Genomic DNA, 130,414 nt, shown 5'->3' with positions numbered 1-130,414 from the left:
GGTTATATCGAACTGTAATTGTCTAACAGTCATAACTTTTTTATTGATTTGTTGTTTTTTTAATATTTGCAAGGCTTAAACTTTAATATTAGTCTTTGGGTTATAGGACTTCTTCCCCAAACCTAAATAAAAAATATGAAACCCTTAAAAATTTGGATTTTTTATAAATTTTAAATAGTTACTGTTCGACAATTACAACTGTAACTATTCGACAGTCACAATTGTATAACAAGCTAATTTGTGACCTAATCCAAAATAGTTTACTCTAGGTTGGTACCTAAACTAAAAAAAATTAGTGTCTTGCTGCTTTATTAAAAAACTATTGATATTTGGTATTTAATCATAATTTTCTATACATTCTAATACCACTTAACACAAATAAAAATAAATAAATAAAGCGAGGAAGAAAATAAATTTTAGTGAAACTTACAAAATTTCAGAAGTTAAAAATGGCCAAAACTCCCTTTTGGCCAAACTTACAAATAAAAAAAAAAAACTTTAATTAAATAAAATTGTTGAAATAAAACAGACTATATAGGTTTTTGAGTTTTTTTTTTTTTTGTATAATATATTTTTGAGTCTTTGACATCTTTGCAATTAAAGACTCAAAAATTTATGGTTACAAATAGGGGAAAGAAAAAGAAGTAAAAAAATAATTAAAACCAACAAGTCAATGAGGGGCTAGCCTTAGCAATTAGCCTGACAGCTTCGTCCTCTAAAAGAACGACAGCTAAATCACAGCTTTTCATTAAATAGATTTCACAAGGATCAGTAACATACATGTAAATTGCGATCAGGATCTTTCTATCCCTACAAATCTAACAGCCAAAATATGTCTGTCAGTGTTACGTACTGTCACGGTATCTTTTCTGTTACTCCTTCCAAAATATGTCCTAGTGGCTACTGTGGCGTCAAAATTTTCTCTCTCCCAATTACAATATCCTCAAAACCCTAGCTTAAGCCCTCAATTCCCAAAACCCTAGCTTTCTCTCTCCTCAAATTCTCTCTCAATTAGGGTTTCCGCTTCCTAGAATTTTAATTTTATGGGTATGGAGATGGAGAACCTCTGCTCCAGCGGTTTGATTTTGGATGGCTTTCTCTGCTCTATAGTGCAGGCTATGGTGGCTGAGGCAGCCATTGCTGCTGCTAAGTCTATTGCCTTGTCTTTCTTGCTGGTATGTGCTCTGTTATTTTGTTTAACCTAATTTTGCGTCAGTATACTGATGTAAATTGTTTTCAATTTGTTGTTCTGGTTGTGAGTTTTCAGTTTGTATGTTTTTACTTCATTTATTGTGTTTTATTTTGTGCATTGGGGTTTCTCTGAGTACATAGGGGGTTTTGTGTTATGTTGTGCTACTAGAACTTGGGTTTCTTCTATAGGCTTTGTCTGGAACTTTTTTCTTTTTGGGTTTTTTTTGGAGATTCTATGTTTGTGATGATTCTTTTGCTTTCAATGCTTTTCAAGGGTTTTACTCTATTCTAAGATTTTATAGATTTATGGAGATTATTTTTCGTTTCCAAATTGAATATATTTTATGGATTTTATGGGCTTGTACTGTTTTAATTGTTTACTGAGTATTTTCATACTGATTCAAACTTGCACTAGGCTACAAACTTGAAAGAAGAAAACAAAGAGATTGGAAGGGAGTATCTTGTTTAAAAAAAGAAAGAAAGAAAGAAGAAAAAATTATGCCCTTTGTATAGAATACAAATTTGCATTACCCCTGGATCTTGGCCTTGTAAATTTTTAATCATTCTGACCTGGAAATATGACTGAATATAATTTAACTTGAGAGTTCAAATTATATGATGGCCTGATCTGTGCATGGATATACCAAATAGCTGCATGCCCTCCATTATCTGCTTTTACTTTGCAAAATCGCCTTATAGATGAAATGCTCCCTGTAGCATACCAATAGTTTGAGATTCTAGCCTTTGATCCTAAATTACCTAAAACATTGCCTCATGTTTCATGGTGGTTGGCACATGGTTCTGTTTAAAACAAGCAGTATTTTCCTGTTTTCATAATGCTATGTTTATAAGGTGGAAGATACTGACAGGCTTATGAAAATGTATAATTCTATCTAACCTCATGAGCAGGGGAGGAGAAGGATTGTCATGTACTTGTATAATGCCTTACACTACTGAACCGGTTTTTTTTTTTTCCTTGAAAACTTCTTTTTACTTCTTTGAAATTGTAAGTTTGAAGAGAATTTTTTTGCTTTATTGATCACATTCTTAAAGTGGAGGAGAATCCTCAACTTAGCTCTCTGGGCTTTAGTTCAGGTCTTGAAGGAGTGGTTGTTGTTGGGGTATGTTTTAGGCTCATACCAAAGAGAAGAAGAGGAATTGGTGAAGGAATTAATCAAATTTTATGTTAATGGCCAAGATGATTAATGTATTTCTGTCTTTGTCTCTCTCACCACATTCTCCCCTTACCAACCCCAACAGAAGTTAGGAGGAATGCTTTTTATTGTATGTAGTTTGGTTATTGTTGTTTGAACATGTCAGTTAGTTCCATTTTTCATGCCGTTGTAAAAAGAAATTTGAAAACCTTTGTTATTGGCCAGAGGCATTCTCAATCTCTTCTCTATGCTGAAAATGGAGTAATCATTGATGATAGTTCCAACAACTGGAAACAAACCCCCACTTAAGACTGAGTATATGAAGCTATCTTAGTGACTGTTCAAGCTATAAGTTGTTTCCAACCCATTGTTGGGGTTTGGAGAAATTACAAAGTCCAAGTAACTGAATATCCTGTGTCTCCCTCTCTATGTGTGTCTGTGTGGCGTGAATTCCCATGAAGCTACATCCTCATGTACTAGTTTCAGTTTGCTCCTGTTTTAGGCTCTGCCTCGAATTTTTCTAGCTTGTACCTTTATTCACCATGAGTTTGTGGTTTTTCAGATGGGATCTACACCTAACAGAACCGATGTTTTTCCCAAAGAACCTGAGACGGTCACAGGGTTAGTGGTGTCACTTCTTTTTCCACTTGAAGTTAAATTCTTTTGAGGGGAATGAAACCAAATTTTGTCTGCAGGTTTCCTATCACTGAGATTTATGCAGCGAAAAAACCTGGTCCTGAGAACACAGATGGAAGTGAAACCGAGGACGACGAGGATGGTGATGAAGATGCTGGCGATGACCAAGATGATGATGGAGGTGAGGAGGACGACGCCTCTGGGCAAGAGGGTGAGGACAGTAAAGGAAATCCAGAAGATGAGCCTGAGGCCAATGGTGATGGTGCAAGCGAAGAGGAAGATGATGATGAGAAAGACGACGACGACGATGATGATGATGACGACGATGGTGATGATGGGGAGGAAGAGACAGAAGATGATGAAGACGATGAGGAAGAGGAGGAAGAGGAGATACCCCAGCCACCTGCAAAGAGGAGGAAATGAAAATTTTTTCATTCTTTCTTTCTTTAATTTGCCGCCTTTTTCTGGTTGTCCGGAATTTGGGGTAGGTAGTAGGAGTTCAGTATTTAGGTGGTCTGTCCACATATGGTAGAAATGTTCACAGTACTTGTTCATGAAGCTGTCAAATTTCTTAATTCTACACCTTTAATAATTATTTCTTTTTCTCTCTCTCTCTCTCTCTCTCTCTCTCTCTCTCTCTCTCTCTCTCTCTCTGTGGATGAAAATGAGAATGGCCTGTTTTGAATCTCTAACAAAAGAAAATTATTGGGGTCAACACATTTATTGTTCATGCAAATCGCTGAGTTAATATTTTTGCGCAAGTTTGGAACATCTGCATGTTTTACATTAAAACTAAAATACCAATGACTTATTTAAAACTTTGAAAGTGCACGCACTTAGGATCCCTTCTCTCAACAGTAAAGGCTCTCAGACTTTGCAGGCAATAAAAGGAAAGGAGGATCCCAAGCATATGAGAATTTGACAGAATCACCAGCAGCCAAGGCATCGCCATTGATGAGGACGCACTTGTCACCTTGTTGCAATAGGATTGATGGGCTGACAGGTTCTACAGTCTGAAATCCCTGGCAACTGAGTTTTATGAGCTCTTGAGGGCATTTGCAGTTGTTGGTCACAACCACGTTCCATTCGGGCTTGCCTTCTATCTCTCTCCCACTTCGGTTTGTACCAATGTTAATGTTGTCCAAAGAACAAGATCCACAAAACCCTGCAATTTTCATCATTCAAATATATGAAACGAATCAAAATTTGTCTATAGTAAGGATTCGACTCTTCCTTCGATCTCTATACGCGTATGTTTATATGGAATAATATTACATATTATTTGTTGTATATGATGTGTGTGGATCCACGGAAGAGAATCTCTCTCGAACTAACCACATTTGACCCAAAGTCTTGAAAAAAAAAAAAAAAAACTTGCATGCAACGGACATATTACCCCTGCACCTAACATAGATACAACGGGAAGCGATCAAAGTAAATGAATAGTTAAAAGCACTAGTTTACCTTTGCTAATGAGACTCAACAGCAGAATCACAATAAAGTACTTGACAATGGCAGCCATTGTCGATAAATTTGTGTTTGTTAAAACTATCTTTCGCTTTTGGAATCCTTGGTGAAGATGGATGATGGCTTATGGTTATGGTCTAATTTATATTCTCTGCCTCATGGAGTCTAGTCGATAACTATGGTAAGGCAATAAAATCAGCTCTCAAATTGCATTTTTAAAGATTTGCTTGATCATTTGGCAACAAAAAAAAAAAAAAAAAGGTTTGCTTGATCGAATGAGATTCATTGACATAAATGTGTACAGAGAAAACCTTAAAGAGGTAGTATTGGTCATTAATTTTTAGAGATTTATTACTTTCCAAGCTTAAAAGCTGCTGAAATTACTCAAAATGAGGTAAGTTTGATTTGCTACTCAAAATATTTATTATTGGTCATTGCAGTCTAATTTCACTTTCCCTTGAAGACATGGGCATGCATTCAGCACCTTCACCTTAAACTCTGGCTTTGCTTGCACCAAACCCCTGTTTTGGTTTGGCTAATCTCCAAGTCATTTGTAGAGCAATATCAACAAATGAGACCCTACCACGTTAACAAGATCTGGCAGACAAATTAAGAAAAAAGAAATTTGTTGTTGGTTGATATGCATTTTTTGGTCAATCCATTTATAAGTCATGCAGATCACACATTTTCAACATTAGAAAAAAAAAAAGTACCATTAAACTAATAACTAGTTTGTAAATTACGGAGTTAATATTATTATGGAAGTATGCATGGAACATCTGCATGTATTACATAAAAACTAAAATTCCAAATTCAATTCCAAGGACTTCATTTAAAATTATTAAAGCTCCAAACAATTAGCACCCCTTTTCTCAACAACCAGAAATGATAGACACTGCAGGCGACAGAAGGAAAGGAGGGTCCCAAGCATAGGTGAAGTTGACAGAAGCACCAGCCGCCAAGGCATCACCATTGATGAGGAGGCAATTGTCACCTTCCTTGGATAGGATTGAAGGACTCACAGGTTCTACTGTCTGAAATCCTTGGCAACTCAACTTGATGAACGTTTGAGGGCATGTGCAGTTGTTCGTCACAACCACATTCCATTCGGGCTTGCCATTTATCTCTCTCTCACTTGGGTATGTGCTAATGTTAAGGTTGTCCAAAGAACAAAATTGACATAACCCTGCAATTTTCAACATTCAAATATATGAAATGTCAGGAAAATTCTGTGGTACAAACATTATTACGTACATACGAATTACAAACACATTTTTAGTCTTCGAATTTTGATGCATGGGTTCGTTTTTTATATTAGAGCATAAATTTATAAACCGTTAAATTTATTTGTACGTCCTAAGGTTTCTATAGCGTAGAAAAACTCCCCAAATACCAAATCATTGGGTACAATATTAGCAAAAACAGTAAATCAACTAGACTCTCACATCAATCACTAAACCCATAATCATAAATAAAAATTTACATATATAGTATTTGTGTACATGCATGCACAAAAGAGAGATCCTCTCAAACTAAATGAAAATAATTTGTGTGAAACAGGAGGCAGGTGCATCCTCTAGAGTAAACAATTAGTTACTTAATTAACAAGCCATTGGGATTAGTTTAAGTAGTGAGGTGGGTGTATTAAGGTGCATGTTAAGATTAAGACAGGTTAAGGATTTGATTCCTTTGAATATAAAAAAAACTGCAAAAAAAAACCACTAGTATACCTTTGGTAATGAGACTCAAAAGAACAATCACAATAAAGGACTTGACAATGGCAGCCATTGCTAAGAAATTTGATTTGTTAAAACTCTTTCGCTTTGGAATCCTTGGAGGAGACTGATGGTGTGTTACGGTCTTATTTATATTCTCTGCCTAATGGAGTCTCCTCGATAACTATGGTAACGCAATAAAATATAAATTCAGCTCTCAAATTGCATCTTTCAAGATTTGATTTAATATTAAATGCACCAGTTTCACTGACATATATAATTATGGTAAAGACAGTAAATTATATTTTTAAAGACAATGTGATGTTAAATATTTATTTTTGGTCACAATGAATCATGTCTAAGACCTTAATTTAATTTCATATTCGATCACTTTTCAAAAGAAATACCGAGGGTTTTCAAATATCAAAATATCAACAGAAATACCAATGGAATGACACAAATAGGGTAATATCTCAAAAGAGGGACATATATCAATAATGTGACATACCACACATACAGGTTGTGAAGATTACAAAAATAGGGATCGACCTAAACATATGCACAGAACAAAAATGACAGCCCAATAAGCTCTCTCTCTCTCTCTCTCTCTCTCTCTCTCTCTCTCTCAATTGCAGTTAATCTGAGCGGAAAGTGGGTTGAATGGGAATTGTGTGTCCCAACAATACTTGAAGCTAAGCTGAGAAAATGGTTTAGACTATAGAGGTGAGCCATTGATGAGGAGACACTCATTTCCAGATTTGAGCAATGTCAAGGGATTGACAATTTCAGTATTCTGAAACCCATTGCATTCTAAGTTCACTTTCCCTTGAAGACATGGGAATGCATTCAGTACCTTCACCTCAACTTCTGGCTTTGCTTGCACCAAAACCCCTGTTTTGCTTTGGCTAATCTCCAGGCCCTTTTTAGAGTGATTCCAAAAACAAATGAAAAAACTTTCATGGTTGTGATCTAAGCTTTTAAGAATTATATAATGGCGTGTAGACTAAGACAATGTCATGTAATCGGTTTTGTAAGAGAAGTTGTATGCAACGTATGGTTGTGTCCAAAAATTCATCATGTACAAAATTAACATATGCATAAGACGATGATGTATTGATGTTAATCAGTTGATACACGTTATTTGGTCAACCAATGCATTCATATTTCAGACAAATCAGTGAGTTAATATTATAAATATTGTAGCATGCAGTAGTATGCAACATCTGCATGTATTACATTGAAACTAAAATTCTAAATTGTAAGTTCCAATGACATTATTTAAAAGTCGTTACAAAAACTTAGGAGCTCTTTCAACAACTGACAACGATGGTCTCGGCAGGAGTCAAAAGGAAGGGAGGATCCCAAGCATATGAGAATTTGACAGAAGCACCAGCCTCCAAGGCATTGCCATTGATGAGGAGGCATTTGTCACCTTGTTTGGATAGGATTGATGGAAAAACAGGTTCTGCAGTCTGAAATCCCTTGCAATTCAACTTTATGAGCCTTTGAGGGCATCTGCAATTGTTGGTCACAACCACGTCCCATTCGGGCTTGCCTCCTATCTCTCTCCCACTTCGGTTTGTACCAATGTTAATGTTGTTCAAAGAGCAAGATTGGCAAAAACCTGCATTAATTAATTTAATTTCATCAATGAAATATATGAAACCAATTGAATTCCATTGGAACACTCATTAAAATATGTACGAGAATATACATATTATATGTGTATGTGTATGTGTATGTGTATGTGTATGTGTATGTGTGTGTGTAAAGAGCGATATGATTCCCTCAAACTAACTACACTTTGTCATGTGCTTAATTTAGACAAAAGTTTTAGTTCGAACAAAAAAAAAAAAAAAAAACTTGTATAGAACAGATGTGTTACACCGCGCCTCACATAGATACAAAGGGAAACGACCAATGAAATTGAATAGTTAAAAGCAGAAGTTTACCTTTGCTAATGAGACTCAACAGTAGGATCACAAAAAAGGACTTGACAACGGCAGCCATTGCTAAGAAATTTTTGTTTGTCAAAGTTTGATCTTTCTGTTTTTGGAATCCTTGGTGGAGATTGATGGTGTGTTATGCTCTAATTTATATTATCTGCCTAATAGAGTCTAGTCGATAACTGTTGTTAAGGCAATAAAATCAGCTTTCAAAATCTTTCAAGTTTTGAAAATATTAAGTGGGTTTCAATATTGCCATAATTAGGGTAGTGACAAGTGAGCAACACGGCAACACCTAATAGTTATTATATTTATAACGTAGACAAGAAAACGTAAAATATTTATATTTGGTCAGTAATTTTCTTGCAATTATTCATGTTTAAGCCTTTAATTTTCTTATAACAAATAGTAATTTATTTGATATTCACTTCAAGCTATTAAATATTCATGTTGACAATTGATGATTTTGAAATATTGAAATACCAATGAAAATAACAATATACAGAGAAATATATGGTGTAAACTTTGCATGAAATATACGAAAAGGAGTTTTTTTTTTTTTGTTGTTGTAAAAGGAGTTACTTCATTCTTTTATTTTTTTTGTCTTCATAATTTATTCATATGGGTGAAACTAAAAGAAAATATTGAAAAAAAAAGGTTAGTAACTAATATTAATACTTGCAAAAAAAGAAAAAGATTGATACACAATAATATGAATTGCGGTAAAATAATCCAAGGACTTGTTTATTTATTTAGGGAAAATTATTATTTGTGACAATTACATGGACCCATTTTTATATGATGGGACCGATTGCATACATGTCAAAAATAGTCATCTCTAGCTCCCTCAATTACAGTTAATCTCAGAGGAAAGTGGCTTGAATGGAAATTGTGTGTCCCATGCATACTTGAAGCTAGTCTGAGAAAATGGTATAAGAGATGAACCATTGTTGAAAAGACACTCATCGCCAGATTTGAGCAATGTCGAGGGATTAACAGTTTCAGTAGTCTGAAACCCATTGCAGCCTAATTTCACTTTCCCTTGAAGACATGGGCATGCATTTAGCACCTTCACCTCAAACTCTGGCTTTGCTTGCACCAAAGTCCCTGTTGCTTTGGCTAATTTGCAGGTTACTTGTAGAGCACTTTTGGCACATGCCTGTGATTAAAAAATAGATTAATTGGTAAGGGAACAATGCATACAGACAAAATAGAATTCTGTTGTAAAAATTAATTAGTACTTATAATCCAAGTCAAATTTGTAATTTTTTCTCTTAGGAAGTAATATACTATTTCTTACCTTTGCTAAGAAGGGTGAGTAGCAGAATAGCTGAAAATAGATTAAGAGAAGTAGTACTTGCCATTGCACCTAATGCTCTGCCTCTCACTCTCTATAAGTTTGCCAAATTATATTGTTTTGATGATTTGAACCCATTGCAGACAGACACATATACTTCATTTGGTCCAAGCAATTTGGTCAGTTGATTTGGGCCAAATAGCATTACTCCTAATAAAAACACTCACATGGTAAGAAATATTTTAATTTATATGCTATTATTATGAGTGTCTACCAAATCAAGGCCCAAAAAAAGCTATGGTAAGAATTTAAGATCAATTAGAGAATGTACAGGAATTAATATTATTAATAGGCAGATCATCTACAGAATTTTTAATCTTGACCATTGAAGTTGATTGATGCATAATCTACGGCTATCTGCATTTTAAAAAATTATTGCCATCACATTTTGGTATCAACTGTAAAATAAAAACAATAAAACTCTGCAGAGAATCTCTCTTCTTCCTTTTTTTTTTTGACCACTGAAAAACCTTCATTAAAAAGCCACAAAGGCAAAGAGCAGTAAAGCAACATACAAACCAGAAAAACATAAAACAAAGCAGCAAACTAAAAGAACAAGACAGAAAACAACTCAGTCAACCAAACTAAACAAACTCCTCAAAAAAACAGATAAGCTAAAACCAAAATATCAATCTAGAGGAAGCCCATCTGCCATCAGGAAATCTCTCTTCTTCCTTAACTGAGCTATTTTCTCTACAAAGGGACCATAAAAGAGCAAATTCTAATTTGAATTAATTACTGAAAAAAGGTTTTCTGTACTGAGAGTAAGTTTGTAGTGTTGTTGAAAAGGAAGATACTGATGATCAGAAGCAATTAATTGATTGTAATAAATATAGAAATTTTATTGGCCTTCTCACTCAACAAGATTTCCTATATATATATATATATATATATACAACAGAGTGATTAATTGTAATTACTGTGAAAATCACATAAATAGATTGAGGTGGTAGTGCTTGTATTAAGGTCAACAAAAGATGTAGAATTTACTTGTACAACAAGAAATAAATTAACCAAACAATTCAAAATTTGAAATCTGCCATTTGCTTGATTGAGCTCTTGAACAACATCTAAATTGTAAAGGTACCCTTTTCTCCAACTCTCTGACATTCACCAAATTGATCTCCTCAACCCAGTAAAGCACTGCAGGCATTACTGAAGCCAATTAAGGTAGACAACAAAAAGGTTGTGTGGGAGGAAGAGAATCATGGCTCAACAGGTTCCTCTCTCTCTCTCTCTCTCTCTCTCTCTCTCTCTCACAACCCCTCCACACTCAGAAAGGGCAACTTTGTTGTAGGGGTGAAATGGGGCGTTGCATTTCTGCAGGGCTAATACTCTTTTGTGTTGTAGTCCTAAAAGAAATTTGGGAGTCAGTTGTTGTGTTGAAAAGGAAGAGAATCATGACTTGACGATGATTATGAAGTTTGGTGGCTCCTTGGTGGCCACCGCCCAAAGAATGAGAGCAGTTGCTGACCTTATAGTCAACTTCCGGGAAGAGAGGCCTGTAATCATCCTCTCTGCCATGGGAAACACAACCAACAAAATCTTGCAGGTACATATATAACTCATCGGGATAATAGTTGGTACTTTTAGTATTACTCTAATAATCAAATTGATTGCTCAATGTGTAGGCAGGAGAAAAGGCTGCTAGTTGCCACAATGCAGCGGCCATTGATGAGTTGAGCTTTGTGAAAGAATTGTATCTCAGGCGAGTGCAGTACTGAAACTTTTATGATCTTAATTAATTTCTTGTACAAATATATTATTGAGAAAACAAAATCAATCAAATTTTAGATATGTTCTCACTAAGTATCATGCATCATACTATATATTGTGTATATGTAATAGTAATAGGACCATGGATGACCTTGGAGTGGACAAGTCGATCATTTCATGGGAGTTTCCCTCCTCTGCACTTAAAGATGATTAATTTGTTCTTAATTTAGAGTGAAATACAAATATTAGTTTTGATTCGCAGTGCACCAAGAAGAGCTGGAACAAGTTGTGAAGGAAATTGGTATGATGCAAAAGTTGAGTCGACAAACAATAATTTGCATATTTTGGTGCAAATTATTTTACATTTGACATTTGAAGAGGCTACTGAATTTGTATATTTTGGTGCTCAGGTATCAATAATTGTATTAGTTGTTGATCGGTTTTTCCAAACTTATTACATTGTTTATGAATGAAAGAAAGGCATGTTGTTGCAGGTGTTGCATCCACAGTCCATGAGACCAGCTAGAGAGGGTGGTATTCCTGTGAGGGTTTGAAATTCTTACAACCCTAAAGCTCCAGGTACCCTCATCACCCATACAAGAGACATGAGCCAGGTTTGTAACACTATATCCTGTGCTGCAGGCAATTAAACTCAACACCATTGTGATTATATAATTAATTAATTTTTTCTTGATCTCAAGTGCCAGGCTGCAGTACTAATTAACCAGTATCGTTTTGAAATCGAATGTGACCAAGTTGGATATTGCTAGCACTCGCACGCTTGGTCAATATGGATTTCTTGCAAAGGTAATAAATTAATTAAGCAGCAAACTACCTTTCATTTTCTGATAGTATAGTAGCGAGAGCTTAAATCAATCATCAATACTAACTTCCATGTGAGCAGACCTTTTCAATCCTTGAAGATTTCGGCATATCAGCAGATGTTGTTACCACCAGTGAAGCCAACTACTTTTAAAGCACTCCCTAATTTTCTTTTGTTCTTAGTTATCAGCAACTAATCTCGTAGTTTGTTCTTATATATTAATTAATTTGATTTTGGTGTTGATCATGATGTTTTTGTTGTATGTACGTTAGGGCAGGGATTACATGTTCTAAAAACAAATGGAGTGAATGTTCTGTTGAAATGGACTCCTCAATATGATCTTCACCTGCACTCAATCAATCTCAAACAAAAATAGGACAGTTGCAGAGAAATGAAGAACTGAGAGAGAGAGAGAATAGCAAGGTATGCAGCAAGCTTACTGCCCTATTTTTTTGATATATCTATTCTGATTGTGAAGCTTAGGGCAAGTTCCTAAGGCAATACCAAATAAAATCCTAGCCTTTCATGTGGCATTAGACTCAAAAATAAAATAGACAAGATATAAAACAGTAACTAGATAATTTTATGTTGAAAAAGCAGGAGGCATTATATTTCAACTTGTTCAGATGATGTCTCAGGGTGCAACCAAGGTTAGTATCTCTTTGATTGTGAATGACAATGAAGCAGAGCAGTGTGTTAGGGCTCTCCACCAGGTCTTATTTGTTTCTGCAAATCAGGGAGTTCCAGATCAGCAGCAGCTGGCAGCCTTCGCCTTTGCTGATTGGGATCTTGATTGCAGATGCCCTTCCAATTCTACCATCTGATCCACACTGATCAATTTTTTGTTTGTAGAGTTTTGGGGCTTCTCTAATGTTCTAACTAGGGCTTTGCTTTGCTTTAGTTTTATTATGAAGCTACTTGTCTTTTTGTTGACAACTATTTGTTTCTTTTGTTTTATATGTCTCGTTTTTTATGAAGTAGGTTTGTAACTCTACTGGTTAAGAACATTTATCTTTTCACGACGTCCTGACTTCAAATAGTCATTAATTTTCTGGCAATGAATCATGTGTTAAAAACTGAATTAAAAATATTGCTTACACTAAATCATGCAATATCAAAATGTGAAAGTAGTTTGTGAAAACAATTTGGGTTCAAGAGCAAGCAATTTTGGAAGAGAGTGGGTTGAAAGGAAAGGAAGTGTCCCAAGCATATGTGAAGCTGAAATCAGCATTGGCATAGACATGCAGGTTGGCCATTATTGATTATACAACTCACCACTGGATATGCTCAAGATTAAAGGATCAATGTCCTCCACAGTTTGAAATCCATTACAGCTTAGATCCAGTTGAGAACATGAGCAGCCATTATTGGTGATCTTCACATTCCACTCTGGCTTATCTTGGACTTACTTTCCCGTTTCAGATTGTTCGATTGAAATATTTTTCACAGGGCAGTAGGGCACTCTTGGCTGTCCCCTGCATTAGTATGCATGAAACGTAATGATTTATAAATGAAAATGTGAATTTGCACACACTACATCGATCAATTGGCGGATCTATGAATGACGTTATAATTGGGGGGCATTATACAATTTTTCAAAAAACATTTCTTGAAGCCCCATGACCACTTGAGGGCCACATTTAGCTTCGCACCTAGTTTGGTTCAACAGATTATTTAAAAAAAAAAAAAAAACTCAGACAAGTACCATAAACCTGGTCATTTGTGTTGGTGAGAGTCAACACATGTGATTATTGTGTAATTATTAGAATTAATTAGGTGATTTATTAATTCCTGTATTTTAGTTATAGGCCCATGTATATAAACCACACTTTGTGGTCTTATTCAATTAAGCAGAAATAATATTGAAAACCCTAAACCTAGACCTTCTCTGTATCATGGTATCAGAGCTTGGTTATCCGCGTGTAAGGCCCAACGGCCACACGTGCTTCCACGTCACCCAATACAATTTGTTCACGTGTAAGGCTCAAAATATCGTCACACGTGCGGGAGCGTGTTGATCACCCAGTGTCTGAGTCTGCGGATGAGCTGAGACTGCAGAAATTACTGCGGATGATACTGAGGATGCGGAAATTACTGAAGATGATACTGAGGATATGGTAGGACAAGAATCCACGAATTCTGAGCTTGAGGAATCACCACTCCATGATAGTACTGCCATCTCTCCTACTCCATTGAATCAATCTTCTTCGTCCATTGAGGTAACCGACAATACTCTTGATTCACATTCTGGTTCAGATCTTATTTATAATGCTTCTAAATTTACACTTCCTCCTCGGTCTAACCGAGGACAGCCACCAGCTAAATATGAGCCAGATCCAAATGCCAAAGTTAGGTACTCAATTAATAATCATGTGTCATCTGTTAGGCTTTCAAAGTCATATGAATCGTATGTTCTGCAATTATCTTCTGTTTCTATTCCTAGTAGATTGTAGGATACTCTTTCAGATTCTAGATGGACCAAAGCTATGGCTGAAGAAATGGCGGCATTACAGAAGAATTCAATCTGGGAGTTGGTTTCTCTACCTAAGGGGAAGAAGACAGTTGAGTGCAGATGGGTGTTTGCAGTCAAACACAAAGCTGATGGGTCAGTTGAAAGGTATAAAGTAAGGTTGGTAGCAAAGGGTTATACACAGTCCTATGGCATAGACTACTTGGAGTAGTCGAACTTTTGTGGTTGAGACATTTATTGACTGATTTAGGGTGTCCACCTACCAAACCTATGGACTTGTTTTGATAACAAATCTGCTATTGATATAGCACATAATCCTGTTCAGCATGATAGAACAAAACACATTGAGATTGATCGACACTTCATCAAAGAGAAACTTGAAGCGAAGATTATTAACTTTCCATTTGTGAAGTCCGAAGATCAGCTTGCAGATGTGTTGACCAAGGCTATAGCAAATAGGGTGTTTTTGGACTCACTAGACAAGTTGGGCATGTGCGATATATATGCACCAACTTGAGGGGAAGTGTTGGTGAGAGTCAACACATGTGATTATTGTGTAATTATTATAATTAATTAGGTAATTTATTAATTCCTGTATTTTACTTATAGGCCCATGTATCTAAACCACACTTTGTGGTCTTATTCAATTAAGCAGAAATAATATTGAAAACCCTAAACCTAGACCTTCTCTGTATCATGGTATCAGAGCTTGGTTATCCGCATGTAAGGCCCAACGGCCACACGTGCTTCCACGTCACCCAATACAATTTGTTCACGTGTAAGGCTCAAAATATCGCCACACGTGCGGGGGCGTGTTGAGAGTAATGTGGAACAATGTTCCACATTGGAAAACTAGAGCTTAACATATGTGCTTATAAGTCTTAGGCCTCTCCACCCATTGCCAATTGGTTTTGGGTTGGATGCTCTAATTCTATCAATTTGTTTTTTTCTGATATTGTGATTATATCTAAAACAATGTCATTTTAAGATTTAGCATTTATATTTTGGATATATAATTAAATAAGTTTTTAAATTGACATAATTTTGCATACATATAATAAGCACAATATCAGTGAATTGAAAAATATTCAAATTGTTTAATTGACCATAGATCTACTAATAATATTCTTTTTCTTTTTGAAGAATATTAACTAACATATATAGAATCCACAGTCCGTAGAAAATGGAGCTAGCTCTTATAAATTATTCATCAGAAAGAACAAGGAAATAAGTTCATTCTCCAATTCAAGAGCAAGCAACTTGGGCGAAGAGGAGCTTAAAGGGAAAAGAAGTGGACCAAGCATAGGTGAAACTGAAATGATCATATCCATAGATAGGTGAGCCATTATCGACCAGACACACACTCCCAGATTTGCTCAAGATTGAAGCATCAATGTCTTTCACAGTTTGAAATCCATCACAGCTTAGTTTAACATCAAGTTGAGTACATATGCAGTCATTGTAGATGGTTACATTCCACTCTGGCTTGTTTTTGACCAAATTCACAGTTGCAGTTTGGTTGATTTTAAGACTGTTCTCAGTGCAAGGTTCGCAGTCCCCTGCAATAAATATGATAAAAGTATATCCCCGGTCGAGAATATTAAACGTAATTATATGATTTTGAATATGATAAAAAGTAATTTGCACACATATATGAATATGCAACGAAATGAAAAAATAAAAGTAATGCTACATGGACCAACTTCATAGGTTTAATAAAAGTTAATTATATAAACACTATTAATTATTCAGAGAAAACAAACAAAAAGAGGTCGGAGAATTGTATAATGTTAGGATTCATCTCTTGAAGGGAAATTGAAGGTGTAAGGCCATTAACAGTGGTGAGATTGAGAGTGAGAGTAAGAGCATTTGAGAGTATGGAGAGGATATCACAAGGGTTATAGTGGGCCGGAAAATTGAGAGTAAGAGCAATTGAGCGTGACAAGTGAGAGTGTTGTAAAGGTCCGGTTGAGAGTGATTTGAGCTGAGAGTAAAAGGTTAGTGGGGCCCACTCACGCAGGAGAAAAATTAAGAGGAAAAACCGGGTATTGGAAAAGACGAAGAAGCCCTTTGCACAAATTTGGTTGATGAAGGGCTTGAAGCAACTAGGGTTTGCTTGAAGCAAAAGTACTGCCAAGGAATGGTGACAAATATTATTATAAAGAGGTAGATCAACTTTACCTCCTACAATGAGACTGCAAAGGAAGAGCAGGCAAAAAAACTTCACAATAGCTGCCATTAGATCAGACAAACACCAAAATATTTTTTGGTTTTCTTGACTGGGCTTCCGGTTCGATGAAAGAAAATGAAAATCAATCAAACCCAATTTTATAAGGGATTCTGTTATAATAAAATGGTAAGAAACCTAATGCATATATAAATTGCATCCTTTTATAAATGGTATAAAATCTTAACGTTAATGAAAATTGGTGGTTATGGCTCCACGTGAAATATATAACTCAATTGTTTAAATCCTGCTATATAAGGATACATAAAAATTTGTATTTGTATGAAAAAAAAATTGAAGAAATATATAATTTCAAATTCAAATTCATACTATTACATTGTATCAATTAATTATATCAAATTAATACATTATATGTACATAAATATTTAGGTATTGTTTGACTTTGACTCATTGAAATTTACTTCTAATTTTTCAACCAAATAAGAATTGCAATACAGAAATTGATGTCAATTGGTGCGCTCAAGATATTGAAATTAACTAAGAAACTATTGTACTTTGAACTGGAACATTAAGGGATGAAGAAATGAGCTAGAATAAACTTTCCAAATTTTTTTTGTTACATGAACTTTCTAAAGTATAATTATGACCAAATCGTTTCTGGGCTTAGGCCTTCATTATCTAAGGGATTATGGTGTTTTTTATTTGAACCTCTAGTTGACCCAATTAACCCTCCTAGATTTTGTTTCTATAAAAATAAAATCAATTTTACCCATCATCAATTTTTATTGTACATCAACTTTCTTTTTAAATTATGAGCCATTGCAGCGTTAAGGCACCATGGCCCATCAGTCCACGACCACTGTGACGGCCCATAAACAGAGGCGCTTACCACCACCTACATCATCCACCAAGTTGATCAAGATGACGTTTTAAATTCATCAAACCATTTCTTGTTGTAGTGTTAAACGAAGATTTCCTCCTTAATAATTTCCTTACAATTATTAAAAAATTTACAAATGAAATTTAATTTAAATAGATTAATAATGGAAAATTATCGTGTCATGTCATAACATGGCACACTAACATAGTATTACGTCATTTACAAAAAAAAAAAAAAAAAACATAGTATTACGTCCGGTGACATATTGAAAACAAATGTAACATTATATCGCAAAATAGATTTATACTTTTAGAGTATAGTATTAATAGTAATTGGTAGATAATAAGTCCAGTTGGAAATATGTAAAATTAATTTGTCTTTCGATCTACACCCAAATTTAATTTTCTCTCCCCCCTAAATCAAATAAAGAGTATAATACATATCAATATTATAACGTGTTATAAGTAGATTAATAACATCATATATGTAGTGGTGTAACAGTGAAAATTTACTCCAATAATTGAGGAGTTTCACCCAATTGAAACGATTATGGGATTAACCCAATTGTCCTGATTCCTGAACAGTCTATATATTGAGAAGTTTTTAAAGTGCCCACATATCCAAAACTAAAGTTTGATAGTCTCATATATAATAACCCATATATACTATTACTAATGAATCAAATTTCTCTAACAGACACAATAACTTTTCCAACCAAGTTTCTCTATTCAATCAATATTCAAATTAATGCGTACAAAAGTGAGCTCTTATTGATATATATATATATATATATATATATTATTCATAAATAAGAAAAAGGAAATGAAATTGAGTGAAAACAATTAGGGTTCAAGAACAAGCAATTTGGGAAGAGAGTGGCTTGAAAAGAAAGGAAGTGTCCCAAGCGTATGTGAAGCTAAAACCAGCACGCGGATGCACAGGTTGGCCATTGTTGATGAGACACTCACCACCAGATTTGCTCAAAATTGAAGGATCAATTTTTTCTACAGTTTGAAACCCATTGCACCTTAGCTTAACGTCCAGCTGAGAACATGAGCAATCATTTGTGATGGTTATGCTCCACTCTGGCTTGTTTTGGACTGTCTTTCCAGTTTTAGCCTGTTTGATTGTAAGATTGTCCACAGAGCAAGGTTGGCAGTTGCCTGCAATATATATGGAACATTGTGAATATATATATATGTTGGTCAAATTAATTTGTACATAATGAATGTGCAAGAAGTACGAGACAAAATACAAAATAATAGGTGAATCGAAAGTGTTATCAGACTGTGATCGAATCACTAAATCTGAATTAATTTAGTTGAGTTTTGACTAAATGTGTGATTCAGATTCGCAGTCACATAACTACATATCCACCCAGTAAACCACTCACCACCACCATTTGTAATTAAATAATAACTAAGAAGTAAACAACATGTGCAAATATATATAAACCAAATGAAACATTACTAGCTAACTAGGGTTTGCCTTAAGCAAGAATGCAAAGGAATTAATTAAGAGTGATAATATTGCTTTACCTCCTGCAATGAGACTGCAAAGGAAAACCACGCAGATGAACTTCATGGTAGCTGCCATTAGAGGTACACACAGAATGATTTTTCTTGGCTTGCTTTGATCGATCGATGTTTGAGCCTTTGAGGTGAGTGATAGAAATCGAACCGAATTTATAAGGGCTCCTAGATAATAAAAACGGTCAGAAAAATTAATGCATAATAATATTCTGTGTGGAAGGAGGTAATTAAGGGCTTCACCTGATATTTGTAATTAATTTTTTTTTTTTTAAATTTGACATTAATAATACCTAAAAATTTATATTTGCATGAACAGAAATTAAATGAAGACATGAATTTTAAATTTTAAATTCTAAATGATTCATTCCACTTTAATATTCAAATTCATACTATTACATTGTGTTGGCCCTATGGGCTAGTTTGTTGATTGTTTGCTCATGCTTGTTGGGCCTTAGGAGTTAGACCCCATTCAACTACAAAAAATATTCCAGTGTTGGAAGAAAGAAAAAGTTTTTATTTAGACAGATGGGATTGCCTTAGCCTAGGGTCCGACTTGAGGGTGTGAAGGCTAGACTGAATGAAAAGAAATACTATTATACCAATAATTAGTTGGTTGTCATTTTTTTCTTTTTTCAATTTAATTTAGGTTATAAGTTTAGAGTGCTGCTATTTGCACACCCTAAATTTCTCTTTGCACACCCTTTCTTGAAAAAAAAAAAAAAAAAAACTCAAGGGAAAAGACCATTTGGCCCTTCCCTCACCCACACACCCCCATCCATTTTTCTTTTTGCACACCCTCCCTAAACAGAAAAAAAAAACACACACCCAAAACTCACACACCCCATCCCCATCTCCCCCCCCCCGTACACACCCCCTCCCCACCTCTCCACCATGCTGCACCACCCTCCCCGCGCGCAGCACCACCACCGTGCGCCCACCACCCTGCTGCACCACCCTCCCCGCGCGCAGCACCACCACCGTGCGCCCACCACCCTGCTGCACCACTCTCCCCGTGCCCACCACCATGCACCACCCCTCTCTCTCCTCCCTGCTGCACCACCCTCCCCGCGCCCAACCCAGCCCCGACCACCCCAGCCCTCCAGCCACCGCGCGCAGCGCTCTCTCTCTCTCTCTCTCTCTCTCTCTCTCTCTCTCCTTCCCTCTCTCCTCTCACCCAGCAGACAGCCAAACAAGTTAAAAAAAAAAAATGCAACGGGTTCGGCGGACCAGTGCTGAACCTGGTGGTTTCGTTCGACAGGTACCCGCCGAATAGAATAGGATTGTTCGGTGGGTACTTACCGAACGAAACCATCGGGTTCGGCACTGGTCCGCCGAACCCACTCCAATTTTTTTTTTTTTAAGTTATCTTCTCTCCGGCGCGCGACGGTGAGCTAGCTGCGAGGAAGGTGGTGGCGCGCGGTGGTGGTTCTACAAGGAATGTGGTGCTGCTGGTGCGAGGAAGGTGGTGATCGGCGGAGGGAAAAAAAACAGAGCAAGGGGGGAGGGGTCAGAGAGGAGAGGAGAGGAGGGGAGGGCTCGGGGGGAGGTGGTTGGGGTGGGGGGAAGAAGAAGAAGATAAAGGGTGGAGGGTGCGACGGTGAAGAAGAAAAAAAAAAAATTTGCAAGTGAGGGGTGGGGTGTGTACGGGGGGGGAGATGGGGATGGGGTGTGTGGGTGAGGGAAGGGTCAAATGGTCTTTTCCTTTGAGTTTTTTTTTTTTTTTTTTTTTTTAAGAAAGGGTGTGCAAAGAGAAATTTAGGGTGTGCAAATAGCAGCACTCTAAGTTTATAACCCGAATTGGCCGATTAAATATGCGAGATGAAATAATTTATAATTGAATTACACTGCTTCCTTTTGGCATTTTTTCTTTTTTGAATATATATATATATATATATTAACCAATTATTCTGGACAATGCAATTAAAAGTCTCTCTTGGGCATCGGTATGCTGTATTGTCCAGAGCAATTGGTTAATATATATATAAAGTACTTCTAAAAGATATTTAAAAGAAGCCGTTGACCAAATAAGTGGTTACCCAGATTCCACCTAAAAGATAGGACGGCATACCTTCCCTGAAGAGTACTTCTAACGCAATTGAAACCTGCCTTTGTTGCCTATTCATCTCAATTCTCAAACAGGGAAACCATTATTCTGAAAATAATTTATGTATTTAATTCAATTGCTTAAGTTTTTTTTTTTTAAATTTATTTGTGGAATAAGGGATTCCATCATTCCAACTTGAAACTTCTCCTAATATTAGAGAAAGAAATACCATGAATTAATAGCTAGTTGGTAGCTAGCTATTTACAACTTGGGAGTAACCTATTTATCATATAGAAGATCCTCTTCCAAATTTGCACAAATAATATGTCCGTGTATATTTCAGTATCTTACTTGCTTAAAATAAATAAATTTTAAAGTAAATCAACATTTGAATAAATGAAATTCTTTTGTATTATTTGGTGAACAATTTTAATAATGATAGTCGTATTATTTAATTTAAAGCGATTTAATGCTTATGATTGTAAACCATATATGCCACAAAGAGAGAATGTGGCTGAAATTTGACAACACAAACAAAATGGGTTCGTTTGTGGGGTTGGTAGAAGTCTTTCTTCTCAATATATATCATAGATGCTTTGCTTCAGAGACTAATTAAAGGGTCACATCACAAAGGGGCAATTCACTCACTCACTAGTCACTAGCCGCCCCAGTAGAATCTAATCCTGAATAGTCCCACCCTATACAAATACTTATATCAATCCCAGTATTAATTAACCCCAAGTCTCCTGCACTTGCACAGCATTAAAGCCTCATAGAGACTGCAAAGGGATCATATGAAACAATGCGTTCCCTGGTGCTTCTCTTATTGTTTTGCTATTGGGTGTACAGAGTAGCTCACAACCACAGCATCTCTGTGGCTTCACAAAGCACTGAAGACGGTTCTGTTTTTGTCAATGGAACAGTTGCAATTGGAGCTATAGATGATGACTTTGTGTGTGCCACAATAGATTGGTGGCCTCCTCAGAAATGTGACTATGGAACTTGCAGCTGGGGCAGTACTTCTCTTCTCAATCTAGTAAGCCCACCCTCCCTCACAGACTTTATTTCTGGTTCTAATTGGAAATTGATTGAACACCTGCATATCGTTATTAGAATAAAGGCATGCATATCCAGTAGTGGTCTCTTTTTTCTTCTCTTTTTGGGTGCATGAATCAGTGAACACTGAGCACAGGTGTTAAAACCGGTGGTCCCTTTGGTTTGATCTCCTAATCACAGTATATAAGGTCTAATCTCTCCATTTATTATCAGTTGGTTTTGAGTCAGACTTTAACATAATATCAAGCAGTCAATCCACATGTTAGGTCCAGTAATGGACCACATATGTTCCACGTTATCTAGTAATTCTTTTACGTGTTGAGAATATAATATCTCATATAGAGAATTCCAAGCCAAGTCAAAGAGGTTGAATGTTCTAACTTTACATATTGTACAACAAAATTTAAGTGGAAGGGATGCATCCACTCTAATTGTTTTGTTTTTTGTTTTTTTATTTTGATTACTTCTCATTTCGATTCCAAATACGTGACCACACTATTAAAGCGTGAAACTACCCAATTTTTGTAAAGTAACATCTTCGTTTGACCCTTGAAGATTATGTTATCCCTTTTCTGGTGACATAATTATAGTCATACTCAATTTATCGACCAGTATCATTGACCTAATGCCAAGATGCTTTTCTCAGCATGAATTTGAGTGTTTCAATTAGGATGATGCTTATAAGCATGCATATTGTTTCCCCTTCTAGTAATATGCATTATTTAATTTCAAAAGCCTATATTTTTTTTATTTATTCTAATGTGTATATTCTTGTTGGTAGGACCTTGACAATGTCATACTTTTAAATGCTATAAAAGGTAAACATCAAAACACATTCAGCTCAAAGAAAAAAAAAACGGAAAAACAAAACAAGTAGATGATTCTATTTTCATGAACTCTGCCCTTTATTTTATTGCAGCATTTTCACCCTTGAAAATTAGGCTGGGTGGCAGCTTACAAGACAGAGTCATATACCAGATTGAAGGCAGTCAACACCAATATCATACTTCATTTGTCAAAAATGGTTTAGAGCTGTTTGGTTTCTCCCAAGGTTACTTGCCTATGTCTCGATGGGACCAACTAAACACTTTCTTCAACAAAACTGGGTATAGTATTCCACTTTAATTACATGACACCATTTGAAAAATGGATTGTGGATTTTATTCACATCAATCTCTCTTAATTTGATCTTCTGAAAACATTATATTGCTACATAGACCATACAATAAAACCATTTATACCATATTTACCTATCACGTCTCCCACAGACTCAACATGCATATATAAGTGTGTCTTACCACTATAAGAAACGTGGTCAGTAAATAAGTTGGAATGGACTGATGATGTATATCAAGCTAACATATAGTACAAATAACATTACTCTAACCCATATCATGCTAATTTATTTTTAAAACAGGGCTGTGGTTATATTTGGTTTAAATGCACTGAGAGGCAGGACCACAGATTCCCAAGGTTCTGCTGTGGGTGCTTGGAATTCCAGCAATGCTGAATCTCTTATAAGATACACAGTCAACAAGGGATATACAATTCATGGTTGGGAGCTTGGTAAGAACTTAGTATACATTTTGTGTTGGTATACATGAGTGATTAGGGTATGCTTGGGAAGCAAGTTAACAAAGTGGCTTGTCAGGAAATGAACTGTGTGGGAATGGAGTTGGAACAAGAGTTGCAGCAGACCAATATGTATCAGACATAAACTCTCTCCAAAACCTGGTTCAAAATATCTATGCAGGTTTGGAAGCCAAGCCACTAGTCTTGGCACCAGGAGGGTTCTTTGATGCCAATTGGTTCACAGAGTTTATTGATAGAACACCTGAATCTCTTCAAGTAGTAACTCACCACATATATAACCTTGGTCCAGGTATACTAAGGGAAATCTTCTCTTGTGTCACCCTCTGGTATGTTATGTTGCCATACTGTTAATCTTGACCATTGGTTAGGTACATTTCATTTTTATGTGTGATGTCAGATTAACAAGCTAGCAATATAACATGCCAGATAAGAGAATTAAGGTGCTTTTTAAGAACTTTCATTTAGTTTCTGGCAATTTAACTTCTTGAATGATTCTTGCCCTTTTCCTTTCTCATATTAATTAAGGTAGTGCTAAAGATCTTGTTGACAAGATCCTAGACCCATCTGTTCTTGATGATGGTGTTTCCCAGACCTTCAATAGCCTACAAATCCTACTTAAGAATTCAAATACTTCAGCAGTGGCATGGGTTGGTGAAGCCGGAGGTGCCTACAACAGTGGCCATAACCTTGTTACAAATGCATTTGTGTTTAGTTTCTGGTAATTAAGCAAGTCCCAACTTTTTTCTTATTCTTCTTCTATAGCATCTAAAGTATTTTGATGAACAGAGATTATGCATGTTTCCCACTAACCAAACAGGTACCTGGACCAGCTTGGAATGGCAGCATCTTATGATACCAAAACATATTGCAGACAAACATTGATTGGTGGAAACTATGGCCTCCTCAACACCAACACCTTTGAACCAAATCCTGATTATTACAGGTAATTAGTCCTGAAAAAGGTAACACATTCCTAAAAGTATGCACACCAAATATAAGAATGGAATCTCCAACTCATTCTCAAGAAACCCCCTATCTGACAAATGTATTTACAGTGCTCTTCTTTGGCATCGCTTAATGGGAAACAAGGTCCTGTCCACAAGCTTCTCTGGGACAAAGAAAATGCGTGCATATGCTCATTGTTCAAAGAAAACAGTAAGTATGAGCTGCACAAAGATTCACATAGAGAAATGAAATTAAAGAGTGTGCTTAATTAGCTAACCCCTTAAGCTTAATTTCATATTAATCAATGCAGCAAGGAATCACAGTGCTCCTCATCAACCTAGATGGTAACACCACAGTTCAAGTTCGAGTTTCGACTGAAATTGGTGGCAGCCCTAGTGCTCTGAATTTGCAACAAGGCCTCCAGGATTCTAAAAGTAGTAGCAAGAATTCAAGAGAAGAATACCACCTAACAGCTAAAGATGGAGACTTGCACAGCCAAGTAATGCTTCTAAATGGGAAAGAACTAACTGTTGATTCATCTGGGCATATACCATCCTTGGAACCAAAATTAGTAGAAGGGCCATCAGATCCCACAGCAGTGGCACCTTTCTCTATTGTGTTTGTTCACATTCCCAACATAACTGTGCCTGCTTGTAATTAAATAGGGTTTTTACTTCTTCTTCTTCCTTTTCTTTTTTTTGGTGATGAAAGGCTTGTAAATCCTGTTATCTTAATGTAGCACTTCACCCGAGTACCCCACATTCATAGTAAGAATTTGAGTCTTGCTCTCTTCTCTTCTCTTCTCTTCTCTTGATGAACCACAATTGCCAACTAGCCATAGGAGGTTCACTACTGTGATCTGAAATAGAAATATGATTCTCTACTTATATATATATTTTTTTGTGAAAAACAATATCATTTTAAAATTTAAGAGTTGAACGTTTTGACTTTACGGTCTAACATTTAAGATTTATATTGAAAATTTTAATAAACAAATCTGAACGCCTAAACAAAGTCCATATAACATTAGTTTACATGGCCAACTAGTTATTAATCAAAGGGAAAAATTTACAAACAGGACACATATTTTGATAGTTGTTTCATTTCAGAACATAAATTTTGATTCATGTTAATGAAGGACACATACTTTCATTTTGTGTCAATTAAGGATCATGTTTTATCTCAACTTTGGCTTGACATTAGACCCATCAAAACTCTACCAAACTTAGCAAACTTATACTTGGTTTAAAGCTATGCATTTCCTCTTTACAACCATATAAAGATCACTCAAATTGGACATCTACAACTCCAGATAATTGGCCCAAAAGTAGGGTACCCGCAACTATCCAATTGGACCTCTGAGAAAAAATTTGGAAAATCGGACAGTTTCATGTACCCTACTTTGAGGCTGATTATCTGGAATTGTAGAGATCCGATTTGGGTGATCTTTATATGGTTGTAAAGATGAAATGCATATCTTTAAACCCAGTATAATTTTTCTGAATTTGGTGGAGTTTTGATGGGTCCAACATCGCCCAAAGTTGAGATAAAAACTTAAAAAGACATGGTCCTTAATTGACACAAAATGAAAGTATGTGTCATTCATTAACACGAATCAAAATTAATGTCCTAAAATGAAACAACCATCAAAGTATGTGTCCTGTTTGTAAATTTTTCCCTTAATCAAATGATATATTTTTACACAATATTAAATAGGTCACACGTTCAAATTTCCATATATGAGATAAATAAATAAAAAAGAAGATTTTTTTACACTAATACCACCCATACTGAGTATGGTATAAAATTTCGGATTTCAAGGAAATTTCAATGAAAATTTCGAAGATTTTTAAATTTTGACAAAAATTAGACGGAAACGACAGAAATTGCTATCAAAATACGAATATTTTGAATGAAACTTTACCATATGTTTATTTAACATAATATCTACTAAATTAATAAAAACATTAAAGAAATCAAATTATATAGTAGGTTTTATGTGATATAAGATAAATATAATGGGCGCTGGAAACAAATACTGTTAAATAAAATTAGTATAATGAGTAAATGAAATTAGTATATTATTTATACTTTGTAATCTATACACTAAACCCTATATATTTTATAATCAATAATGCTAATTGTCCCACATTTTTTTTCTCACATTTGTATCCCACCTGATGTGTCATTACTTTACTTGAAGGGTATTTCCTTTTTTTTTTTTAGATTTAATTTTTTAATTTTTAATGTTCAATGTATGAATGACATGTAAGATGGTATGAAATTATGGTATAAAAATGTGGTAAGTGTAGCATTATTGTTTTATAATCTATACTCTATCTTGTTTAGGATATGATATATGATATTAGGGTTTAGGCCATTTAGGGTATTTTTTTAATTATTTTTTATATAGAAATATATTAGATTTTGTTGGTTTAGGATTTAAAAACAACTAAACGAAACTCCAAAACGGTCAAACGAAACCCTAAGCTATTTTTTTTCTTTACAATTGCCCAAAGGCCCCAAACCCCAATCAACCCTAAATCTTTTATTTTTTTTTTTCTCTCTTTTTTTTTTTCCTTTTTTTCTTTTCTTTTTTTCTGTTATGTTTTTCTTTTCTTTTCTTTTTTCCTTCCTTTTCTTTCCTCCTTTTCCCCTGTGCGTCTCCACTCTCCAGTTCTTTTTTTTTTTTCTTCTTCTTCTTCATCCTCTCTCTCTCTCTCTCTCTCTCTCTCTCTCTCTCTCTCTCTCTCTACATCTCCATCACTAACCCACCCTCACCTTCACCTCTTTCTCCCTCCTCTCTTTCTCCCACATCTCCCCCCGTCGCCCCCTGCCTTCGGCCTCTTTCTCCCTCAATCTCCCCCTGCTGCCCCCTCTTTCACCCGCCGAAAATTTCGAGGATTTTGGCGAAATTTTGATAATTTCGATGAAATTATCATAAAAAGTTAACAAATATAGGTTTCGATTTTGACAATCCAAAAAATCGAAATTTCGCTGAAAGTTTCGAAATTGAACACCTTGCCCATTCTATAGAAATTTTACAGTTAACAACCCATACTCTTACATACATGACAATGTGGCACATAATTCCAAAGATATTTCAATCAATTGTGCCACGGAAGTGGACAGTAGGTGCCACATTGTTATCATGTTATGTATGTAAAAATATAAGTGTTTAATTGTTATGTATGTATGTAAAAATATAAGTGGTTAATTGTGAGTCTTACATGTGCCACATAAGCATTTAATATTTGACTTAACAGTCAGACTTACTGAGGAGGCACATTGTCTTTGATTTCAAACTTTAAATTTTAAATTGCCAAAATTGAAACTTAAGTGTGTAACTTAACAATCTGAGCAAACCTCAGGTGCAAAGTGAAATTTGAGTTTTTTTATATTTATTTTATGGATGCTAATTGCCTAATTGTGCACACCCCAAATATAATTTGGGCCATATTATTGTAAAAAAGCCAAAAAATAAAAACATGACTGTAAATATCAAATAGAAAAAGCTATTGGAAGCCCAAAGTGAGCGCCAAAGGACCCAGGCCCCAAACAAATTGGCCTGCTTATTCTTGGTTGCTAATTCACAAGCCACACGCCCACACACATACGACATATTGACATATCCGAGACAGAGGTGAGGCACAGGCACAGTCGCTCAGCTCCGAGAACTTCACTAACAGAGAGAGAGCAACATGGGCACTCTGCTCAAGTGCTACAGACCCTTGTTCTCAATCCCCTACTCGACTCGGACGCTTCAACTCGGAACCCACCATTTCCGCAACTTGTACTTCAATCCCAAAAGGAGAATTCGCTGCGTAACTACTTCAACCCGCTCTCAGCCGTCAATTGTGGGTGGTGGCAAAGCGGAGAGTCCAGAATCTTCGGAGCTGTTTCTGTACAACACAATGAGTAGGAAGAAGGAGGTGTTCAGGCCCAAAACTGAAGGGAAGGTGGGCATGTATGTGTGTGGAGTCACAGCCTACGATCTCAGCCATATCGGCCATGCTCGCGTCTACGTTACCTTCGATGTTCTCTACAGGTCCCTCTCTCTTTTATTTGTTTTGGGTAGATTTTGTTTTGGTTTTTATGCTGATTTGAGGCTCATTGTTTTGAGAAATAGGCAGATATCTTAGGCATTTGGGGTATCAAGTCACTTATGTTCGGAATTTCACCGATGTCGATGACAAAGTAAGTTTCTTTTTCTTCCTTTTGTTAATATCTTTGTTTTTGAGACATGGGTTGTATTCATTAACATTGTGCAACTTGAAGTAAGTTTGTTTTTCTGTCTTTTGCTTATATCTTTGTTTTTGAGACATGGGTTGTATTCATTAACATTGTGCAACTTGAAGTAAGTTTCTTTTTCTGTCTTTTGTTAATATCTTTGTTTTTGATACATGGGTTGTATTCATTAACATTGTACAACTTGATTTCTCTACTGGGTTGCCAATAATTTGTGAATTTGGTTGGCAGTTCTTAAATTTATTGATACAGCTTTATGAATTTGTGTTACAAAAGAATACCAATACTTTCCACATTGGTATGACAGGATAGCTGAGTCTGCACTTTTCAAATTCTTCTGTAGATAATTGCTAGAGCAAATGAGTTGGGGGAGGATCCAATCACTTTGAGCAGACGTTACTGTGAGGAGTTCAATCGAGATATGGCCTATCTTCATTGCCTTTCTCCTTCTGTGGAACCGCGAGTGTCTGATCACATGCCACAAATTCTTGATATGATCAAGCAGGTACGTTTTTCCACCCATATTTTGAATCTGTTGAAAGTGTCACTTTCAGGATTTTAGCACCTTGTGTACTGTCACAAAGGGTATGCACTCTTATAAGGTTTTGCTTTGTCCTTTGTGTTTCCTTCTTTGGTGGAATTGTTCTTACTTGCATCCCCCAAATTTTCCTGCTAACTGACATTCTTGAATATTAAACTGGATGGTTTGCCAAGTTTGTAGATCATAGAAGTGTAACTGCTTGTGTTATATTGTATATATATATTAGACACATCATAGATATTTCTGTTCTCGTGCTCTACATTTTAACTCTCTCTCTCTCTCTCTCTCTCTCTCTCTCTCATATGCCCATGTGCACTTCTACAGGTTAATTTTAGGATAGTTTTCTGGGATTGTGGAATATGTCAAGTATTGATTTCTTGATGTGCTTCCTGGGCAGATTATTGAAAATGGATATGCCTATGCAGTTGATGGGGATGTGTACTACAGTGTTGACAAGTTCCCAGATTATGGACATCTATCTGGACGAAAATTAGAAGATAATCGAGCTGGTGAACGGGTTGCTGTTGATTCGAGGAAGAAAAATCCTGCTGATTTTGCCTTATGGAAGGTAGTCTCTTTAATGACCATAAAAAATGATGGTAATTTATGTGCGTAATGCATGCTAACATCCAACTATAAGAGAAGGGAACTTTGACATTTTATTTGCATCAATTAATCTGCCTGACTCTTAGCAGATTAATGTTCTTACTATAAAGCAGTCTAGTTTGTTAATTATTCGTTAGCTATTAATTATGATATCTTTTTTGTTATCAGTTCATCTTTAGCTGTTTTATGAGTTTTGAAATGTTTACAGTCTGCAAAGGAAGGGGAACCCTTCTGGGACAGTCCATGGGGCCCTGGAAGACCTGGTTGGCATATTGAGTGCAGTGCCATGAGTGCTGCTTATCTGGGTTACTCTTTTGACATACATGGTGGAGGGATGGACCTTGTGTTTCCCCACCATGAGAATGAGATTGCTCAGAGTTGTGCTGCGTGTAAACAGAGTAACATAAGCTACTGGATACACAATGGTTTTGTCACTGTAGACTCAGAGAAAATGTCCAAATCCCTTGGAAACTTCTTTACAATTCGGCAGGTAAAAGGGATTCCATACTTTTTAGAGTGGTCACACTTTTTTTTTCTATTAAATTTTTGGCAACTGGCATTCTGATGGTTTGGTACTCTCGCTTTAGAATCTAAGTCTTATCTGATTTGATCTTCTTTTTTTTTATAATTTTTTGATTGTCCAGGTTATAGACCTTTACCATCCACTGGCTTTGCGACTATTCTTGTTAGGGACCCATTATCAGTCTCCGGTCAACTACTCTGATGTGCAGCTTGAAAGTGCTTCAGACCGGATTTTCTACATTTATCAGGTATCATCACATCCTACTTCTACATTTATCAATCTTCTGTGGTTCTTAAGATCAATTTATATGCTTTGGTCCTTGATGGAAGATACAGTTGCATATTTGTGTATACTTTGTGTAGATGCCAGCTGGATTTCACAAGATTTTGAACATTGTCTACCTATAAAGAATCTTTTAAATTGCTTGTATACTTGATATGTTTTCTGATGTAGAGATGCCTGTTTGTCATTCTATATGATTTGGTTTGATTTTTTTTCATCAACTTTTATCTTTGGTTTCAGACGCTACATGATTGTGAAAGTGTTCTAAGCCAGCAGGATGTGGCAACCCCGAAGGATACTATCCCTCCTGATACAGTGGAAAGCATCAATAAGTTCTATAATGTTTTTGTAACATCAATGTCAGATGATCTTCACACTCCTGTTGTTTTGGCTGCACTATCAGACCCATTAAAAACTATCAATGATCTGCTACATACTCGTAAGGTATTGGGTCATATTTATTAAGTTTTTAACTTTTTTATACCAAATAGCTATTGGTCTAGTAGTATTTCTCTCCACTTTGTTAGGAGAGATCCCAAGTTCGAATCCTTCCCCCCAGATCAAAAAGTTTAACCTTGTGATTGTAATTAACTGTATGTAGGCATATAGCATGCTAGAAACTCTTTATGTTTAGGATGTGATGTGGGTTTTCTATTGGAGTGCAAATAATTTGGGGTTTGTTTTGCATTACATATGAAATTAGTATTCCAAGCATCTGTCTAGTTAGAATGAAACAAAATTGTAAGTTAATGTTCAACCTGCCGCATAAGTCATGCTCCTATTTCTCTTTAATGTTATGAGTGCTACTGTCTTTTTTTGTCGTTTTCAAATTTTCTTGATCTCTATTATTTGTATACTTACAGGGGAAGAAGGAAAAATTTCGAATAGAGTCGCTTGCAGCTTTGGAAAAGAGAATCAGGAATGTTTTGAGCAACTTAGGATTGATGCCTGCAAGTTACTCCGAGGTACAGAAGTTGGTGTCTCCATCGTATTACGAGTTTATGATTTTTTTTTTTTTTTTGCATTCTACATAATTTTACAATAAAATGACAATATTTGCCTTATTTGACTAGCTGATTTGATTCCTGTACAAAAATTAACCGCCCTAAAAAGAAAACTTGTGTTCCTCTGTCTTTTTTGTTGGTTTTGCTGCTTGTTATTGATTTGCCACTATTCTTTCCCACTATTCTTTCCCACCTGTTTCCCACTACGTTTTCAATGTAAAATGAAACTTAGGATATTTTGTAAGTTTGAGAAAAGATTGTGGGGTGAAAAATATGATGTGACAATAGTGCTCGTTGGTTTTGATCAGAAGATACAGTTTTTGTTTGTAATAAAGTTTATTTATAGGGTTTATTGTACCCTTTTTTGGCCAGAGGATTTATTGTAGAACATAATAAACTGTTTTTATACTACAGATTTTGCAGCAGTTGAAGGATAAAGCCTTGAAGCGTGCAAAGTTAACAGAAGATCATGTATTGCAAAAAATTAAGGAAAGAACTGAAGCAAGGAAGAACAAAGATTATGAAAAATCAGATACAATTAGAAAAGGTTTAGCTGCTGTGGGAATCGCCCTTATGGACAACCCAGATGGGACAACATGGAGACCAGCTGTACCTCTTGCAATTCAAGAGCAGCAGCTTTCATCAACTTAATTCTCTTCTGCTGTCAACATTGTCATAATCCGCCAGTATCATACCATATAGGATTAGGGTATTTACAGTTTTGTTTTCTCACCCAAATGATTCTAAAAGATAGGCTCGGGGTTTCCAAATGTGATTGATAGGAAAGGTGAATTCATGTTCAGTTGTCATAAACCATGAGAAGAAATTTGATTGAGCATTTGAGCAAGTTCTGGCGGCCATGTCTAGTTCCCAATTATGTCTGTCAATTAATTGTTTTTAGGTTTATTAACTTAGTTTATATGTTTCTTGATATTCTCTGTTTGAAATCAAATGTTGTGAATTACTGGATTTCTGGATGTACAACTTTGGAATCTGAATACAGTGGACAAAGGATCTACAAACCCTTATGCGACCTGTTTCGAGAAAAAAGCTGTATACAAATTATGAGCTCACCTTGGCCCAAGACCAAGGGAAACATGCAGAGTTAGGAAAGAGAAACTTTAATATTATTGACCACTCGAAATAACGATCCAGTTCATCCAAAAGTATCTACCTATCACTCACATTCAACAGCTATCACTCACTACAGTAGGCAGGCTTCCCGTCTATTTTTTTTTTTTAAATACAGTGAAAAAAATAATTCCTTCCCATCTTCACATATAAAAGAATGATCTTGCAAATCTGTTGCAATCCTCACAGCACCTCAGTTGAACATAGATGTGGACACGGTGATCCGAAAAGTATTCTGATTCTCGCGCAAAACTTGCTCAATGGCCAGAACAATTCATCTTCTAACAATCGATTCTATCCCCTTTGATCAAGCCAAAGAACACACCTTGTCTGGAAAATTGGGAATACGGGTTAAATGGTGATTTTCAACACAAGTTGCATCCATCAAGTCCAAAATAACCAAGAATAACCACCAAGACCCACCGCTCAGATTTTTTCATGAAGATTTAAGTATCTATTTTTTTTTTTTTGGATTAAATCAATTTAAAGTGTCCTTTGCTTTTTGTTTTTTTGACTTGAAAGCCATTTATACAGTTATTTATTTTCCCATAATCCTTTTTCTGAAAATGAGTCAAGTCCAGTGAAGCAAGACAGGAGAGGATTTTTTTTTTTTTGGACAAAAAGTGGGAGTAATTTACCTTGTCTAATGCTACCACAGCAAAGTCGGTTGTCATCTATATATGTGGCTTGGATACCCATCATCCATGAACCCACTGATACATCATCATGAGCATAAGTCTTCAAAGATGCACTACATATGAAAAAGGAAACGAATATGAGATCAAGATTTATTAACAGGATAATGAATGCAGAACTAAGTCCAGAAAATTCATTCTCATTAGGAGAAGGCAATCAAATGATACAATATAAGTAGCAAAACAGCTTAAACTCCAAAACTTTGTCCATCTTATATTACAAAAAAATCCCATTATGAGTTACCTACAAACAATTGTAATGAATTCTGTTTCTTATCACTTTTGACGGAACAAGGAATTCAGTCATCAAATGTGGAATATGCGCTAACAAAAATTAACTCCAATTGTCATGCAAAGTTATAAGCTATGGCAGAGTAATGTAAGCCACTCAGTTGCAAGAGATTCACTAAACATGGATAAGTCTTTTGGCGAGCCATGATGCAATACAACCTAAGCATATGATCATTTTGATAACTTAGAACAAAATTTATAGCATTGACAACAAACCTGTTTATGTTTATATACTGAGCTAAGTTCTTGGATAGTATTAATAGTGAACCACCTGCATGTCGGAAGTACCTGAGAGGGAAAAAAAAGTGGTGACAATGATATAACCAACAGCAACTAGACCAGTAAATAGAGTTGTCACATTTAAATAAAAAACTTCCTAGCCAGTCAGAATGTCTTGTACGTATGACTAAGATATGTACAGAATAATCAAAGTTATCAATATATATTACATTCAAAGCTGAAGCAAGGGACACAGCACGACTATAAAAGATCATATACAAACTCTCTCTCTCTCTCTCTCTCTCTCTCTCTCTCTCACACACACACACACACACAACATATATACATACATACATACATACATACATACATACACACAACACACACAGCATACATACAATATACAAAGGCTTTAGTAAGAAACTCACATAAGTAGCTAATCTTGGACTGTTATTTCTTTCTACGGTCAGGATTAAAACACTCAGAATGAGAATGTTTTAATCCTGGATCTAACAGTCCGTACATGACATGAGTCCTTAAAAAGGCCATAATCAATTACACACACACTCTCTCTCTAAAGTATATAGCATAAACATAGACACACAAAAGTTCTAGTAAGTAGCGCATCTTTGGCCATTAGATTTCTTTCTATGGCCATGATTTTAAACACTCAAATTACCTCCCAATTTTAACTCCTTACTAGAGCTGGATTGTGTGTGCGTGCACATATATCAACACAGACATCAAGCATTCAATTAGATACTGTTTTCTTCCATAGGATCAATCACTTACGATTTCTGATCCCCAAATTTCCACCAGTCAGGTTCATACCAAGGCTTTCCCCTGCAAATCAAAACATTTTCTATGCTCAGAAGCTGCATTGTATTAACCTTACATCATCAAAGATCTACAAATGAAATGGGAAAATTACAATAAAGTTGCAATAAGGTATAGGATAGTAAATTACATACTCTTCAGCAATCACATCTCCTGACTTCATGCAACCGATATAAGCACCATCTTGACCACGACGGTGTTCAAGAAATCCAATTAGCCCCTCTGTGTTATGCCAGGAAAAAATATTGTGAATGATATATGAAAAAGATCTGATGAATAAGTTGGAACCTAGTCTTGTTATTCTCACAAATTTATAGGAATCAAAACTATACCAAGATCAAGATCGATATTGTCTTCAACTTTTACATAAAATTGAGCATCCCAAATTTGGACTGCAGTACTGAAGAAGAACTTTGCTTTTTTGGGCAACTCTTCTTGCGCCTCCTCATGACCTTCCTAATAGAACAATAGTACAGATTCAAACTCTGTATTTTTCATACTATGAGAGATCTAAGTTATCAATTATATAAGAGGCAACCTACACTAGCTTTAGGTAAATTAATCCTACTTAACGAAAATCAAGAGTTATGTTCCACATCAACAACTAGAATTAAATGCTTAAGTTTGGTTTATTACACATTGCAAGATAAAACAATAAAAGCCTGATCATCAAATATGGACACAAATTTCATTATACATCCAAATATTTCATCAAATATAAACATATTTTAGTTCAAAAATTTCCAAAGATTTCTTTTAATTTTTATTACTAGTAATGTATCATTATATCACAATTCAGTCCAAAAAAAAAAAAGGTTCACTTCATGGCTATCATAATACTTGTAGAGTTTGGGGTAAGAGATTTAACCAGATGTATGTTAGTAAAACTGAGATTTCATTGCTTACAAGAATCAAGAAATCCTTTGTCAACTGATTTTCCTTATCAATGTTGCGGTCTAAGCTATCACCCCGATTGGCACTGCAAGTTCAAAGTGATAAAATAATGAGAAGAAGAATGTCCCATGATAGCTACCACAGTCATAACACTTATAATAGTATATGGGTTCAACCAATCAAGTAAATAAATAAATAAATAAGAACAAGGAAAGTATATACTAGTACTAATATTGGGATTAAAGTGCGAGAAAAACCTCCGACCAATTACAAAGCGTATAACTACTCCTCTTTCTTCAAGTTTCCTCAAAGCATCACCTGCAAAGGCCAATAGGAATATCTCGTATATTGTTAGTAAAGAAAAACACAAATATTCTTTATTGTTAATTAGTTTATCATTCACAACATATTCCATGGTACTAGACATCCTATACAACATCTTAAGTATGAAATAAAGTAATATTTTCATGAAAGTGAAAATATAGGTGCGTGTATGTAGATGTATGAAACTTTATACAAAAAACTTGATATTTTTTAATGAACAAGAAGCTGATAAATTTTATGACTGGAAAAACACTTTACAGTAAATTCTCACAAGTCTGCTTATATATGTGAAATGATTTGATGCCATATTTGGTTAACTCTAGTAATCGTTGATCCCAGGATTTTCTGGACTCAAGACTCTACTTCTGACGATAATGAAGAAGCAAAATGACATTCAAATCACAGCACCCTTCATTCCAGATTCCAGAAACTCCATAACAACAGCTACAATTCTGTAACACCCCCTCCCCCCGCTTAATATATTATGGCATTTAGAAGAAGGGGGATTCAAAACTTGGAGGAGAGGTGTGCTACCAACTAGGGTATGCGGTATGCCTTACCAGAGGCTTGACTACAGAGATAATGACATAACTTTTTAAATGGCATCAATAAAGTAACATAAACACGAATATCTTAGTTTATAATCTCAACCAATGTGCATTGTAGCTTCATACAATAAGATGGTACTTAAAACGTAAAAGCACAGGAGTGCAAGAACTGGGACTAAAAATCAACACTTCATCTGAAGTCAAGCCATACCAACATAATTTATAATCCTAACATTTATCAGAGAAAAAATACATTGTAAATCTGCATACACTGCCATTAGAAATCCCAACTGACCTTTAGGCATCCAAGACCCTCTAAATTTATTTCGGTTCAAATGACTACCAAATCCAGTATAAACTCCAATAACAGCAAGAAATTGGCCAGAAGAAGACACCTTTTGTTGCAACTGGTTCTTCAGGTACCCTTGACTCTTGGCCAACGTCAAGTCCATCTCAGCTTCCACAATCCTCTTCTCCAGGTCTCTAGAAAACAGTACCATTAATATGAACACTAAACTACGCACAACTCAAGTAATCTGATTAGAGGGAAATAAAGAGCAGGAGCATACTTGCATCCAAGGACCGCTAGCTTGTCTTCAACTGAAAGAACCTTTGGTCTCTGACAAGAGTACAGAAACGTCACAAACAGTAGATTGAACTAAAAACAGACATCATCAATTGTCACCACTTGTCATTTTGGTTCTAAAATTGAAATTGAAAAATAATTTTTGAGTCTTACACATTCTTTATTACCCAGAAAATGCAAACAGTTGTAATATGCTAAACTGAGCTGAATTAAGGTCTTCCCAGGCCTAATAGTACAAAATTTTACATTAAAATCCCAAATTAAAAGGTTGGAATGAACCTGGCCTAAGTTCTTCTTAAGAATATTAGCGAGTACTGTTCTGTTCTCCGCATCTTGCCACAACCTGAATGTCCCAAATAAAAAATTGTCAACTTGATAACTTCCATGCATTTTTAAAATGCTATCAATCACCAAATTGTATCAGATCAAACAGAAAGCTGAAGAAAACAAGCAAAACAAGAAAAACCACACTTTCCATATTTAGAATTGGACTCCTAATAAGAAAATTGCATAGCACTGAAATCCCAATTCCCAAACCCACCCATAATTTCACTATTAAGGACTAAGTAAATCTACCAATTTCGGCCAGCTTACTTTGTTTTCCTGCATTTTCTAGAAATCAAAGCTGAAAGTACAATTTTGCAACATTCGTAGGAAATTAAGAAGATGGAGGAGGGACGCGAAAACGCACCGGCCAGCTACGTAGAGCCAAGCGAGGCAAGAGAAGAAGGCCATGAGGAGAGAGGGCTTCGAGGTCTGAAGAGGCTTCGATCTCCATCGCCTCTCCGATTTCGTCATCGTCGTCGTTGTAGGTAAGCTGTCCATCTCAATTCTCAAACAGTAGAGAGAGTGAGATAGAGAGAGCAGAGTAAATTTTAATGGCCGATTCAGACAGATATTAAGAAGTTAGCATATCGGATTCGGCTGAATATAGAAGGAATCCGAAATCCAGAGTAATAGGAAATTGAATTTCCAGTTTCTCAGATAAAGAGATTGACTAGTTGAGTGGAGCGGTTACTTGTAGGGCCGGACTGGGTTTCTGAGAGGTCCAGCCCATTTTGGCGGGCAATATTGGGCCTCCATGTTCAATGGATGTCACCCTTCAAATCTTTCTTGTGGTAGAAAAAGTTTGGGGATTCTACCTCACAATTGAAAAATTATTTTGTATAAGTTGTATAACTAATCCACGTACAACACGTAAATATATTACGGTTATACAAAATAATATATACTCACAATTTTCCTAACATACTAAGTTACTAACATCCATCCTTCCCATATTGATACTTGATTATTGAAAAAGAAGGAATTTAATTTGGAGAGTGACTTTCTCAATAGAATGTATGTTTTTGTTTTTTCATTCAATCTTAAAACTTTTCTCGACCCTGAAAAGAGAAATATTACTAGACTAAGGGCCAGTTTGGTATTACTGTGAAAAAAAACAACTGTGAAGTAAAACAATTGTAAAGTAAAGCAATTAAGTGTTTGGTAAACTATATTTTCAAAAGTGCTGTGAGTACAAAAAACAGTATCAAACTGTTGATACTGTTTGGTAAATATTAATGTAAAAGTGCTGTAACTGTTTATAATTACTAAGATGAACATGATGCTGAAAGTGTCTTTCACTTATTTATTTGGTAAAAATAAAATGTTTTTTTACTTGTTTTTGAAATTTTTGGCTACAAATTTTTATTAGCATTAATTTTTCTAAAAACAATATTATTAAATAAGTATGCCTATTATTTTTTAGGTATATTATAATTTTAATCTTACAAATAAAATATCATAATTAATTATTACAATATAAAATATAACTAACAATGAACATATTTTTTAATTTAAAATAAACAAATAAAAATTATAGAAATCAATAAAGATATTACCAAACACCAAAATTGATGTAAGTGATTAAGAATTGTCATCCACAGCAGCTTTTGAGTCCTCCACCGCAATCCCAATCGGGGCCTAACAACTAGTCGGTGTTAAAAGAGTGTGTTAGGTTGACAAACCACACATCAAGACTAATTGACTAGATAAAATCGTATCCGAATATATACTATACCCTTACACGATTGATAATCTAAACTAACATACTAGACATTATTTTCATAATTTGGAAGTTCCGTAAGTAAACAAAAACTAATACACTGGTTAATCGCCGGCTGGCTGGTTGTTAGCTATCACAACACAATCAGCATGACAGATGTGCATACACGTTCTTCCCAAACATAGACATCAAGGTAACACTAGATAAATAAAAAATGTATTATCAGCATCATAACATCGAGTTCTTAGCAACAACCTAAAAAGTCATAACATCTGGTAAAATTTCTTTCTTGGAGTTCTTGGGATGGAACAAAATCCCATAACCATAATGATACACAACCTCTCAGCTCCTCCCAGCACCAGGTAACAAGCTTGCCAGCGATGGAACCCCTTGGTTTCTCATTTCTTCTTGTGTTCGCCTCATTTCTTCAGGATCTGTTGTTAACATAAAAATAAATAAATATGCTTTAGGGCAGGATTCAGCCTTGGGAAACTCTCCAGAAAGAGTAGACACGCCAGACCCCATGAGTCATTTTGACGCGAGTAAATATAAAGAAAACTCGAGTCTCAAGCCCATGTACGAAATTTAAAAACCTAAACTAAGCATAGATCACTTACCCATATTCTCCACTAACTTGGGCATCAGAAACACAACAACTAGCATGAATCCAACCATCAGACCCATCGGGCTCTTTACAAGAGACATTATGGAGAAGGGTTCCCTTATCTGTAATGAGATAATGATGACATGAGGTGAAAAATCCATAATGGTATATAAATGTGAACCTATAAAGAAGACTGAAAATTCATCCAAACCAACCTCAAAATACTGTTCCTCTCTCAATGGCTCTAAAACAAACTCCAACAGACCTCTCCTATTCTCGGTCAGGGCTGCCTGAACCTTGCCTGGGTTTCTGGCACTAACATCAACTCGAACCTAAACATTTTTATCAAAAAATGCAAACATGGGAATATCAGATTTGTGATCATTTCATTTCAAGAAGTATAAAAGAAAGGTGATTTATAGATAGAAGAATCCCACCGGAGAAAAGAAATAGCCTATTGCAGCCACTTCAATTAGATGCGTCCCCGCAGGTACATTATGGCTTTGAGCACAAATGTTAAGGATATATTGCATGCCTATAATTATCATATCATTTCAAGATTTTATATTATATTACACACACGCATGCACACGCACACACACACACACACAAGAAAGTATCATAAATAAACTCATCAATGAAGGAAATAGGATACAATGAAAAAAATCCATCCGGCCTCAGAAAGGTAACACTTTGGCCACCATTTAGTATGACTTTGATATTTGATACTTTTCCGTGAAGACCAAACCCTTTCACCCCCATACCTGCAGAGCAAATTCATCAGCAACATGCATGAACTATGAGCTTATAGAAGAAAGATAAGCGTTGAACAAATTAATAAGCAGAATGCCGACCATAATAGAATTTGTTTGCTTGGATTTCAATATCGGTGATTGAAGTGTAGACGGTAATCAGACTAACCCTCCTAAAGCCAAACCCCAAACACAATTTAGCTAGTCTAACTAGACAAACCTCATTAGAAGAAATAACCCAACCAAGGACTTGAAATTAAAATAATGAGTTCTTATGCAATACACATGGATCACAGGTGCCAGGCTTTTCTTGTCTTTAAAAGAAGACTTTCACCAAAGCATGTTCTCCAAATTACTTTCTTCTCAATACTTTACTATATGAGTACTCTCTCCTTACCACTCTACACACTAAAACAAAAATGGAAATATGCTTCAGAGGTGCTTGCAGTGAAACACATGCAAATGAAAAAACTATAGGTCATAAAGCAATTAAAACTTCATCCACACTCTCATAAATACCAATCTACTCTCACTAATCATCATTAGAGATTCTCTCCCTACCCTTCTGGGAATATGCTCGTGAACCAAAGTTCATGGACCAAGGTGTCAAAAGCTTCAGCATATTTGCATGCACCAAAGCTCATGAGAAGCATGCCAAACAAGAGCCCCAAGTAATTTACATCACATAAAGAAATTTCAGGTCTGCCTCCCTAGATTGAGTATTAGAAAAAGGTTACATAACCTTAACTAAGTCACTAACCATCCACCAAATCAGGGTTAAAATCCTTAAACTCACAGAAAACCTAAAATGATTAATCAAAACCTGCCATATTCCACAATCCCTAATCAGGTTTGACATGTATCTAGTCATCCAAATACTAAAAAAGCAATCAAAGTTCACATTTTGCATAGCCTTTTCAAATTTATATATTTAATTTTGGGTAATTGATAAATTGATTAGCGTTGAAAATTCACAAAAACTGAATACAAGATCACAAGTTTCAATTTTTTTTCTTCTATAAAAAATCAATCAACAGGAAGCGAATCTCAAAAGAAAGACATACTGTGGATCCTCACTCGGCCATGAATGGTGTACCCATCAGCAGCCCTGCAACAAGTAATTTGAGTATAAATATAAAATAAATTAATAAAAAAACTAATTTCAAAATTGTGAATGCGTCGTTCCTGGTTTGGTAACAGAAGAACTTTTCAATCGTACCCGGAAGAACTTGCGAGCGATGAAGAGACAAGCAAGAAGCACAACTGTATGAAAAGCAGAAGAACGACCGGTTTGGATCTCCAGCTCCCCGCCATAGCAACAACGAGAGCTTCTGCGGGAGTTTCAGAGTGAGAGAGAGACTTCTCGTCTTTCGAAGAGTTGTGTGCGATCTGGTGTTACGCACTTTACTAGATTGATGAAGCCGCCAAATCAGGTCCGTCCGCTGTTTATTAATGCAATTCTGATTGAATCCAAATTTTTTTTTTTTTTTTTCTTCTGCATTCATGAATCTAAATGAGAGCTACTATTTGCACACCTTTTTTTTTCTTTTTGCACACATTTTTCTCTTATACACCTCCTACCATCTTTTAAAATTTAAAATTTCTCTTTTACACACCCCTCTCATTACCAAAATACCCCAACCTCATTAATCTCACCAAAATTTCTCACTACACACTCACATAATCCAAACACTACACACCTCACCCCAAATGTGATTAAAAAGAACAAAAAAAAAAAAATGTTGAAACCAACCACCCGCAAGCCTCTGCCATCCCAGCCCCTCCCCCTCCCTCACCCACCTCGACAACCTCCCTCCCTTCCTCTCCCTCACCGACCACCTCCCTCCCACTCTCCTTCCCTCACCCGACCACCTCCATCTCTCTCTCTCCTCCCCGCAGCACCTCCATCTCTCTCTCTCTCTCCTCCTCGCAGCACCTCCTCCTCCCCTGCAACACCAACCTAAAAAAAAAAACAAAATTGCAGGTTCGGCAGACCAGTGCCAAACCTGGCTGTTTCGTTCGGCAGGTACCCACCGAACGAACCAGGTTTGTTCGACGGTTACCTGTCGAACGAAACCGACGGGTTCGGCACTGGTCTGCCGAACCACCTACCACCCTTTTTTTTTTTTTGCTATTTGCTTGGGCGAGAAGAGAGAGAGAGAGAGAGAAGAATGTGGTAGTGGTGGTGGCTGTTTTGGCTTAAGTAAGGGGAAGAAGAAGGTGGTGGTGGTGGTTGTGGCTGTTTTGGTGGTGCAGGGGCTGGGGGTCGGTGGAGGGAGGCCGGAGGGGGAAAGCTGGAGGGGGAGGGAGGGAGGGAGGGGTGGGTCGGGTGAGGGGGTTGAGGGGCTAGGTGGGTTGGGTGGAGGGGCTGGTTGGGGGAGGGTTGGAGAAGAAGAAGAAGAAAAAAAAAAATAGGGGAAGGAGGTGTGAACGAGAGAAAAAATAGAGGGAAAGAAGGGAGGTCAGGGCTGTATAGTCTGTTTTTTAATAGGGGTGTGCAAAAAGAAAAAAAAAAAAGTGTGCAAATAGCAGCCATCATATAAATTGTGAAGTAGGTATTTGGATATTGTTATTTAGACTATGTTAATTGCTTATGAGGTGTACTATCTCTTTAATAAATGTGGGACCCACTTATGTAGGACCCATAATATACAGTATCATCACTTAAAATGAAGAAATTATTTTGGATAACCGATATATCTCCATGTGGTATAACCAATCTAATATGTCATAATATGAAGGAATGTTATTAATACTATATCCTACTAATATAAATATATCGTCTAATAATACTTTTACACATTAGATTGGTTACATCACATAGTGTATCGGATATATCTAATAATTTGTCTTTAAGATGATTCAAATAGTTGTATTCATCACATTGCAATAATAGTAGCTAAATCAACAAAGTCACTTAATTGAATACCATTGACTTTTTAAAAGTATTGATTGAATACCACCAGATTTTTATAAACTCTTTAAAAGTTTTGATTGAATACTACCAGACTTTTTAATTCCACCAAAGTCATTTAAAATCCTAATTGAATACACCCTCCTTAGTCACGAGTGCCAAATTATCTCTAAAACCATTTTTCTTTTAAAGAAGATTACCAATTAATATGTTAGTTTGAGTGGTGGTGACTGGTGAGACAATGAAAATAAATTAACCCCAATATTAGAATAGATTAAAAGCTTCATCTTTTTCCATGTAAATAGAAAGAAAAATTGCCAATTTGGAGGTTGATTAGGTCGTCGGCCTTCTTTTTGTCCAACAAGAAGAGGTTCAAAGAGAGAGAAATGGAAAAGTAAAGGGTGAGAGAGAGAGAGAGAGAGAGAGAGGAGGAGAGTGCGGTTGATGAGGTGGGTGGCACTGCTGGCAGCATGGGTTGTGGCGGTCCGATAGGGGGTGGGGTCGGGTATTCCAACAGTTAGTTTCCTTTTAAAAAAAATTTAATTAAGGGGAAAATTATAAAAGTGGTTTGGGGTGTGTTACGTGTGTATTGAAAAATAATGGGGTCGTCGATTTAGAATTCTCTTGTTTATTTCTGGTCCTCTTCATCCCCTCCCCGGATCCGTCTGTTAGTATCAATTGTCTTCTAACGTATTGAGAAGCACATCGACAAAGTGCACGAAGTGGAATTTTACTTTCGAACCCAAAAAGGTTTATTACATTTAGGGCTCCACACTCAAAAGCTGATCATGGTGAAAATACAAACCTCACCCAAGAGTTGATTTACACATTCAAGTATGATACAACATTATACTCACCCTCACTCTTCCTCCTCACAGATTACCAACGACCCACATTGAGGGGAAAGTACATTCTACTTGTACAATCAAGAACTTGACGTCCGATCAGACTGGCGAAGAGAAAAATGGCCCCATAAAAGAATTAGGATTCCCAAACTAAGCAAGATGCTATAATCCCAACTTCTTTGAGAACCAATCGGAAAGATTAGCTATTACAAATCCTGCAAATACCTGCAACATAAAGATCACGAATGCAACTGGTCACAAGTTTGAATATGTATACTGTGCATTAAACAGCACATAATGAAGAACTTGGTAAATTTAATATAGAGAGTCTGGTATTGAATGAGTTGTTTCTTTTTCCTTCTTTTTCTTATTTATGTTTTGATTTGTTTGCAATGCTTTACAGATGTACTACTGTACTAGTAACTATAGATGCTAAATATGACACTAATACATGCATATTTATGATAACATCATACCTGCGCAGAGCCAAGTATGTAAACTACTGAATAATGACGGCCATGGATGAACATGTCAGCAACCATAGCCAGGGGGATGGTGAGGGACATGCCCAAGGTGGCCACCAGTGGAGTAGTCCAAACAACACATAGTGCCCTGTAGAAAAGTGGAGGTTTAAAATTTAAATCAAGAAGTACGTGAAAAAGCAAACGTGTTAATCACAGATTTATAAAAAGAAAGAACTGTTTAAACATACCAAAAGTAGTCAGAGAGTACACTTCCAACAAAGCCATTGGCAATAACAACTTCTTCCAATTTAGCAGAGTGAGGAATCATAAACTTGGGTTCAATGCCCAAAGCTGTCAATGGCCAAACTGGAAAAATAAAAAAAGAACAGAAAAAAGTGATCACTCAACCAAGAAATGATGGATGGCCTTTCACTTTTAGAACCCCAGACAATTTATTGGACAAGAATATAGATCCAATACAACCTTCAGCATCAGTAAGCAATTAACAAGAAGAGGAAAGCAATACACATATGACATATAACGGTCAGATATACTAGTATATTTCCACCAAGCTAGCACGGTGCCTTGCTTGATTTCTAGACATCCTCTTCGGAAGATGGGTAAAGATTTGACACAAGGGTCTGGTAGCATAACTGAAGGAAAATTTAGCAGTCTCACTCATGAAACACAATTTGGAGGGTTCATCAGGACATGGGAGGTTATATGATGTGAATGCAGACCTCTTGTTTCCTGTAATTGTGAAAGCTTAAGGTCTGGAAAAGGAAGTAACCCAAACAAGGAGAATGAACAGGTTAAGATGGGTGGGTCAAAGCTCTTGGGGACAAGAAAACCATATGTCTCCAAATGTTTAAGTACTAACAGATAGCAGTTATTTTACAATTAGAAAAAAGTATATTCTCTTATAATTTATCTTATTAGACAGGCTATAGAATAGAAAATTGCAGTCATATGTAAAGAAGAGCAAAATAACCAAGGTGAATGGGGACACGGAAACCATTGTGTGCATAAACAACCCTCTTCGTGAACTTTGGTAACTGAAAGATGGAAACAAGCAACACTTACCAAGCCACCATAAAGCTACAAGCGTAAACAACCCAATATACCCAAACAACTTTTGCACGTCAACCCTTTCTCCTCCTTCACCAGCAAACTTTTTAAGAAGAACTGTGACATTAAAATAATATATATGTTAATATTATTGTCAAAAAAATTTAACCAAAATGCGCACCAAGAACTTAAAAAGAGATATTTCCCAACCAGTAAATAGACCATATGACATGGCTGAGAGAAGGCCAAAAAGATCTCCAACAAGAGAGCGTTTCCCATTGCTGAACAAAAATATTAACTGTCAATGCGAAAACATGCATTACAAAGAGCAAGTTGATATATATGAATAACAGTCCATAATATCAGCAAGAAAGGGTATGTAAAGAGTTATATTTATCTCCCATCAAGAAAGAGAAATAAAATGGAAGTCAAGAACAAATTTGATGTGAGCAACAGAGGAGCTAAAACTTACGCCGCACTCAATTGTGACTCATCTGTAGCCCAAGTTTTGCCCATAGTTGTCATGGCTACACCAGCCATGCTGACAAAGACAGCCACCACTTTTGAAATATTCAATTTATCTTCTCCCAAGAATGCACCAACAAAAAGTGTAAAGAGTCCTGAAGTTGAGGACAATACTGTTGTACTTGCAACACTCGTACGCGCAAGAGCAGCATTTGAAAAATACTGCAAAATAGAAAAGAATTAATAAGAATTCTCATGTGGTCCTTCACACTAAATTTAAATTATTAATTCCGTAGATGGATAAAGACTTTTCATGAAATGCTGCATCTCATTTAATAAACATATAAATTTGTAAAATGATATGACAAATTTCACATCTGCAAGGCAAGGAGAAGATCCTATTAGTGATTTGGGTGAATACCATGAGATCAATGTCTGGGACCCAACAACACCTCAAACTCCAGTCCAAAACTCAGCCATTTATATTTCAAGCAATTAGGTTCAGTCCAAAACTCTCCTGTGTATATTTAAAGCAATAAAGTTCAAGGTTCTTGTCATACTGTATGATCTAAACCCTTGACTTTTCGCCTTGGGAACCTTGTGGAACAGCTACCATGGTGAAATACCCCTCAATACACGGTTCCAGTTGACACAAACCCATTTGGAACCAAACAGTTTCATGGGTCGGAACACACACACACACATTTTCAGAGCTGTCACACTGCTCCACACCCAAAGGGAATGCACCTGGTGTGTCAATCACAAATAAATAGTCCTCAAAATTAACAAGTTCTGGTGCCTTCTGTTGATGTTTTTCTGCTGTTTGTCATTTACCTTACTTCTGGTGGCTTGTTTTTGTAGTTTGTGGGTGTAGTTCTTAATTACTGCTGTTCCACATTGATCATAATCCCCTTCTATATTTTATTAATATAATCATTATGTCAAAAGTTTGTCTTATACTAAACAAACATGTAAATGAAGCATCTTTTTGTTATGTCGAAAATCCTACCAATACAATTATACAAATATTTGTCTTACAGTTATAAGCACAAGAGTGATGGTAAAATGTTTTTAAAATCAACGGAAACATATTCTTGAAGAAAGTAGGTTTAGGAAGGTTCTTACCTCTGTAATAAACCAGAGGGGGGCAATGTAAAATCCATAAGTAGCAATTTCCCTTGTTGTAAGCTCTCTATCATGTTTTAGCACATTTAAATCATCTTTGTATTTAGAAACCAAAGGCCTTCCTTCTGCACAAGGTGAAAGATCTGCATCACTGTCTTTTCTGGTCAAGGACCCTTGAAGTTCCAATTCAAAGTTTTTCTGTCCTCCATTGGATTTTAGAGGAGAACTAAATCCAGCAGAACACTCATTCATGCTCTCTGCATTTTTACCACTTTTAGAAGAGCGACGTTTTAGTATATTACACAACCAATCCTTAATGAATGCTATTGGGATGTAAACTACCATTAGAGAAGCTCCAAGATATGTTACTGCAAATGGCTGCTTATAGTCTGTGAATATACCCTGTAGAGACAATATTAGTCAGCTAGATAATCAATAAGATATATAGCTCTGGTGCTGTGCACAGTATTGTATATATGTAAACAAAAATGTACCATATCATAAAATTGAACCAAATATTTTCTATAACTCGTGACTAAATTTGCGGGCATCTCCACACAAATGATGTCAAGGAAATCCCAATAAATTGCCAATGAAAGTCTTAAAACATGACAATTGAGGTGGATATATGCACAAATATGTCACTTGAAGAAATTACACACAATCTTCTGCTAAAAAGGCCTCACTTCCCTATAGCTTTCAGGAAGCAGCTTCAATTTAAGCAGTTATCATTTCCCCCATGGTCAAAATGGTTAAAAATAGTCACAATTGTTACTAACGGACTCAATTTGGCCACTACTTAACTCCAAGCTCACTTCAACAAGAAAAATCAAAGTTGGTTACCCACTAATCAATTAAAATTCCATTAGTAAAGTTGAGTTAAGGCATGGCGACTCACAAGCAGTTAAATATGTAGAGTGTTTGGATTCAACTTAATTGCCGACCAACTGAGATAAGGCACAATAACACAAAAAATATGTCCTTCAATCCCTTACGCACCACAGACGACTGTTTGCTTATGCAACTGGACGCTAGTTCTGTCCTGGGAAATACTATATTTCTAATGACTGTCCTCCATGGAAGCACCACCAGATGAAAGGAGGAAACCTGATAGTGCTTTTTCTTTTCGCTATGCTGATTATTTCCAGGACCTTTTACTTGTGCCCCATTTGGTTGTAATAAATCAGAGGGATAAAAATGAAGGAAAATGAAACCTTTATTACTATTGTTTTGAACCCCAAGAACTCATAAAATCAACTGACCTAACATCTTTACTATGTTCCTTTAATAGGTGAAGCTCAGTGCCTTAAATAAGTTCAACCTAACATCCAATCTTCCATTATATGAATAGCTACTCTTCCTTTCTAGAAGTCAGGTAACTGAATTATTAAATATCATCAACTGGGTACAAATCCATATCAAATTTCAATCCTTTCCAAACCCAAGAACTCATAATGCATATATCAGACAAAAAAAAAATCACATACAAATCATTACCATGAATCATATTACCCAAAAAGCTAAAAAGAATCATTCTTTGTCCAAATTTAGAAAGAGAAAGCTAAATGACCAACCTGGGTAACTTCTGCAGAGGTTACCCAAATGACAACCACAGCAGCAATTAGAAACAACCCAGCTCTGTATCTCCAACCCATGATAAACCCAGAAAGACCCAGATAAAGAAAGTGCAGGAATTTCAAAGATCTACTTGGGTCCTCAGATCTTTGAAATTGCCTCTGATTTTTCCCTGCAGGGTCACCGACCTGTGAGCATGAGATCTTGACAGGGTGTTCCGAATTCCAATATCTGGCATATATTTATGTGTGTGAGAGAGAGAGAGAGAGAGAGGGTCCGGTTGGGGCGGGGCGGGGCGGCTTTGTGTGAAACAGATGAAATGGGGTTTGCTTCTTCCAAAAAATGAAAGAGATCAGAAATATTGGAAAGAAAAAGAAAGAGAGGGAAGAGTGTTAAATTAAGCTAACAAAAATAGAAAGAATAACTGAAACATTTTGGCTGTTATTAGTTAATACCCGCTGTATTACATGCTTGTCTTATATCTAATTTTTATTTATTTCCAAGAGAATGTATCTATCTTTTTTTAATTTTTACAAGCACAACTCACTTAAACACACACATTTTGAGTGCATAAAATGGTCATTCACAATTGAGTTTTATTTATAATCTGATTTTTCTTTTTTAGTTTTTAAGTTCTTACTCATAAGAATCAATCTTTAATTTTGTTCTTACTCTTACTCATACGAATAATCTTTACAAAATTAAAGATGAATTCTTTTTTATTTACTATTAATCTCAAAATGATATTAGTTAGATATTTATTGGTTTTTAATGTTGTGCTATTTAATTTAACATCTCCTTCTTTCATTATCCATGTCTATTAAAACATAAAAGCACTGAAAGCTATTTATAGAGGACCCTCTTTACTTGGGCATCTATGATATTCCCATTTAAATCGCACATCACATTCATTGGATTTCAAACTACTAAAGAGGTTCATTGATTAAGTTTAATTGCTATTGATTTTTTACGAGAATTTAATGTGTGGTGAATTTTGTGGGATTAATGCAAAGTGTAACATCGCATTGTCAATTTGTTGATGTATGATTACTAATAGATCATTATTAGTGTCTCACATCTCACATTAATCCTATATAACTCATATTGCATTAGAGAAAATATTTATTCATTTAATCAATATCTAATAATGGTGTGCTAGTGTTTATAGTTTCAATTATAGAACACTTTATTTATATATTTACGACTAAAGTTCATCTTTTATTATCATCTTAAATTTTATGAGGAATACAGAAGAAAAAAAATTTGGGGTGGTATACAATTTTTTGTTGATTCGCATGATGACATGAATAACTAAAAACAATAAGATAGCTTCAACTGAAGAAAAACGAAAACAATTCATGAGAAACAAAGTATGATTGTCATAATCAAGGAATAAAATTTCGGGTTTCGAGGAAATTTCGATGAAAATTTCGATGAAAATTTCGACGGAAATTTCGAAGATTTTTAAATTTCGACAAAAATTCGACGGAAATTGCTATCAAAATACGAAAATTTTGAATAAAACTTTACCATGTGTTTATTTAACATATTATCTACTACATTAATAAAAAACATTGAAGAAACCAAATTATATAGTAGGTTTCATGTGATATGTGATGAATATAATGTGCGCTGGAGGCAAATACTGTTAAATAAAATTAATATAATAAATAAATGAAATTAGTATATTCTTTATACTTTATAAATCTATAATCTATAGACTAAATCCTAATACTAAACCCTATATATCTATATACCTTAATACTCTTTATACTCTATAATCTATATACTAAACCATATATATTATATACTTTATAGGGTTTTTTTTTTTTAAGTCCATTTTTTTAAATTTACTATTCATCCGGCCCACACGCTACAGTAAAATACTGTAGCGGCCCACTTTTAAAAAACCAGTGCTACAGTAACAGCGCTACAGTGACGCCGTTACTGTAGCGCACTACAGTATTTTTTTAAAAATGTCATTTTTTCCCTTCATTTTTTATTTTCTCATTTCAGTACCAATTGGTACATAAACTACCAAAAAAAAAAATTCATAATTTAGGTATTTTTCATTTCATAAACATATTAAATAATAACCAGTATAAAATACAAAAAATCAAGATAAGGCATCCATAATCTTTTACGTTTTAATAGTAAATATAATTGTTACTATCAAATAGTAACAATCACCTATTGCTACTGCCGGACAGTGACAATCAAGTATTATCATTGTTTGATAGTAACAATCACTTATTACTACTGTCTGGCAGTGACAATAAGATATTGTTATTGTTTGATAGTAACAATCACCTATTGCTACTGTCTAACAGTAACAATCACATGTTGAAGATAACTAATATATCTTGTTACTGTCATACAATAACAATCACTAAAATTCATAGAAAATTACAAAATTCAGATATTAACAATCACTTGATTGCTACTGTCACACAATAACAATCACCTGATTGCTACTGTCACACAGTAACAAATCAGGTGATTGTTAATTTGCTACTATCACACAGTAACAATCACCTAATTGCTACTGTCACAGTGACAATTATTATAATAATTACCACTATCGAACAATGACTATTCTTACTGTGCCAAAAAAAAAACCCAGAAACAACATACATATACAAATCTTATGTATTTTTCTAACATAAACCCATAAAAAACAAAAATACTTAAACAAAAATCTTTGTCTTCTTCTTTTTTTCTTTTTGCTGAAGCAGCCATATACCTCCTTTTTTTTTTTTTTTTTTATGAAGCTGTCATGTGTCTTCTTCTTTTTTACTTTTTTGTTGAAGCTGCCGTGTGTCTTTTTTTTTTTTTTTTAACAATAGCCACTGCCAAAAAAATAGCCACTGTCAAAAAAATGCTATTTAACAATTGTCACTATCAAAAACAGATAATACAAGTAACATGTTCTATATGCTTGTCAAAAACAGTCATAGCCCCACTTACATATTGCTACTGCTTGTTAGTAACAATCATAACCTCACTTACATATTGTTACCTACGAACAGTAACAATTATAAGATGAATTAGAACATATGGATATAGAACAGTTTATCAGATGAATTAGAACGCTGCATACATTCAAGTATTAATAGAACAACCTCAGGTGTCTAAGGAGTTAAACAAGACAGTGACTTGAGGTTGTCAATGATAAGCTACTGCTTGACAATTTTAACATCTTTTGATAGAAATGATATAAACCAATCAACATCAAAGATCTCTGAAAAGTTACTGCACAAGAAAAGCAATAGATTTGTCATATAAACTTTTAACAAGTAAAGGCATTTATATGTTCACACTTATAACATCTGAACAGGTTAATGTAATTCGAAAATCCATAGTGCAAATAAGAGGGTAGCATACATATATCAGTAATGACTAACCTCACATCCTTCCAGAAAGACTTCTGGTCCAACTTGGGAACAAGAAGACTAGCATTTAGTATACGAGCAACAACAATGGAATCTGTAATCTGCGAAAGGTATAGGTGCAGTAAGCTCCACACCAGAAGTAAAAAATTTATACCAAAACTCTGTAACCAAGGAGCACAAATGTGACGAGATAAAAGTATGATCATTGTAGGGCACAAGATAATTACCGAAAATATATTCACTGGATCCCTAATATAAGAGGCAGCTAATCTAATTCCAGTGAAAAATCAACTGAATCAAAGCCAACCGACCTGCCACTAATTATAATATCAGATATAGAAAACCATGGATATCAACAAATAAGATAAAAGCATTGTGTCTTCAGAGTTCTCACCAATGCAAGGAAAGAAAAATGATTAGAAATTCATACATCCAAGCATCAATATCTTAATCAACACCAGGCAAACTCCTACTCTACATTATACTGCCTAACGTTTTCACCCTCTCACTTATGCCATCAATTTAAGAATTGGAGTTTGGCTGGAATCCAACATCTTCTCCAACATGCTAAGAAAAACATCAATGAACTAATTATGATTAGAATACTGCAGAAGAGAAACAAAAGTAAAGAAAGGTACCCTAGTTCTTTGTTGATTCAAGCCTCCACTGGTTGCAATCGCCAAATACCTATTAGGATGCGTAACTGCTTCAAATAATAGTAGAAGAATGATAGAAACAAGATTTAGTTAGTTGAAAAAGTGAATTCCAAAACCCTAGATCTTGGTATACTGAAAATGGAAGCTACGGTTTCCAAATATCAAACCTTTGAGAAGACTAGTTATCTGGCCCTTATGGACTATTACTTATTTCAAGTTTTTCCTGTAAGCACCAATCGAAATCTATAGCCCATGTCAATAACAAGGACAACAACATTAGGGGCAGTGATCTTAAGTGAGAGAGTACCTGGCCAGAGTTTGAAAGGAAATGGCCATAAACCTATTTTTAGCACAAGATGCAGATCTGATTGAAATCGAACAAGGCAAAATTGAATCGCAGATCAAAACGAGTAAATCAACAACAGAAATAGAGAATCGAAGCTATAGAGAGAGAGAGAGATGGATACCTGGATACCGTGCTCGATGACCAGTCCACCACCAACCCCATCGACGCCATTGATGATTCGAAGCCTACTTCGCTGAAAACAATTCGATTCCCAAGGCCTGCATCAGGACCATCTTCGCCAGCGCGAAGAAGCTCTGCGAGCAAATCTTGCAGGGCATCGGCACAGCCATTCAACAATGAGCTCTGAGCCAACGAGGTGAGACAGAGTGAGGTCAGAGAGAGAGACGGAGAAAACAAGACGGAGAAGAGAGGAACGTTAGAATGTGGACCGGGTTAGGTGTTATTGGACCTCCTTCGAAACAAGAAAAAAGCACAGGGTCTTAAAGGTATAAAGAGCTCAAATTTGGGTTTTATAATCATTTACTTTACTTTATACTCTATATTATTTAAGATATGGTATAAGAAATTAGAGTTTAGGTCTTTTAGAATATTTTTAATTATTTTTTTATATAAAAATGTATTGCGTTTAAAAACAACTAAACGAAACCCCAAAACGGCCAAACGAAACCTCAAAACATTTTTGTTTTTTTCCAATTGCCCAAAGGCTTCAAATCCCAATCAATCCTAAATCTTTTTTTTTTTTTTTCTGCTGGGAAATTTTTCGAAATATGTTTAATATGGTGTTAAAATTTCTATACTTCTAAAAATCGAATTTTTTGGTGAAGAAAATTTCAAAATTTAACACCTTGCTCACAAGTTAAAAAAAAACAAGTAGAAAAAATAAAACTCTTAAAAATCTTTGCTAGTATTAGTAGTACAAGTGTAACAAGTGTACAATAGACACTAGTACATCTTGTATTGGACCAAGCTTACAGAGGGAAAAGCTTATCCAAATCCAATGCACAAGTTTACTTACAATAGTCCAAAGTGAGCCCAAGGGCTGTTCTCAAAACAGAAAACGTGGCTTTTGACCAGTGAGCAGTGAAAGGTGAATTAGAAAAAGTCAAAAAGGTTAATCCAAAGGCTAAAGTGAATAATGTATTGGAAGAGTGGAATTATTCTTTGGCAGTGAGCAGTGAGCACCGGCATTTGACCAGATCGAGCTCATCGCCATCTTTGCCGACGCTGCTTGTTGCTTCACTCCTGCCACTCTTGTGAAACAGCACCTTCCCTCAGTCAGTCACTCCCTGAGATCGATCTTTCCCTCTCTGATCTCCTCTCTCCTCCTTCTCCCTCTCCCTCCCCTATCTCCCTCTCTTCTCTCCGTGCGCGCCGATCTCTTCTCTCCGCGCGCCGATCTCTTCCTCCTCTCTTCTTTCTCCCCAGCGACGACAGGCGACGAGGCCGCCTCTCCTTTTCCTCCCATCTCTCCCTCTGGTTCAAGCTGAAAATTTCGCCGAAATTTTTGAAATATGTTTAATATGGTGTTAAAATTTCGATACCCTTAAAAATCGAAATTTAACACCTTGGTCATAATATTAGATAATATATAGATATAGACAAGGTGTTAAATTTTGATTTTTAAGGGTATCGAAATTTTAACACCATATTAAACATATTTCGAAAAATTTCACCGAAATTTCGGCGAAATTTTCAGCTTGAACCAGAGGGAGAGATGGGAGGAAAAGGAGAGGCGGCCTCGTTGCCTGTCGTCGCTGGGGAGAAAGAAGAGAGGAGGAAAAAATCGGCGCGCGGAGAGAAGAGATCGGCGCGCACGGAGAGAAGAGAGGGAGATCGGGGAGGGAGAGGGAGAGGGAGGAGAGAGGAGATCAGAGAGGGAAGGATCGATCGATCTCAGGGAGTGACTGACTGAGGGAAGGTGCTGTTTCACAAGAGTGGCAGGAGTGAAGCAACAAGCAGCGTCGGCAAAGATGGCGATGAGCTCGATCTGGTCAAATGCCGGTGCTCACTACTCACTGCCAAAGAATAATTCCACTCTTCCAATGCATTATTCACTTTAGCCTTTGGATTAACCTTTTTGACTTTTTCTAATTCACCTTTCACTGCTCACTGGTCAAAAGCCACGTTTTCTGTTTTGAGAACAGCCCTTGGGCTCACTTTGGACTATTGTAAGTAAACTTGTGCATTGGATTTGGATAAGCTTTTCCCTCTGTAAGCTTGGTCCAATACAAGATGTACTAGTGTCTATTGTACACTTGTTACACTTGTACTACTAATACTAGCAAAGATTTTTAAGAGTTTTATTTTTTTTACTTGTTTTTTTTTAACTTGTGAGCAAGGTGTTAAATTTTGAAATTTTCTTCACCAAAAAATTTGATTTTTAGAAGTATAGAAATTTTAACACCATATTAAACATATTTCGAAAAATTTCCCAGCAGAAAAAAAAAAAAAGATTTAGGATTGATTGGGATTTGAAGCCTTTGGGCAATTGGAAAAAAAAAAAATGTTTTGAGGTTTCGTTTGGCCGTTTTGGGGTTTCGTTTAGTTGTTTTTAAACGCAATACATTTTTATATAAAAAAATAATTAAAAATATTCTAAAAGACCTAAACTCTAATTTCTTATACCATATCTTAAATAATATAGAGTATAAAGTATATAATATATATGGTTTAGTGTATAGATTATAGAGTATAAAGAGTATTAAGGTATATAGATATATAGGGTTTAGTATTAGGATTTAGTCTATAGATTATAGATTTATAAAGTATAAAGAATATACTAATTTCATTTATTTATTATACTAATTTTATTTAACAGTATTTGCCTCCAGCGCACATTATATTCATCACATATCACATGAAACCTACTATATAATTTGATTTCTTCAATGTTTTTTATCAATGTAGTAGATAATATATTAAATAAACACATGGTAAAGTTTTATTCAAAATTTCCGTATTTTGATAGTAATTTTCGTCGTTTCCGTCGAATTTTTGTCGAAATTTAAAAATTTTCGAAATTTTCATCGAAATTTTCTCGAAACCCGAAATTTTATTCCTTGGATATAGGCTGCTTATTATTAAGGATATGTATAGGGTTAGAATAAGAATAGGTGAGGTATGTAGATGAGAGTGCATAAGTTGGAATATAAAATAAGATGATGACGATGATGACAATTATCACACTATTATAAATTCTTAAATTATTACTCAAATTGTTTATAATAATCAGACATGGCTTATTGTTAGCTAGGGTCATTCATTAAAAACAAAAACTTATTTAGGTGTTTTGTCACTGTTCTCTCTTTTTGTTTTTTCCTTGAGATTCAGATGGAAATCATGGAAGGGAGTCAGGGAGACAGGGACTGTACATGGACATGACTCAATAGAAGCAATAAAATAAAATAAAAAGAACAAACTGGGCAAAAAAAATCATGTAATTAAATTATCAGACCCAAACAAATCATGTAAATTAAATAATGCCAACACTTTTATGTAATGATATACATAAGAAAAAAAAAAAAAAGATATACATAAAAAAATAATAAAAATCAGGTAGAGGCGTAGAGCCAAAAGAAAGATAAACGAATTAAAAGAGTATTGACATTTCCAATGATGTTGCAGCCTTGCAGGTAAGAGAATAAATATTAAATACATATATAGACACACAATTAAAGACATTAGACATGCATATATATTCTTGTGGCAATGATGTTCACAAATTTATCGTGTATTTTTTACATACAAATAAACTCATAATGATATAATAATAAACCTCTTCACTTGCTATAAATTAATTTTGAATTGTATAATATTATAAATTTAGCATGGTATTAAAATACCATTCCTCACTTCGTTCACATGTTTAGTTTAATTTGAAGTTTGTTTCGGAGTGGTTCTGTAGGAAGCGTTTTTGCTCAATAACGCTTTCATTGAAGCGCTTTTGTTAGAAATTTATAAATTTTTTTAAAAAAAATTCAAATGCTTCTTGTTAATATACTTAAAAGCGCTTTCTTAGGAAGCACTTGGTAAGTGCTTCACCCGGAAGCGCTTCCAAGTGCTTTTAGAATCTACTTTTTATTTTTTATACCAAACATAAACAAGAGTTTTTAACTATTTGAAAGCATTTTTAAGCCTTTTAAAAGCACTATATATGTATTATATAATTTCGTGTAACTAATTTACATATTAATTATATTTATTGCACTCAAAGAAACGTGCTGAAAATATAAAATCTCACGTTGACCATTTTAGATCTTATATTTTAATATGGTCACATTTTAGATCTTACATTTTAAGTACAAATAAACTCCTAATGATAAGGCATATGCTTGGGATCTTTTGAGTTTTGGGGTCCTAGAGAGTTGAAATCAACTACTAGATGGGATCTGCTTGGCTACTCTAATATATAAACATATTTTGACTGTTACTCACTTTTATTTATAAGTTTATTATAAAGTGTAAGAAATAACTTTGAAAGTCAATTATGTATGGCACTTTGAGTCCCTTCCAATCCATTGTACAAAGCTTCAAAATGGATGCCCATGGCAAATCAACCTACCTTTTTTATTGAATTTTTAAATCTGAATCATTTCGTTTCCTGTACCTGTATTTTAGCTGCTAATACAAAGGTAGAATGATCTGTATGAAACAAATTCAATTTATCTCAGCAAAAAAGGTCCATTTCTAAATAGTTAAATTGCTCATTCTTTTTGGTACCGAATTTATATAAATTGGCCTCCTCTCTCTCTCTCTCTCTCTCTCTCTCTCTCTCTCTCTCTCTCTCTCTTCATTCTTTCCTCCATCCTTTTTTGGCTCTCACACCCCAACCTGAGGATTGAAGCGTGCTAGGACCTTTATGACTAGAAAAACTTTCGTAAGACAATTTTAAGTGTTTAATATATCTATCTCTTTTGTTACATAATGAGAAAAATAAACACATTAAACGTATTTAATTGTTTCATACGATATGACCATGACGCTTGTTGCCATGACACAAGACATATGGTCCTACGCTTATGAATATGTGTTTTTTTTTTTTTTTTTTTTATGGAATGCAAGAAATCTCTTAAAAGAAGGAACCAAAACAACAAGCCTAAAAACTAGGCAGAAGAACAACAAAAGGGGAGCACATGTTCTCTTCAAATTTATTAAGGTGTGATGATCAATGTACTTGTTACCTTCAACTGAAACCCTTTTAAGTGAGTGTCAGTGTAGGCTGACTAGATGGGCAATCCTGTAGGACCTGTACCCTCGCAGTGGCAGAAGAAGTTAGTGAAAAATCTCACCCACAGACAACAACCATTACAAGAAAATTTGGCATTATGTTGCCAACTTGCCATGTTTGCCTTGGATACTACATCCCACTTATATTTCCTTGATAAACCTACCTGGTGGTTATCACAAAATCCAAACTTCAGGCAAAAGAGAGCAATTATTTAACAATTTACTAAGCATGATAATAAATAATAATCACTCAGATCTTTGTAATTACTTCATTAAGCTCTTTATGCAAGCCAACACATTTGTGTACCTCCTTTGTGCCCAACTAGCATCATCACCAACATTAGCATATCCTTACTAACACCACTACCATCATGTTTGCTAGTCATTTAACTAAGAGGTTCAAAACGTACATAGAAAATTAGGTGGACCTAATGTATGACTTGGGAGTACTGCTAGTCTTCTAGAGCAATCTCATTTTCTACTCGCGTTAATTGATCATATTATGACTCTTGTAGTCTTGTGTAATAAATAAATTTTATCTAGAATATAATGTGATCAGTTAATGCAATAAAAAAACTATCGTACATTCATAACCCATCACTTGGGTTAGTACCTCTTAAATACACACACTAAACTATAAATGTAAAACCCTAATACTATTGCTATGTTTTTTTTTTTTTTTTTCCAATTTCATGGTGAAGAACCCCACAGCACCTCTGCAACAACAGAGGCAGCCTCTGCATCAGAAACAGAGGCTTCTCTGACTCTCTTCAGTATTTCCAACTTGAATGCTCTTCTCTCACTCTGCTCCAACCCTTCTCCAACTTCTACTTGCACTGCAAAAGCTGCAACGTATCTCGAAAATGGAAACTTCTCCTCTTGACTCTCCATTCTCTGCAGACCCATAAGTCTTTCAATCAAGCACTCTCCAAGCATTGAATCAATCACTTCCTCTCTGCCCACAAACGCAATTTCAAGAATGCAATTCATGGCTGCAACTCTGATCGACAAGTCCTCTTCCGAGTTCAAAAGGTTGATGATTCTTGGGATTTCTCCATTGATTTCATCCACCAAAGGGGTCCGGATGATTCTGATCAGTGAAGAAAGGACTTCAATCGAACAACACGAACCCATTGATACTAAAGCATTAACACTCGGACCCATCATCACCAATCCCACAAAAACGTCCCTGTTGAATTGAACCAGAGCAAGAACAACAAGAGCAGCTTGGTCTCGAACCCCACTCGAACACAATGAGTCACAAAGCATTAATTCAAGAATGGGGAATACCTTTGCTCTCAAAATCAACTCCTGGTAATCTTTGTCAAAGCCTTGGGACAATCGCTTTTCTAAAACCATCATGCCATTTACTCTTTGTTCGTCCACCGCCGATTCTTTCAGCGTTTTCACAGCACTTTGAACATTTTTCTGGTCTACGTAAGATTGAATCTCGGCTTCCATGGCGTGCCCAACTTGGGAAATCTTGTAGTTGGCGACTTGGCGGCAGAGGAGGGACCGGAGGCCATAGCCCTGCAACTTTTCGAGCTTTTCTAAGAGGGGTTTGAGGTTGCTGAGTAGCTGAGAGAGGTGGAAGAGACTTGTGGAGAGAATGGGGTCTGCTTTGGTTTTGAGCTCTAGAAGAGCTTCAATGGTGGAGTTTATCTCGTTGTTGTTGTATATTGTGGAAACGGGGTTGCTTTGTAGATCTTTGGAAGCTTTCTGTAGAGCTTCTAGTAGTGATAGAACATGGTGGCTCTCTTGCTCCTCAGATTCCTCCATGGTTGCTTAGGTTTGCAGTATAGTGATGTGTCTTTGGCTCTGTGTGAGATAAGACCGTCTTAACTACCAGTCAAATAGGCAGGGCTATGCAACCAACCATTCAAACCACAAGTTTTGTTGTATTTTTCTTATAATTATGTTGTCATTTCTTTCTTTTTTCTTTGCACTTGTACAGTCATGAGAAATAGACGTACTAGTTTCCATAGGAATATAGGATAAGTCAATATTTGGATGTGAAGAGAAAAACAAACCACAAGAAAAATGAATGCAACTTATATATATAATTTCTTTCTATATCTACAACAGAAAAAATATAGCTATGAGCATGTTAAGCAATCTGAAATGCAAAATAATCTGAACTACATGTGACTCGGTAAGATTTTCTTTTAGCTTTGACAGACAAGTTAAATATAATATGTGCAAGGAATGAATGAATGAATTTTTTTTCTTTCTTTCAGTTCTTCCTGTAATATTCATGCAAAGAAAACAGAACTGCAACTCCAGCAAAAACAATCTGTATTTTGTCTTTGATCAGCTCTATGTATCCCGCTGTTTATGCTGTCCAACCCACTTGAGATTCAAATAAATCCTTCCTGATTTAGAAAGATCTAGGGGATAACACTCCTGATATTCCCCCCCCATTAAGACCCTGGTCAGTGTCATGATGACTCTCCCTATTCTATCCTGAAAAAAAAAGACAAAAAAAAAAATATTGAAATTAGTATAGTTGAAGAGAAAATTATATTTTTTTAATTTTGTTTTTTGGTCCACTTATGATTACTTCCTTGGATATGGCAACTTAAAAACTGAAATTTCATTAGAATTGAAGTTGATCAATGAAGTCAGAAGCTCAAACAAGCATGCTAATCAAGCAGTAGAAGTACACAATTAAAATACTGTAGTATGAAGACATTACCTTCCCAAAAGTGTCATGGTCCCAAACTTCCACCATTAACATGTCATGCAATGCATCCTCCACCATGAAGTCAAATGTTTGGTTCCAAACTGGATTCAGGTTGTTGATAACAACCTGAGAAAGCAGAAGAGAATGAGATATTGAAATCAGCAATCTGAATGCAAGGTATAGCAATTCTCATCTAATTTTGGTAACAAATATCTGTATGAATGGAAGGTTTAAAACCATTCTTTCTTTTTTCCAACCAACCTGGGAGATATCATACGCGCTCAGCGCGTGCACACACACACACACACAAAAGTGGAAGCAATTTGTAAACTCAAATCTCACCCTGGTCTTGGCTTTTGCTTCAGATTTCTTCATAATAAGGACAACGAATGGGTCAGCCTTCCCCATAAAATCTACCGCTGGTAAGTCTTCTGCAGATATCACTGTTACAGATAGTACTCCTCTCACAAAGACATCCTTCTTCTTCTGAGTAATATTTTTGGTCAGTTCTGTGACGTCTGTTCCATTAACTTCACTCTTAAGAACCTTTTCCAAAGAGGTCAATGCGAAGTCGTGGTCAAATGAGTTTATAATGTTACCATCTTTACCGAAAGGACAGTATAACAGCTCCAAGTGCACCTAAGGCCAAGAATAATGTGCATTATAATAAGTCCTGCAAACTATTGAATAAGGTGAAAAAGAAGAAGGAAAATTGAAATGCCATTCTCACTTGTCCCCGGTATTTTGTATCTCTCTGGACCTCCAAATCCTTCACCAGCTTTAACCACACATCTTTCACTTTACCGGGCTCGAGCTTACTCAGTTGTGTTTGAGCACAGCCAATGAGTTCTGCAGCCTGAACTCCTTCATCATCGAAAATTCGTATTGTCAAGGTCTGAGTCGATGCATCTTCAACTATGAACTCAAATTGCTCATTCCAGATTGGGTTTAAATCATTGTCCTGAAGGATATGATTAAAGAATTCTATTCAGAAAAGGGAAAATCACACATACTTAAGAGAAAACATTAGTTTGTCTTACAATGACTTTGCTGGTTTTCATTTTTTCCCGAAGTGGACGTATGAATATCACAGCAAAAGGATCCGATTTTCCCACAATGTCCTTATTTGTCAACTCTTTGGCTTCCACAAGCTTCACTTCTAATGTTCCAACAGGCTTCAACTCCAAGTCACTATGACAGATTAAAAAAATTTACACTGAATTAGGCCATATGTAAGAAAAATCTAGCCAATCCATTGCTCAACATGCATAAGAAGTTAAACTTCTATAGAATATATTTTGTAAGCCATTAGAAAAGTTGTTCTTGTCAGAAAACTCCTCCAAATAAGTTCTTCCTAAATCAGCTTTGACTTCAACAAATTCAAAAAAAGGGAATGATTTTTCGAAACAAAATAAGGTTCTACATTTCATTATAAATTTACCATACCTATAATTGCCCGGTAGTATGGGCGTAATCATCCGTACTGGCCAAGTTATACAATCTTCAATAGCATCTCGTATTGTTTCCTGAAGTAATATGACAATTTCATTAGAAAGCAATACCCTGGTAATTAAAAGGATTTCCCGGGGAAAGAATGGAGACGCCTCCTATGTTATTCATAATATGTGGAAGTATCGATATAATTTCCTAGAGTCATTCGGTCTGAATAATGATTCAAACTTATTTATGAGCCAAATACTAGTTGTAAGAATATTTCAAAATTAACAGTAATGTTCTATAAGAAGTTTTGTTATCTGATGAAGTTCTACAGTTATGATTTAATTGCATGAATGAGTTGCTCCACCTGTGCTTACTTTTAATTATCCCTTTGACAAGTATATCATGGTGCCTAGGTTGAGTAGCAACAAGAGATAGCTCCCAAAACCGATTTTGTGCAATATGCCACAATTTTTCATGCAGAAGTTAGAAATCACCAGCCATTAAGGTTAGTTAGTGTGATTAAGTTCATGAAGCCACAGGCAGTCTTTCATGTATGCAGTAAAAAAAAATCAGAGTGCAATAAGGCAAACTTTGCTCAAACCTCAATAGCATCAGACACGCCCGGGATTGATGATATATCACCACCAGAAATTTTAAACACAAAATCTAGCTTTCTCTGCAGGCAGAGGCACAAGAAATGTGACATCAAAATCAAGTGTATTTCATGTATATATAGTTATGAACAAATGTATAAATTACTAATGTATGATTTTCATATAAAACCGTGTTTATAGATTTGCATCTCTACATGCACATGAAGAAGCAATTGCATGTAAATTGATACCACCTTCAGTAAATTTTCTTTTGTTCCTAAATGCTACAAAGCAACAAGATAGCAATAACTTATTACACACCTTTTCTCTTAACGAATAAGCAACAGCTCCGAAGCAAGGAAACTCAGCAACTAGTGGTTTGAAGATTAACCTGAAAACCCCAGTGAATCCAATATTTTTCACCTAGAGCAATTGGAAAAAGAAGATAATAAGGCATACTACAACTTTCATACATGTCATGAAAGCCTATTAATGAGACTAAGCAAAATTACTGTCAAGCATAAGCAATAAGTTGAACATTACCTGTACAGGTAGTGCAAGACCAACTCTGGTTTTAATATCAAGCACAATGTTTGGATTACCATCCCACTGTACCTCCAACTCCATGGTAACTCCTTTACTTGAGCTTTCACTTTCAATAATGGAAATTCCTGAAGGATATGAACTACTTCAATAAGTACCAATATCAGCTTGTTTTCTCAAGGAATGCAATTTCAAAAGGGTAACTAAAGAAAAAAGGCAAAACAAAAGAAATTTAACTCCTCAGTGTATCATCTACAGAGAGCAGTGCTAGTTGTTTGCAATGAAACCAACCTGTGAACTGTGGAGCCACAGTACCAAGGGTCAATTTGGAGAATTTGAGTGAAGACAAGAAAACCGGCCTATATTGTTCAAGTATCGGTTCCACACTGCTCTTTATCAGCTCCGATGCTGCCTATGCCATCACAATTAAGGCACCAACAAGGAACAACAAATTAAAAACAGAAGTATTGACTATTAAAGAGGTGAAGCTAAAAGATTGACAGAAGAGATAGAGAGGAGAGAAGCATTACTGCATCAACGTATGGCCAAAGCTTTTCAAGATGCTGGTTTAGCCAATTCAACTGCAATTAATAAAGATATTCATGTCAGACATATGCATATATATGTCATATACCATTCCAGATATTCTTCTTTCTTTCTTTTTTTTTTTTTGTCAATGAGGGACATTTGGGACATGGTAATCCACCATGCTTTCATGTTGGCTTTCACTTGCCTACCAAGTACCACCTACCAGGCTACTAGGTTTTAGGCAACCACTAGATCCCAAAAGTTTAAACTATCAGAATTCCCTCACGTGTACGCATGAAGAATTAAGTGAACATAATAAGTGGGGATGAGATTTGAAGGTTTTGAACGAGATATTTGGAAACAGAGTTCTGATACCATGTTAGACAACCATTAAGTCACCGTCGAGGCGTCAATGAATGAATCAACAATGTATTTACAAAATCGGCTTGTATCGAAAGGATCCCTACCTACCAGCTCATATAGTACTTACTCTAACATATTTTACGTTTCCAATGTGAGACATCTGGGGCATGACATACAAATACACACACACACACATGAAGAGAAACAGAGAAGTTGTGGGGGTTGTGATGAAATAAACTCAACTTCTGGCGCTGCGTGAAGACAACCCAAGACGGGTAATACTGAGGTGGAAGGAGCTTTCTTGAATCCTGCACTGTCATCCTTGCAAACGCTGCTATTGTCTTGGTCTAATATCATACACCACATGATCAACCAAAACATTCAAAAAACAAAAGTTAAACCAAAAAACATATTGCAAACATATTTTTCATTGTATGGTGTGTACCATATCAGAGCGAAGCTTGGATCGGGCTCGCTCAGCCCGAGCAAAACCCACGATCAACCCAATACCGATGGCAATGCCAATGATCATTCCGAAGAAGAACCCCATTTTGGTGTGAATTCTATGAGCAAATCCAATGCCAGGAATATTGTACGTGTGTTTTTGTTTCAGAGATTATATTTGGCAAAACCATGGAGCTGCTTGGGATTCAGAGGAGGACCCTTGTGAGAACAGAGCCATTCTCTGGTCTGATTTGATTGGATTGGATTGGCAAAAGTTGGGTTATGGTGGGAAAGTGTACGGACGGCTGTGTGTCAGTGTGTGAATGAATCAGAACGTTGTGGGCATTAATTGAGTGATTTGTTTGATCTGTTTTTGCAGTTACATTAATTGAGTGATGAGTTTGATCTGAAAATAAGGAAGTGATATGTTACTTGCTTTCGGTTTTAAAAATCAGAAAAAAAAAAAGAAATAAAAGAAATAGAGAGACTCTTCTTACCACATCTTTTTCTTGAATAATAATTTACTAGATGCAAATGATGTGATGAGTATTTTTGGTTTTTTGGCCAAGAATGATGTGATGAGTATTAAACATCAATGAAGGTGCCAATCAATTTCCTAATTTCAACGTCCAAACAAACACATGAAAAAAATGAATAAATATATAAATAAGCTGAGATTTTTATAAATATATATCAAATAAATTTTACTCGAGTACGTATATAATCTAACAATATATATGACGGATCCTTAACAAAAAACACAATACTTTAAATATATACATAATTTTAATTCTTCTCATATAATTTTAATACTTCATACTTTATGGCTTTTGTTGAGTTTTTGTTTAACAAGAAAACAAGGTAAAACTCATACTATTAGGTATTCAATCTAATCTTAACATTATTTTGTTGTATTGGATAAATCAAACTCTTACCTATCTTAATCTATTTTCTTACCCTCCTTATCATTTAGGCTAATTTCAAGGGCACCCAATTTTTTCTTTTAAAAAAATAATATTGATTGCAAAAAGAGAATAAGAGAAAATTATATTAATCGAAAAATATCAAATAATGAATAACAGGACACTATAAAAAAAAAATAGTAAATGATTGATTAGTCCAGTTTGAAGCTTTTCATGATAAAATATTTCACTTAATGTGTTTAGTGTTAATAATGTTCATCCATTTTTTTTAAGATGATCAATTGGCATACGTTATAAAATAAGAGGCTAGCAGTCAAGCACTCGGTGGTTTTTTTTTTGTTTGGTACTTCCGTATAGGATAGACACGCTTCATGCCTTCATGTATTTTTAGTGCATAAAGAATTAATCAAGGGTAATTCTGTTACACTCCTAATTTAGCATCTTACACTTTCAACTTCTTATACTTTATAATATTTTTGCAGTAGGTACTAATCAAGTGCATAAAGCTCAAATTAGGATTCACTTTATTAATGCCAAAAGAATACACTTGACAAATGGCATCTGATTCTTGGTTTGTTTGTTTTTTTTTTTGGCCCGGGGCATCTGATTCCTGGTCAATTTCCTATCATAAATCCATAATCAACCTTTGAGGTGACCCAACTGTATTAACTGCCGGACAGCCACGTGTACATCATAGTTCGTTGCGTGAGACAAGCGCGAGTTCGTGGGCCCCCGTCCCGGGTGGCAAGATGGATATGACCCATGATGACCAGAATTTGGCCCACCCCACCATGATTTGGGCCATAAATCACCACGTGTATTTTTATTTTTTATTAACTGTTATACACTTTATACACTTATACATGAGTTTTGAACTCATGAGTCATGACTTAATTAGTTTAATAAGAAAAATAGAGTGACATTCACTGTATCAAATAATTATACACGTGTATCGATTTAAGTTTAGTGTCGAGAAATTTTTATATGTGAGCATCTCAGATGATCTCGGGCCTCTCGGCTTCACAATGTGCATGGAGATCTAATCATATAAAAGGGTCTCCCAAGAATAAATGATATAAAATGAATCTCATTATGTGATAAAGGGAGGTTCTGTAAGGAATTTAGTTGAATACATTTTCAAAAGGAAGTTAATATAAAAACCTTTTTTCCAGAGAAATCGCAAAGTTGACGAGGAAAAATTCTCCGGAAATGACGATTACTCTCTCCAATTTCTACTTGTCTACTCAGTCATTGTCACAACCCTCCAGCACATCACCACCATAACCGTACGTCTCGCGCGCTTTCTCTCTCTCTCTCTCTCTCTCTCTCTCTCTCTCTCTCTCTCTCTCTCTCTCCAAACAGACCAAAAATATATATAAAAGTGTAAGCGGTTGCTCCGTAAATTAATTAAGAAGAAAGCCAATACCGCAACAATGGCGGGAAACGACTGGGTTAACAGTTACTTGGAGGCCATCCTCGACGTCGGACCAGGCCTCGACGACGCCAAATCCTCGCTGCTTCTCCGAGAACGCGGTCGTTTCAGTCCCACCCGCTACTTCGTCGAGGAGGTCATCACTCGTTACGATGAGACCGATCTCCACCGCTCCTGGGTTCAAGTACGTACAATTCAATCAGATTTCAATTGATTCTTCCACTTCGCAATTAATTTCACCTTCATTTTCACATTTACCGTTTACATTTTCGTTGCGTTTGTTTCTGATTTCTCTCTCTCTCTCTCTCTCTCTCTCTCTCTCTCTCTGCAGGCGGCGGCGACGGCGAGGAGTCCCGAGGAGAGGAACACCAGGCTGGAGAACATGTGCTGGCGGATTTGGAATTTGGCTCGCAAAAAGAAGCAGGTTCTTCATTGATTTCGATTTTTAATTTGTGTCTTCTATGTTTGTTGATGATTTGATTCTACTGAGCTCAGAAAATGGGAAAAACAATGAAAATTCGTTAAATGAGACAAATAATTTTTTTAAAAAAATCGAAAATTATGGTTTGTGGGGTTCAATGTTGCTCATACAAAGATGGATTTAGTTTTTGTGGGCTTGTTACAAGGAAATATGGATTTCTAATTACATTAAATCATTGTAGCTCAATTTATTTTGGGAATCATTGTAAACAAGTCCTTTAAGTAATGACTAAGTGGAAGTGAATTTATTGGTTTAAGTTTTTAGCTTTGAAATGTATGTGGTGTGAACAGCTTGAGGGAGAAGAAGCTCAGCGCACAGCTAGACGTCGTCTTGAACGCGAACGAGGCAGGAAAGAGGCAACTGAGGATATGTCAGAAGACTTATCTGAAGGAGAGAAAGGAGACACAGTGGGTGACATGTCAGCTCATAGTGACAGCAAAGGAGGAAAAATGCGTAGGATCAGTTCAGTGGATGTGATGGAGAACTGGGCTGCTCAACAAAAGGAAAAGAAGTTCTACATAGTGCTGATAAGGCATGAACTAAACTTTTTTTTTTCATTTTATGCATTTGAAATTGATCTCTTTTTATATACACAAAGACTGGTTAGTCATAAACTCATAATGTTTGGATAAAATGATTATGATATCTCTGGCATACATGATAGTATTTGATTCTTTTTAACAAGCAGTGTTCATGGCTTGATACGTGGTGAAAACATGGAGCTCGGTCGTGATTCTGATACAGGTGGCCAGGTAACTTTTGGGAGTAGAAACTGTTGTTTCCATTATTTCTTTCAATGCGGTTATGCATTTAGTCAATGATTATTGAATACGTTTATCAACTAGAATCATAAACTTTCTTATTACTTGCATTTGAGTATAAATGTTTTTACAATTATCAGGTCAAGTATGTAGTAGAACTTGCCAGGGCCTTAGGTACAATGCCTGGAGTTTATCGGGTTGATTTGCTAACAAGACAAGTGTCAGCTCCAGATGTGGATTGGAGTTATGGGGAACCTACTGAAATGCTGAATCCAGTAAACTCTGAGAATTCGAAAGAGGAGCTTGGGGAGAGTAGTGGGTCTTATATAATCCGTATACCTTTTGGCCCACGAGATAAATACATTCCAAAAGAACATCTTTGGCCCCACATTCCTGAGTTTGTTGACGGCGCACTGAACCACATTATACAGATGTCCAAATCTCTGGGAGAACAAATTAGAGGTGGGCAACCAGTCTGGCCTGTGGCAATTCATGGACATTATGCAGATGCAGGTGACTCTGCCGCTCTTCTATCTGGAGCTTTGAATGTCCCAATGATATTTACCGGTCATTCTCTCGGACGTGATAAGCTTGAACAAATTTTAAAACAAGGACGCCAATCAAGAGAAGAAATAAATTCGACATACAAAATAATGAGACGGATAGAAGCTGAGGAGTTAACCCTTGATGCATCTGAGATTATTATAACCAGCACTAGACAGGAGATAGAATCGCAATGGCGCTTATATGATGGCTTTGATCCAATACTAGAACGCAAACTGAGAGCAAGAATTAAAAGGGGCGTGAGCTGTCATGGCAGGTTTATGCCTCGCACGGTTGTAAGTATTCAAATATTTCTCTCCATAGTCTTTTTAAGCTTTTGGCCTCCTTTATGTGCTAAAAGCACCATTATATTCGGTGATAGGAATGCTATTCTTACTAACATCTGATTCTTGTTGTTATGGTTAGGTAATGCCTCCTGGAATGGAATTTAATCATATCGTTCCACAAGATAGTGATGTGGATGGGGAAGGGGATAGAATTGATGATAGTTCTGCTTCTCCTGACCCGCCAATTTGGTCAGAGGTTATAACTATTCTTTCTTCTCATGTTCTTCACAGTATGGAATTTTAAGCCTGATAGCTTTATGTGTTGCTCCTTTCATTTATGGTTGTCCTATAGATATGACACATTGAAATACATTTTCTTCTGCAGTAGATATTTCGATTTTAATGTTAAGACTAATGATTTTGTGTTGGCAGATTATGCGTTTCTTTACCAATCCACACAAGCCTATGATACTTGCCCTTGCCAGGGCAGATCCTAAAAAGAATATTACTACTTTAGTCAAAGCATTTGGAGAGTGTCGCCCACTGAGGGATTTTGCTAACCTTGTATGGTCAAATTCTTTAACTGCACCTTCCTACTGTGTAACTCAAGAAATCTTCTGACAAATATATAAGGCTTCCTTTCTTCACTTTGGTTTTTTAAAAAACAAAAAAATATGTTTTATATATAAGTTTTATTCAGATACTTTCACATTTTCTGTCAATACAGACACTGATAATGGGAAACCGTGATGATATTGATGAAATGTCCAGCACAAATGCCTCCGTGCTTCTTTCCATTCTTAAGCTGATTGACAGGTATGATCTTTATGGTCACGTGGCATATCCAAAACACCACAAGCAGTCTGATGTTCCTGAAATCTATCGTCTGGCAGCAAAAACAAAGGTACTTTATCTTTTAATAGTAGTGTTACAACTCGAGTAACCACTTGCACTTCCTTAAAGAACATAACAATACCAAATAATCCAACTAGCCCTCAGTGTATGCAGTTTGCTTTTAGGTATATGCTTTTCACTCAGCCTGAATGTTTTATGTCTAGTCTGGTTCAGAGTCATGCTAAGTTCAAGTTCGAACCAAACTTGGCTAGGCATGCTTGTCTATCATTTTGACATGATATTCAACTCTTGGTGCAAGAAAAATTATATGGCTCATGTTATCTAGTACCTATGTTGTTGGTTTCTTGGCAGGGTGTTTTCATCAATCCAGCTTTCATTGAGCCATTTGGGCTTACTTTAATTGAGGTACATGTCTCTATCTCATCAGAGGAATACATTTCAGATGTTAATTATTTAAAATCCAACAGAAGATCCTTTGTTGAATAGGCAGCAGCTCATGGTTTACCTATTGTTGCCACAAAAAATGGGGGTCCTGTTGATATTCATCGGGTATGTCCATCCTGGAGCACATTCCTATTCATTTGATATATTTTCTTATTTGTTTGTTGGAGCTGTAGTGAGTTAAACTTTCAATGCTACCTTATCAATTACTGAGTACGGACAATTGAATTGTGACAGGTTCTTGACAATGGTCTACTAATTGATCCCCATGATCAGCAGTCAGTTGCTGATGCCCTTCTGAAGCTTGTTTCGGATAAGCAACTTTGGGCAAGATGCAGGCAGAGTGGACTGAAAAACATTCACCTTTTCTCATGGCCAGAGCATTGTAAGACATACTTATCTCGCATAACCAGTTGCAAACCAAGGCAACCACAATGGCAAAGAAGCAGCGCTGAATTTGATAATTCAGAATCAGATTCACCCAGTGATTCGTTGAGGGATATACACGATTTATCTTTGAACTTGAAGCTCTCATTGGATGGTGAGAAAATTGAAGGGGGTGGTGCTTTTGATAATGCTTTAGATACTGAAGAAAATGCTGCTGAAGGAAAGAATAAGGAAGAGAAGGCTGTTTTGACATTGTCAGAGGGTGTTTTAGGGGGCAGTCAAAAGGCTGGTTCCACAGAGAAAGAAGACAACAATACTGGGGCAGGAAAATTTCCGGCATTCAGAAAAAGGAAGTATGTCTTTGTAATTGCTGTGGACTGTGATACAGCCTCAGAGTTTGTTGAGATCATTGAAAAGGTTGTTGAGGCAGCAGGGAAGGACAAGGATACAGGATCCATAGGATTGATACTGTCAACAGCCTTGGCGATATCTGAGATACACTCTCTTCTGGTCTCAGGAGGTTTGAGCACATCAGAGTTTGATGCTTTTATCTGTAACAGCGGCAGTGAGCTCTACTATCCATCTGCAAGCTCTGAGGATAGTCCTTCTGGGCTTCCCTTTGTAGTAGACTTAGATTACCGTTCACACACTGAATACCGTTGGGGTGGAGAAGGTTTGAGAAAGACTTTGGTCCGGTGGGTTGCTTCTATCAATGAAAAAAAAGGACGAGACACTGTTACAGAAGATGGATCAAGATCAACTAACCATTGCTATGCCTTTAAAGTGAGAGATCCAGCATTGGTAAAATCTCTTTGTATTTCACTCGTGAAAATCTCAACTGAAAGGGGTGATATTTTCTCATCAACCCTCCATGTCTTATGTGTGTGTCATTTGTGTTAGGGGTGATATTTAGTGTTGCACATTACATTTTTCTATTTTATTACTTTAAGGTTCATTGCTTCAGAATAACTGCATCTTCTTTTTCTTGCTTTTTAATGTCTATAATTATGTCATCACAGATTCCCCCTGTCAAGGAACTCCGGAAACTGATGAGGATTCAGGCTCTCCGATGCCATGTTATATATTCTCATAATGGTCCGAGGGCGAATGTTATTCCTGTACTGGCTTCTAGATCACAAGCCCTCAGGTATAAATGCAGACATCATTTGTTTCTCCTTGCCAGTGATTTATCGATCTCTGCTGTTTATTACTTTTACATATTAGGTTCAAACTATTGGTTCTGCATGCTATTCATTGGTTGTTCACAACTTCAAATTTTACTTTATCCTACTACTCAATTGTCCTATATACTGAGATTATTAAGTCTAAACAACAACTACTAAAGGAGACTCACTGAAACTTGTAAGAAAGAAACAAATTTCATTGCTCAATAATGTAAGGAAACAGAATGGAAACTTATCATTAATATGCATTCCTATGAACCCACAATATCCTGTTTTTCTCTTTTGTATCTGACACTGCCTCCTCTCTTTTAGGATTAGATAGCAATTACAATTTACAATTTATTCTTCTCTACTGTGGATTACAATCACTAATATGTAATCTCCAGGTATCTGTATGTCCGTTGGGGCTTGGACTTGTCAAACATTGTTGTCTTCATGGGAGAATCTGGGGACACGGACTACGAAGGCTTGCTTGGCGGGGTACACAAAACTGTGATATTAAAGGGAGTTAGCTGCAGTGCTCGTAAGCTTCATGCTAACAGAAATTATGCTTTAGAAGACGTCCTTCCATCTGACAGTCCCAATATCACTCAAAGTGAAGGATGCTCCGGTAATGACATAAGAGCATCACTCCGGAAACTAGGGGTTCTTAAGGGGTAGGAAACCCCAGCTCATGCACTCTTCTGTATTAGATCCTATGTTCGATCTCTTTATCTTCCTGCTTTGGTATTAGCTGAGGTCATCTGCTTTTAAGCATGACCCCTCCGATGGGGATCAAATCGCTTGTTTGATTTTCCAGTTTTGTTCAACATCAGAGGAAGTTCTGCTGTTCTGTATGGTTAATATAAGTGGACAACTGATCCCATTGTTGCGTATTCTCCGTAATTCTTTGTTTTTAGAGTTATGCATAGGTGGACTATTATACTGATTTTGATTTTTGTTCTTGGTTACCAAATGTTCATTGTATAGATGTCTCTTTACATTTTTCTCTTTTTTTTTTTTTTTGGCTAAGTTGTCTCTTTACATTTAAACTTAATATTTTTTGAGATCTTTTTCTCTTACGTGTGATGGTAAAATGGATGTCATTTGGAAATAGAATTTACCCTTTTATTTCAAAATCCTGTTAATTTTTTAACAAAAAATTAAGAAAATGATTGGCTACCAGGAGTTAAATGGCCTAATAAGATTATTCAAGGTGTAAATGGCCTAATAAGATTACTCAAAAATTACACATTCACTATAGGGGGTTATATGCAATAGTTTTGAAACTTCAGTTGATGCATGTGTAATTTTTTAAACATCAGGGGGTGTGTGAAAAGACGATAAATCTCAGGGAGTGTAAATGTAATTAACTCATGTTATGCATGGTCATGCATAGCCTCATTAAAAACAATCTTTTAAAGAAAAAATTCAAAAATAATTGATGAAGGAGACAATTATTAATTAATGTGTGTTTGAAAATTTAATGGGTGAGCCACTCAATACAAAATTTGATTGAAAAAATATAACAATTTATGTGGTAATTATATCATCATAGAAAACGAATAGCTTTTGCCGTTTGGAAAAAAAAAAAAAACCAGAAATGTTTTTATATCATTTACTTATTTACAAATAAAGAGAAAATTGAAAATGAAAAGAGAGACGAAATGTAGCACTATGCAGCTAGCAAACTGTTTGGCACTCTTATTTTGTAGCGTTTCTGCTAATAAGCATATACAAATTTTATAAAAATTTTAAGTTGTTCATACAAAAGCACTTGAAAGTGCTTCCTGAAGAAGCACCTGGACATGTGCTTCTAAAAAAAACTCCTTAAAAACGTTTTTATAACATATAAGCATTTTTATTTATTTTTGTCAAACACTATCAAAAGCGCTTTCGGCAGTTCTAAATGCAGTGTCAAACGGATCCTAAGTATAGGTCTATATACACCCAAATACATATATTAACTTGTTTGCAAATTTATACGATAGATTTTTCTTTTCTACCCATAATAATGTCATTTTATAATTTAAACCATTTAATTTTGAGGTTTATTTCAAAGAGAGATTTTTTTGTGTAACTTATATACCACCACGTAGTGTAACCAAAATATGTGTCATAATTAATCAAAATACATTTTCAAAAACAATTAATCAAAATATAGTTATTCAATCGTCATCGCAATTATTTTTATATTTTACCAAATGTATTGTACTACTCGTTCATTTATTTTATTACAATTAAATGATTAAAAGATGCATTCACAAAAACTACATTGTGAATAGCTTTTTTTTTTTCGCAATAATGATTCTTGAAGATTCCTAAAAAACGAATTTGTCAAACCATATATCACATTTTATAATTTATCAAAAAAATATTACATTTTATAATGGGCCAAAAGAGTAATAGTTAATACCTAATTAATTTGCTAAGGAGCTAGAAGTGTTTTAGCATTCCTTTAACTATATTTATCCTAGTTGTAACCAAAAACAGATTGATATTTATCTCCTACACACACAAAGAGGATACAAAATGATATATGAGATTTTAGTCATTGCCGAAAGGACTCATAGTATCACACTCAACTTTGATCACTTCTCCTCATCCTCCTCCTCCACCATTGCCTTCCCACCAAAACCTAACAACACCAGTTTTTTTCTCTTTCCTTGATCACAAACAATACAAGGCCGGCCGGCGGTGTAGGTGTTGGGGCATGGCTGGCTTGGGTTGCACCGGCACTTGTTTACTCTACCCTTCTCTTTTCTTCATCCTCTTCTTCTCTTCCATCAACCACCATTTTCACTTCTTCCCATTCCCTTATAAGCACAATACTGACTGCCGGAGCGATCATCAAATCAATGCCAGCACAAATAGTACTCATCATAATCATGATCATCGTCTTCCTATTACTGTAAGTCATGATCACATTCTTTTCTTTGTGTTTGGCTCAATTTGATCAAACAAAACAAGTCATATGATGGAGAACAGAAAGAGTCATATACATGTGCATGTATAATTCTAATGATGAGAAAGAGAATTTCATTGATGGGTTTTGTTCTTTTTGTTAATAATTCTCATATATGGGCAAAAAAATGAAAAAAAAAATTATGGGTTTTGATGGGTTAGATTTAATTTGTTAATTTGATATTGTGTATATGCAGGTGCAAGTGAACAAGACTGAGTTATTCATCCAAAAAAAAAATAAGACTGAGTTTGAGAAAATGGAAGAAGGGTTGGCAAGAGCGAGAGCTGCAATAAGGGAAGCAGCTCGATCAAGAAGCTACACATCATACAAGGAGGAATTTGTGCCCAGAGGATCCGTTTACATCAATCCTTATTCCTTTCATCAGTTAAGATCTTTCTCCTACTTTCTCTTCTTGGACTTAGTCTTGTTTTGACTGTTCATTAATTTAATTTCAATTTAAATTTATCCGAGTTCTTGAGTCAAATCGCCACCAACTCGACCACTACCAGATGCTACTTTCCTGGAAATTAATGACATTTTGAATTAGAGGGCAATTAAGCAGCTTAATTACCCATGAAATGACAAAATGTTGTGAAATTTAGAGTTCATTTATGAGGAAGCATAGTCATTCAAGTTTTGGGGTTCCCAAGAGGTAGCCTTATTACATAGCATGGTGATGTAGTGGCAGACCATAGGCATTGAGTAAATGGGTTTTTGCCTCTTTCGTGTTTACACACAGCTCTGGCACTAATTTTCATAGGTTGCAGTATGCATTATATTGGTTAATAATTCAATGAATATATATATTCGATTCATAAACGATTTAGAAATGTTGCACTTAGATTTGGACTTTTTGGTTGCAGTTCTTTTATTATGCTCCTTGAGCTGTCACAATCTTAGATTCTTAAACTGACAAGCATTCTGACTTACAGTACTAGGGGATTCTTGTATGGTCCATTGGTCTCCGTCCGATAGGCATAGGAAATGATTTCTATTCTTAAATATTGGATGGATAGTTTGTAGATGCACAATAGTTATTGTATATATGTGACATTATACGAGATTGTTGTGAAATTATATGATGATCGAAGAGACTCATATGAGTATTATGAGAGGAAAGTTATATATGACTGATTTGGACAATAATTTCATATAGATATAGCAGTTAGGTTATAAATAGTGGCAAAACTATGAGTTGGCTAGGTTAGCGCTTATCCAAAATGCTTATTTCAGCCATTAATTGGGGTGGTGGATGAAAACTTACATGAAATGGGTGAATACACTATTTTCTCAAAATACCCTCTTATATATTAGTCATATTACTATTTATTGTTAGAGAAAAAAATTTACAAACCCAACCACAAGCATCATTGATGGTTCAATTGACCCCACTAACTATTTTTCCCCATTCCTCGAACAAGTAGTTCTTAAGCTAAAGACAAGGAGTCTTTTTCATCGAACTGTCACTCTTGTGTCCACCATTGATCCTAGCCACCCTACGCCCAACCTTAACTAGCCTCTAACCCTTGAAGAAAAGCCCTCAGAAAAATTAGCCTTAACAGAAAAGTATCCTGGTTCCCTCCCCATTACGAATCAACCAAGAACCAGCACATATTCAAGGTTTTTAAGGACTAAGAACCATTCTAGCTACTTAATGGTCCCAGATTAACTAAGCCAGGTGTGCCATAGGGAAGACATTAATAGTAAGCATGCATGAGTGCATTAATTTGTATACTCTTACATGCATGTGACTCTTCATGCATAAGTAGTTGTAGTTGTGGACTCCATCTATGGATTCAAGGGCAGGCACCAAAATGGCAAAATGGTATTTATCTTTAGTTCCAGATCTGTGTCAATAGGTCTGCAGCTAGCCTTCTTAATTTTCAGCACAAGTTGACAATATTGCATTTTGAAGTAGGGACATGCAGACACTCATCTGACCCTTAATTTTATGATGGTCAGGAGCCACATAGAGATGGAGAAGAGGTTCCGAATTTGGTCGTACAAAGAAGGAGAGCCACCGCTGGTGCACAAAGGGCCAATGAACGACATATACTCCATTGAAGGGCAGTTCATGGACGAGTTGGGTGTTGGGAGCAGCAGCCCATTTTCAGCCAAACAGGCCGATGAGGCGCTGGCGTTTTTCCTCCCCATCAGTGTGGTCAACATCGTGAGATATGTGTACAGGCCTTACACCACCTACTCTCGCATACGCCTTCAGAACATCATCAACGACTACATTGCTGTCATATCCAACAGATATCCATTCTGGAACCGGAGCAATGGGGCTGACCATTTTCTCGTTTCTTGTCATGATTGGGTACGTTTACAAATTACATTCGGAGTACATAATAACTGTCACATCATATGATTAGGTATTAGTTCGTGCAGAAAAATATGATTCTTCTAACATTATTCAAAATTGGTGATATCTCATAAAGTCATGCATTAACATAGTCAAGAAACTAAAATTCGTTCCAGCACATACATTCATGCAGTAGATGGAACCCAATTACATACTACGGTCCTACCTATGTGAGAAATGTGATTGACAAATAAATGTGTTACACATGACATTATAACTCATCCATAGAGTTAAAGAATTTGTTGTGTATGATGTGAATTATTGTTGTAGCAACTTTAGAAAAGGATACCAATTAGCGATTCGTTTAGTGGTAGTTGGTTGGCCAGTCAATGTGGATTTATAATTAATGATATAGTTTAATTGACAAGTTATATTTCAGGCACCGGACATTTCAGCTGCCCACCCCAAGCTGTTCAAGAACTTCATCCGAGTCCTCTGCAACGCCAACTCCTCCGAAGGCTTCCAAGCGATTCGCGATGTCTCCCTCCCCGAAATCAAAATCCCTTTCGGACAACTCGGCCCTCCCCTCCTCCTCCACCCTCCTGAAAACCGGCCAATCTTCGCCTTCTTCGCCGGTGGCGACCACGGCGACGTCCGAAAGGTTCTCTTCGAGCACTGGAAGAAGAAAGACGAGGAAATCCAAGTCCACGACTACCTCCCCGAGAGCGAAAACTACACAGCTCTAATGGGCCAGAGCAAGTTCTGCTTGTGCCCAAGTGGGTACGAAGTGGCGAGCCCGAGAGTGGTGGAGTCCATATACGCAGGCTGTGTCCCGGTCATCATTTCTGACTCTTATGTTCTTCCCTTCAGCGATGTGCTTGATTGGACCCAGTTCTCAGTTCACGTGCCGGTGGCGAAGATACCGCAGCTGAAGGACATTTTACAAACAGTTTCTGTGCATGAGTATATGAATAAGCAGAAGGGGGTGATGCAGGTGCAGAGACACTTTGTGGTCAACCGGCCTGCCAAGCCCTTCGATATGTTGCACATGGTCATGCACTCAGTGTGGCTCAGGAGGCTTAATCTAAGGCTGTTGCGCTGATTGGTGTGTGTGTGTACCCAGTTGGGGTTTGTGTACAATTAGTACAGTTTCTTTATCCCCCATTCATGTTAGCTAGGATAGTACGTAGTATATATAGTATAGCTAGAGAGAATTGGTGTTTAGAAAAAATAAATTAAATGTTATGACTTATATTAGAAAGAGATTATATATATAAATGTTGTAGTGGTTATTTACCAGAAGAATCATGTATACCAAATGATCATGGGTCAGATCCTCTTCCGTTCATTTATTTTGTAACAAAGTGATAAAAAGTTATAAATATCTGGAAATGATCACTCGCTTATCATAGAGCGGACAATTTCACTTTCACCTAACCACCCAGCAACCACAAAGCTGAAAATTCAATGATCAGAATCGTCCATTTCTTAAGTCCCTTCTTAAGGGTCGTCATTGTAAAAAATCAATCAAATCTGTAATTGTTTGGCCACCCAAACTATGCAGATAAATACAGTATGTTAGATAAAGTGTAGCTAAACAGTTTCTAATTTGGTTAATTTTTTATAAGAAAAATCTTTGAAAAATGTCTTAAAATATGAACATTCCTTACTCTATAGTGATCGAGTAATTATTTATAGTTATTTCTGATGACTTGAAATGCATAAATATAAATATGGAATCCTATTTATGCTCTAACAAATTACATGGAAGTCCTTTGTTCTTTATTTTAAAAGTTTAAAAAATCAAGCAATTATAAATATAATATGTTAAAGAGAGTGAACTAGTAAATTAAAAACAACAAATTACCATATAAAAAGTAACCAATTAGCAAACATGTGTCAACAAAAACTTAGTAGGTAGTTTGGCTCTGGTGGCAGATTTGGTAATGGGAATAAATGGTTTCATTTGAGGAAATAGAAAGAACCAAAAAAGTCAATAACTATACAAAATTGGAAGTTTGGAGGGAAAATTAGTTATGTAGCGCAAAACAACCTCCAAGTTTTCGTCTTCTAGTCACGTGTATGGTTTTACGAACTTTTACCCTTCAGCACGTGATCGGCTTCTCTAATAACCGATACCAGGGGCAAATTCGTAATTGCGCTCTTTCCTCCCCTGTTTCACACTGCTCATTATTACACAGTTACACTTCACTTTCGGAAAACACAAAATTCAAAGAGAGCGAGAGCGTCCAAACAAGTATTCTCTCTCATTTTCTATTGGCCTTCAAAATTTTCCCTCGAAAACGAAATCGCGGCAACCAAACAGTTGAGAGAGAAAATTACCAGAGTTTTGAGATGGAGAGTTTCCGTGGACACTACTCCAAATCGGTAGTCTCTGTGCTCTGCATTGCGTCGATCGTCGCCGTTTTGGTGATTTATGGCGGTTTTGATAGTACTACGATGAGATTCTCCGATTCCAAACAGCTGGAGCATCCTCTATCGATTCCATTGGTTGAGTTGCGAAGCAAGATCACCACCGACTCTGATCATCAGATTCATCACGCCAGCTCCAATCGATCTTCTACTTCTCAATTTCACATCAACCAACCGATCACAAACCGAACTCATCTACTGGTAATTAAGTTTCGATCATCATCATCATCATCTCTCTCTCTCTCTCGCTCATCGGATTTGAATTTTATGTATATTCTAGCTTTTTCATTTTGTTTAATTTCCGAATAAGTTTTGCCTCAATTCAGACATGAAAATGAAACCGTCTCTGAAATGGAATCTGTAATATTCGTTTGTGTTGACGATATATATTCATCGATCACAGAGCAAAGTCCCGAAACCGATACGGAGCAGAGAGAAAAAGCTCGAACAAGGACTCGCGCGAGCGCGAGCTTCAATTCGCAGAGCAGCGAATTCGAGTCCAAACCGTACTTCGTCAACAAATTTCAACGACGACGACGACGTTTACGTTCCCTCCGGAGTTGTGTATCGTAACCCCGGCGCATTTTATGAGTAAGCCCCTTGTTTAATTAATTAGTCCATTTTCTAATATTTCAGATAATGAATTGAAAAGAAAAACTGACTATATAAGGAAATTAAGCGTCAAAACTCAAAAGCTTTTGATTTGAATATATTGTTGCATGCTTTGCTTGGAAGTCACCGCTTCGCGCTATGTCTAGGATGCGTAGGTGAGTGAAGTGCGCACTCACTCATTCATCACCTGCATAGCGCACACTCACTGAGCAAGTACTCAATTGCTGCCCAAAAAAGCCGCGTTGCTACTTATTACTCAACTTTGGGCCCTCCAACTCTCCAACTCATCAAATATTCTCTATATATATTATATATCTGCTTTGATTTTTTATTTTTTTCTATTTTTGCTTTTGGGGACAATTGAAGTTCACCTGGAGAAAATAGTTAAATCATTAAATGGGATTGAGATTATTTGACATAAATTAATGATCATCATATCACTTTCCCAACAAATTGTTATAGTGAGTTGAAGAATTAAAAATGGAGATTTCTAAGTTCTTATAGTAAATGACTTTATATTGTGCTGATAATCAACCATGTATAATGCATGCATTTTAGCATACATAATCAGTATTAATGCTTATTGGCTCTTAATTTATTTTTTGGGGATTTACCCAATCACATTCTAATAGAAAACTTTTTTTATTGTGTAAAAAAAAAAACACATTTACAATATTGTTATTTGCACTCCCCTAGAGGTATGCAAGAAAATTTATCGGGAGTACAAAGAGTACTGCATTATTTTTTATGTAATTTATAAAAAAAATTAATCAGTCATAAGACTCATAACTATTGTTATTGGACTCTGATTATGCTATGATTAATAATTAGGAGTACGTAGGAATTAACTAATGCCGATCGATGTCACTGTGACACAGTCAATGATTTAACTTGGAAGCCAACCTAGGTTATAGGATATTAATTAATTATGACATTCCAGAGTACGCTGCCCAAATCACATAGTTGCTTAACTAGATAGTAGATAGTATCCTCATACTTATACTAGAACATTGAACTTTCTAAGATAAAGTTAGTTTTGGCTATTGAATATTAATGGATGTAACAACTCGTAGATGATAGATTGATAATAAATTAGCATATCCACCCTTGTCTAATATGCAGGAGCTACGTTGAAATGGAGAAGAAATTCAAGGTGTACGTGTACTCAGAGGGGGAGCCACCGATGAGTCACGACGGGCCATGCAAGGACATATACAGCATAGAAGGGAGGTTCATACACGAGATGGAGAACGGGGCAGCGGGTCAAAGGTTCAAGACCCGGAACCCGAAGCGGGCTCACGTTTACTTCATGCCCTTCAGCGTCACCTGGATGGTTAAGTACCTCTACAAGCCCTTCTCTTACGACCTCACTCCTCTCAAGCACTTTGTGTCCGACTATGTCAGGGTGGTTTCTCTAAAATACCCCTTTTGGAATACTACTCGTGGCGCGGACCACTTCATGCTCGCTTGTCATGATTGGGTCAGTTACAACCTCTCTCCCTCTCTCTCATTTCTCTGATTTACTCTCTGCCTTTGATTTCTTTTTCTTCTTCTTGCTCTTTTGTGTTGGTGCTTTTTTAGCATGCTTGGGTAGTTTTGGGTTAGCCATAGTGACGTTCCGGCCACTTTCAAGTTTCTTAGTTTGAAACTTGAAGCATGGGATAGCATAAAAGTACGTACGCAGAGGCTGAAAAGTCTTGGGACCGTAGTGGAGCTTCCAAAATTGGACTTACATGTTTACACAAACCAAAAAGAAAGAGACTACTTATACGTAAAGAGTCTAAGCATTTGTTCAAAAAAAGAAACAAACAGAAGTGTACAAGTACATATATTGTAGCTAGGCTTTAAAGGGCCACCAATTTCAACGCATTCAACAGGGCATGTAGCAAAAGATCATTTTAATTGCATGGGTCATGGAAAATTCAACCTCTACGTATGTGGTAGGCTGGTAGCTATCTAGCTGTTTGTGTCTACTTTTAACAATTGTGAATTACACACTAATTCATAAAGGGTAATTGGATGTTAATTCTGATCATGATGAAATAAAATATATATTAAGCAGTTTATCATATTTTGTCCAATTATTATATTTCAGGCTCCCCATGCGTCAGCTGGCAACCCATTCCTCTACAACACATCAATCCGAGTCCTCTGCAATGCCAACACCTCCGAAGGTTTCAACCCTCAAAAAGACGTCAGCCTCCCTGAAATCAACCTCTACGGTGGCCACGTGTCCCCCAAACTCATCTCACCACCACCACCCCACACCCCACGTCCGATCTTAGCATTCTTTGCCGGTGGGCTCCACGGCCCAATAAGGCCCATCCTTTTGGCCCACTGGAAAAACCGCGACCCGGACCTTGAGGTTTTCGAATACCTCCCAAAACACCTGGACTACTACTCCATGATGCTAAGGTCCAAGTTCTGTCTGTGCCCCAGTGGGCACGAAGTGGCCAGCCCAAGAATTGTGGAGTCCATATATGCCGAGTGCGTGCCCGTGATCATATCCGAGCACTATGCGCTGCCGTTTAGCGATGTGTTGAGGTGGGAGGCGTTTTCTATCAAGATTGAGGTTTCAGAGATTGAGAGTCTAAAAGAGGTGTTGATGGCAGTTCCGGAGGTGAAGTATAGGAGGCTTAAGGACAATTTGAGGGTTGTGAGGAGACACTTTGAGTTGAACCAACCTGCTAAGAGATTTGATATGTTTCATATGATATTGCACTCCATATGGCTTAGGAGAATCAACCTTAGACTTGCATAGATTGTTTTCATCTTCTTTCTTCTTCTTTTTTCCCAAATATTGAGAATTATAGTGTACTGGAAAAACCACATATATATAGGCATCTAGAAGTGTGCAAATTGGTCACATGTTCTTGAGCAATGTAACATTCTAAGTAATGCTTGTCACATTTTATTGACCATATTACTGATTACATCTCTTTACATCTCTTTTAGAAGCGTGAGGATCTTAAACTTGATGATAATATAAATAATTTGCCAAATATACAATTTGTACACAATGAAAAAAAAAAAAGGAAAATAATTAATTTGTGCATGATTATTTATGTACAAACCATTCAAACCTCATAGCTCTGGGTAGCTTAGTTTGATAAATGGCCTCTGCACAATTGTTGAATCCTAATTATTTACAATCCTAGAGAAATGATTATTCAATATCTAGATATATACAAGCTCTAGTTCTTTCATCTTTAAAAAAAAAAAAAAAATTATAATTCCAGCCTTGATCCATAGAATGGCCTAAGATGGCAATTGTCTACTTGGGTTTATGTACATGATGCATCCATTAATTGATTAATTAATCACTACTTGATCTTAGCAGCAAAGTTGTGAGATAATCTCTCAATCTGAGATTTGAGGATGTCTCCAAGATTAGAGAAATAATGAGACCTTTCAAGTGAGGTTGGTGATCTGATCATCTGGGTGTCATTCTTGACTTGAAGGTCTATTGGGTTTGGGCCCATCAACTCTCTTTTCATGGACTCAACAAAGTCCATGTCCAGTACTTCATTTCCAGAAATGTCCCTCACATAAAAAGCGTTTATGGCCTTCTCTCCTTGAGTTGCTACATCTGCTCGAACAACAGCGAGTCCATTCTCCCTTAGAACTCGAGTTATATCCGACAGCAACCCCATCCTATCGTCTGCACACAGTTCTAGCCTAATCCCCTGTGCAAATATGTGTACAAATAGAAATATATTAAGGCTGGCTACTTATCAAAACAAAATAAATTCTAAAATTTTGAATCTCAATTGATGTGACAGTACTACTTGATTACCTCACAAACCCGACGCTCTATAGCTGCCTCTAAGCATTTTATAACTCGTTGCTTCTCGCTTTCTGTACATAAGGCATCCCCGTCAATATGTCGGATAAAATATTCCTATTAGAACAATATGAGTTAATTAATTAGTCCTGGTATCCAAAAACATTGTTATAAATCTATAAAAAAAATCAACAAATTAATTCTATATGTTGGGTTCTAATTTAAGTTGTTGATTTTTATAATAAATTTTATGCATGAGAATAATATATACGTACTTGAAAGGCAAAACCTTGTTGAGCACTTGCGGAGGCATGAAAAATGACGTAGTGCATGTCAGTGAGAGTGCACACAGTATCGAACATGAGCCTCGGCCTATCCTTGCACTCTATGGTCACCATTGAATACCCTTTTTCCTCACAGCTCTCTATCCAAACACTGGTTTTCCTACTCTCCTCTTCAAGGTCCAATCCAAACGGTGTCCTGGGTGAGCTTGTGGGCCAATGAGAAGCTGCAGGCCCAGGCCCAGGCCCATCAAAGTCCCTCCTAGAAAGCATTAGCTGATGCAACCTGCGCTCCACAATAGTCATGGTGCCTTGAATGTCTCCTCCAAGAAACCCTGTGGTCTTCACCTCTTGCTGGTTGGCTTCTATTTCGCAAGGGCTCGCCGCAGTGGTGGCCCGGAGGACGGTCACGAGGTGGTCTTCAATGGTGGCCAGGCGGCTGGGGTCGTCAATCGGGGTGTCGGTGGATTGGTCGGATATTTGAGCAACGCAAGCCAGGCGGGCGTTGTGGCTCCATGCATGGACTTCAACTATGTTGCAGTGGAGGTCGGCCAAGGCGGCCGCTATCTCTGAGAACAGACCCGGACGGTCTGTTCCGCTCATTTCGATGGTGGTGAGCTCGCTAGCGTTTTTATTGTTGTTGTTGGCATAAGTCTGGGCCGAGTCTGGAGTACATCTACTTGTGCCTAAGGCCTGCACTCAGTTTTCAACTTATTAATACATTGCATGCTAAAAGCCCACATATATATATATTCGGTCAAATTGTCAATTTAAATCATTTTAACTAGAATTCATCTCAATAGCAAAATCAACACTATTAACATAATGTGACAAGAGAATTTTCCTATTTTCATCAATTCGATCATCTTAATGTAATGAGCCAATTAAGTACCATTGATCGTGAATTGATTACAAACCAAATTACCTGTTGGATATAGTCAATGACATTCTGGTTTGTAATTTTGTTGCCATCCTCATCTTTGACATGAAAAACTGCAAGCATAATTGGTCATTAATTACTTAATTAATTAGTAAATGATGCATGAAAAATTTAATTAATATTCTGAAAGAGAATGAATGCATATATATACACACCATCCATGAACCATCCTGCATCACAAGATATGTAGCTTTTGGTGATAGTGAGGTTCATGTCTGTCAACACTTGGACCACTTCCAGGAGAAGCCCTTGCTTGTTCACGCTATCCACCTGCACCACCACCACATACTGATCATTCTCATCATATGAACATCAACTTCATACACATACATAGAATAATATACATACATACATACCTTTACAATTGTGCAATCTTCCATGGTTTCATTGTCAACGGATACTCTACAACTGCAAAGCAAAATAGGGAAGGTTGCTCCATCAAACGGCTGATAATTATTGTCTCTGTAAAATAATCAAATGGGCCCTACCATACATGCAATGGAGAAAGATCAATTCAGGGTTTTTCAAGAGAATTGGAAAGATTACTTACGCAGGGCCATATATTCTCTCCGATAACTTATCAAAGTCAGGATCAAAGTAAGGCCAACAAACTTTCTTCATGCTGCACACAACACAGAGAGAGAGAGAGAGAGAGAGAGAGAGAGTCAAAACATGAGGCATAATAATTGGTCAAAAGATCCCAAAAATACAAAAAGAGTTTGTGGCTGTAAATTTACAAAGCTTGAATAGCCGAACATAAAATTGTGCTGGCCAAACAACTCAACACGTACGGACATGCACCATTACCACAAATAATGCAACAAATTCGGCCAAAAAATAAGAACAAAATTAAATAGGATTTTCATGATAATATCGAATAATTAGATACCAAAGTTCAGTAATAGTTCAACCAAAAAAAAAATTCAGTAATACTAAAAACAATTTTTACTCTATCTCAACTGATTCACTATCTCTCTACTTTCTGATAGAGACGAGATACATGTGGATTTTACCTATATTAGAAAATAATAAATATCAGTATCTCTTAGGAATATAATATGATCGAAGGCGGTGTACCTTGCAGTACTACAATTAATGTTGCGATATTTGTCCTTTTCTCCAAACTAATTAAATATTAAAGAAACAGAAACAGCAGCTTGCAGGCTGCAGCAGAAGCCCAAAGGATCTAACTGATCGTGGTAATGTAATATATTTAGTTGAACAGTTAAGCTCAGTTCATAACCAACCCAACAATGCCTGAATGAGAGACAGAGACACAAAGAGAGAGAGAGTAGAAGTAGAATCAAGAAGATGTCAGTTTCTTAAGAAACAAGGTCGCTATTTTGGGTTTGTGAAATGAGAGTGCGAGAGCAAGTAGCTTAAATATATATAGGTTGCGAATTAATTTTTCCGGAAGAGATTGGTTGGAAGAAAATTCATTGAAAGTTTCGTAATGATTTTATAATATCTCCACGTACAGAAAGTCAAAATGAGATTTATCAGCCACGTTTTTAATATTTGATTATTTCTTATCCACTTAATCATCGTGATAATCACAATAAATTTTGCTTCCACATAATATCCTATGTTCCTGGGTCCCTTCTTTGTTCTTGCCATGGAATTAAGGACACCCTTCCTCTAAATGAGTGACACATGTCACCAAATTATAGTCCTCTCCAATTTGATAAGCTTCAAACTTGTCACCCTTCACTCATTAAAGAATCTAGGTCCACAATACTTGGGTCACCCCCGGGGGTGATCTCCATATACATCTACCCTCCCAAAAATGCTTGTTCAGCGGTGCAAGCTCAAGATCGAAATCGTCATTTATTAAAAATAATTTTTACAAAAAATCAACTCAATTGGAAATCATTTAATTATATAATTGTATCGAATAAATAGAATAAATAGACAATTTGTATTAAAAAAGTAGTTTCTTGACCAAATTGTCTATTTATTCTATTTATTCGATAACAATTATATAACTAAACGATTTCTAATTGAATTGATTTTTTGCAGAGATAATCTTTAATAGATGATCTAAAAAATGAACGGTTTCGATCCTGAGCCTGCACTGCCGAACAAGCATTTTTGGGGGGTGGGGTGACCCAACCACTGCCCAAGAATCTATGCTTCTGTTGATTTGTTTCTTCTATTTAATATGTATTTCCCCTTATTTGGCCTATTCCCTATAGTTTAAACATAATACTAATTGGTGTTTACATTAACGAAAATTATTTCATCAGCATTTGCATAAATATGCACGAATTTGATGTGCGTGGGCCATGAATTTTAAACACTTTGATTTTAGTATAAATTAGTAATGGTAATTGTTTATGTTTATGAGTCACCCACCTGATTTAAGTTTGCATGTAAACACTTGTCCACCTTTCCAATCAACGTAGCAAATTCGGCTACTGTTTGTGACTATTCAAGCTTCATTTTTTTTTTTGGTCCAAAGCGTGTTAATTATATTTTCTACCCCTCACGGTACGCTAGAAATTTGGTCAAAGATAATGCGATTATATCCATCTGGTGGTTATCATTATCCTAATTCCAGCTGAGTCATAACCTAACCGTTGATTACTTTCAAAGGAAACGGCTCATGGCCCGCAGGACAGTAGTCTGTATTGCCCCATATAAGCCCAAATCTCGGATCAGACCAAATTTGGGTGACATTTGCTTAGCAAACAAGAAACCTATTTCTACGAAGCATATATTTAACATGATTTTGCCTAATCCACGATTCTGATTCAGTCCGACAACAGCAAGAGAACTGAATACTCAACAGCATTTGCTCAAAAGTCAAAACCCAAATCAGAAACTCAGAAAGTCAGAATTACGATTCACTTCGACCAAAACTCCATCACCTCCAAACAGTTGGATGGCCATAAGATCGAGTCAAGATTCAAGTGGTAGAGAATAAGAGAAAAGCTTTGAAAAGTAAATTAAGCACATAATTAACAAAATTTTTCAAAAAGCCTATAATTAACTTTTTAAGGGGAAAAAAAAGGGGGCAAATGAGTATTGGCATTTGCAACTGTTCGTTCTATTGGACTCACTACTTCCTCACATTCATTTTAGACCCTACCCACCCCTCCCATCTTCCATCTTCCATCTTATTCTTTTTCCCACTCGGGTTCCAACAGTTCAAACAGTCAAAATGCCAATAAATAACTCCAAAAAATAGCAATATCACCCAATCCCATTGGGTGAATGAATGCCTACACCGCCACAAAGAAAGCTATGACCCCAGCATCTAAGAATGGTTGAACCAGGGTCCGACAGGTCCAACAGCACCATTCACGTGCCCGTTGCTATGAATCCCAACACCGTTTGGGATAAGTGAAGGCGGCAACCCAACAGCCATTTGGGGGGGTGCACCAGGATATAACCCATGATTGTGTGGGAGGGCGTGAGGGCTCACAAGAGGACTGGCGGCTGGACTGCCTTTACGCTGCTGAAGGGTATGGATCTGCCTGAGCCCTTCTTCATGAATGCGTGACAGTGTCTCCAACTCCTTCATTGATAGAGCTTCCAAACCAGCTCCATACAAAGGGGCATGCCGGGACATTTCTTCCTGAAGCGAGGCCTCAAGGGTGTGAATATATTGCTGCAAGAGATAAAGAGACGCATTAGTCAAACCACATTCTAGTGTTCTTTTTTTTGGCGTAAAAACATTCTAGTATTCTTCAGTATATAAGATAAATCACAATTGGAAGGTTAATTAAGCAACCACCACAACTAGCTGCATCTGGTGAAAAGCAAATTATTAGAAGACAAAAGAGGAAGATCATAAACACAAAAAATATGGGGGGAAAAAGGAATAGGCTCTGTTGAGGCAAAAACCTGGCAGGCCTGCAATTTTGATTCCATCCCATCAATATAGGCTTCACACCGAGCAACCTGCTCTTCCTTCTCCCGTTTCTCTCCTTCTGTTTGTCCCACTGTTTGTGTCAACCGCCGTACTTCATCCTCAAGAGATTGTCGAATTTCCTCTCGGGTCACATTCTCTGTGGCATACCGTTTAAGTTCTTCATCAAATCTTTTACGTGCAGCTTCAGCACTCTTCAACCTTTCAGCCAGAGCATTTTTCTCCTTCACCACTTTCTGTCACATTCATTAATTGTAGTTAGAAAAATGCATCCTAATACAAAGCAAGACACAAACGTCAAATAAAAATATATTTTATCAGTAAAGGATCAACCCAAAAGTAATTTTCAAGTATGGCCACTACATTCCGTCTGTGTGTTTCAGAATCAAAAGAATTGTCAAAAGTCCAAAACTCAAATGGCATGCAGAAAAAAATTGATGCATCTAATAATAAAAATACACTTAAAACATTAAAAACTAAAAAGCAATTGCTGGAGGCCTCAAGTGACCAGAGACGGGAGAGAGAAGATACCATCTGAGAGAAATATCAAACAGATAAGATAACTAGCTTATGATAAAAGGTTATGAGGTCATTATAGATGACAAGAATAAAAAGTAATCTGATACCTTCAATTCATCACGTTTTCGTGACTTCAACTGAGAGATTTGTGCCTCTGCATCATGAAGACGGTCCTGAAGCACTTTCCTCTCTGTAGTGAGCTTTCTAATTTCATCATCTCGGTCTGAGCGATGCCACTCAAGCTGACTCTCAACTTCTTGTATTTGTTCAGAAAGTTCCTTCTTTTCTCGAGCAAAGCGGTCGATCTCAGCCTTCATTTCAGACTGCCACATCATGACATGCATCAATTCTAATATTCTCCGAAAAGAATTAACAAGATGTGCTAATCCTAGCCATATCACCAGTTAAGACAACAAGTACCTTAAGACGATTGCTAGTGGCTTCAGATTCACTCAGTTTTTGCGATATAACAGCTTTTTCTCTGACCATATTAGCAATTTCTGCTTTCCGCTCTTCACGCATGCGAATAATTTCATCTTCACTAGCACATAACTGGTGCCAAAGAGCAGCCCGATCAACGTTTGCAAGTTCAGCAACCTCCCGCATCATACTCAAAACTGGTCTAATAATTTCTTGCTCCTCAGAAGCCAAAGTCACCAATATATCCAAATCTAGGTCAACTTCACGGCTACTATCTGTAGTGCTAGTGGCACGATCAACTAGTCTCTTTAGCATTCTCCCTCGATAAGACTCGTCAGCATACCATTTAAACAATAATGTGTAGAGCATCTTCACAAATCCCTTAACACAAGGATCTCTAGAGAGGGCCAATTTCTCAGCAAGACCAAGAACTGAAGTAAAATCGTCTCGTTGGACTCTCAGCTGTTCATTGGCTTCTCCCTCTACTACAGCATCTGTCTGCTGAAAATTGTCCGCAACAAATCTAGCATCGAGATTTAACCTTTGAGCAAGGCGCCTTTCCAAAACCATGGCCACAGAATGAGCCACAATGGCACCACGAGCTACAGCTCTCTCAAATGTTTGAGAGGCTTCAACAGCCAGACAAGGTATGGACAACATCTCAATCAAGATGTAAATATCAGAAAAATGATGACTAGCACGGAAAGCCTGCTCATCCATCAAATGAAACCTTTCAGAAGTAGACCCATGTTCACCAAACAAGAAAAGCCCAGAATGCATTGTGGAGCAACTGTCACCAAAATCATCATCACAGTCAATATCTCTGAGTATGGTTTCAGCAACATCTCCCCAGCTATTTACAGTTCTACTTAAAAACTCAAGGACACAAGGAGAAACATCGACGCCCAAACTCTTTAGCCTAACACGAACAGATCTGACCTACAAAGGTGAACAGAGAAGGTTAAGCATGTCAAAAGTAAAAATACAATAATTTGGGTTGGGGGGTTGCTAAGAATAATATAATAAAGTAATAAAAATTCAGAACATGCTATATGCATACCGCTTCAGGTAGGTGTTGGCACTGGGATGCAGCTTTAAATATGAAATCTATGGTTGCAGCAAGAGGTTCATCATTTGAATCTGACAAAAACTCGAAGGATTGAGATAAAACTCGTTCCCACACTTCACTGCCACAGTCCAGTTGACTAAGAGCACCAAAAACCTGGGAAACAAGATAAACATAACTTACAGAAGAACAATGTAGCAAAAGCCTAAGTTGAGCAAACATGCACATGCTACCTAGACTGTTTTCCAAATAAACTAATACATACCAAGTACACACGCATATGCAACCTAGTGTACACTCAAAATCAGAATATGAATCAAAGATGCTTATATATATATATATATATAAACATGTCCAGGAAAAGGATATAATCCCTGATAAACAAAAAGTAAATGTAAATGAATGTGCCTTCAGAGAAAATCTTACAGGTGTCCGCAACGCAGGTTCCGCATCAGGCTTTTGAAGTCGTTCTATAAGTGCAAAAGCAGCAAGTGGATGCTCTGAATGCTCAACCAACTTGGGCACCAAAGCAACTAGATCTGGCTGCAAATGCTTAGGAGCTTTATCCAGTACAAGAGCAATTTTTTGTGCAGACTGAGGCCTACGTCTTGGTTCAGGACAGCCTTGTGGAACAGCTCCATCTAGAGCTCTCAGTGAGTTTACAATCAATCCTAAGAGCTCCTCAGATTGCTCTGGCCACTTGGTCTAAGATTCAATTTTTTCAAACATTCAGTACAATTACTTAAGAAAAGTATATAAAAACTTGAGCAACAAAGTATTGTACCTTTGAACGAAGGGACACATTTTCCGAACCCCCAGCAGATGTTTCTGGGGGGCAAATTGGCTGCCCGGGAAGAGTTTTCCCAGGTATGCTAATCCCATTCATGTCAGAGCTTTGAACAGCTGAAGCACTGCTACTTTCATCAACACTGGTATCCAATCTCTCATATAAAGGAAAATGCCCAGATTCTGCAGCTCCATTTTCTCTATCAGATTGCAGTGGACTAGCAGCTCCACTTCCATCTGGAGATTTTGCGTTTGCATCACACAAATCACCATTAGAACTCCCTTCTGTAGGTTGGCAACACTCAACCATAATGTCCAAAAGTAAATCAATAATAGCCTGCTGCAAAACTTTGACTCCCATTAGCAAATTCATCAAACTAGGGGAAGATTCATCATTCTTCAAGACCTTCATTCCATCACTGCTACCCGAAAGCTTGGTTGGAAGAAGCAGGCGCTTTACTTTAGCAGGGTCATCAAGATAAACACGGAGTCCAGTTAGAAAACCAGCAATGGCACCAGCATCCATCAGAAGCTTTTCTCGTAAAGTAACCTGTGGCTGTGAAGGATTATCTCCATATGTGAGGTGAAATCCAGCTCTAGAAAGCAGGTTTCTAAAGATATCTTCCTCGTCACCACCAATTCCTTCACTATCTTCAGAATCAACGAGTTCATCAGGATCTGTTGTCAATGCATCCTGATCATCCTCTGAAGCGAAAACCTGAAGTGCAAAATGCACATGAATACAAGCATAGGCAATCACCATTAAAGGGCAGAAGGGTAGAAACGCTCAACATTTGTTTTTAGTAAAATTATTTTGCATCAATAATAAGCCAAAAGATATAATATGAATTTTACTGATTGACAATTGAATTTTTACAGCTCAAGACAGAGACATTGATAAGGTCAAAAAATGTAGTTGTACCTTAAATCTAAATTACATTTTTATGCAAATAATAAAAACCAAGTAGACACGTTAACTTACATCAACCGACCCATGATAGCTCCTTCATGAATATATCCGAAACCATGTTAGCTAAGAAGTGGAAAATGAAAAGCCACCCAAAACTTCCCAGAAAATAAAAAACATCCTTATCTCAAGACTCAAGATTGGACAGCATTCAAGAATGAAGAAACTTCAACATCAGGCAGACTGTCTGTTGGCATGCTAAAGTTTGAACGAAACCTAGTCAAAAATAAAGGCAGTGTATAACTGAAACAGGCCTGTAAACACTAACCTCTAGATCTGAAAACTCAAACCAAGGACAGCAGTCCAATATTTCACAAACAAAAACAACAGTGTCACGAACAAGAAACCCTGCATCTGCTTCCAACATATCTGACACCTTCATGAATTGCAAAACAGAATTGTTCCAAGTCTTTGTGCATATAGAAGATTCCTTCCATACAGTTTTGGCAGGGTTCTTTTGATTCACGACAGCCATCCTGTATCTCACCCAGAAGTTCTTATCCAGATCGCTACCAACCGACTGATCACTCTCCAAATAAATACATATGGTGTCAAAGGACTCATATACACCTGCATCAAGGACAAACATACTGTCGTTAAGATTAAGAAATGCAAACAACTGAAACCACCTTTTTCAGTGGAGAAAATGCACGACAGCTGCTTACCAATCCGAAGCTCACATCCACCAGCTTGAAAGAATTTGCTAAAGATTTTTCGGGTCTCCATTATTTCCTTAAAAGACAGGAAGTTCTCCACCTTCCATGTAAATGAACTTCTTTTCGCATTCTTATCCATCTGGGAACCAGCATTGCTCGACTCAGTATCCTGATCGGTTAAATCCTGCATTATTGATGTCTCTTTCAATATAAGGACCTCTGCAGAGAATACAACAGTGTCCTGAACAAGAAACCCTGAATCTTGATCAAAGAGACTAGTAAGCGTCACAAATTCACGCCAACCCCAGTCCTTTGCAGCTTTGGAGTAGCGGTTCTGAGACTCCTTTGTGACAGACTTCTCGTCCATCCTCTGGTTCACAACTGACAAACGATGACTCACAAAACAACTCCAATCACTGGAAGTGTTCCGTGAATCTGTAACTTCAAGAAACACTGAAAGGTGGCATGGTGGTTGAGACTGCCCTGATACCACCAAAAATATGGAAAATTTTCATCAGTTCACTCTCTCAAGCATGAGCTAAGCAATTTTATTCTATCACATTAAAAATATATGTTTCACTGTAGGGAAAATCAAAATTTTCTTGACATACACAGTCCTATTAACAAAATGAGCTTGCCTCAACAAAGCTCATTGAGCACAATGATCAGAGTATAAACAAAAGATGCAATCTATGGTGGCTTATGGTATCTCTGATAGCATTAATACATACCAGATTTGCAGTGGCCCATGATGCCAAGTAACTACAGATGCAGCTCCAATACGTTCAAGTGGTGGGATTATAGTGAAGGACATGTAAAACCATTTTCAATTAGGATAAAGGTACTACTAGTCCTCAAATATCTGTATGAGAATGATGTATCACATGGTTTCATAACTTTGCAACACATTAAATATTAAATTCACACTAAGAAAGAGTTATCAATGGTTACAACCAATCATTAAAGGTAAAACAACCGAGAATTCTCCTGTGCAATAGAGATGCATACCTCGGGGATAAACAATGAGCCGACAGTCCCGATTCCCAATCTGAAACCTCCTGCTCTTGATGCAAAGACCCGTTATCTTCCTCTTCTTTAAAAGATCCTTCAGCCTTGTGAAATTCTCAATCCTCCAAGTGAATTTCCCCATGTGCCCATCCAACTTCCTTGCGCCACTACTGCTCCTCCCTGCAATCAATCCCCCATTCTTTGAAAAGCTACTAAACTCCTTTATCACATGAAATGAGGTACTAAACACTGCTGTATCATCCACCAAAAACCCCGACTCTGGCCCAACAAAATCCAACATCTTCATATAATCGTTCCACCCCAAACTCGTATTATCCCCGCTCTTATTATCAGCAGCAAACCTCCCATACGAGTCCCTATGCATGTGATTGCACCCGGGCTTCTGGTTCAACACCGACATTCGAAACAAACACCAACAACTCCTATCAGACAAGACCACCGTCTTGTCAGTGTCCTTGCTCTCCAAACACATTGACAAATACTCCACCGCATTCACCGAGCTCTGGTACACACTAATCCTCAAATTACACTCCCCAGCCGGGAACACCGGGCTCATTATCTTCTGAGTCTTAATCATCTCCTTAAATAAACTAAAGTTATGCACTTTCCAAGTGAACTTCCCACTCAACACATCGGAAACCGGGCCGGCCACCACGGAGGCCGACATCATCGACCCTGCGGCGGACGACGACTGCAGCTCACTACTATTATCTCGCGTGAAATTAACGGACTCATTCAATATCAAAATATCGGCGGTAATCAAAACGGAGTCGGTATTGAAGAGATAACCTAATTTGGGATCAAAGACAGTAGAAGAGGGCGTGAAATCGCACCAACCGTGAGACTTCTTCTTGCTGGAGAAGCGGTGCCAGGAGTCGCGGTGAATGGTCTTGGAATCGTCGGCGACGTTGACGATGGCGAGGCGATAGCTGGCGAAGCAGTCCCATTTCGACGACGACGTGCCCCGCGGGTCCATGATTTGGAGGTATATGGAGATGTACCCTGGCAAAGCCTGCGAGTCTCCTTTAGGGTATATTAGCAAACGGCAATCGTACCCTCCCACCTCGAAGTACTTGCTCCACAGTGCCCTAGCTTTGATTCTCGGAAAATTCTGGACCGTCCATCTGCACACGGCCGAGTACTCGCCTCTCCGATCGACGGTCACGGTCTCCTGCGCCCCTCCGCCGTCCCTGGACCCCACCGCCAGGTCCTCCGGCGCCGCCGCCGGTATCGATAGGGACTTCTCGGACGACCCGGAGGCTGTCGAATTCGACGACAACGTGGCGGGCTGTGATTGGTCCGTTAGAGTCGATGCGGAAGACGACGATGGTACGGCCTCAGACGACGTCGTCGTCGACGAGCTCTGGTGCTGCTTCATTTGGGCTTCGTTGTCGTTCGCGCGTTTGTCTCTCTCTCTCTCTCTCTCTCTCACACACACACTGTCTCTCTGGTTTTCGTTTTCTCGATCAATTTTTAATTTTTCTTTATATATTTTTCAATTCTGTTCAGAGAACGAGAAGGAGGAGGAGAGAGGAGGGTGGTGTGTGGTAGAGAGGGTAAACATAACAACAAGAGAGGGACTTTGGACAACAAGCGGCGCACTGTAGTTAACCTGCGCCGCTCTCCCTCCCCTTTCCTTTTTTTCTTAATTTTCGCTAATTTTGCGTTTCTGAGGTTTGGTGGGTTATGATCCGGTACATCCAGGATGTATTTCGCTACCTAGGACGCGGCCCACGTGGGTCGTGGTGTGCCGTAGATTGGGTGATGTAAGAGTTTTTTTTTGCACCGAGTAAGTTGCACGTGCGCTGGGACCCACAGAGGTTGTGGCCCAATTAGGAGGTTATGACAGCACGTGCTTCGCGAAGATCCGCTGTGGCCTGGTCCGTGTCTCTCTGGTCGACTTGGTCTGCTGGGATAGGGCCACGTCAGCATTAGTGAAACTTTTGGACCAATGATATCGTGGGTCGCATGATACTAATGATTTTGCCCTTTTTTTGGGCATTTCACGTTTTTATTCTACAGTTTCTACTGCACTGCTTGAAGCTTGCTTACCTATTTGATGCAACTTGATATTTGGTGTGCCAACTTGCTCCATATACCCTTTATTTAAGAAAAAATTACACTTAATACCCTTCAAATTTAAGGTTTACCCCAACTTTGCTCCAACAAAATCAACTCACATTGTCATTTATGATGAAAATTTCTATTATATAGTGTCTACATTCATTGGCCCTGTTTCTTCATCACATAATTTTACACGTAATGAAAGCGGTACACATAATACGTAATGAGAGGGATATACACAGCACATAATGAGAGATGAGTAATTATTATGTATAATTGTTATATCGTCATATTATGTAACCAATTCATACGAATTTTTCTATGATAAAAGTGATATATACATAAAATATATACACTCATAAAAAATAAATTATTTTTATCATATATTATGAATTTATTGCAATACGGGTCAACTTCGTTTAAGAATTTGTTAGACTCCATCTATATTAGGCTTCCACATTTTTACATAACTTTGTAACAAATTCATGATCGGGGCAATGTGTGAGTAAATTTTTCTTAGGGAGCAAAGTGAGACAGGCTACCACCCTTATCTTAGCTTAACTAAGAGTTGTCATATCTAATTAGAAGTGCAAATCTTGTTCTTTTCGACCTGTATACCGTGAGCAAAATATGGTTGCAAATGGATTTTGTTGCTTTTGTTATAACTTATGAGTTGGGTTCCGTTGTACTATCCACCAATCCCTAATTCTATTTGTATGTTACATTTTCAAGATATTTGTGGGGTCGCCCGACTCATCACCCATATATTGTTTTGCAGTTTGTTTTTGGGCTTTTAATTCACATAGCACATTCGACAAAAAAAAAAAAAAATCTCATAGCACAAAACTTGAAATAACAAAAATCACATAGTACAAAAAGGACAACAACAAAAAAAGAAGTGAGACACACTTCAAAGTTTAGGGGCATATGTGGAATATTTCCTTCATATGAAATAGTATTTTCAAAATTAAGATTATTAATACCAACAATTTACAATCCTTCTATGCACTACCATACATGTACTACTTTAATTATATTAGTTAATTTTTCAGAGGTGTAACCTGTCTAGACTCACTTGTTTGTTAAATAAAACTCCATTTATTATTATTATTTTTGCAAAGGGGAAACAACTTTATTTATAGATGGGAAATATCCCCACTCAGTACATCAGACAATGTTCTTTTTCAATTTACGTTTAAATAAAAATAAGAGAAAAACTTTATTCTCATCTCTTTTATTCTCATTCTTCTTTTTCCGTCCGCATCTCAATCTAAAACCATGACTAATAGTCATTATTTTATTTAATACAAAAAGAAGAATCTCTAATGCATCACTAATTTAACACGTTGAAACATAAAGTGCAAATAAACAAGAAATGTAAGTAGAGACGGCCAATCAAACAAATTTTGTGCAGTCATAATTTGACAATGTTTATAATTAGGGTATATATATAAGGCTTATTTGCACATTTGCCCCCTAATTTTTAAGTTTTTTCTCACTTTGCCCTCTCACATTTATTTGTCTCATATAACCCCCTGAGCTTTTATATCGTTTCTCACATTGCCCGATTCCGTCAACTCCGTCTACACTACCGTTAGAAATGCTGACTTGGAAGGATAATTTTGTCATTTCATTCGAAAAATATATTTAAATTAACAAACTAATAAAACTTTAAATTAAAATAAAACTTTTAAAATTATATTAAATTAAATAATAAATAAAAAAAAAAAAACCAAACCCCTACCTCCCCACCCACTACACATGCCGGCCATCCCCCTCTTCCCACACTCTGCACATTCCGACCACCCCACCTTCTCCACCCACTGCATATGCCGACAACCTCCTCCATTCTCTCTCTCTCTCTCTCTCTCTCTCCCTCTCTCCCTCCCTGCACATGCTAACGACGACCTACCCAGCCTCAACTTCTCCCCACCCATCCAAGACCCGTACCACCCAGCCCCAGACCGCCCCGCCCCGCCCAGCCTTGCCCGACACAGCCTCACCCTACCTCGATTTACCCTATGCAGCCCAACCTCATCCCAGGCCACCCCCACCCTTACTCAACCCTTCCCCCGCCCCGCCCACCCCCACCCAACCCATCCCCCGCCCTGCACAGCCTCACCCTGCCCCGATTCGTCGCACGCAGCCCGGCCCTCGCTCTGCCCCAATCTGCCTCACACGCTGAGCCCCTCCTCGCCCAACCCTAGCTCGGCCCAACCCCTCCCCCTCGCCCACCTCCACCCAGCACCTCCCACTGTCTCACCCCACCTCCCCTCCCCTCCCCCAACCTCACCTCAAACCCACAATCCAAATATTTATTTATTTTAATTAAAATTTCAGTTTTATGTTTTTAATTAAAAACATAAAACTGAAATTTGCAAATAAGCCTAATAAAAATGTGATAAGGTTGCCAACATGGCATATTGGGTCCCACAAATGACCACATGGCAAAGATTGGTCATCTGCGGCTAAAAAGACAAAATTGCCCCGCCACGTCAGTATTTGTAACGGTGGTATAGACAGAGTTAACGAAATCAGGCAATGTGGAAAACGACATAAAAGTTCAGTGGGTTATATGAGACAAATAAATATAAGGGGGCAAAATGAGAAAAAACCTAAAAATCAAGGAGGCAAATGTGCAAATAAGCCTATATTTAACTTATTAATTATAGTATAAAACTTGGTGATCTTTATAATTAGGACATACAACTTGGTAATTGGGATTATCTGTGGATAATCTTTATAATTAGGGTATAAATTCTAATTAATTGACTATCATATTCCCTTTATTAAAAAAAAATTCTATAGGTAACTAAATAATAAAGAAAAAATTTTTGACAACCACTTCAAACCTAAACTGTATTGATGACATGACAATAGCATCTAAATTGAAAAACACACATACAAAGAGAACTTGGTGCATCCTGTACAACCCAATTTTCTTTAAATCTTATTAAAATAATAACGTCAATGTGGAAAGAAGTGATTAATCAAGAATTCCATGAAAGCTTCGCTATCTTACGTGGACATGTCCTCACAAGAAGATGATATTAATTTCTTGATATATTACAAGAAGATCATTTTGAATTGAAAGATAATTAATATATTAGTGGTTTAATTATGTTTACATGTCATGGAGGACAATGGTACTCAAACTCTTTTATCAATTTATTGGAAAATTATTTTATGTGGTTTAACCACGTGTCCATAATAACATAGTGTTACTAATTTATAATAAATAAAAAATAATAATAATAATAATAATAATAAACAAAAATCAACTTTATTGCATTAATAAAGACCCCAAAATCAAACTTGTTACTCATGGTAAATTCACCAGTTATTTTAATTGGTGAAATATTTTAAGTACATAATAGCTTCAAACGGCAAAATAGATTGTATTTTTTATTCAAATGAATTTGGATTAGAGTGTAAACCGTAAAGTTTGATTGTAATTAGATGGGATGAAATATTTCCACTAAAAAAATTCGGGTGCCAAATTATTGTTATTAGCTCAAGAAAAATAGTTATTATTAATTATTATAATTTTGTAAATAGAAGAACCCTAGAGGAAACAGTATCATAATGCTACAGCCCACGTGTCAGAAGAGGGGGTCGATAGATTTGAGGAAGCTCCGTAAGCCCCTGTGTGATTCACACTTTTCCTTCAACAACAGCCAACTCGGAGCACTGACTCAGCCCCAATTTCTCTCACCGTTGATTACCCGCCTCGCCGAGTCCGACCCGGTAAATCGCTTGTAAGATCACCTAAATTCTAACTACACTTTCCTAACTTTCTGTGTTATAGCATATAACAATGGGTTTCCAGTGGATCGCTTTGACCTAGGACTTTGATCAATGATTGTTTGGATGCGGGGAAATGGTGGGAAAGTAAAACAAAGTTCAATTTTGAACGTTTTAGTGCTTAATCTGTTTGGTAGGTTAGAAAAACAGAGTGGTTAACTTTGCTTAATCTCTATCTATTTTCACTCAAATTGAGCACCAAAGGAAGAAAATTCAACCGAAATGAACGTCTTTAACTAAAAATTAACGAGATTGTTATTATTCTCATTGGGGTTCTCGATTGTGATTTGTGTGTGAATTGGTAAATCTTTGTTGTTGTATTGTATATTTACTGTAATGTTAATGTTTCTTGAACGTGGTTTCACATGTTAATTGAGGGATTGTTGGAAGCTTCTAGCATTTTTCATTGGAGATTTTCTGACAAATGCATGCTTAAAAATTTAGCTTACAGATAAAGTGATGCTTAAATTGATAATTTTTCAGTATTTGATTTTAATACTGAACTCGGGGGTGTATCGCGGGTTAAAAATTAGTTTAACCCTTAGTTTTGGAAAAACAAGACAATTATTTGTTAAAATTTTTCACCAAACGTGCAAAATGTCTGATAAGGGAATCAAAATTGTTGGAAATGGTTGTTTACTTTGGAACCATTTATCACAGTTAAAGATAGTTTGTGTTGTATGCCGGATAGATTAAAGTTTTGTGTTGGTGTATTGGCAACATGGGTACTGGAGAATATGATTTCTAAGTCACATATATGTATAGGGTTATTTTTAGTGACACATTCGGTCCTTAGGTAAAAAGGAGGAGGGTTGTGTTAGGTAGCCTGATAACTAGAATAAAATTTCCAGGTCACAAACATGAGTCCACTCTTCAGAACCAAGATATCCATATAGACATATGACTTGCAGTGAATTGTTCGGTGAAGTTCCATTACATCGAATAATACATGCTTCTTAGTGCTTTTAAATGATTCACTTTGTTATAATTTGATAAATGACCCAGGAAGAAAAGTATTCAGCACCAACAACATGATCAGAAACGATATAGTTTGATTCGTATGTACTAGTAGTAGTGACCTTGTATATATTAGCAGTTTCCTATAGTCGTTTGTCAAGGTTGCAGCATTCTCGAGTTAAATTCATTCTTAGTTCTGTGCTTAGTAACTTTTGCATTTGAGTCTCTGTAACTGGCACCCTTGACTGTTGCCTGTAGTGTTCAAACTTGGTTGTTGTAACATGCTTTGGTTGTTGTCACATGCTTTGGTTGATGTCACATGCTTTGGGTGTTTTTGCATGCATTGGTTGTTGTGACATGCTTAATATGTGCTTAAGAAACCAGAGGCTCAGTTTTTCTTTAAATAAATTCTGGAGATATTCCTGTAAGCATTTGCAGTTTTTTCCCTTATAATTAAAGGTGTCAATCCGTTAATTTTTTTTTCTTTTCTTAAATGAGTAAGTTCTTCAACATTCTTAGAAAAATCTTTGCTGTCAAGAATATTTCCAATTAACTTTACATGATTGGAAATAGCAAGTATTCATCAAATGCTGCCGTCTATTGCTCCAAATCCTTATTGATAACAATCTCCAGATTCTTCTATTCTCATGAATTAATTGTACAGTGCCAAACTAGGATCAGATGTAACTTTGAAGATGCTAAGCTAAGGGCATTGGAATAGCTGATGTATCATATTTGTTAATCAGAAGTGCTTAAGATAAATTTACTGGTCAATGGCTAGGTATCAGAACCTTTAAGAAGTTGATCTCTGTATGTTTTGTGTCTGCACTGTTATCTTGCAAATATTTCTTTATTGGAATTGAAATTTTTTTTGGCATCTGGGCACAATGCTATCTTAGCAATTCATTGTAAATCATGAAACCTAAAATTCATGTTGCATTTGTCATATAAATTTTTTGTTTAACCGTGTGTAAAAAGTTGACTTTTTATGTTTGCCATTTCAGATGGAAGAAGTTTGCCTCAATAGTGAGCCAGTGTTTGACGAAGGTGTTGATTATGACTTAGAGGGAGACTGCACTGTGCATGATAATGGAAATGGGGACACACAAAGAAAAAAGGACCCCCCACCACCTACCGTTGGTTTGGAGTTTGACTCTTTTGATGAAGCCTATGACTTTTACAATATTTATGCTAAAGAACAAGGCTTTGGCATCAGAGTAAGCAATTCATGGTTCAGGTCAAAGAGAAAAGAGCGGTATAGAGCAAAATTAAGTTGCAGCAGTGCAGGTTTCAAGAAAAAGAGCGAAGCCAACAATCCAAGACCCGAAACAAGAACTGGTTGTCCTGCAATGATAGTTATCAGGCTTGTGGACTCCCAAAGGTGGAGAATAGTTGAATTAGAGCTTGAACACAACCATCAGGTGAGTCCACAAAGCAAAAGGTTTTACAAGTCACATAAGAAAATGATCATTGCTGCCAAAAACGCACAACCACAGCCAGATCCTGTTACAGAAATTCATACTATCAAACTGTATCGAACAGCTGTTGTGGATGTTGGGAGCAATGGATACTCAAATTTTAGTGAAAGTGAAGGTTTGAATCCTATTGATCACTCTAAACACTTGGAACTTAAAGAAGGAGATGCTCATGCAGTTTACAACTACTTTTGTCGCATGAAATTGACAAATCCTAATTTCTATTATTTGATGGATCTTGATGATGATGGACGCCTGAGGAATGTGTTCTGGGCTGATGCCAGGTCCAGGGCTGCATATGGCTACTTTTGTGACACAGTTGCAATAGACGCAACAAGCTTGGCAAACAAATATGAAATCCCCCTGATTTCATTTGTTGGGGTAAACCACCACGGACAATCCGTGTTGTTGGGATGTGGCTTCCTTGGGCACGAGTCAGTGGAGCATTTTGTTTGGATGCTGAGGGCATGGCTTAAATGCATGCTAGGGCGCCCTCCACAGGTCTTCATTACTGACCAATGTAAGCCCTTGCAAAGTGCCGTGTCTGAGGTGATCCCAAACGCTCGTCATTGCTATTGTTTGTGGTACATCATGCAGAGACTTCCGGAGAAGTTGGGAGGACTGAAGGGATATGAAGCCATCAAAAGACAATTGCACAAATCTGTCTATAATTCCTTGAAGATAGCTGAGTTTGAAACTTCGTGGGCTGAAATGATCAAGCGCCACGAACTGGGGGATAATAAATGGCTTCAGACATTGTATGAAGAACGGCAAATGTGGGTTCCAGTTTATTTAAAAGACATATTTTTTGCAGGAATGATCCCTATTCGAGAAAATGAGACATTGACTGCATTTTTTGATGGTTATGTACATAAACATACATCTTTTAAGGAATTCGTTGATAAGTACGATCTAGCTCTACATAGGAAGCGCATGAAAGAGGTGGTGGCTGATATGGAATCAAGAAATTCAATCTTTGAATTGAAAACAAAATGTAACTTTGAAGCGCAGCTATGTAAGGTATATACAAAGGAAATTTTCAAGAGGTTCCAGTTGGAGGTTGAGGGAATGTACTCCTGCTTCAACACAAGGCAGGTGAATATGAACGGGCCTATAATAACCTACATAGTCAAAGAACGAGTTGAAGTTGAAGGAACCGAGAAGGAAGTTAGAAGCTATGAGGTATTGTACGAGACAACACAAGTGGATATCCGATGCATCTGCAGTTTGTTCAACTACAAAGGTTACCTATGTAGGCATGCATTAAATGTTTTGAATTATAATGGTGTGGAAGAAATCCCGTCACGCTACATTTTGCCACGGTGGAGTAAAGATTTCAAGTGCAGGTATCTTCTACATCATGGCTCCAGTAATATTGATGAGTATAATCCAGTGTGCTGGCATAATCATCTTTATAAACTTGCCCTTCCAATTGCGGAAGAAGGGGCACAATCTGAAGAACATTATAAGACTACCTTGCAAGCATTGGAGGAGTTGTTAAACAAGTTTCACCTTGTAGAGGATACTCTAGTGTAACATAGAACGATATATATATATATTATATTATTATATAATGATGCTAACTCCCAAGAAATACAAAGCTCGTCCTCTATTTGATTTGCACTCACTCTCTTACACACAGAAACATAGGCAATAACCAGTTTTTAGCAGTTAGTGTTTCTGGAATGAACTTTGTAGCTGATGGATGCGACATTCTGGTGCTTCTGAGACTTCATAATGCGGTATGATTAACCCATTTTGTCATTTTATTGTACTTGGAATCATTGTCAACCAGTGTGTTCCAGCAACTGCTGTAGGCAAGTAAGCCAGAAATGGTAGTTCACAGACGATCTAGATCGGTGGAGAAAAATTGTTATCTAGGATAAGTATTTCTCATCTCTTCAGTCGCTACATTGGTAGTGTAATGTTCAGTACTTAAGTTAAGAAGTCTCTTAGTCTTTTTAATCCCTCAATTTTTCTGGCTAAGGCAATAGAACTAGCTCAGTAACTTAGAAGCTGTTCAACTAATACGTGGCTGAAACATGAAAGTCCATTAGCTTTTGGTCACTGATTCGATCTTAGATCAGGCCTGACAACTTACCAAGCATACAAGTTTTCAAATGACAGCTTTTCTGAGTGCATTTAGAACCGAAGTAACGAAATTCAAACTCTGTTTCATTCTTTTTGGTTTTTTAATCTCCCCTTTGCCATTAAAATAAACATGCGGTTTTGGGGATACACAAAAAGAGTGCACATCGATATGGCAACAAATTTGGTTTTTTAATCTCCCCTTTGCCAATTACTGTGTAAAATGTGGAGAAGAATGTCATCCATAAGTCTCAGGTTGCAGAACCTTAAGCTCTTTGGTCCATTAAACCATATTCACAATAGAAGAAACAATTAGTTAAATGACATCAGCCACAAATATTCTCCAACAGAACTTTAAATAGTCCTGAATATATATGAACTCATCAAGCTATGGTTTCATGAAACATACAACCTTTTGGCTGAAAAAAAAAAAATGAAATAAAAAAGAAACATGCAACCTGAAGCAGTTCAAAACTCCCATGGGCTACACACTCAAATGAGCATCATTTCAAACCACATAAAAATGAGAATCTGGCACAACTTACATCAGTGGAAATTTAAATAGAAGAATCTCATATACCCAGAAGAGGAAAACTATGAAGGAAAAGCACATTCCAATCTTCACTTGATTCTCTCACTCTCACTTCAAGCAGGTGGGTAGTAAAAGCCCATGGCAAAAAAAAGCTAGGGCAACATAAACTACCACAAGCAGAAGGAATATCAATGCAACCCTGCAAGATCCAAAGAATATCATAAGTGAGCAGGTAAGTGATGCATTGCATTATAATTATATTAATGCACCTATTTCATGCCAGCAGTCTTAAGACTAACAAAACGCAATGTAAATTCTTGTTTGAATAAGTGACCATCCAACAAAAGAGTCTGTCTCTGGTACAGTGTTTGTATGAAATACAAACACATCTAACGGGTGGACAATCTATACCCTAGTAGTAGAAAGGTGAACCCGTCAACATCCAAGGGTCAAAAAACATCCGCATGTCATGCGGTGACATGCATTGTAGAATTTTCATTCACAACCTTACAACATAGCAGAGTTTCTGACAAGAAAACAATCCTTGTCACATTACACACAACTCTTACAAATAATAAGTTGAAAAGGAAAGCGAAGATTTGATATACATGATAAATAAATAATAAAATGTTCAGTATTCTAAAATGACTCTTCAGTAATAGAGGGGTTTCAATTTAGAGAACATACGTGAGCTTGACATTTCTCCACCACACAGTGCTTCTGAAACGGCGAGCTTGCTTTCTGAAGCGGAAGGTGTTTCCTTGCATATTGGCAGTTTTATCAACCAGCAATTCCAAGCGATCCCCTCTTTCTAAAACTTTGTCAATGTTCTCTATCATCACATTCCTCACCTAAAACACATTCGAAAATTCGAAAATTCGAAAACTAAGATCCATAATTGAATTGGGTATATAATTTGGTCATGAAATTGATTTCGTTACCTGGCTCATTTCGCCTTTGAGTCGATTAATCCTATCTGCATTAGGATCGTTCGAGTAGTATTCAATTTGCTGGCTCAAAACCCTAGAAAACTCATCGTTCATGCCGTAAGCCTGAGCCGAATGAACGGCGCGGCCGTAGGTCCTGACGAATCTCTGGTGGATGTCTTCGAGGAAAGCGAAAGGCATTCTTCCTGCACAAAATCAAAGCAATTGGTGAAATCGGAAAATCGAAATGGAGGAATTTGGGGGGGAAAAAAAACGGAATCGTTGAAACGACGACATACTGCCGGCGGTTTCGTCGGCCATACAGAGGACGGTGAGGCCATCGGTGCGCTTGACGTGGAAGATGTAGCGATCCTGAGAGTAGGACACGTGGGTATCGCTGTTTCCGGGGATCTTCTCGAGTATTTGTTTCGCGATTGTGCTCGCGTTCGTAGTCGTCGCGCTGAACTCCGCCAGCACCACCGATCCCCGCGCTACCAAGGCGAACAGTATCGCCATCACCACCACCACTCAGATCACCTCAACTCTCTCTCTCTCTCTCTCTCTCTCTCTCTCTCTCTCTCTACACAAACACAATTGCAGTAAGCTCTTGCTGGAATACACGATCAGCTCAAGCCTTTCTTTCTTCGATTTTCAAAAGATGAAAACTTTCACTCTCTCTCTCTCTCGCGCTGTAAATTTTCCTTTTTGGCGCAAATTGGGGAAATTTCTCGTTTCTTGTTTGTTTGTTGAATTGGGATTTTTTTTGTTTTTTTTGGAGTGAGTGAGTGTATTATTGAATAATTTGAATTGGAATAAAACTGAAAAATAACGAAATCAGAATTAAAATTGGGATGTGGAAAGGTGCTTTGCTAAACATGGGTCACCATGCAGACATGGACCGTCTATTGAGGTGGCCCAGGTGGGGCCCCTAATATGAGTTAAGACCAGCAATAAACAGTTCATAGTTATCCACCTCAGCGCTGTAACGTGAATTCTATTTTAAACTAGAGTTAATTACACTTGCACATCTTAAGATTTATCGTCTTTTCACATACACTCCCTAAAATTTTAATAATTACACATACACCCCTTGAGGTTTCAAAACTGTTGCATATAACCCCCTATAGTGAGACGAAAAATAATGAAAAATTATACAAAAAGATATGTTAAGTGGTTAAATGGCCTAATAAGATTACTCAAGGTGTAAGATCCAACCTCAATACAAATATTTTCTTTTTTATTTATTTATTTTTTTCTCTTATAGGGGTTATATGCAATAGTTTTGAAACCTTATGGGGTGTATGTGTAATTTTTGAAACCTCAAGGGATATATGTGAAAAGACAATAAATCTCAGGGGGTGTAAATGTAATTAACCACTGTTGTGTATAACATATGTCTTACATTCAATCTCACACACTAACCATGTAACTAATCCCCACGCTAATTATGTAACTAATCTTACCAGACCAATTGTATACAACCGTTGTACTTCAAAATTTGTTTGTAAAAGAGAAATTTTCAATCTAACAATAGAATGACACTTATATTTATTAACTAATATTAGCATAAGATTTCAAATTAAGATATTAAATCAGAGTGCCCAAAATATTTAAGCCCAATTGATTTGAGTTAAGACATAACTTATGACAAAATATGACTTTTACGGTCTATTCCGATCTCAGCTTGTTATTATGTCTAAGATACATAATCTATGCCATCCAATCCCAATAATTAAAGAAGACCTAAATATTTGACAAAAGTTTGAACAGAAGAATCATTAACCAGAAGGTGTTACAGCAAATGGCAAGGAGCTTCGGCTAAGCACTGAGTCGATATTAAAGTATTAATCCCATTTAAAAAGTGGGTTTGAACTTTCAAGCGTTGGGGCGGCCAGCTCATTCTTGACTGACTGTGATGGATTTGTTTGTAATAATAGTGTCCATGTCTGCTGTGCGGCTGTGCCCACCTTCAATTTTAGATTAGAATAAATACCTTAATTGCTTGCCAAATGAGATATTTGATTTCAAAACTTACTCACATGTTAATAGAATTGGCCAAATATTTTTACTCTTATATATATATATATATATATAAGAAACTCTACAATTTCAACACTGACAGATCTACATAGTGTAGCTAGTGGGGTCAATTGTTAGTAATGCATCATTTTTATCCCATTAAATTTAATTTCCTAAGCCTTCTTTGATTTCTCCTATTAAATTTGGCTTATGGCCCTCAGTTCTATTGATTTTCTCTTAAACGGGTAGGCAAAAGTTGTTGGATGAAATGCCTCCAAAAGGCCTCTTTACTCATAGTCCTCATAGATAAATCATTGGCTCAGCCATTGAGTTTTTAATCTGTTTAACTCATATAGTCATATCTCGACCTCATATTCATCCATGCATGCAAAAAAGAGAGTATATAATGAAATTATGCACGGTCTTTTCCCATGCAAAAGGAGTTAGTTTTCTAACTTTTGAAAAGAATGAGTCATTTTGTGTTATTATTTTAAGCCCTTATTTCTACTTAATAATTTGGAAAATATTATAATTTTGGTTCATAGAAATGATGTTGGAAGATTTGAAACTTCTGAAACATGAAAACATGCTTGGTGGAAAACATTTGATATGGAAATTGGATTGCTACATGCCTTGTGTTTAAAACAGGGAGACAAGAGGCATGTAGCAATCTTGAATCAGAAAATAATTTTTTATTATTATGATTAACTGAGTAATTTATTTATCAAGTCTTACATGTAATATTGCGAATTATGAACCGATACTATTAATTAGGTAAAATCATTTAAAATTTTTAAATGTATGATTCTAATTTACAATTAACAACATATCACACCAAAATACATATATATGGGACAAGAGATTTGATATCATACATCTATATCTAATGGTAAAAAATTCATCCCTAATAGGGAAAATGTGAACCCATTAACATTTAAAGATCAAAAGTGTAACTATGTGACATAGAGTGGTTGTATTGTAGAGTTTTCTCTAATTAACAATATCCTGGTTATTAGGGTCTGGGCCATCTGGCAGATTATAGGCTTTATAGCTACAGCATGTCAATACTCCTAAGCTTACTTTCCAAGTGTTGGACCCAAAACCTTGGGCAGGCTTGGGCCTGGAAAACAGTGGATTGAGTTAACAAACTCCACATCTTGATCCATGTTAAAAATATATCCAATTACATGTAAAACCATCTTAATCCCAAAAGTATTTCAACTCTTACCCAAATTCACTAAAATTGAAAGGTTTTTTTACTCAAATGCCACCTGAACTATAAAGGGTGTGCTCAAATACCACCCAAACTTTTTTTCTTGCCAATTTACCACCTGAACTTTCACATATTGGCCAATTTATCACCTACCGTCATTTTAGTTAAATTTTCTATTTATTTCAAGGGTATTTTCGTCATTTATATAAAAAAGCATTTTAAATATTAAAAACAAAATCGAATTAAACCCCCTAAAAAAAAGGGTATTTCCATTTTCTATTTTTTTAGTTTTTAATTTTTTTTCTAATTATATTTTAAAAAAAGTTTTTAAAATAATAATTTTTTTTTATTGTATTCAAGGGCAAAATGGGAAGTTTGGAAATTTTTTTGATGATTTAACAGAAAAATGGATGTTAGGTGGCAAATTAGCACATATTAATAATTTCAGGTGGTAAATTGGCAAGAAAAAAAGTTTAGGTGGTATTTGAGCACACCCCCTGTAGTTCAGGTGCTATTTGAGTAAAAAAGCCAAATTGAAATGTGGATTACTTCTTGTACAGCAAAAAGTTGAGCTCAATTTGCCTGTTTTTTAAAAAAAAAACCAGTCCCCAGCCCCCGACAATTATATCCATCCCATGTGAACCTAACCTCATCTACACTACATTGCTTTCTCAATAATTGATGTAGCTAAAATATCCTAATAACCAACAAAATACAAGACAAAAAAACCACCCAAAAGCCAAAAGCTTCTTCATGTTTGTCACAATCCACAACCTTGAGGCCATTACTGAGCTATATCCCAGTGCAAATTGGCAAATTGCTTTCAATTACTGACTTGGTAATTTTCCTGCAGAAACCCCCCAAAAATGGTGTTGCTAACTTGCTATTGTCCTGGGATTACTCTGGGATTGGACTTCAACCCATTAACCCTTAGCCTTAATAGGTTTTTAAATATTATAAAATATAAAAAATGCCATTATGGAACTTGTGGAGTTACAGTAGTCTGTTGAGCTCCAACCCTTTTAAAATATTGTTCTGTGAAGAAAGGCCTTTTCTGGGTTGTGCAGAGCCCTCACATGATTTGTTACTACAAAAGCATTGGACATGTTTTAAGTACGAACTGAGATGACTGATGCATGTAATGTGCCATGTAAGTCATCATGTTCAAAAAGTCAGAGTCAAAAAATTGGTAGCAGGAAACTGGGATTCCTAAGAAACAACTTTTCTTTGGTGCAAAGATGGCCTTTCTTAGGAAACTAGGATTCCTAAGAAACAACAATTCCTGAAACTACTACGAGCGATTTACCATTAGAGCTACAAGCCTTTGAGGTTTGCCGAAGTGATAAGAGAGGTTTGAAAATGGACTAGAATTAATATAGGAAAAGGGTTGATTCCTTTCACTAATGTACCAAAAAGAAAATGTAATATGGTGTATATGCCTTATGTATACATTACTAGTGGCCTAACAAAAAACAAAACCATGTAACTTTCCCATCCCACTAACATACAAAAAGCCCCTGCTGTACATTATCATCCAATTTCAGTCTCTTCCACTCAATAAGATTCTCAACAGCAACCTCACAATCTGCCTTTAAAATAGAGGCACACCTCCCTCAAATGAGGCACTCCAAACTCCAAAGCCCTTGAAGTCTTAAACCACCAGTTTAGGTAGTTAGCCATGGCCTCTTCTAACAAGCTGTCTGCAACCCTTCTCATCTTTTCACTCCTTTTCTACTCTTCAACATTCTCTAGTGCTTGCAACACATGCAAGCCTCACCCCAAGCCTAGCCCAGCAGCACCTGTTCCTGCACCTGCTGAAACCTGCCCTAAAGACACATTGAAGTTAGGGGCTTGTGTGGACCTTCTGGGACTTATTAACCTTCAAATTGGGACACCCCCAACAAGCAATTGCTGCGCATTGCTTGAAGGCTTGGCTGATTTGGAGGTTGCCGTTTGTCTTTGCACTGTCATTAAGGCCAATGTGCTAGGACTTGTCAAGTTGGATGTTCCACTTGCATTGAGTTTGCTTGTTAGTGCTTGCCAAAAAACAGTGCCTCCTGGTTTCAAATGTGCATAAGCTCAATTTCAAGCTCTAGAGCTGAAATTGTTCTGCATTATTATTAGATTGTTAGGATGTGTGGAGTACATTGTTGTTGTTGTTTGTTGCTAGTGTGGGTTTTTTTTTTTTGCCCTTTCTCTTGATTTGGTTTCTCCATTTAATTGTAGAAGGGGGGTTACTTAGTCATGTAAAAGGGCAATGCTCAATTTGTCATAATAAGAGGCAAGCTTGTTTGCCTTATTCTTATGTAATGGTTGTTGTAATTTGGTGCTTTGAAATAGAATATTTAATTTTGCTGCTTTAAATCTCTACAACTCACATATATTTATTCTTTTTCAAAATACAACTTATATATTGGTTATTGGTTGAATAGATGAATATTAACAATTTGATTAAAGATAAATCTGAACATATAGATAATATCCTACTCGGATCCCAAGAAATAATTGGACATTAAGACTGGTACGTACACATAGCAGCCAATAAAAGAAAATCCAATTTTAGCCATAAATAGTAAAAACTTCCATGCCTGCCAAGCTCCAAAAGAACCACATATCTGAAAATATTAGAAAAGCAAATCTCAGAAGCTTTTCTTTTGAGCTTTCTTTTCTGGTAAATTTCTCTTTTGGACTTTTAAAGTTACTTATTACAACCTTATTGAAGAAGAGGAAGACCATTCAAAATGTTAATTATATTCTTCATCACATTAGACTAGTAAATTTGGATGTTTAAGAAAATTAACATCACTGTTGTTTTAACATGCTTATATATACTTATACAAAAAAAACCATTCATCTCAAATTCTAATATTAAGCGTACACAAAACGTCAAGTTTGTACATGAGATTCACGTAGAACGTTTTTAAAAACACTTTTGTAATGTTGTGAGATTCACGTGAAACGCACTCTCGGAACACTTTTCCATGCATTTATGTACTGATCGATCCACATGAATATCGAGGCCATTACAGATTTGATTAGGCAAGCAAATCCATCCTTTTGCAAACACATTTCATAAAATGGGGGAAGAAAAATATGGAGATTGCATTTAGTGTAAGTTAAAGTTCTAGATATGGCCCTTTCATGCATCTTTTCTAATATAGTGATGGCACATAGAAATTCAATCTCTAAACCAGATCCAACTATTGAAAAATTCAATCTCTAAACCAAATATGATAACATCCTCATCACAAGTTCTTTCTCCTCCCAAAATTTAATGAAAAAGTAATTAGTTACCTAATCAACCTGCTTTCAATTAATTATGGCCAAAATGGTGGTGCCAAGTGGTGGGTCCAAATTGTGTTTGGTGCTGATGTGCTAAAATGTAACTGGTGGATCATCAGAGCACACAGACATCTTATTCTATAAATAGCCTCTCAACTCTGCATCAATCAACCCACTTGGTCTATCTTTGTTTTTCCCTCAAACTCATTGCAAACACATCAGATGCTAATTGATGAATTCTTCAAGCGTGTGTGTACTGTGAAGTAGAGATGATCCTCCTTGTGATTTTCCACAGCTTTCTTGAACTGTGCAGTGTGTATATTAGGAATTCTAGCAGAGATTTTTCATGCAGTGGTTCCAATAACACAAAGACATGTATACAGTTCAGGAAAGCTGTGAAAAATCACTGGCAGGGTCTGAATTGTTCAAAAACACATTTCCATCTTCCTCCTACTGCTCAACCCTGCAATGGTTTCTGGCTTCTCACTGCAATTCTGCCACAATATCCTCATTGTAGCTCTATAACACATATGCTTTTGAGTTTCTCAAGTGATTTTGCCTTTTTTTTTTTTTTTTTTTTTTCTTTTTCATGCAGGTGTGTTTAAATTGCAGGATCTTGAAAAGTTGGTCATAGAATTATACATAATGAAAGGAATTAAGAAAGAAATTCATGATCAGGGTAAGATTCTTCTTTCTTTCCTTCTTTATATTTTTTTCTTTCAGTTTTATTAAATTTCTTTTTGTTGCAGCTCAGGAATTTATTTACTACCTAAAAGCTTGTAATTCTTCTTCTTAATGCAAATTAGACCACATCTTACTCTCCCTTTCATTGATTCCCTAAGAAGATAAAGATGGGCACATACATAGACTGATCAGCCTCAGCCTTGTCTTGTTCTTCTTCCTATGCAGGCTATGCTATATGAACACAGAAAATTGGAGTACTCTCTATCAGAAAAGACAGATTAGGCATTGGTAGCTTTTAGTTGAATGTCACTGTACTTGCACAGACCAATAGGCCGGTTTAAAGGGAAGGTTGTGTTTGCCCAGAAAGGCAGGTAAGCGTAGCTACCACCAGGGATATTAGGCAAGGTTTTAGGCTTTTAGCTCTGTAGCTCTGTAGCTCTGTAGCTAGGTATGAATGTAATGTGTGACCCTATATATATATCACAGCTTAATTAATTAATTATTTATTTTTCTCAATTACTGCTTGCAAAATTAGGATCTGGGTGTTGAAGTTCATGACCATATATATGTAACTGTAGGAGGAAAAAAGTTTGCCCATATGTAAGCTGTCAGTGGAGAATTAATTTAGTTTCTCTTAGTGGGAGTTGAGCATTTTCTTAATTATTGTAATTACTTATTTTTTCCTTGTGCCGAGAAAATTTTATTTTTTTCTCGGAACATTATTTGCATTTTTCATGAAGCCAACTAACCGTTTAGCCTTCACACACTTGTAAAATACATTTTCACAAGAGCGTGAAGTTATATAAGAGAGCGTGAATAACGCTTCTCTTTAATTTTTTTCTCGAGAATAATTTTTTTACGAGGAAAATGTAGTAAATATGTATTATAGTTATGTCTTAGACTCTTAGCTATATGCATCTAAAATCAAGTTAGAAACTCTCAAACTTCAGTCATATATATTGTGTACATGCAAATTAATTACTACAAGAAGAGTACTCTCTACTCTGGTTTTATGTCATATGAATGTACAGAGATGGCCATGATTCCTGGACGTCATGCCCAAACACATTTCTTTCAGACTCTAAGGTGTGATGGTTGTAGCAGCAGCTGAGCACTACTGAAAGGTGTGTAGTCCTTTTGCTGAAGCTCACCAGACATGAGGTCTTGTCTTGCCTGCCCTCTCTTTAGAGATTAATGATGAGTCTATGATCATGACTCAAAAGGCAGGTTGCATTTACATACTTTTGATTAATGGGTAAGAATTAAAAACTCAATTTTGTATCAAACCCATCCAATTCTTTCACCCAAAAGAAGCCAAAAGCTCTAGGAATTTTTGGATCTTTATATACTTAAACATAGTTAGTTTTAGTTTAGTACCCAAGTTTGCTCAAAATTTCAATTTAATACTTTATATTTAAAATTTGTAATAGCATATTTAATGTTCTAAATTTATGCAGTGTTGTACTTTCGTTAATTTGACCGTTAATTGACTCGTTAAATACGTACGTACATCTGACACAATGTCACATGACCTGACGCATAGTGCTACTTAGACAAGAAAATAATTAAAAAAATCACCAAAACATTAAAGAAGATTAAAAAACTAAAAAATTCAACAATTTAAAAAAACAACTAAAAAACTCAACAAAATTTGGCCTAAAACAAAATCCCAAATGAAACCCAAAACCACCATTCCCAACGGGGCACAAGCGTTGGAGTCAGGCCATTGAAGGAGGACTTGGGGATTGGGGAGAACAGCTTTTGATTTGGGATTTTTTAAGGGGGAGGAGGAAGAATGGTGGAGGAGAATGGTGAAGAATGGTGGAAGAGAGGGCTTCACTGCTGCTGATTTTAGTCCATGTCGCATGTCGTGGCAGTTTGTCAAAACATTTGGCATTGCATCAGATGTCATGTGGATGACATGTAATAACAGTGGTGGGACCCCAAGAATCAAATTGGCATTTTTACATTCAAATTGACATGTAATATACCGTCTAATAATACCTCGATTACACCACGTAATGATGTATCAGTTACACAAAATAATTTCTCGACTAACAAAAATATAATATTATAATAAATTAAAATAAAATTTTAAACATGATTTATTAAATTGAAATTCCGGGCAAATTTAAAGTTTTGAAATAAAATTAACCCAATTGAAAATCTCTTTTTGGAAAGAAAAGGTGAGTCAACAATAAAGAAAGGGTGAGTCACTTTTTGCCATCTCTCGATGGCAAACAAGATTTATCTTTGGGATTTGTCTCTTTGACCACATTATTTTCATTTATTTTGCTACCTCTATTTTTTTTTAAAATGTCGAAAACAACATTGTATTTTTTTTCTTTACCTCAATAACAATATAATTTTTTGAGAAATAATAACAACATAATAATTTGGTACATATCAGATAATTAAAAGACAATATGATAGCATTGCTACCTCAAATTTGATCTCTTTCAAAAATGGATTTTGTTTTTCCTCATTCGACCATTGATATCAATCCAATCAAAATCACAATTCAGAGTGTTTTTTGGTGTGATAAAAATAGGCATTTCATAGATAAAAGTATAAAACTCATTACAAGAAAAAGAGGCCTAATGAGTAATGTCCAAAGACAAACCGAACAAGAGACAAAAGGCCCAATGGCCCATACACAGAGATAGAAACAGGAAACCAAACCCTACAAAATCAGATTCCCTGTGAAAAATATAAATTCACGTCATTAATATTGCTTGGAGGAAAAGTCAGTAAATTTGTTTACTTAATTAATTAAGTCATTAATGATTACAAATGACCATTTGGTGGTGGATGGCACCCAGTCCTCTTGAGGCGGGGTCATGAGTTCAAAACTCATACTATAGTTGTTAATAAAAAAACAATTAAGTGCATGATTATTGATATTTGATTATGATTTGATATGATATCATTGTAATTATGAGTAAATTATAAGCTTGTACATATACATATTACTCGTATGGATTTGGATCATCAACTAGTCATTTGTGTATTGATCATATACTAATAAATTAAAATTACTGTCATTTTATAGTATAGATTCATAAACGGAACTGCTAATTTTTTAAATCACTCTTTAAAAATTATCTATGCAAAAATTCAAATAAACAATTTCAAAAATCGTTTGGTTATGTAATTGTTATTAAATAAACAGTTGACGTGTTGATTAATAAGTAATTTTTCTCATAACTATTTTTCATCTTACTCCTCTATACTTTTCAAAATCCACCATGGGAAACACCAATAATTTGATAATTGAAGTCATGGAGCTAGAGTTCAAGTTCATGTCCCTACTAGCCAGAGAGCGCCAGAAAGAAGAGAAATTGAAAATCAACTATCTAAAACTCTCTTGGAAGTTCGTCGAGTTCATAGGCAATATTAAGGTCGAACAATTCGAGTGCGCATTGGATACTGAAGACTTATAGAAGATGTCCAAGAGACCATGGACTTGTTTGACAACCATTTCATCCTATTTTGGGAGATTAAGAAGATCCACAAGGACGACCTCTTCATAAGAGTTTAGGGTTTAGAAATTAGTGATTTTTAGAGTTTTATGACACTTGAGAGTAAGGCTGTGATTTGATACATTTCTTTTTGGTACTATTCTATGGGGGATGAAGCTCAAACAAGAGAAGTACACAACAAAAGAGAAGAGCTATGCTGCTGTGAGAGGCCTGGAAACCCCACTTTTACATCATCAAATAAAAGCTTTGAATTGCTTGATTATGGCTTTGAGAATCTTCTAGGTAATTGTACACCATGGTCACACAACTACTCTATAGCAGATCAAAATGGGCCATTATTAGTTCTGGGCCTGCTGCCCACCACAAAGCTTGATGGCATGGAGGGCTCGAACGACTGTTGAGGCCCAAGAGTAGTAATGGGCTTTGACCAAACGCAAAGGTCCAAAAAGTAGCTATCTGTTTCTCTATCCCCTCCCGCCATGAAGCTCAATGCAACTGCAAATGAAGATAGTTAGGTGAGAACTGTTTAATATCGACATAAATAATTAAATATTATTTTCAACAATTAATTTAAAATAAACAAATAAAAAAAGAAAAAGAAAAAAGAAGGGTGCTATCGGTGTTGGCCTTGTGACCGAACACTGACAGACTCTCTTTTGAGAGAGAGAGAGAGAGAGAAGACTTGCAATTAGGAATTTTTAGCAGAAAGAGCGAATCGAAGCAGGTGACACGCAACGCTCCCGGCTCTGATTAGCCACGTTGCCCATTCTCGTGCTAACGTGCGCCATCGTTTCGCAGTGACGAAGCTGGCAATGGAAGCTCCACGGAGGCCACGTGTTGTCTCTCCTGTTTGTCGTCTATGATCGATTGTCTTTGTAGGCCGGTTCGTATCCGATCCGATCACCAAAACCCTAGCTCTCTCCCACCTCCTCATCATCCAATTGAGAGAGAGAGTGGATGGTGATCGACTTCAATTCTTAGAGAGAGAAAGCAAGAGAATTCTAGAGAGAGAGAGAGAGAGAGTTGGATAAAGATCGAAGAATGCAGAGACGGAGTCCTCCGAAGCACAGGCACGATGGGACTTCGGCGCTGCCCCTTGGGATGGATTGGAGTCCTCCTCCGCGAAACTGGGTTCGTTGCCTTCTCTCTCTAAGTCCCTATTCCATTCATTTCAAGTTCCTCACTTTGAATTAATTACATTCTCGTTGAGCTCGCAAATTGAGCCTATCACTTACTTGTTCCAAGTTTTGGTCTATAAATTTGTAATTCAAGCTCATTACTTTCTAATTTAAGCTTTCCATAATTCGTTTAATTGCGATTTTCATATAATTGAAACTGAAAGAAAGTTGCTTTGTTCATTTCACATGGTGGGTAATTTGTAGCATTAAGCAAGCTCTTCATTGAAAGATTAAAAATTTGACCTTTGCTCAACAATTCACGTTTCTGCTCTCCAGTGTGGATATCATTGCTCTTTTAATTTTTATTTTATTTTTTGCCACCAGTGCATTATTTATTGTCAATCAGAGTTATGGGTACTTCCTGGCCTCCTGGGTATCTTTCTAATGCAAAAGGTTCACATTCTTTTTGCAGAATGGGCGGGACACGGTTTGGCCACATGATCCTCACACAGGATGGAGTTATTGTGTCACTATACCTTCCTGGGCTGTCCTTCCAAAATCAAGAAATTCCGATCCCGTAGTGGTACTCAAATTGAATGACTCTCCAGTGTTTATCTATGCCCAGGGTTAGATGTTGTTTTATATCATCTTTTGGGATCTTATAATTAGGAAATCTCTCTATCCATGGCTGAACTTTCTGTGCTTTCCATATAACTGGTGGTTGCCTCGGTCCACAAGTAAATTAAAGATGTTTGATTGCATTTCATGGCCTTTTAGGTTTCTGAAAAATTTCCCTTCATTGCTATCAGTCAGTGATGAACATAAACTTAAATGTGATCATGTAGAACATTTTGCATTGTCATTCATCATGGAGAATAGCAAGTCTTCCTTGTAGTGCATTAAATGTTTTCAGACTATGCAATGTAATTGTGTGGTGCAACATTTGTATGTTGTGACAAGCTTTATAACGTTAATTAATAATTTAATATATAGATAATCAGCTTAGCAGTCAAGATTCAGATTATTATTTGGATAAGTCCAACATTTTCAGTAGAATGTGCATAGATTTATATGGAATAGATTCTTATAAAATGAACAGTTACACTACCTGCATGCACAACAGTTATTTCAGGATGATGCTGCATTTTTTAGACTGTCACATTTATTTACAGCACTGCACTAGTCTTTCGCATGTTCCATTATAACATTTTAAGGGACAGTTCTACAGGGTTCAGGTTGGTATACAATCACCAGAAGGTATTACAACTACAAGTGGAGTGTTAAGAAGATTTAATGATTTTCTGAAGTTATTTAATGATGTAAGTGTTTACTTTAGACTGTCATATTTGGTAAAATAGGTATGTACTTTATGTTAGTATGGTAATTCACATGATTATGACAACTCGTTGTTCTCTGAGCATTGTTTTAAGGAAAAGCAATCTAGATTTTTTTTCTTTTTAAATAAACTTGTCAAAGGACATTCTGATTTTTTTTTATTGGCCGTCTTTGCAGCTTAAAAAGGCATTTCCCAAGAAAAATCTCCCGCCAACTCCACCCAAGGGACTTTTGCGGATAAAGAGCCGAGAACTGTTGGAAGAGGTAGGTAATGATTATTGAGAAACTACATTCTGTACTGTTTATTTCCCCTTAACTAATTTAAAACTTCAACTTGGAGTTAAAATTTGGTCTCTCGATGTTCCCTGGAAGGTAAGAAACTCCCATGAGTGTTGTTCATATTCATCCAAGGGATTATTCTTAACTGAAAATTAAATTATGTTGAGAAACAGTATAGCTTGCAATTCAAACATGGGTGAGTAATATTTCTAAGAAGCTTTAGTTTTGTTGCAGAGAAGGTGCTCTCTGGAGGCGTGGATGACAAAGCTGCTATCTGATATTGATATATCAAGAAGTGTTGCTGTGGCATCCTTTCTTGAACTAGAGTCTGCAGCTAGGTCTTGTATGTGACTATCTTGTGCATCAAGTGCTGTTATACATCTTTATTTTGTGTTACACATGTTCACATTGGTGATTTGGGGTGTCTAGTAAATCTGAGTATCTATTTTCTATTTCACAAATTTTGAAAACTAAAAACCTTTTATAGAGTTAATGAATCAGTTCCTTGTCATAATACATTTCAGCATTCCAAGATGTAAGTCAACACACTTCAGAAGCGAATTCACTTCAATTGTCTTCCCAGTCTACCTTACCTGCCATTGTCGGTAGTTCATCAATCGCATCAGATTATGGAAGTGATACTGCTTACGAGACATCTGAGCTGGGAACACCTAGGCTAGGAAGGGATGACGGTTCTGAAATTGGCATCGAAGATCTGGTATTGGATGAAGATTTAACAAGCCCGATAGAAAAGCTTGTGAAGTATGGCATGACTAATATTGATCAGGGACTGTTTATGGGACAGACTATACTAGAGCAGTTGGAAGGCCTTCCTAAGCATAAAGTTCATGCGAGACACGTCAACAATGTTATAGGGAAGGATGCATATAATGGAAATGCTTCTAAACCTTCAATTCTAGCTCGTAATGGATTGGAACTTTTCTCTGGGTCAGAGCATAGTAAAGTATTCAGTCATGCTCGGAAGCTCTCAAATGAAAGTGTGGGAAGTGAGGTGAGTTCTCTAAGAGGTAGTGAAATGTCTAACTCTGGGGTTCCAAATTCATCTGGTGATGGTTCTCTCGACCTTCTTGGAGGTGCTGAGGTTTCAAGCATCATGGAAATGCTTGGCAACACAGAGTTACAAACTTCAGGTGGCACTCAAGTAGTTCTTCCGTTAGACCAGCGCCATAAATTGAACAGGGTTCTCTTGACCATGCAGCGAAGACTTGTCACAGCAAAAACAGACATGGAAGATCTTATAGCAAGATTAAATCAAGAAGTAGCAGTGAAGGATTACCTCACAACCAAGGTATGTCAAATTAAACTAGTCATGCTTTTCCTTATGTCAATGGTTGGGGTTATATTTGTTTGGGCTGTAGATGAACTCCTTGATTGTATCTATGTTGATATTCATAGCATGACTTGTTAAAAGAAATAAAAAAGTACATTTTCAGTATTAAGGATATTTATCTATGTTGATTATTCATAACATGACTTATTAAAAGAAATAAAAAAGTACATTTTCAGTATTAAGGAAATTTAATAACAGAAGTGGGCCATTTAAATAACCTGTAAGAAAATGTTTGTCTGTCCTGTGCCAATATCACTGGGAAGCCTGTCATAAATTCTTGTGTAACACTCTTCAGTAAGAAAAAGCTATATATCTGGTAATTATGCAGTTTCGAGGTTTCTTTATCCCAGAGGGGAACATATTTCCTACATTGATTGGGGGGATTGTACCAATCCCCATTGTTCATGTGGGACCCATGTGGGACCTTCGTGAACCTATGTGGGTCTGCACAAAATGAATGGTTAGGATCCATATATTGCAGTAAGTGCAATCTCTTACGATTGCAGGTGATAATAGTCTCATCCCGTGGGACATGGAAATTTATTAACTTACTGTCACCCCCAAAGTAATGCTCTTGCATTTCAGAGACTTGATTGACAAAAATATTTTTTTCCCGAAAAAGGAAAAAGAATGTATAAACTTTAAGTTTGTAAGCAGCTTTTATCTTTTTTTGACATAGACCCTGTACTGAATTATGGTTTGCTAAAATACTCTGATTAAATTAATTGGCATAGGCATAATTATGCATTGTAAATTGTTTTTTTAGTGCAACAAAACAATAGCTGGTCACACTTGGGAAGTTATAAATGTTGATAATTGTCTTGCTGACACTTTCGATTTCTCAGAGGGATTTCATGGCCATAATTGATTGGGTATCTGCAGGTCAAAGATTTGGAAGTTGAACTTGAAACTACTACACAGAAAAGTAAAGAAAACCTGCAGCAAGCCATTTTGATTGAGAGGGAAAGGTTTACCAAAATGCAGTGGGATATGGAGGAACTTCGGCGGAAGTCATTGGAAATGGAGTTGAAGTTGAAGTCTGAACAGGTTATAATTCCTGAAGTTTGTCTTGTCTACTTGTATTATCTCTTTGCATCTGTCATTGTTATTGATTTGAATAGTTATACATGAAATGGTACCAGGATAAGAAGTCATCTGCACAGTTGAGAAAAGATTCCACTGTTCAGGAGAACAACATATTGCCGCAGGAATTGGATTCTTCCAAGGAGCAGCTTGAGAATTTGTCAAAGCAATATGAAGAGCTAGAAGCAAAATCAAAAGCAGATATTAAAGTGCTTGTTAAAGAAGTTAAATCCTTACGCAGTTCGCAAACAGAACTTAAGAATGAGCTCAGTAAATCACTGAAGGAGAAATCTGAAGCTGAGGTAGTCTGTTACTCTTACTAAAGTATATGTTGTATTCCAACATTTTCAAATAAGTACTGTTCTTTCTATGTTATGTCATTTGTTTGAAGTGGTTCTGCTTGCATGATTCCAATTAGAAAAATAAGACACAGATTATCAGTTTTCATTCTAAAACTTAATAATTAAATAATTGATATGTGTTGTAGATGAATCAGAGAATAAATTATTAAATAATTGTGATGCTTAAAGTTGGTTGCTTTCATTCTTTTTTTTTTTTCTTTTTTCTTTTCCAGAAGCTCCTCCAACAGGAAAAACAAATGAGCAAGCATGCAGAAACTGCTAGAAAAAAATTGTTGCATGCATGCAGGATTCTTCATAAGCAGCTTCAAGAGTGCAATATCTATTTTCCTGCTGAAGATGAAGGCAAAGGTTCTTCATCACCACCGGAGCTTTCAGATTTGTTGACGACATCAGACAACCGAATTAGCCTCCTACTTTCCGAGGTACCTTTGCTGATAGAGCATAAAATATTCCCCATACTGTATAAGTTAGCTATAATGTAGATAAAATTACATGCAATTCCATTTAGTTTGATGTGCAGCACCGGCTGCCACATATGGGAGGAAATTACAGATTTGGCCAACTTATTTTATACCTAGTTCAATTTTGGTCCACGATTTTTTTTATCTTCTATTTTGATCCACTAATTGTTCCATTTGTTCAATAAAGGTCCAGATTTGTTTTATTAATTTTGTTCCGCCTTTTACCCTATCAAATCGTAGTCAAATTCAGCAAACATATATTTGTTTTAAAGCTATGTACCTTCTCTTTACAACCATATAAAGATCATTTAAATCGGAGTTCTAAAACTCAAGATAATTGGCTCCAAAGTAGGATACCCGAAATTACCAATTTTTCCTAAAATTTTTTCATATTTTTCAAACTTCAGCAAACTTGAATTCTCTTAAATTTTAATACTCCAAATTGGTTTCTATGACTAAGAAATGATGAAATATAACTTATACTTTAATTATAATTGAAGAAAACACAATCAAAATGATTTAAAATCATTACTTAATAAAGATTTTGGACCAAAATTGACTTAGGTATAAAATAAGTGGACCAAATTTATAATTTCTTCTATATATATATATGGCTTCCCCATTGTTCCCATCGTTGTAAATTCTGATGGAAGTAAATTTGATCAGTTCTTTTTCATTTCCTGTTGCTATCTTGTTTCTCTTTTAACCATGACTCTCGTCAACTCGGCAACAATTTTTATCAGGCACCAATCTTAGCTCAAGACAACAAAGCTTCTGTTTCTGATGTTGGCGAAGTTAACAATGTTGTTGATGATACAAGGATAACCGACGATGAGTTAAGGAAGGTTCTAGCAGACATCTTTACCGACAATGCTAGCTTACGGAAACAGGTGAACTCTGTTATACGTCATGCTCTCAAAATGGACATCTAGTCTAAGAAAGATGTTATGCTTGAAGACAGTTTACTAATGAGTAAGTAGGAAGATGTAGGGATGAATATTGTAAATTTTTATGTTTTTTGTTTTTTCCTAAAAGAATAATTTGGTCCGTTGCATCATCCAGTGTTTCATATAGTTCTCATTAAACACGGCACTGTAAGCTTGTGGTTACACATACAAGTCTTCAGAAAATTTGTGCAATCTCTGCTTTACCACAATGTTGTATTCTTCTTTTTTTAATGACATGAATAATAGAAAGAGGTGAAAGGAAATTATTAATGATATTGAAAGCAGGCTTTTATTTTTTAATTTATTTGCTTAATAATTCAAAGCAGCTTTACAAGTCATGATTTTCCCTTGGTTTGAGATCCGAAAGGGGTGCGTGTTTGGGATCTTTAGCCTCTTATTTAGCCAACAAAAAAAAACAAGAAAAGAAAGCAGCATAGATATGAACTAAATTTCCATAACGCAACAATAGAGGTTTTCCTCTTTAAGAATAAACCAATTTCTCCAAACAACATTTGTTCATGATTTGTTCGAAACTGCTAATGTGACATAACAATCAATCTACAAGAGATGCAGACTTCACAGAAAGAAAAGTTAATCGCAATGAGCCTTGTGCAGCAGATCTCAGTCACCCAACATATCATGGCCTGTGTTGCTCTAGTCAAGCATCCTTGTTTTTGTAGTCAGCCCAAGCATAATTAAAACACATCTGCATCAGTGGATAACTAAAGAAATTATTTGGAGAACTTGTAAGCATGTGAAACATGTTTGAAATCACAAATGTAGAAAAACTCTTCTATACAGCCACTGTATAGCATACAACCACTTTTTGACATTTGGATCTTGACAGGTTCACTTTTTCACTATTTGGATATAGCTTTCCACCCTCGTACCAAAGACGAACTCCAAAATAGAAAACAAGATTCATGGTTGCCACGAGGAAAAACAGGGCTTTCATAGTATCACAACTGACTGAACTTTTAAAATAATGGAAAGTTTCCAAATCCAATGGATATTTTTAAACAACTAGTTTTGATTCCAATGAGGCCAATAGTATAGTGTACCTCAATAACAGTTATCTATCTCGCGTGGCTCCACAAGGATGTAAAGTGGCTTTCCATTAAGCCTGCACTGTCCCTGAAAGGTCACAATCGTTAAGAGCAGCTGAACTGCATAGCACTTGAGGAAGAGTATAAGAGCATGAGTGGTATGTTCGCACTCAATACATAATGCTTTCTTTCAATATGAAACAAAATACTCCTCACACCTTACTCCATACTTTTCTTTAAGAATTGCCCTCAAGATTTAGGGTTTCTTAAAATAATAACCCATTTACTCAAACCCATTTAAAAACTATGTCAAGACCGTGTCATAGTCAAGATGTGGGTTGAGATAGGATACGAGATCTCAGACCCCATCTAACAAGTTAGTTTTCTAAATTTTTGGAAAGATAGTTTTCTAATGGGTCTATGTAAACGGGTCATTTTATGAATAAGCCCCAAGTTTTAAGGTTGACCAGCCATTAGCTAATAAGTTCATTAAGGTTTAAGCATTACCTTAACCTCAGGCAACCCAATAACACATGCACATTCGACCACTTCAGCTCCGACACGTTCTAGAAAAACAGAGCAATTTTTTAGGATGATGTAAAATAACTTCAAGTTAGAAGAAAAGAAAATGAAGAAATATCCAGGCACAACACAAGAGCAACCACTCACCTAAAAGTCTTATTGCTGCTGACAAGGTCCCACCTGTAGCTATTAAATCATCAATAACCAATGCACGTTCGCCAGGCTGAACAGCACCAACATGCATCTCTAGGCAATCAGTTCCGTACTCAAGCTCATAGGCTTCTGAAATTACCTCTCCTGCATGAGCAGCAGCATGAAAGAAGATTCATGTACAGTGAAGCCTGGACAAAGCAAAAGTGCCAAAATAGACACTTCATTTGGTGAAACCAAGACCTCCCAATCTGGGGTTCAAACTCCAAATTAAGGCATCAGCTGGGGTAGTAAATATGAGACTGGCTGGTGTAGATGTACATCTGAATATGTGTGTGTGCGTGCGCGCGCGCGAGAGAGGGAAAGAACTTTTTTTTAGTAGGTACCAACATGAGGCCAAAGAAGAGATAGAGAGAGAGAGAGAGAGAGAGAGAGAGAGAGAGGGAAAGAACTTTTTTTTAGTAGGTACCAACATGAGGCCAAAGAAGAGAGAGAGAGAGAGAGAGAGAGAGAGAGAGGGAAAGAACTTTTTTTTAGTAGGTACCAACATGAGGCCAAAGAAGAGATATCTGTAAGGAAACAGCTAGATCTTACTAAGGTTTCATTAGATCAAGAATTCAAGATGCTAACAAAAACCCCATTTGTCTTCGAAAACAACAATAAAATTCAACATTATGAGATCTTAACATGTGTGAGTAGACTTTGAATAACAACTCTTGAGAGCACCAATTTTATTAGCCTAATCAGCCTTCCAAATGACTCTCACTTTAAAAAACTACAAAAATAACAACTAGCTCCTTAAATTCAAGACATTGCCAAAACCAGAGTAGCATACCCGGCAACTTTCGAGGTTTCCGTAAAGGAACAAACTTGGCACCAATGGCTAAGGCAATTGCAGGACCAAACATGAACCCTCTGGCTTCCACTCCTGCATATTACTCATATATTACTCACCAGATGAGAAGTATGCAAGCAAAACACACAAAAAATGAATAAAATAGATTTGTAATCCCTGTCACTATAATGCTACTGTTGGGTAAACCATATTACCAACTAGAGAAGACATGGAATGATTAAGGCCAATAATTGAGACGACCATCCAACAAAGATGCGTTCAAACACCTTTATTCTAACAATGACAATCATGTGCCTGTTCATTTGTCATGAGGGCAGTTGAAGAACTCCACTAATTAACCACTTGGAGTTTAACATCAACATCAAATGCTAGCTTTCTTCACATGATCAAAGCGCCGACAACAATGTAAGTATTCAATGAGAACAAAGATTGAATTATGTGTGAGCAATTAGTCCTTATCCTTGGAAATCAAGAAATTAACTAAGCCAGTGTGACACAGTAAATGGCACAATTAAAGGAACTAAATACAATGGAACTAATCTGCACTGTTGTGAAATTGTGATTACATTGCAATGGCATATGCCACAAAAACATATTAATCCCTCCACGGTTCCACCACAGAAATAATTCTTGAGGGGAATAAGAAATATTTTTAAATTAGGAAAGTGGTCATATTAGAATATCATAATCTGTTAAATATATGAAAAACGGGAGATGTGTAGACTTGGTTAGCTATTCATAATTTAAACATGTCCTTGAAAAGCTCCCTATATTTTGATGAATCAAATTATAAATCGTTAAAAAAATCAGCAAGGATTCAGCCCCAAAAGAAAGGGAAAGCAGCAAAACCAAAGATGCAAAGATAAAGAACCATCCTCTGCCCACAAAATTATAAGGGACCCATAAATTAACAAAGCATACCCACATTTCATTATCTAGCATATTACTAAACCTCAAAATAAAATCCTATAGAAAATTATAGATATATATATATATATGTAGAGAGAGAGAGAGAGTGTGTGTGTGTGCGTGTGTGTACCGGCAACAACAGAGATGTCCATGTCTCTGTAGCGATCAACAAAAATGTCGACAGTATCCTTGAAGGTCTTGTGATCGAGCAACAATGTTGTTATGTCTTGAAACATTATTCCTGAAAGCATAATATAAACAAATAGCAGGCAGCTTTGTTTGATCAAACTCCACAGACAACCCAAAACTGAGAACCTAAAAAACATTACCCAAAAACAAAAAATAAAAATAAAAAAAGAAAAGAAAGCATTAAGCATATAATGGAACCTGGTTTTGGAAAGTGAGGCACGACCCTGATAGCTTCAGATATGGCTTGGAGCCTTGGGTCTCCTTTCAGTCCATTTTCTGCTGCAAACATTTTCTCTGATTCTCTCACTCTCTTCAATGGCTTCTAAGGCTTTCTGGAGAGGTGTTTGCTTTGCTCTGCTTGTAGAGAATGGAATGGGTTTTGGGTTTTTGGGGTGTGTGTGTTTTCCCTCCCAAAACTGACCTGAAAAGCTCAAATCTCTCTCTGTGAGAGTTCTGTTCTCTATGTGAGTAATTGCTTGCTAGTGGTTTTTTATTTGCTCATTTATTATGTTGGCCAAACCACAGAACTTTGGAAGATACGTAGGGGGAGTTGATAGTGACGCGGTTTTAATGCAAGTGTATATCACGCTTGCATTCCCTTCATCAACCCCCCCCCCCCCCCCCTAGGCCCCCCCACCTACCCACCAAGCTATTACTTCTTCTCAAGTGTCAAGTTTTACCATAGCCTGCAAAAAGCAACAAATGAATTCTAACAACAAATTAAACTGCTTGTTTTTTATTGAATTAGAAAGCAGTTTTCTTAAAGGTGAGTAGTGGCAGTTTCATGAATTTTTGTTGGTAGTGAAAAAATACAAGTTATCTACGAACTTTTGAAATATTTTATCCAATACTTATCTACACCTTAAGAAAAATATAAATAGACAAACCAAGTGGGAGCAATAGACTCCACTTTGCCACTAAAGATGAAACTATTGCAATCCCTTATTTACTCATCTTAAGTACAAATAAGAGACTTACACTTCTCTCCAACTATGGCCAAATAGGCGCCTATGCAACTTTGGTGTGTGATTTCAAAAAACGTAAACTATAATCATTATAATAACGTGGTGGTATATTAAATCAATATAATAACATAATATAATTATCATTTTCACACTTTTCTTACATACGCAAGAAACAATTATTTGTAATCTATAGATAATATTTTTCTCACAATAAATATGACTCACATAAATTGCATGTGAACTTGTGAAGAGATGTTGCAAGTTTTTCTCCACGCTCATGACTCATGCTACTTGAGCTATGAATCAAAGTGTTTATTTTAATAATTTTGATAAAATTAAAAAAAAAAAAAAAAACACCTCCATCAGCACGCGCCTTCATTTGAAGTAGGAATAGAAGAGAGAGAGAGAGTGTCTGACTTGTGGATGTTTTCCACTGTTGAGTGTATCTAGCTACTTCACCTATGTTCTCCAAATCCGAGAAAAGGAAGATTTTATGCTCCCATTATTTTATTCATCAAACTATTCAGTCCCCCAATCCGACGGCCACAATCTATTCATCGCCTCCCCACTACAGTAAACTAATACCACCACCACCCACCACCAAAATACCCCCACTGTAACTTTTCCCCCTGCCCTTCCAGCACTTTTGTGAATAACGAGGTGGAGGGCAAACTCGTCATTTCCCCACAAATTGACGGCTAACTATTGGCAGAGAATCCAGCCGCAGTAGATTTCGCAGATTTGGGGGTGGTCCCAAGGCGGTGGTGGTCCTCCCCTCCATCCCAAACCAACCTTTTCTACGACGTCGTGTCTACGTGGCTTTACCCAATCTGATCGGACTATCGTGCGCCGTACACGTGGCGTGATGAAGGACTTGAGACGCAATCGAGTCCTGTGGGAGTATGCCACGTATGGAGATCAGTGACCCA

The 130,414-nt window shown here is 36.5% G+C and overlaps 19 protein-coding genes and 4 pseudogenes across 27 annotated transcripts; 9 read left to right on the top strand and 14 right to left on the bottom strand.

The window, feature by feature from the left end:
- The first annotated feature begins 916 nt into the window (after window positions 1-916).
- LOC147279200 (uncharacterized) lies at window positions 917-3,590 on the top strand. Its single transcript, XM_086251238.1, has 3 exons — window positions 917-1,175; window positions 2,908-2,966; window positions 3,041-3,590. The coding sequence occupies exons 1-3, from the start codon at window positions 1,044-1,046 to the stop codon at window positions 3,402-3,404; spliced, it is 555 nt and encodes a 184-aa protein (XP_086107364.1). The 5' UTR covers window positions 917-1,043; the 3' UTR covers window positions 3,405-3,590.
- A 242-nt stretch (window positions 3,591-3,832) lies between these two features.
- Window positions 3,833-4,503, bottom strand: LOC147279199 (TPD1 protein homolog 1A-like). The gene is made up of 2 exons (XM_086252009.1): window positions 4,446-4,503; window positions 3,833-4,146 (listed from the first exon to the last, which is right to left on the bottom strand). Exons 1-2 carry the CDS (start codon window positions 4,501-4,503, stop codon window positions 3,833-3,835), a joined length of 372 nt encoding a protein of 123 aa, XP_086108135.1.
- Window positions 4,504-5,320: 817 nt separating this feature from the next.
- On the bottom strand, window positions 5,321-6,236 carry LOC147279198 (TPD1 protein homolog 1-like). The gene is made up of 2 exons (XM_086252008.1): window positions 6,179-6,236; window positions 5,321-5,634 (listed from the first exon to the last, which is right to left on the bottom strand). Exons 1-2 carry the CDS (start codon window positions 6,234-6,236, stop codon window positions 5,321-5,323), a joined length of 372 nt encoding a protein of 123 aa, XP_086108134.1.
- A 642-nt stretch (window positions 6,237-6,878) lies between these two features.
- Window positions 6,879-8,173, bottom strand: LOC147279197 (uncharacterized). The gene is made up of 3 exons (XM_086252006.1): window positions 8,116-8,173; window positions 7,486-7,850; window positions 6,879-7,082 (listed from the first exon to the last, which is right to left on the bottom strand). The coding sequence occupies exons 1-3, from the start codon at window positions 8,171-8,173 to the stop codon at window positions 6,879-6,881; spliced, it is 627 nt and encodes a 208-aa protein (XP_086108132.1).
- Window positions 8,174-8,956: 783 nt separating this feature from the next.
- On the bottom strand, window positions 8,957-9,473 carry LOC147279196 (uncharacterized; annotated as a pseudogene).
- Window positions 9,474-13,156: 3,683 nt separating this feature from the next.
- LOC147279195 (uncharacterized) lies at window positions 13,157-13,626 on the bottom strand (annotated as a pseudogene).
- Window positions 13,627-21,773: 8,147 nt separating this feature from the next.
- On the top strand, window positions 21,774-25,487 carry LOC147279194 (heparanase-like protein 3). The gene is made up of 9 exons (XM_086250369.1): window positions 21,774-22,155; window positions 22,957-22,993; window positions 23,095-23,281; window positions 23,593-23,741; window positions 23,827-24,057; window positions 24,294-24,486; window positions 24,586-24,711; window positions 24,824-24,923; window positions 25,024-25,487. Exons 1-9 carry the CDS (start codon window positions 21,922-21,924, stop codon window positions 25,372-25,374), a joined length of 1,608 nt encoding a protein of 535 aa, XP_086106495.1. The 5' UTR covers window positions 21,774-21,921; the 3' UTR covers window positions 25,375-25,487.
- A 2,844-nt stretch (window positions 25,488-28,331) lies between these two features.
- On the top strand, window positions 28,332-32,901 carry LOC147279193 (Cysteinyl-tRNA synthetase, class Ia family protein). Of its 2 annotated transcripts, none has more exons than XM_086249899.1 (9): window positions 28,332-28,761; window positions 28,847-28,910; window positions 29,305-29,466; window positions 29,900-30,070; window positions 30,317-30,598; window positions 30,753-30,878; window positions 31,154-31,357; window positions 31,777-31,878; window positions 32,332-32,901. In XM_086249899.1, exons 1-9 carry the CDS (start codon window positions 28,415-28,417, stop codon window positions 32,566-32,568), a joined length of 1,695 nt encoding a protein of 564 aa, XP_086106025.1. In that variant the 5' UTR covers window positions 28,332-28,414; the 3' UTR covers window positions 32,569-32,901. The 2 variants fall into 2 exon arrangements, with proteins under 2 accessions (XP_086106025.1, XP_086106026.1); XM_086249900.1 differs by having other exon boundaries at window positions 28,639-28,761; window positions 28,843-28,910.
- A 121-nt stretch (window positions 32,902-33,022) lies between these two features.
- On the bottom strand, window positions 33,023-38,793 carry LOC147279192 (Galactosyltransferase family protein). Its single transcript, XM_086249901.1, has 12 exons — window positions 38,134-38,793; window positions 37,722-37,785; window positions 37,426-37,475; window positions 37,152-37,339; window positions 36,242-36,302; window positions 35,997-36,069; window positions 35,423-35,546; window positions 35,225-35,312; window positions 35,046-35,096; window positions 34,251-34,322; window positions 33,687-33,799; window positions 33,023-33,378 (listed from the first exon to the last, which is right to left on the bottom strand). Exons 1-12 carry the CDS (start codon window positions 38,265-38,267, stop codon window positions 33,356-33,358), a joined length of 1,041 nt encoding a protein of 346 aa, XP_086106027.1. The 5' UTR covers window positions 38,268-38,793; the 3' UTR covers window positions 33,023-33,355.
- Window positions 38,794-39,677: 884 nt separating this feature from the next.
- Window positions 39,678-42,284, bottom strand: LOC147279191 (ER membrane protein complex subunit 7 homolog). Its single transcript, XM_086251228.1, has 7 exons — window positions 42,065-42,284; window positions 41,910-41,953; window positions 40,749-40,857; window positions 40,531-40,594; window positions 40,309-40,425; window positions 40,107-40,215; window positions 39,678-39,923 (listed from the first exon to the last, which is right to left on the bottom strand). Exons 1-7 carry the CDS (start codon window positions 42,157-42,159, stop codon window positions 39,832-39,834), a joined length of 630 nt encoding a protein of 209 aa, XP_086107354.1. The 5' UTR covers window positions 42,160-42,284; the 3' UTR covers window positions 39,678-39,831.
- Window positions 42,285-44,479: 2,195 nt separating this feature from the next.
- LOC147279190 (EamA-like transporter family) lies at window positions 44,480-49,661 on the bottom strand. 3 transcript variants are annotated; one of them, XM_086250936.1, is made up of 8 exons: window positions 49,301-49,661; window positions 47,727-48,128; window positions 46,609-46,823; window positions 46,347-46,417; window positions 46,152-46,253; window positions 45,317-45,434; window positions 45,081-45,216; window positions 44,480-44,829 (listed from the first exon to the last, which is right to left on the bottom strand). In XM_086250936.1, exons 1-8 carry the CDS (start codon window positions 49,379-49,381, stop codon window positions 44,767-44,769), a joined length of 1,188 nt encoding a protein of 395 aa, XP_086107062.1. In that variant the 5' UTR covers window positions 49,382-49,661; the 3' UTR covers window positions 44,480-44,766. The 3 variants fall into 3 exon arrangements, with proteins under 3 accessions (XP_086107062.1, XP_086107064.1, XP_086107063.1); XM_086250938.1 differs by lacking the exon at window positions 49,301-49,661 and having other exon boundaries at window positions 47,727-47,983; window positions 48,069-48,123; XM_086250937.1 differs by lacking the exon at window positions 49,301-49,661 and having other exon boundaries at window positions 47,727-47,997; window positions 48,069-48,112.
- Window positions 49,662-59,407: 9,746 nt separating this feature from the next.
- On the bottom strand, window positions 59,408-61,763 carry LOC147279189 (uncharacterized). Its single transcript, XM_086249927.1, has 2 exons — window positions 61,578-61,763; window positions 59,408-60,700 (listed from the first exon to the last, which is right to left on the bottom strand). Exon 2 carries the CDS (start codon window positions 60,659-60,661, stop codon window positions 59,573-59,575), a length of 1,089 nt encoding a protein of 362 aa, XP_086106053.1. The 5' UTR covers window positions 60,662-60,700; window positions 61,578-61,763; the 3' UTR covers window positions 59,408-59,572.
- LOC147279188 (synaptotagmin-4-like) lies at window positions 60,910-65,670 on the bottom strand. Its single transcript, XM_086249925.1, has 14 exons — window positions 65,478-65,670; window positions 65,276-65,379; window position 65,160; window positions 64,672-64,722; window positions 64,433-64,553; window positions 64,142-64,269; window positions 63,920-64,021; window positions 63,607-63,681; window positions 63,012-63,091; window positions 62,606-62,756; window positions 62,296-62,526; window positions 61,908-62,204; window positions 61,578-61,691; window positions 60,910-61,345 (listed from the first exon to the last, which is right to left on the bottom strand). Exons 1-14 carry the CDS (start codon window positions 65,580-65,582, stop codon window positions 61,199-61,201), a joined length of 1,707 nt encoding a protein of 568 aa, XP_086106051.1. The 5' UTR covers window positions 65,583-65,670; the 3' UTR covers window positions 60,910-61,198.
- Window positions 65,671-67,832: 2,162 nt separating this feature from the next.
- LOC147279187 (putative sucrose-phosphate synthase 1) lies at window positions 67,833-73,613 on the top strand. The gene is made up of 13 exons (XM_086252414.1): window positions 67,833-68,015; window positions 68,163-68,255; window positions 68,603-68,844; window positions 69,001-69,064; window positions 69,214-69,912; window positions 70,043-70,159; window positions 70,336-70,467; window positions 70,631-70,807; window positions 71,110-71,163; window positions 71,245-71,307; window positions 71,437-72,387; window positions 72,606-72,733; window positions 73,157-73,613. Exons 1-13 carry the CDS (start codon window positions 67,833-67,835, stop codon window positions 73,428-73,430), a joined length of 3,177 nt encoding a protein of 1,058 aa, XP_086108540.1. The 3' UTR covers window positions 73,431-73,613.
- A 4,063-nt stretch (window positions 73,614-77,676) lies between these two features.
- On the top strand, window positions 77,677-79,121 carry LOC147279186 (Exostosin family protein). The gene is made up of 2 exons (XM_086252415.1): window positions 77,677-78,034; window positions 78,459-79,121. Exons 1-2 carry the CDS (start codon window positions 77,690-77,692, stop codon window positions 79,119-79,121), a joined length of 1,008 nt encoding a protein of 335 aa, XP_086108541.1. The 5' UTR covers window positions 77,677-77,689.
- Window positions 79,122-80,374: 1,253 nt separating this feature from the next.
- LOC147279185 (Exostosin family protein) lies at window positions 80,375-83,825 on the top strand. The gene is made up of 4 exons (XM_086252281.1): window positions 80,375-80,645; window positions 80,851-81,043; window positions 82,187-82,544; window positions 83,160-83,825. The coding sequence occupies exons 1-4, from the start codon at window positions 80,375-80,377 to the stop codon at window positions 83,823-83,825; spliced, it is 1,488 nt and encodes a 495-aa protein (XP_086108407.1).
- Window positions 83,826-84,151: 326 nt separating this feature from the next.
- On the bottom strand, window positions 84,152-87,306 carry LOC147279184 (ACT-like superfamily protein). Its single transcript, XM_086249729.1, has 8 exons — window positions 87,147-87,306; window positions 86,620-86,691; window positions 86,426-86,477; window positions 86,225-86,339; window positions 86,055-86,122; window positions 85,124-85,822; window positions 84,861-84,965; window positions 84,152-84,750 (listed from the first exon to the last, which is right to left on the bottom strand). Exons 2-8 carry the CDS (start codon window positions 86,688-86,690, stop codon window positions 84,388-84,390), a joined length of 1,473 nt encoding a protein of 490 aa, XP_086105855.1. The 5' UTR covers window position 86,691; window positions 87,147-87,306; the 3' UTR covers window positions 84,152-84,387.
- Window positions 87,307-88,936: 1,630 nt separating this feature from the next.
- LOC147279183 (TRAF-like family protein) lies at window positions 88,937-96,940 on the bottom strand. Its single transcript, XM_086249728.1, has 10 exons — window positions 95,366-96,940; window positions 94,367-94,840; window positions 93,970-94,271; window positions 92,733-93,452; window positions 92,375-92,653; window positions 91,943-92,104; window positions 90,883-91,821; window positions 90,570-90,785; window positions 89,919-90,179; window positions 88,937-89,682 (listed from the first exon to the last, which is right to left on the bottom strand). Exons 1-10 carry the CDS (start codon window positions 96,762-96,764, stop codon window positions 89,329-89,331), a joined length of 5,106 nt encoding a protein of 1,701 aa, XP_086105854.1. The 5' UTR covers window positions 96,765-96,940; the 3' UTR covers window positions 88,937-89,328.
- A 4,127-nt stretch (window positions 96,941-101,067) lies between these two features.
- Window positions 101,068-105,267, top strand: LOC147279182 (protein FAR1-RELATED SEQUENCE 6 pseudogene; annotated as a pseudogene). Of its 4 annotated transcripts, none has more exons than XR_015123472.1 (2): window positions 101,068-101,208; window positions 103,216-105,267. The product of XR_015123472.1 is annotated as a protein FAR1-RELATED SEQUENCE 6 pseudogene, transcript variant X1 (transcript). The 4 variants fall into 4 exon arrangements; XR_015123473.1 differs by having other exon boundaries at window positions 101,112-101,197; XR_015123474.1 differs by lacking the exon at window positions 101,068-101,208 and adding an exon at window positions 101,292-101,387.
- An 846-nt stretch (window positions 105,268-106,113) lies between these two features.
- LOC147279181 (vesicle-associated membrane protein 711) lies at window positions 106,114-107,970 on the bottom strand. The gene is made up of 4 exons (XM_086251396.1): window positions 107,532-107,970; window positions 107,248-107,438; window positions 106,994-107,157; window positions 106,114-106,505 (listed from the first exon to the last, which is right to left on the bottom strand). The coding sequence occupies exons 1-4, from the start codon at window positions 107,746-107,748 to the stop codon at window positions 106,415-106,417; spliced, it is 663 nt and encodes a 220-aa protein (XP_086107522.1). The 5' UTR covers window positions 107,749-107,970; the 3' UTR covers window positions 106,114-106,414.
- Window positions 107,971-112,069: 4,099 nt separating this feature from the next.
- Window positions 112,070-112,828, top strand: LOC147279180 (putative lipid-binding protein AIR1 pseudogene; annotated as a pseudogene).
- Window positions 112,829-118,553: 5,725 nt separating this feature from the next.
- On the top strand, window positions 118,554-125,148 carry LOC147279179 (Phox (PX) domain-containing protein). Its single transcript, XM_086249662.1, has 10 exons — window positions 118,554-119,043; window positions 119,503-119,613; window positions 120,251-120,349; window positions 120,543-120,629; window positions 120,879-120,987; window positions 121,169-121,953; window positions 122,878-123,042; window positions 123,138-123,380; window positions 123,653-123,862; window positions 124,645-125,148. The coding sequence occupies exons 1-10, from the start codon at window positions 118,954-118,956 to the stop codon at window positions 124,831-124,833; spliced, it is 2,088 nt and encodes a 695-aa protein (XP_086105788.1). The 5' UTR covers window positions 118,554-118,953; the 3' UTR covers window positions 124,834-125,148.
- Window positions 125,149-125,284: 136 nt separating this feature from the next.
- On the bottom strand, window positions 125,285-129,011 carry LOC147279178 (adenine phosphoribosyltransferase 5-like). 2 transcript variants are annotated; one of them, XM_086249664.1, is made up of 7 exons: window positions 128,719-129,011; window positions 128,462-128,572; window positions 127,402-127,494; window positions 126,564-126,713; window positions 126,402-126,460; window positions 125,910-125,982; window positions 125,285-125,554 (listed from the first exon to the last, which is right to left on the bottom strand). In XM_086249664.1, the coding sequence occupies exons 1-6, from the start codon at window positions 128,807-128,809 to the stop codon at window positions 125,911-125,913; spliced, it is 576 nt and encodes a 191-aa protein (XP_086105790.1). In that variant the 5' UTR covers window positions 128,810-129,011; the 3' UTR covers window positions 125,285-125,554; window position 125,910. The 2 variants fall into 2 exon arrangements, with proteins under 2 accessions (XP_086105790.1, XP_086105791.1); XM_086249665.1 differs by having other exon boundaries at window positions 125,285-125,522.
- Window positions 129,012-130,414: the final 1,403 nt, after the last annotated feature.

Source organism: Dryas octopetala, chromosome 7 (assembly GCF_963921425.1).
Source record: "Dryas octopetala chromosome 7, drDryOcto1.1, whole genome shotgun sequence".
In the NCBI taxonomy this organism is placed as follows: domain Eukaryota; kingdom Viridiplantae; phylum Streptophyta; class Magnoliopsida; order Rosales; family Rosaceae; genus Dryas; species Dryas octopetala.
The sequence above is the reverse complement of the archived record's forward strand: the minus strand, read 5'-3'. Positions and strand labels throughout refer to the sequence as shown.

Bases quoted from the DNA above. Each gene is read 5' to 3' on its own strand.
- LOC147279200 (XM_086251238.1), top strand. From the start codon at position 1,044: ATGGGTATGGAGATGGAGAACCTCTGCTCCAGCGGTTTGATTTTGGAT. The intron at 1,176-2,907 runs GTATGTGCTCTG...GTGGTTTTTCAG, and splicing joins TTGCCTTGTCTTTCTTGCTG to ATGGGATCTACACCTAACAG. The intron at 2,967-3,040 runs GTTAGTGGTGTC...TTTTGTCTGCAG, and splicing joins GAACCTGAGACGGTCACAGG to GTTTCCTATCACTGAGATTT.
- LOC147279199 (XM_086252009.1), bottom strand. From the start codon at position 4,503: ATGGCTGCCATTGTCAAGTACTTTATTGTGATTCTGCTGTTGAGTCTC. The intron at 4,147-4,445 runs GTAAACTAGTGC...TGAAAATTGCAG, and splicing joins GTTGAGTCTCATTAGCAAAG to GGTTTTGTGGATCTTGTTCT.
- LOC147279198 (XM_086252008.1), bottom strand. From the start codon at position 6,236: ATGGCTGCCATTGTCAAGTCCTTTATTGTGATTGTTCTTTTGAGTCTC. The intron at 5,635-6,178 runs GTATACTAGTGG...TGAAAATTGCAG, and splicing joins TTTGAGTCTCATTACCAAAG to GGTTATGTCAATTTTGTTCT.
- LOC147279197 (XM_086252006.1), bottom strand. From the start codon at position 8,173: ATGGCTGCCGTTGTCAAGTCCTTTTTTGTGATCCTACTGTTGAGTCTC. The intron at 7,851-8,115 runs GTAAACTTCTGC...TATTTTAATGAG, and splicing joins GTTGAGTCTCATTAGCAAAG to TGTTCCAATGGAATTCAATT. The intron at 7,083-7,485 runs GTCAGTTGTTGA...CACTCTAAAAAG, and splicing joins CTCCTGCCGAGACCATCGTT to GGCCTGGAGATTAGCCAAAG.
- LOC147279194 (XM_086250369.1), top strand. From the start codon at position 21,922: ATGCGTTCCCTGGTGCTTCTCTTATTGTTTTGCTATTGGGTGTACAGA. The intron at 24,712-24,823 runs GTAATTAGTCCT...ATGTATTTACAG, and splicing joins CCAAATCCTGATTATTACAG to TGCTCTTCTTTGGCATCGCT. The intron at 24,924-25,023 runs GTAAGTATGAGC...TAATCAATGCAG, and splicing joins CTCATTGTTCAAAGAAAACA to CAAGGAATCACAGTGCTCCT.
- LOC147279193 (XM_086249899.1), top strand. From the start codon at position 28,415: ATGGGCACTCTGCTCAAGTGCTACAGACCCTTGTTCTCAATCCCCTAC. The intron at 28,762-28,846 runs GTCCCTCTCTCT...AGAAATAGGCAG, and splicing joins ACCTTCGATGTTCTCTACAG to ATATCTTAGGCATTTGGGGT. The intron at 28,911-29,304 runs GTAAGTTTCTTT...ATTCTTCTGTAG, and splicing joins TCACCGATGTCGATGACAAA to ATAATTGCTAGAGCAAATGA.
- LOC147279192 (XM_086249901.1), bottom strand. From the start codon at position 38,267: ATGGACAGCTTACCTACAACGACGACGATGACGAAATCGGAGAGGCGA. The intron at 37,340-37,425 runs GTATGCTCCTGC...ACTGTTTTCTAG, and splicing joins CTAGCGGTCCTTGGATGCAA to AGACCTGGAGAAGAGGATTG. The intron at 36,303-37,151 runs GTCAGTTGGGAT...TGGCCTTTGCAG, and splicing joins AGGGTCTTGGATGCCTAAAG to GTGATGCTTTGAGGAAACTT.
- LOC147279191 (XM_086251228.1), bottom strand. From the start codon at position 42,159: ATGGCGGGGAGCTGGAGATCCAAACCGGTCGTTCTTCTGCTTTTCATA. The intron at 40,858-41,909 runs GTATGTCTTTCT...TTTGCTCTGCAG, and splicing joins TGGCCGAGTGAGGATCCACA to GTATGGGGGTGAAAGGGTTT. The intron at 40,426-40,530 runs GTGGGATTCTTC...AAAAATGTTTAG, and splicing joins TAGGCTATTTCTTTTCTCCG to GTTCGAGTTGATGTTAGTGC.
- LOC147279190 (XM_086250936.1), bottom strand. From the start codon at position 49,381: ATGGGTTGGAGATACAGAGCTGGGTTGTTTCTAATTGCTGCTGTGGTT. The intron at 46,418-46,608 runs GTAAGTTTTAGC...ATTTTTGTTCAG, and splicing joins GAGTCACAATTGAGTGCGGC to CAATGGGAAACGCTCTCTTG. The intron at 45,217-45,316 runs GTATGTTTAAAC...ACTTTTCTACAG, and splicing joins GTACTCTCTGACTACTTTTG to GGCACTATGTGTTGTTTGGA.
- LOC147279189 (XM_086249927.1), bottom strand. From the start codon at position 60,661: ATGGAGGAATCTGAGGAGCAAGAGAGCCACCATGTTCTATCACTACTA.
- LOC147279188 (XM_086249925.1), bottom strand. From the start codon at position 65,582: ATGGGGTTCTTCTTCGGAATGATCATTGGCATTGCCATCGGTATTGGG. The intron at 64,270-64,432 runs GTTGGTTTCATT...CATATCCTTCAG, and splicing joins TGTGGCTCCACAGTTCACAG to GAATTTCCATTATTGAAAGT. The intron at 61,346-61,577 runs GTAATGTCTTCA...TTTTTTTTTCAG, and splicing joins ACCATGACACTTTTGGGAAG to GATAGAATAGGGAGAGTCAT.
- LOC147279187 (XM_086252414.1), top strand. From the start codon at position 67,833: ATGGCGGGAAACGACTGGGTTAACAGTTACTTGGAGGCCATCCTCGAC. The intron at 69,065-69,213 runs GTAACTTTTGGG...TACAATTATCAG, and splicing joins ATTCTGATACAGGTGGCCAG to GTCAAGTATGTAGTAGAACT. The intron at 70,468-70,630 runs GTATGGTCAAAT...CTGTCAATACAG, and splicing joins TGAGGGATTTTGCTAACCTT to ACACTGATAATGGGAAACCG.
- LOC147279186 (XM_086252415.1), top strand. From the start codon at position 77,690: ATGGAGAAGAGGTTCCGAATTTGGTCGTACAAAGAAGGAGAGCCACCG. The intron at 78,035-78,458 runs GTACGTTTACAA...GTTATATTTCAG, and splicing joins TCGTTTCTTGTCATGATTGG to GCACCGGACATTTCAGCTGC.
- LOC147279185 (XM_086252281.1), top strand. From the start codon at position 80,375: ATGGAGAGTTTCCGTGGACACTACTCCAAATCGGTAGTCTCTGTGCTC. The intron at 80,646-80,850 runs ATCTACTGGTAA...ATATTCATCGAT, and splicing joins ACCGATCACAAACCGAACTC to CACAGAGCAAAGTCCCGAAA. The intron at 82,545-83,159 runs GTCAGTTACAAC...ATTATATTTCAG, and splicing joins TGCTCGCTTGTCATGATTGG to GCTCCCCATGCGTCAGCTGG.
- LOC147279184 (XM_086249729.1), bottom strand. From the start codon at position 86,690: ATGAAGAAAGTTTGTTGGCCTTACTTTGATCCTGACTTTGATAAGTTA. The intron at 84,966-85,123 runs GTACGTATATAT...TTGTTCTAATAG, and splicing joins AACAAGGTTTTGCCTTTCAA to GAATATTTTATCCGACATAT. The intron at 84,751-84,860 runs GTAATCAAGTAG...ATATTTGCACAG, and splicing joins TAGAGCGTCGGGTTTGTGAG to GGGATTAGGCTAGAACTGTG.
- LOC147279183 (XM_086249728.1), bottom strand. From the start codon at position 96,764: ATGAAGCAGCACCAGAGCTCGTCGACGACGACGTCGTCTGAGGCCGTA. The intron at 93,453-93,969 runs GTTAGTGTTTAC...TTTGCACTTCAG, and splicing joins TTGAGTTTTCAGATCTAGAG to GTTTTCGCTTCAGAGGATGA. The intron at 92,654-92,732 runs GTACAATACTTT...ATTGAATCTTAG, and splicing joins ATGTGTCCCTTCGTTCAAAG to ACCAAGTGGCCAGAGCAATC.
- LOC147279181 (XM_086251396.1), bottom strand. From the start codon at position 107,748: ATGGCGATACTGTTCGCCTTGGTAGCGCGGGGATCGGTGGTGCTGGCG. The intron at 107,158-107,247 runs GTAACGAAATCA...AATGTGTTTTAG, and splicing joins TCAAAGGCGAAATGAGCCAG to GTGAGGAATGTGATGATAGA. The intron at 106,506-106,993 runs GTATGTTCTCTA...TGGATCTTGCAG, and splicing joins TGGAGAAATGTCAAGCTCAC to GGTTGCATTGATATTCCTTC.
- LOC147279179 (XM_086249662.1), top strand. From the start codon at position 118,954: ATGCAGAGACGGAGTCCTCCGAAGCACAGGCACGATGGGACTTCGGCG. The intron at 120,630-120,878 runs GTAGGTAATGAT...GTTTTGTTGCAG, and splicing joins GCCGAGAACTGTTGGAAGAG to AGAAGGTGCTCTCTGGAGGC. The intron at 123,863-124,644 runs GTACCTTTGCTG...AATTTTTATCAG, and splicing joins TTAGCCTCCTACTTTCCGAG to GCACCAATCTTAGCTCAAGA.
- LOC147279178 (XM_086249664.1), bottom strand. From the start codon at position 128,809: ATGTTTGCAGCAGAAAATGGACTGAAAGGAGACCCAAGGCTCCAAGCC. The intron at 126,461-126,563 runs GTGAGTGGTTGC...CTGTTTTTCTAG, and splicing joins AGCAGCAATAAGACTTTTAG to AACGTGTCGGAGCTGAAGTG. The intron at 125,983-126,401 runs GTAATGCTTAAA...GTGACCTTTCAG, and splicing joins TTGGGTTGCCTGAGGTTAAG to GGACAGTGCAGGCTTAATGG.